This window comes from Ochotona curzoniae, unplaced genomic scaffold (assembly GCF_017591425.1).
Source record: "Ochotona curzoniae isolate NIBS_2020 unplaced genomic scaffold, NIBS_Ocur_1.0 patch107, whole genome shotgun sequence".
Lineage (NCBI taxonomy): Eukaryota > Metazoa > Chordata > Mammalia > Lagomorpha > Ochotonidae > Ochotona > Ochotona curzoniae.
Window position 1 is genome coordinate 208,271 of NW_024466648.1, and position 118,697 is coordinate 326,967.

At 42.6% G+C, this 118,697-nt stretch overlaps 1 protein-coding gene across 1 annotated transcript; it reads left to right on the top strand.

The window, feature by feature from the left end:
• Window positions 1-46,625: 46,625 nt before the first annotated feature.
• LOC121166289 (transmembrane protein 178A) lies at window positions 46,626-105,009 on the top strand. The gene is made up of 4 exons (XM_040995415.1): window positions 46,626-47,082; window positions 88,876-88,989; window positions 92,026-92,163; window positions 104,048-105,009. Exons 1-4 carry the CDS (start codon window positions 46,683-46,685, stop codon window positions 104,287-104,289), a joined length of 894 nt encoding a protein of 297 aa, XP_040851349.1. The 5' UTR covers window positions 46,626-46,682; the 3' UTR covers window positions 104,290-105,009.
• Window positions 105,010-118,697: the final 13,688 nt, after the last annotated feature.

The window sequence follows — 118,697 nt, forward strand, 5'->3', positions numbered from 1 at the left end:
CAACACATTAAAGCATTCTGGGTCTTCCAGGTGAGGGCAATGACCCAGTTTACTTGAGCCATCGCCTACTGCCTCCCAGGAGGTGCACTAGCAGGAGGCTGGAGTTTGGAATGGAGCCAGAACTTGAACCCAGGCAGTCTGATACGGAAAGAGGGCAACTCAAGTGATGTCTTAACTACTCCCTCCTAGATTTATGAATTGGAGGTATCCTGTAAGGAAGATTTGTCCCTTCACCCATATACTTAGTTATTCAAGCATTTATTTATTTATTTATTTAGGATGTATTTATTTTTATTGAAAAGGCAGATATACAGAGAGAAGGACAGACGGAGAAAGATCTTCCATCTGCTGGTTTACTCCCCAAGTGCTGCAACAATCCAAAGTCAATCCACAGCTAGAAGTCAGAGTTTATTCTAGGTCTCCCATACAGGTGCAGGGTCTCAAGGCTTTGGGCTGTCCTCCACTGCTTTCGCAGGCTATAAGCACAGAGCTGGATGGGAAGTAAAGCAGCTGGGACACAAGCTGGTGCCCATATAGGATCCCAACGCATGCAAGGCAAGGAGTTTAGCCACTAGGCTATTGTGCTGGGTCCTCAAGTATTTATTTATATCAGTTATGGAATCATGTGGATATTTATTATTTGGGTTATAATTCAACATTGTATTTAATTTTTCATAGAAACTGATCTGGTTTTGGCTACTAGAAGGCTCTTTTAGATTGGTATGTGTTTTCATTTGATAAATCTACATACTATTTTTGAGTTCTTCCTTATTTCTGGCATCAAAAGATGCTTCAGCCAACTATAAATTTTTTAAAATGATTAAACATTACTTTTTAGATCAGTTTAAAGTTTCTATAAAAAGTGAGCAAAATGTACAGATTGCCCATAAATACCCTCAATTTTCCCAATTATTAATATCTTGCATTGGAATGATACAGTTATTATAATGAATTAACAAAAAAATCTATGGTTTACTTTGGAGCTTGCTGTTTTGTCTGGTTCTGCTGGTTTTGACAAATGCCTAGTGTCATGTGTTCACTATTGTCATATAGCGTGGTTGCACTGCCCTAAAGATCCCCTGAGATCCACCTGCTCCTTACATCTTTTCTGACCCCAAATGTCTGGCAGCCAATGGTTCCTTTACTGCCTCAACAGAATCTTACATAGTTGCAATGATATATTACCTAGCTTTTAAGATTGGTTTCTTTCATTTAACAATATGCACTTAAGGACTTCCCATCTTTGTGTGGCTTATTAATTCGTTTCTTTTCATTGAAAACAATCTTCTATTGTATCAATGTATCACAGCTTGCTTACCAATTAACATTTTAAAGAACATCTTCATCGCTTCTGAGTCTTCACAATTATGAAAACTGCTATAGAGGTTTTTGTGTGAATATAAGATTTTAACTCATTTGAGTAAATACCTAGCGCTGGATGGTATGCTTTACTTGGCAAGAAACTACGAAACTGTCTCTCCAAGTGGCTGTACCATTTCATAGCCCCATAAACCACTAACAAATTGCTATAGCTTCACATTCCCACCAGCAGTTGAGGTTGTCAGTATTTTTAATGTTAGCCATCTGAGTGGCTGTAGACTAACTACGTGGTTTGGCTGGTCCAAACCAAGAAGTGTTATCTGACATGTGTTAGGAAGAATGTGACCTAAGTGTCAGATCTTGGAACTGGAAAGGGAGTAAAAGAAGAAGGCAAAGTCTATCTGAGAGCACAGATAAAACACCATTTCCAAATTCAGGATCAAACCCAAGGAAAGAAAGTAAAATATTATTTTCCAGCATCTAGAATACAGAATACCTTTTCATACTATCACAATTTTGGTATGTTTTTTATTTGCTGGGATTCTTCCTCCTTTTTTTAAAGACAAATGAATGGTGTATTTGCTGTTCCTATTAATATCTAGGGATGTCTAAGCACAGAAAACAAGGAAGCAGTGTAACAGAACATCTGCTTTACTTTTCTGCACATTTTTTGGTTGAGCGATTTTTCTCCCATCTCATGCCATTTGGGTACAATTATCAGATCAGGTAAATATCTGGGCGTATATCTAGACCAGGTTAATTGTAATGGTTCAGTCACAATGACTTATTCAAAGTGTAGACTTGGGTGTATGTTTTGGCCTAATGCTTAAGATGCCCAAGACCTATTTTGGAGTGTTTGGTCTGATACTAGCCTCTGGTTTCTGAGACCACTTTGCTACTTATGCGAAGCCTAGGAGGCAGAATTCATGACTTGAGTAGTTGGGTTCCTATCATTCATGTTGGAAAGCTGGGTAGAATTCCTAACCTCCTGACTTCAGCCTTGCCTAATTGGCTGCCGAGGGCATTTAGGAAGTTGACTAGCTGTTAGAACCTGTTTCTCTCTGTCTCTATCTCATTGTCTGCCTAAAAAAAAAAGAAAGAAAGAAAGAAAGAAAGAAAGATATGGGCATACAATCCAAATAGGGAACTGTAGTGGTCCCTGTAGGGAAGAAGAGTGTTAGAGGGCAAGGAGTTAGACAGCTGATTGGAACGCTCACATCCCATGTCAGAGTGCCCAATTCAAGACCTGCCTACTACATGATTCCAATCCAACTACCAGCTGATGTGCCTGGGAGGCAGCAGATGATGACCACAAAATTTGAATTCCTGATTTCCACATGGCAGACCTGAATGGTAAAGACTGACTCAGAATAGCCTGTACCATCTCTGGCTACTGTGGACCCTTGGGGAATCAACCAGGGCTGGAAAAATCTCTCTGTGTTTCTCTCCCTCCCTCTTGACCACTCTGCTTTTCAGATAAACAACTAAATATTTATAATGCACACAGATTCTAAGCCCAGTGGGCCAGTACTAGACCCATATTCTACTTGTTGAATATAATAAATGCAGCATGTGATGGTGAAGGCTCCCATACTAGGCGTGGGGAAGTTGGCAATCCTTGTCATGCTATTCTAAAATATATGGTTAAATAATCACTTGTCACTTCTTTGGACCACATGACTGACGAGACTAAAGCTTTAGAAGTATCATAAAAATTTTGGGTTGTCTGCTTCCTGCACATCATCCAAGAAAAGAAAGGCTTCAGTATAAATTGGTCCCTCTGAAAGCAGAAGGAAATAGATACATAACTTTATTAAGAGATACCTTTCCTTTGTTTGGAAAAGAGCAGTAATCTCAGACTGTTGTGAGTCAGATAATCATACCCCTCATGAAACTGCGAAGACCAAACTCCCTGCCCCAAGAGGAAGTCAGTGTCGGTGGGAGATGCAGTGGGGGGAGATGAGTGGAACTCAGGGGGAACTCAGGCATCAGGCCTGGTCTTTTAAATCTTTCCCAGACTCTCCGGCTGAGAACTTTCTGGTGGTGAAGGTGGGAGTTCATTCCTTAGTAAACAACCCAACAACAGGATTCAGCTTGTGCGTGGCTTGCATTAGTTTGACCTTACCACCTCAGCCAGCATCATTAAGAGTAATTCAGCTAAAGGCTAAGCCTTAGGACTAAGAGACAGATATGCAAAATATGACCCACAATCAAGCATATGAGAAGATTTCTGCTGTTGTTCATCCACAAAAGGGGCTCAGGCAGTGGCTGACTAATGGTATGAAGTGCCAGAGGATTATCAGTCCAAAGATGCTTGGGTTTGCTAAGTTTCTAAGGCAGGAAGACCAAAAGTAAGAGGGATAGTAAGGGATGGGATTTCCAGAAGGGACTCCCTTCTAGCATTTATGTGTTTCAGGCACAGCTTCCGAGCGTAATGAATTTGCACCATCTGTTCACGGGGCAAAGCCTGGGGCAGTCAGATTGGTGGCACTGTCAAGTTGCAAACCCTTGCTGTGCTGTTCTGCAGGGAATGGTACATGCTGTTTCACATTTCATGTCAGCTTTTCCAAATAGAGTTTTCAGTGAAGATGTCCTGTTCCTCTTCCCCTTCCTAATGAAAGTAAAGGAGATTATGACACTAATCATTTCAACTACAGGCTGTTGGATGAAGAAAAGCCGTGTCTGCATGTGAGCTGTTATCTGCCAGACATGCTGACTGCAGAGGCGGGCGGACATGATGCTGGGTTGTCTGTCTTTGGAGTGAGGGTGATGTGGGTTACAGATTATTTGGGACAAACACTAAATGGAGGTACTTAAAAATTATATGTGAAAATATATATATTAACTCATATGGCTGGAAGTATAGTTAACATGTGCTCTTATTATCTGTCTACTTTTTTGTGTGTGAAGGAAATGGCTTCCTCCCAACTCATTTTGTGGAGCTGATCATCATAGTGTATTTCCTGGTGGGAGCAATGGTGAATTATTCAAGCCTGATCAATAATGCTCTAGCCCCTGGCCCTCAGTGACCAGACATGACCAGTGTAGAGGCAGCCCATGAACTTCCTGAGATTTTTAAATCTTGTGTGTTCAGAGACTCCTTTCCAATGCAAGTGTGAGTGAAAACAATGTGAACTTTGAATGGACTGTGTGTTTCCTGAGATCTGGAAAAAATATGTTACATTGGGAACAAATGAAGCCACCCTGGAAAGAAAAGCAGAGAGAGGATGGAATAGGGCACAGTAGGGTTGGTAGTGGGAAGAAAACAGGGGGACTGAAGTTATTTGAGCCTCTGTATCCAGCTGTAGCTAAACTTGCCTTAGAAATTGCATGGGTCAATATATTCGTTTATTTCCCCTTAAGTTAGCTTGAAATGGGTATCATCTCAAAGCTAACAGTTGTGAAAGCTGGGTATCAAATCTTGAACTCTAACCTTTGTTCTTTAAAATTCTATGTCATCTTGCCTGATTTCCTTCTAACATATACAAAATAATACAAAAGGAAAGTCTGGGGCAAGCCTGATTGACCAAACTTCATGTCTAACTATTATTCTTATCTCTATGTTTGGAGAGTTTTTTTCCTTTCAAGTAAAAATCTCATCCAAGAACCTATTTAGTTTTAATAATTTTTTTCATGTATGAAGACTCCTCAAAGAGTTCATGGAAATGTAAATTATGCAAAAATTATGCATGTATTTCAAAGATATTTTCTAGCAAAATAAACTTATTTCAGTCCTATTTTCTATGACTTTTTGAATTATTCTCATATGTATATACATAAGTATATATGTATATTCACATGTATGTAGTATGTATATATATAATCAGTGTGAGCTTAAATTTACATATTTGAGGCTTTTTCCAATTCATGATTTTTTTCTATCTTTATTAGACTTTCAATTCCATTTGCTTCAGTTTCTTTTTGAAAACTTTTTAAACGTTGATTTCTTCCTTTGGTATTTTTAACCTATGCATCATAAGTTTGATCTTCATAAATTGAGGGAGGTAAGTCACGACGATATTCTAAACAGCTTCAGGAAGTAATAGCAGTCCAATAAAGGCCAACTATCCAATGTCTAAATTGGAACGGAGCAGGCTTTAAAGTTTTGCTTTAATTTTATTTGAAGGGCAGAGTTACAGAAGGACAAGGAGAGACAGAGACAGATCTTCCATCCACCCATGAGGGTGGAGGGGGCCATCATTTGCTGCCTTCTGCAGAATTAACAGCTAGCATAAAATAATTCTTATTTTAGGGAGTCACAGTTTTAGAGAGAATAGTAATCTTTGTATTTTTTTTTTTTACAGATACGCTGGCAGAATAACTCTAAGATTTTTCAATAGCTCTCTTTAGATCTATCAGCGTGGTGGTTAATGAAAATATCTTACTCTTTAGAGTCGTGTTTACATTTTTTCCCCTTCTAAACTTACAGATATTTTAAGAAAAATGTAGAGACTATATCACACACCATTTAAAGCGGAAGCTCTTCTGTTAATTTAAGAGCTAGCCAGATAATGTATCATGTACTTTTTTATCAACAGTCTCTTAATTAGTTAATTCACAGACTAGCATTGTTGAGTGCCTTTTAAATGCCAGACACTGCGCTTACTAGGCTATAAAACTGAATACGAGCCTATTCCAAGTCTTAAGGATTTAACTGTCTAGATGGGTGGGTAGATGTGTGAAATAACCAATAATGAATGACATGTATGTGACATCTACAGTGCTCTGAGAACAATTTGGGGCAGGCTTCACTAGAGACCACAGATATTCGAATTGAGCTCAGTAGAATCAGCAGTAGGGGGCATTATGTTGCCATTGGCCTGCATTCTTCTTAATGTGGTGGGCAGAAGGCTAGGCTATATATTGTTGTTTCTTTTAGAAAATATAGTGCTTTCAATTTTTGTCCTGTTTTACATGGGCAGCTTTGCCTTGCACTTTTAAAACTTTCTCTTTATTTCTACTCATTGAGGATGAAAATGCTACGTTCTTACATACTTAATTGCTTACGAATTGGAACATGCCTGAACATAACTTTGAAGAGAAACTAGTGAATTACATTCGCAGAGAATGTAAAAGTTTCCAGGATAGCCTAGTCTGACCTCTCAGTCTCTACTGCGATTTTGTAGCTGCTGAGAGGCACAGCCAGCTAGGAGCTGAACAGAACAATGAAGACTCAAACTGAAGGGCACTGACAATTCCTAAGATGTTTTCACAAGCATCATATTTAATGTTCATAAAAATCCTCTAAACCTGATATTATTGTCGTATCTCATTTACAACTGAGGAAAGTAAATTTTAGCTTTGACATGGTATTTGTTTGTAAAATCTGTATTAAATCTCTGGACTTAAAGTTCAGTATTTTCCCAATCACTCAGTGCAATGCCACATTTTTGTTTGTTTGTTTGAATTCTAGTTCATAGAACTTTGCAAGCCTGGGATCTTTTGATTTATGAAAGATTGTATGAATAATATCTAACACCAATTTTTTATTTCTATTTCTTATACTCTGTATCACAAGTGTTGTTTCCAATAGCAGTATACTTTGTGTTATGTCATGTTTATGTGATTTGTGTTTTCTGATTGACACTTTTTCTTTGCTTAAAATCTAGTCAGTTTCCTTTGTACCCACTCTCTATGACTTCTCCTAAGTTTACATCCTATGAGCTCCTTCCTGACTTTCCGCGGAAGTCTGCCAGATTCCATTTGTCATGCCTTTGGCTGTTCTTGTCAACCATTGCAATAGAATTTTTACAAAAAGTCTGGTAAACGTGGGCCTGATGCTATGGCCTAGTGGCTAAAGCCCTTGCCTTGCATGTGCCAGGATCCCATGTGGGTGCTGGTTCATGTCCCAGCTGCTCTATTTCCCATCCAGCTCCCTGCTTGTGGCCTAGGAAAGAAGTGGAGGACCATTCAAAGTCTTGGGACCCTGCACCCATGTGGGAGCTCTGAAAGAAGCTCCTGGCTCCTGACTTCAGATTGACTTCACTGTGGTCTTTGCAGCCACTGGGGAGTGAACCAGCGGGTGGAAGATCTTTCTGTCTCTCCTCTGTATATCTGCCTTTCCAATAAAAATAAGTACATCTTTAAAAAGTCCTATAAACAATGAGTTCTAATGTCAGTGGCCACTACTCCTAATGCCTTCTTTTTTCCCCTCTCATTTAAATTAACACTTCGAACTTGTCCTAGTGTATTTTCTGTTGCTCTAACAGCATACCTGAGACTGAGTAATTTATAAAGATGCTCAAGAGGCTAGAAGCTGGAAGCCCAAGGTGAGACAGCCACATCTGATGACAGTCCTGAGCTGCATCCACACGTGTCAGAGAAGCAGAAGGGCAGGTGGGCACGTGCAGAAGAGAGAAGACACAAGAGATGGCTCTACTTTGTAACCAGTGCTGTTGGGGTAACCAGTCTAGTCTTATGAGAGAAAGAGAAAAAACTTGTGAAAGCTGTTATTCCACTCGCGAGGACCCTGCCCCTGTGGCCTGCCTCCTGCCGGGACCCTGCTCTCAGCTCTGCCACAATGAGAAATCAAGCCTCAACGCGAGTTGTGATGGGGACAAGCCATAGCAGGTCCCAGTCTTAAAAGGCAGGCCATGCGACCTTTGTTCCACGTGTGACCAGGCTCTCTTCACGAAGACAGTGAAGGCGGGTCTTGACCGTTTCAGTCACGGACATTTCCTCCCGTCAGAAATTTCCCTCTGATATTCCCCAGATGGGTCTCTCGTGGGTGTGGTGTAGGGTTAACTCTGGTCATCGACTTCAGAGTCAGTCCTGTCTTCAGTTCCTGATCCCGCCACTCACTGATGGAATCGACTCCTGTGACTCACATGAGATACATTACACACAGCAACCTGGCCGCGCTGAGAAGGTAGAAATGGATGTGAAAGTATCATATCTACAATAGTGTTACCAACTGAATGGCTAACAGAAAAAATAGTAATTTACATGCTCAATATTTCTGTGAATAACTCTTTGGCTGATGGCCCTCTTCGTTGCTCTACTAGCAGTTCAGTCAGGAGTCACAAACTCAGCAATCTCTCGCTCGTTTGAAATAATGTTTTGTTTATTTTTGCCTAAACTAATTCTTCAGCATTTTTGATTCAACTAGCTGTTCTTATACATCTTTGCTTATCCTTTTCCATAAGGGTTTTTAGGGGCCATTGTTATCTGGCATTCTTATTTTAAAGTTTTGGATTAGCATTTAGTTCTGGTAGATCCCATGAGTACAGTGCAGTATTCAGCAATATGCATAATATGAATGAGCCATACTAAACAATGAACCTTTGATTTTCTTGTGTGTGTGTGTATGTGTGTGTTTGGGATCTACTGTATTCTCTGTTCATGTTCTTTAAAACAGAATATAATACATTATTTTAAAGTGTAACGCTTCCCCACCGCACACACACACAGTTTTGAAGAGAGTTCACTAACTGTTGGTTGTCATTACCTAACCTCCCTCCAGCCCCCTCCCATCAACCTTCTCAGCCTCTCGTAATCACTATTTCAAATTGTATGCATTACATGTAGGCGGAAGTTAAATATAGATATATATATGTGTATATATAATATACAAATATATAAATAAATATATATTCCTATATATGAGAGAATAATTTTCTTTTCACATTATGACTTCTGATTCTATCCTTTTTGCAGCAAATTCCAGATTTTAGTTATTCTCTGTGCCTGAATAATACTGAATAACACTCTACTCCATATACATACCACATTTTCTTAGTCCATGAACGTACTGAGGAACGCCTGAGTTGGTTCCATACCTTGGCAATTCAGTGCTAAGTGAACATGGGAGTCTAGGTTTCTCTGATATGCTGATTTCATTTCCTTCAGATACATACCTGGAAGTGGGATGGCTTGGTCATACGGGCTGATCTGTTTCTACGTTTCCAAGCAATGTCCATACTGTTCTCCATATAGCTGTGCTAATTTGCATCCCTCTTCCCAGTAGTATACTAAGGAATTTCTTTCTTCACATCCTTACCAGCATTTGTTGATATTTTGTCTTCTTAATAATGGCCATTCTGAATGAAGTGAGATGGTTCCTTAGTGTGGCTTTGATGTTCATTTCTCTGATGCATGGAGATTTTGAGCATTTTTTTTAAATGTACTTGTTGTCTGGAATCTTTGGTTGGAACAAATGGTTCCTCTGGGTCATCTCTGACATCTTTCACTTTCTATACTCTGTTAAATCCACATGCAATCTAAAAATCAGCTCCAGCTCCTAAAAAGTAATTTTTCATTAACATTGTAAAAAAAAAACAACCCTGCTATCTGTCATTTAACATTTCATGCATTCAGGTGAAAAAAAATCAGATGATTCCCCAAAGAAGTAATTTGTGTTTTGGGTATAATTTGCCAAATATTTACAAGTGACTATTTTGAAGATATGTTTTGTTGCAAGGTAAAACAGTATAATTGCCAGTGCGATTGGACTACATGCTGCCATTACTGTTATACGTTGCCTATTCCACAAACAATTAGCCAGGAATGAGTTGATATTTAAATTAAACAGAGATGGGGAAGGTAGGAGGAGGGAAAACCTTCCTAGGCAGTAATAGGTCCCATCTGGAATTTTCCTCTTGCAAGAGTTCTGCAGTTAATTAGAGAGCAGCAGAGCCAAAGGGAGCTTTGGTGTGTACCCTTCGAGTGCATAGTTACTCCAAGTTGGCGCCACATGTGGATTTTTCCCTCACTGACCTTTCAGTTTGGGACTAGAAAGGCTTCTGTGAAAACAGACGAGTTTAGTTACAGAATACTATTACTCCAGGAGATCTTACAGATCCTTAGCCCCCAGAGATTTTCAGTTTTTCAAATATAAGAATCCCTTTTCAACATTATGTTTTTTGGATTGTTATATAGAAGTACTAAAACTTACAGAATCCATGGATTGAAAAATTGTGTAATAACAATGTATGATTATGAATTCAATAATGTTTTCATGTGAATAAAGATTTCATTAATCGAAACAGTAAATACACTTGAGAGTACTTCAAAAACTTCTGGAAAATGTTTATTATGGCAAAATGAGGCATGATTTCAAAAATGCTTTTGCACCAAAACATTTATCTTTTAATTCTGTTTTTTATAAGCCTTTGGAATGCTTCATATATTTAAAAACAAACAGCTATGCTTACATGGGTGAGACCTATCAGTGATTTCATCTACTGCTTGCTAAGTATACATACAGATTTGCAAATCTTGTGGATTAGAAGGCCCCTAGAAACCTACACCTTGGTAATCACTGAGCCAAAATAATCTGACATTTTAGCAAAAGAATGAAGGATGGTCTTGCTAAGACCACAACTTGCTGGTGAACGAGTCTAAGTCATTAATATCTTTTCTGTCTTAAGCTTCTCTATGGAATTATTCAGATCTTCTATGAAGTTATTTATTCTTCTATGTTCTATATATTCTTCTATGTTCTAAGTTGTATGAGCTATTTATTCAGAAAAGAAAACATTTTATTAAGTAAAATAGCTCAAAGGAAACTTGAATGGGCATATTATATATGGAAGTACATACTCCTGTATTTAACAGAAAGACCTGTAAGTCAATTCGATTTTGAAAATAAATAACTTATCTAACTTTATAATGAAATATTTGTTGAAGTTCACAAGAAAGAGGAAACTTGTTTTGGGTACTTCAAAGTTTGACAATGCTGAATTTCTAGCTACAGGTTCTCCTAAAAGTAGAGAAAAATTTAAAAATCTTATTGGAAAGTCAGATCCCCTGAGAGAAGGAGAGAGAGATCCTCCATCTACTGTTTCATTCTCTAAGTGGCTGTAATGGTTGGAGCTGAGCCTATCTGAAACCAGGAGCCAGGAGCCTCTTCTGGGTCTCTCACACTGGTGCAGAGTCCCAAGGCCTCAGGTTGTCCTTTACTGCTTTTCCCAGGCCACAAGCAAGGAGCTGAAAGGAAAGTGGAGCAGCCGGGATATGAATTGGTGCCCGTGTGGGATTCTGGCGCATGCAAAATGAGTACTTTAGCCATCAGGCTATTGTGTTGGGCCCAAAATTTGAAAAAAATCTTAAAGATTATGGATTTTAGGCAATGAATGGGCACAAAATCCAGCAAAAATGGACATCCTCAAATTCTGCCAAGTTGGAAGAAGCAGTTCTGGCTGCTGAAATGAGAAAAGAAATGAGGAAAAATCACCAGCCAAATAATACATGATAATATTGGCAGACATGGGAGGAGGAGTGCGTCAAAGACATTAAAAAGCCATTCAGTGTTAGAGTGACTTGATGTAGCTGGGGGAAGAGGAAAAGAACAATTGCTATTTCTTAGATATTTTTCATGTTTAGATAGAAGTGGGTGTCTCCAGAGGAGTCGGGTCTTCAGCCAGGGTTTCTGTGAATGATTAATATGAGGTTGAAGAGGCAGAACTGAATGCTAATAAATTTATGCTCCCCTTGGAAGGCCTATTTCTGCCATTACTGCACTGGTTTAGAAAGCTTCAGGAGTTCAGTAGATTAACCTTAGACCTCTCAGGATCTGAATGATCCTGGAGAGTCTGGGTTGATTGTAATTCCTGTGAAAATGTGGGTCATTAGTGGGCAGATCTTGGGTACCAATCTTATCTTTATGTGGCTATAGTAATCACGAGGCTTCATCTTTTGGGTGGATATAGTAATCATAAATTTAGATTTTAAAATGGTCAATATTGGGTCTATGTTGTGGTGCAGCAGGTTAATCCCGTCACTGGAATCCCATACCAAAGCACTGATTCTGAGTCCTGACTTATGGCTTAAATTCTTACACCTGGGAAAATAAAGGGTGATGATCCGGGTACTGGGACCCTGTTACCTAGGTTGAGTTATCCTGGTGAAGTCTTGGCTCCTGGCTTTCCCTTGGCCTGGTCATGGTCCTACTATTTTGACCATTTGTGAAGGAAACCAGTAGATAGAAGATCTGTTCCTCTGTGTGTCTGTCTCACTGCGTTGGTCACTCTGCTTTTCAGACAAGTAAAATGATTTTTTAAGAAAGATCAATGCTGCTTATGTAGGCATTATTTTGCATGTGTCTGCCATAGATAAAGGATCCATCTTACAATCAAAGTTTGCAATCTTCATCCTAGCCAAATGACTTGAAACAATGAGATTCATGAGGAAGTTTGGTAAGATGTAACTGCACCTGCCTTGTCTTTGGCATCTTAACATCTAGATCTTCAAGAGCAAAGAATGGTGATAATTGGTGTGACCGCAAAAGTTGTGCAAACAGAACACAATTAATTATGTCTCCTCAACTGCTAAATATAATAAAACTGGGGACCAGACAGGACTGCGCTGTAGTGGGTTTTCCTACCCTCCCGTGTCTAAACAGTGTTTACCATGAAGTAGAAATCCCTTCTTTTCCTATTAACTCTCCCATTAATGCTGTAGTGCTGAGAGCTGTCCTGAGAAGGATTCTCAAAGTGGGCTGCTTATCAGAAACACTTGCACTGCAGGCAAAATCGGTTGCCTTGGTGAAGTCCCTGTGCATCTGAAGAGTGGCTCATCTGTTCCTAGCTGGAGATTGCTGGTGCTCACCCAGGCGTGGTCCCCACGAGAATCCTGGGAGACTCAAGCTGGTGCCAGATAAACAGTGAGCCTTTAGGGAGAATCAAATAAGACAATTTTATTCCCTGCAATTCCAGCAGGTCTAATTCTAGGAGGAAAAGCACTGGGAGAAGGGTTTAGGAAAAAAGGACCAGTGCAGGAATGGCAAATTGAGGAAGATGCAGGAAGGAAAATGGGAAAAATAAATTGAAGACACAAGGCAGCTAAGGTAAATAGGAGAGGTTCTGTGGTTAGCTTGTATGGGAAGACAGTTGGGTTTGAAAAGAGTAATCTAAAAAGGATCTTAAGGATGTGGCCTTTATGACATGCTGGGTTGAAGCTCCTTGTCAAGAAGATCACAGTGAAGTTCTGCATCCTGCTCCATCCAGCAGCGGGAGCTGGTGACTGTAACCAACGTGTCACCAGCTGGTGAGCTGGTAGTCACACGTGACTGTAACCAGCGTGTCACCAGCTGGTGAGCTGGTGAGCTGGTAACACGTGACTGTTAAACTCATACATTGTTTCTGATCCCAACTGAGATGTGCAGCCAGAGTAATGCACAAAAATATAAAAACAAGTGCAAAAAGATTATACATATGATCCATTGTCATGTACACAGGACACCCGTAAAAACTGAAAATGAACAATAAGTATACCATTTATAGTAGCTTTTTGTCCTGTGGCAATCTTGCTGAAATACTTGGATTTGAAAACTTGGGACTTAATGGGTTAAGTTGTCTTTCTCATTAGTAACATTTTTGCATTGATTATACATGGAAATGATAGTTTTAATATGCTTGTTCAAGTATATTTCACAAACTAATGTCATCATTTTTAAAATGTGAACATCAGAATTACAGAGAGAGGGAGAGAGATTTTTCATCCACTGTTTTACTCTCCAAATACCCACAAGGCCAGAGCTCAGTCAGTCAGAAGCCAGGAGCTGGGAGCTTCATCTGGGTCTCCCATGTGGGATGCCAGCCTCATAGGTGATGGCTTTATATGCTGTCCCTCAACGCTGACCCCAGTCTGCTGCTTTTTCGTTTTTCCAAAGAATAGCTGTTAGAAACTTTGAAGTCACATGTTGTTAAATCATTCCTCAAAGCCTCTGCAGTGTGAATTAGGGATTGGTGTGTGAATGACTTTAGGGTTCTGCAGGCAGTCATCCGTATCCTTGTGCATCCATGGCCAAGGCAGAAGGGGGTCAGGTCTACAGGTCCAGCCCGAGGAGGAGCCTCTGCAGCCTTTGGTAGATGTGGGGTGTGTGTGTGTGTGTGTGTATGTGTGTGTGTGTGTGTGTGTGCATGTACAAGTACCTGCATAGATTCAGGAGGTTGCAGAACCTGGGAAAATTAGCACCTTCCCTCAAATAAATCAAATGGAACTAAATTCCCCTCAGAAGAATGGAACTTATATCAACAGAGAAACTTCAGGGGACAAGGATTGGAAACTAAGGGGATGCCCAAGTAAGGAAAGGAGTGGGGATGTGGTCTTTCCTTTGAGTGGCTTGCCAAGGCTTTCCTGAGAGACAGAGGGAAAGACAGAAAGAAAACATAGGAGAGGGGAATGGAGAGGAAGGAGGAACTAGAACTGAGAAGAAAAAAGTAGAACTGGGAAAGGCTAGACATAGTTTCTGTCGCTTTTAATAGGTCTTATGAGCTTAAACAGCTTGAGAGAGACCACTCTATAGAGCAGAAATCCTTTGTAAAACCATTTGCAAGCCAATGCAAAACTTGAATTTCCTAAATGCTCAGTGGTTGCCACCTTGAATCTCTTCACCTACAAAATGATTGTGAAGTAGCCCAAGTCTTCATCCAGATAGGACTGGGGAGAAAGGGGCACTTGCCTGAGTGATGAGACAAAATCATTCCAGGGGTCCTGTGGTCTGTCATGCTCCTAAAGATGTGTTCTCCAGAGCTTTCCACTAAAGGCCAGAGGGCATCTGTGGCTTCAGCCCTGCTATGATATGACTGGCTAACATTTTATATAACTCAACCACCAGAATACAACTGAGTCCTTTAATTAACCAGAAAAAAATGGTTTTTTTTCTTCTTCTTTTTAAATTTCATGTTAAGACAAGAAAAGACACTTACTCCAAAGAGTTACCAGAAACACATGGAAGCTTCCAACAGAGTTCAGCCTCTACTCTGGATCTGAACAAATTCAGTTCAATTTCTTATCCTATAACTCCTGTGTCTATGGGATAGAGCAGTGAAAATGAATGTTCTAAATAACGGCCCTAGGCACTGCAAGGGGCTGAAGTGCCTCACAAATCATCAGAGAAAGATTAAATTATGTCCCATACTTACCAAAGCCAAAAAAGTGAACTAATAATATATTTTACAAAACGCTGCTCCAGGAGGTGGAACTGAAAACACGGCAGGGCTTAACCCTAACATAACTAGAACATCTAAGGAATGGAAAAGGTCTGTTGCTAAAGCCTTCCAGTTAATGGCTGTACACTGTTGGGCGATATGAAAAGCTCCTGTGTGTTAGGCACTCTGAGAGAACTGCTACCACCAGCAGCCTGGGGGACCAGCTGCACTGGCATCCATCAGGACAAGTGAGAAAGGCAACTTGTCAACATCTCCACCCAGATCAAATGCTTGGACATGCATTCAGGCTATGTTGCCAGGGGATTCAGATACACACAAAAGGTTGAGAAATGGTGTAAGATTATAATCATCAGTTTCTTGGAAAGGAAGGGGCTCCTTTTCCTTAAACAGAGTTGTGGGGGTCGTGACTATTTCTTCAGTGCTTATTTTATATTCTTGGTTAAAGAAACTCCTGGCTTCGGATTGGCTTAGCACTGGCTATTGTAGCTACTTGGGAAGTGAACCAATGGACAAAAGATCTTTCTTTCTGTAAGTGTAATTTTCCAATTTAAAAAAAACTTTAAAAATTATTTCAAAAGCAGAGAGAGAGAGAGAGAAATCTGCTGGGTCACTCCTCCCTAGATACCCACAGTAGCCAGCACTGTACTAGGTTGAAGCCAAGAGGCCACAATTCAGTTGGTCTTCCACATGAATGGCAAGGATCCAAGCATTAGAGCCATTATGTGCTAGCTCTGAAGGTCTGCATGAACAGCCAGTTTTAAGAATTTTACAGGATTCATTTAACTCTTATTTCCATTAATTCCATTTTATGGGTAAGGAAATTGAGGTACAAGCCCACTAAAGCAATATGTGAAACAAAACCCCATACACTGAGTAGTAGAACCAGGTTTCACAGGTAGGTTGCTACCAGTTGGCAAGACATTATTTGGTCTTTTTTCCTCAGGTTTTGAGCTATCTCCAGGGTGTGAAGATATGGAGAACTGTGGGCCTGTCTCCAGGAGTTTTCTTTGACCTCTCAAGAAAGCCTAAAACTTTCTGCTTGAAATTTTTGGCTAATCATGGGAAGTCATGGTAGAGGGTGGGTTTCTGACATTGCACCACTGTGTTGTATTCAGAAATACCAAAGAGCAGAATGGAGACCACAAAATTTGTCTGAAATTTCATCTGTCATAAATAATGTCTTTTAAGCCTAGGTGTTTTCCTCCTTCGTGGACAAATAAAGATTCTGTAAGTTGAAGGTGCCTTGCATGTTTTTATATACTAATGTAAGTGTGAAATGAGGACAACCAGCAAGCTCATTAACACACCCATAACCTCACATAACTATCTTTTGTGTGTGTGTGTGGTGAGAATAATTTTGATCTATTCTTTCAAGAAACCCCAAGTATACAGTGTCATTAACCACACTTATGGTGCTGTACATTATATCTCTAGAACTTACTTGTTGATACTTGCTCTTGTATTACTCAAGATAGTGTAACAAGAAAGGGTTTACTTACAGGTGGGGAAAGAAGAGAGACAGAGACACCATTCCTAATGCCCATCACGGTCTTTGTTTCTTTGTTCTATCTGCAGACAAGGCTTCTTCTGCTTTACTCCACATGTAGGTTGCCATCCCGGCAGTAGTTCAACAACATCCTTCAGTTCACATTTAAATAACTGTGTCCACTGCAGTGTTTATCCCCTACTTAATAACCTGCCAGTGTTCATCCTTATCATTAAGCATTATTTATATATCTCTTCATATAAAAATGTTTATTTGATTTAAAAGACAGAAGAAGAGAGAGAGATCTCTTCCATCTGCTGATTCACTTCCCACATGTCTACAATGGCCAGGCCTCAGCCAGCCTAAAGCCAGAAAAATCTATTCTGGTCTCCCACATTTGACTCATCACTTGCTACCTCAGGATGCATTGGTAGAAAGCTGGGATGGAAATGGAGTCACTGGGATATGAACCAGGCACTCTGATACGATAGGCACCTCAAGCAGTGGCTGATCCCACTCTGCCATCATGTCCACTCCTGTACATCATTTTAAATAATAACATACCATCCATTAAATGCACCCACCTCAGTTTGCTAAACAAAGTGCTATTGCTGGATTTTTTCCTCCAGATATTTGAATATATTCAATGTTATTATAAACTTCATAAATTCTTATGCTCAGTTATTTTTAAGATAATTTCTTAAAAGTAAAATTGCGTAGTTAAAATGCCTGATAATTTTTAAGGCTTTAGAAATATAAACTCAAAATCCCTACTGGAATGTTTTCCCAGCTCCTATTTCTCCCAGCCAGGTAGTAAAGTGCCTGCTTCCCACACCCTCACCAAAACTGGAGATTCTTCTTCTTTTTTTTTTTTTTTTAATCTCTGCTAATTCAGTAGACAAAGACTGAGTTTATTGTTCCTTTAATTTGTGTTCTTACTGAGGTGGAACAATTTTCTGTATGTTCATTGACCTCTTGTATTTCTTATTTGGCAATATACTTACTTTTAAAACTCAACTGTACACAAGGGAGAAAGATGATTTCTGTAGCTGCCATTATCTGTCAGCATAATCCTGCCTTAATTGCATCTTGTGGCTACCTAAAAATAAAACTGGCATCTTGTTGTCTTTGTTAAGGTAATTTTAGTTGAATCATAAAACATTAAAACTAAGCCTTCGGTTTCATTACACATCACTGTTTCATCAACCATTAATCAGGGGTGGGAGGTGCGTTCTAGGAGAGGTGACTTGATTGTATAAGCTGTGTGTTAAAATGTGAGGAACCAGAATATCCAGGAGGGTTCTAATGGTAGGATTGGGTGAAAAGAGAATGTGAGAGATACTCAGTTCATCTGCTCACAGGACAATTGGGACCCTTATGGGACTTTTATTACCATCCTGATCTCTAGGAAGAGGGAAATATTTGTATAGGAAGTTTTCTTTTTCAATCTAAGATTGAAAGTAGAGGACCTTGTCTCCCATTAAAATAGAAGCACAATTTTGAGTCTCCCTATGATTGCTTCCCAAGTTCTTGAAGTGATTTAGGACAGAAGACTTCTGGGGCTGAAGAGCAAAGTGGCTCCCTGGAGTCATATGCCACTAGGGTTTGATGCACAGAGATAGTCTGGTAGGCCTTGGCTACATTACTCAGGCAGGAGCACCTATGGTTTGATTAAACAGCATTCCTGCTGCCACCCTCCTAATAAACATCCCTTGGTGCTTTTACTAAAAGTAGACACTTTCCAGGCTCCATCCCAGAATCACCAAGGCAGATTCTTCAGACTCTGCTGAATCTATCCTCTAGAAATGTGAAGACATCCAAATTTAAAGAGTCTGAAGAAGGCTCCTTATTGGAAACAGCTTTGGGATCTCCACCCATTCTCCAAGATATCCACCAGCGGATCTTCCTACTTTATTCTGCCATGGATATGAAGAACCAGTTAAATGGCCTACAGGTACACAAAAAAATGAAGCACAGATTTGAAGTAGCTAGATTTGTTTTGGAAAACTCACATCCTGACAAAAATACTCTAATATTTTAAAAAGTCACCTATGCATTACTAAAATCTTTAAATTAAAGATCAATTGAAGTTCTTCTATTTTATTTGATTTTTAATTTATTTTCATTTATTATTGAAGTTCTTCTATTTAATTCTATTTTAAAGTGCTGCTTCTTCTGAAAAGATTAAGTCTACAAAACATTAATCATTTAGTATAAATTACTTTTACTGGATTACTGCAAACTAAGGAACAGAAAGGATGGGGAATGGACATTGAATACAGTATGAAAAGGAAAGATGAACTTGAGTCACAGGAGAGGTGTTATAGATTGAGTGGGCAGCATAGAAATTGAGTGTGGTCATTATGGCTTCTCATTGTGACAGTGTATGTGCAGGTATTTCTAATGTAGCTCGGTGTGTCCAGCATCTGTGACAGAGAGCGTGGGTTTCAGATGCCATGTGGGATATATTGGACTCAGGGTTTTGTTGGTTGGTTGGTTGGTGGCTATAAACAATACTTGGCTTAAAAATGTAATGGAGCACTTGAAGATAGCTCAGTGGGCTTAGTAGAGTTGAGCCCATGTTCCTCAATATTCAATTAATTGCATCACTAATTGTGCTTAGACCTGGCTCATTGCACAAGGGTGAGAAATATTCTCTCTCAACAGAATTTGGGAATGATTCCCCAACTCTTAGGGCCAAGTGCATGTCTATTGTGAGTATCTTGATTTATGGTTTCCTTTTGTTCATGTTTGAAGGGCTGGAGGAGGTCTCTAGAAGTTATCTCAGTGCTGCATTTAATTACATACCTTGGTGATACATTTAAAGTTATCTGAGGGAGAGTCCTGAAAGTCGGTTGAGGAGATGAAGTAGGAAGGTGAAGTTCACAAATTCCCATGCTCTTTGTCCTGACCCTCCTATCTGAGTGCTCCTGCATCTCTGTCTCTCTATGGTAACTGATGTCATGGTAACTGACAGGTTCACCTGCTTGGCTAGCTGCCCACAAATCTGTTGTGTAACAGTTTGGCTCTGGGTCACTTTTGTCTGAAAACCCAACTCAGGGGCCATGGCTTGGTGTGGCTGCTTGTGTATGGGTGTAGATATATGTATTGTCTATATGTGGATATGTAGCTGTGTGTGACTATGTGTGGATATATGTAGAAATCCGTATGTGTGTGTGTTTGACTGCTGCCATAGATACAAAAAGAGGCTCTCTCCTGTGGTGCCACTGTTCAGGGCAAGTGGCTGTTCCTTATGTAGTTCTTGTGCAGTTCTTACCGACACTGGGAGTAAAGGAGATAGAAACTCACAAAAGACTCCAAGCTGTTCTGTGATCTGTTGGAATCTGGATCTGCTTGTCTCAGGAATACAAAGTCCAGTCCTGGAATGTTGGCTGAATTCACAGGGGGAAAAATGTCTGATTTCCTGAGCCCAGTGTCACCTGGGGCTGATTTGAATGACTGGTGATGAAGTATGTTCCTTAGCCATGGGCTGGAAAGACATGTGAGAAGAAGGCTCAGGAAATCTTTGCTCTCCATAGGGGTATAATATAAGGTAGCAATTTACATAATATAATAAACTCCTTTTGTTATCCGGTGATTATATCTTTAGTAACTTTGAAAGGGTGAATTCCTGCCTCTTACGAGATCTGTGAATCACTCCCCTCATTTACATCTGGGCCAACAGAAGCATATAGAGATACAATGACTGATTTGAGGTCATGAGTAAGAAAAGAACAGTTGTCCTTTCCTACGCCCCTTGCTCTGCCAGCCTGTCTTCATACTGTCTTTTAAGATAGCTGCCATCTACAGCTTTTTGGTGGAAAGGAGGAAATTCAAGTTCAAATGAAGGAAAAGGACATTGTTTCAGTCCAGCATACTGTTAACATTTCATCCAAACATGTGCCGTTAGACTAGCAGCACCCACATGGCTTAATATAATTATGGTTAAAGTAAGGCTTAAAACATTGTATTACAGTATACTGACAATGTAAATTTGGGCTGAAAACTGTAGACTCAAGGGCAACCTACATTTATTGCAACCACATGAACCACAATGCCTGCCTTTTTTTTTTTTCTGTCTGCTCAGGGATTAAATTGAGTTCAGATAGCCGGGAGCAGCTACGGAAGATACCAGGTGTCCTGTGTCTAGCATCTGGCACTCTGTCACAAGGAAGAAAACAGTAAGAGGCTGGTATCCCTGCGAGAGTGATTGGTTCCTTTTTGTTCTCCTGCAGACTGATTTACATTCGAATTGATGATGATGTCACCAAGCAGGATGATATAGGTTTTTTTTTTTTCAGATTTCTTAAATTTATTTTTATTGGAAGGTCAGCTCTACAAAGAGGAGGAGAGACAGAGAGGAAGATCTTCCATCCACTGCTTCATTCCTGGATTGGCCACAATGGCCAGAACTGAGCTGATCTGAAGCCAGGACTCAGGAACCTTCCCCCGGTCTGCCACATGGATACAGGGTCCCAAAGCTTTGGGCTGTCCTCAACTGCTTTCCCAGGCCACAAGCAGGGAGCTGGATTGGAAGCGGGGCTGCCGGGATTAGAATTGGTACCCATATGGGATCCTGGCATGTGCAAGGCAAGGACTTCAGTCACTAGGCTACCACACCAGGCCCAGAGTGGTATACTTCTAAGAGTGCATACATTGTACACAAATGATCTTAGACCTAAATTGTGCCACATAGTAAAGAGTATTTGGACCCTCCTTGTGTATATTTCAGATGATGATTAAACAGGTTATGATAGATGAGTAATTCAAATGGTAGTATAGATTGGATTTCCGCTATCCAAAATGCTTAGAGCCTAAAGTTTTCAGAGTGCTTCAGATTTTGAAATACCTGCATGGATTTTACTAGTTGGTCATCCCTCAACTGAAAAACTCCAGAATCCAGATGTTGTTGCTCAGAGCTTCAGAGTTTGGAGTACTAGGGATACTCAACCTGTGGTAATAATGATAGTTATCAGAGCCCCTAATGTTAAATGATTTCTTACATTGCTAAATGATTTCATTTAATTTTTTTTTAAATCCTGGCGGATGGAACTGTTAATAAATGTTTACTCAGCACCAACTGTTTTGTTCCTCGGTGGAGCAAGTCCTTCCTGAGTGCCAGTTCCATATATTCAGTGTGCAACAGAGAGATCATGATTCCTTAAAGAGTTCTCATCAGAGAGAAAAATACAGCATAACAAGGAATGGCCAGGAAGCTGGGAGCTAATGGGGAGGGGAATGTGAAATACACGGGGAATCAGAGAAGGCTGGGTCCTCAAGGCTGTGTGGCCAGTTGCTGAGGAACACAGAGGTCACGGGCTCCTCTCCTTTCCCCCTCATTTTGCCTTTCCACCCTTCGTTGTAACAGGGGAGTGAGCTGTGGGTCTGTGTTCCAGTCTCTGCCAGAGAATCAGTGCCTTGTCAGCTAAAGAAAGCATCATTATTACTATAATCAGATACTTTCTGCATATATGAATTTGTTTAAAACATCAGAATGCTGGCTTGGTGAACAATGACTCATCATGTGGCTGGTGTATTGTGGGCATCTTTAACAGACTGCACACACAATGCAATCTTAAGCTGGACCTTGTCAGATAACCGTTGTCACCCACGTCTGTTACTTGGCAGTCATGAGAATTGCAGACCTGATTGTGAAAAGACATTTAAACTTTGTCTTCTCCTTTTTGTCCATCAGACATGGTCCTTGGAAAGATGTCTGTGCCAATTTCCAAGGCAGGGGAGGAAACAGAATGCTTAGACTACTAACCCATGGGGTTTACTTGTCCGTGCAATTTTAGAGGGATTACCAAAGAATTAATTGAGTTTACAAAAACAAGAGTCAAGTCGTTTCTGGAAGAGAAATCCTTTTTAACATTCAGTAAAGAGACTGAGCTTTACTGAAGTTAGAATGGTGCTGCTTTTGTTTAAAAAGAAGTGGCTAGGCACAGGAGACAGCACTCTGGCTTGTTTGACAAGAATGCTGTGTATCTCAGGCTCTGTGATTGTTGATCCAGGTGGCAGTTCAGACCTCTGAGCCCCAATTTCCTTACCTATAAAATATGAAGGACCATCTTAGTCTCTGCTGTTTGGGGCAGGGGTTAAAAGTAAGGACTTTTGGAATCAGAGAAAACCAGGTTCTTTCCCGGATCAGCTGTTCATTAGCTATGTGTTCTTTGAAAAAGTCACTCAACCTTCGTGCTTTCTTTTCATCATCTGCAAAACTAGCACAATAGTAAGAACTACAGCCCAGGCTTGCCATTCAGATGAAATGTGCTGTGCTTAGTATTGTGCCCAGCACATTTAAACTCTTAGTAACTGAAATCTATTTTTATCATGTTTCCCTGTGCCCTATGTTATACCCTTGTAATCAGTGATTCAAGAAGTGTAAAAAAAAATCCCCTAATAGAATTTTACAGAAAGCTTAAGCAAAATGGTAGTCTGTAGCTGGCAGTGTTTTCCCAAGGACCATGCACTGTTTGAATGAGTGCTAGCATCTAAAAAGAATGCATGGGCCAGAGTTGCAGGGCTGTGGGTTCAACCATCACCCGTGACCCTGGCATCCCATGTTGGAATGACGGTTTGAGTTCGAGCTACCACATTTCTGATTCAGCTCCCTGCTAGTGCTTTTGGAAAAGGAGCAGAAGATAGTCCAAGTACTCGGCCTCTGCCACCATATGGGAGACTGGGTTGGGGTTCTGGGCTCCTGATCTTTCCAGGCATTTGGGGGCATGGACCAGCAGATGGAAAATCTTTCTCTTTCCTTTCTCTCCCTTTTCTGTCCCCCTTCCTATGTAAGTCTTTGAAATAAATAAAAAATAAATCATTTTAAAGAGATTTACTGAAAAGGCATATTTACCGAGAGAAGGCGAAACAGAAAGAACTTTCATTTGCTGGTTAACTCCCCAAGTGACCACAACAACCAGAGTTGAACCGATCTGAAACCAGGAACCAGGAACCTTCCTCTGGGTCTTCCTCTGGACCTCCCGCACGGGCTCAGGGTCCCACGTCTTTGGGACATCCTTCACTGCTATTCTTATACCTGAAACAGGGAACTGAATGGGAAATGGAGCATCTGGGACATGAAATGCACCCATATGGGATCCTGGAGCCTACAAGGTAAGGATTTAGTCACTGAGCCATTGCACTGGGCCCAATAAATAAATCTTTTAAAAATAAAAAGAAAGGGTGGATTGTTAGTTGTATGCCAAGTCTGTGGATCATTTCCAATTTCATCCACTTCAACAACTTACCAACATCACTGAATGCCTTGAAGTTTCTGGAAATTGTGATAGTTTCTAAGGATAAAAAGGCAAATGTGCCATCTCTCTGGTTATTGTGAGTCTTACAGTAGAGAGGGCAGAAATGGACCTAGCCCTGTTGTGTAACATTGTTGACCAGTCCTTGTGCTTTGTGAAAGCCCTATCAGATTTGAAACTCAAATTTTACAAGTTTTATATTGTTTCCTAAATTCAGCTTTCTTTGTGATAATGTTGGGTTCAGACATGTTGCTTCTTGTATTCTAGTTCCACATGACCTCAGATTCCAGTTGTTGAAATGTGCACTTGGTGGAATTTTTTCTTCTTAAAACAAGTTTAGGGGCCACCATTGTGGCACAGTGGATGAAATAATAAGCATCCAGTGTCTGAGTACCAATTCTAATCCTGGTCACTCCACTTCTAATCCAGGCCCCCACTAATGTGCTTGGGAAAGCAGCAGAAGATGACCCACATGCTTGGACCCCTGTCATCCAGGTAGAAGCTCTGGATGGAGCTCCAGGCTCCTGGGTTCTGCAGCCTTTGGAGGAGTGAACCAGCAAATGAAAGATTTCTTTCTCTGTGTGTGTGTGTGTGTGTGTGTGTGTGTGTGTGTGTGTGTGTGTGTGACTTCGTCATTCAAATAAATAAGCAAATCTATTTTCAAAGTGTTAATTTGAGACAAATTAAGAAAGTGGAAAAAAATCTCCCAGGCCTTTGTACAGTTGAAATAAGCAAGCAAGCAAAATAATACAAGAGAGGGTAACCTATTCCTCTTCAAAAAGTAATAAATATAGATAAATTATGCTATAAATAGCTACTATGAGCCAGGCATTGGACTAAGCTCTTTGTGTACAGAAATTCATCAGTCCTGATAATCTATCCCTGATAGGTATGTTCTGTAATAATATTTGTTTAACTGATGAGAAAATGGAAAAACAAAGAGATTACCTTGTGAGATAGATGTAAATAGCTGGTTCAGGATTTAGTCTCTTGTGCCATGACACAAGACCCAGGCAGAGGACTCGTGTTCTGAGTGGCCTAACATATTGCATTGTTTTAGTAAATACTGAACTCAGTGAAATTAAATCACAGTAGGCTGAAAATATATTTCACAGTTTTATTAAATGGATACATTTTACTTCTGGGCAATTATCCAGGTTTGAAGCATATATTTAGGTATTTGCAGCTGTGATTATTGAATTGATTTATAGTGGCAAATCAGATTACACAGTGAAGAGAATTAAATTACTGACACACTTTTGGGATACACCTTTTGATCTTGGTGTGTGAGTGCAAATGTTACCTCATACCCAGCAGGCCTTCCCCCCAGCTTGAGTGTTTCCTTTGAACTACCTGCTCTATTGAAACAGTTTTCATCTAACTTGGAACTTGTGAGTTCTAAGGGGAAATTTATTCTTCATTTTTCAGCAACATACAGGCCTGCAGTAAACAAATGCTCTTTGTGGGTAACTTTATAGCTTCTTTTATTTATTTGTTTGAAAGGCAGAGTGACAGACAGAAGCAGAGGGAGGGAAAGATCTATTTCCTAGTTCACTCCCCTTTCTCTCCCAACTGGCAACACTAACTAACGGTGGGCCAGGCCTGTGCTAAGAGCCAGGAAATCTGTCCAGTCCCCCATGTGCATGGCAACAACCCAACTAATCGAATCATCATTGGCTGCCTTCCTATGTGCGTTAGCAGGAAGCTGGATCAGAAGCAAATTAACTGGGATTTGGTTTTAATCATATGGGACACAGTTGTCCCAAGCAGTAGTTTAACCTGTTGCCACACCGTGTCTGCCTCTATTATCACTTTCATAATCATTTTTCTATTTAGTTTGGAAAAGCTAAAATTACTAAGTGTTCTAACTTATTTTTCTTCCTAAAAATTTTCTCTCATAGGGTAAAAATAAAAGATATTTTTCCATCCTACTCTGATGGTCAGATGATAAATTTGTCTTTTCTCCAGGAAACACCCACATCTCTTACATCTTCTGAGATTTCTTTTTTTTATGTTTTCCAAAATTCCTAAAGTTAGACAGTCCCAAACACATGCCCATCTTAGTTACAAAATTAATTGCAGCAGGAAGTATGTTAGACTCACCTTTAGAAGTAGGTCACACTATTGACAAGCCCACAAATGATGAGCTGTGATGTTGGATCTGAGTGCTTGCTTGTGGTCAGATGTTTACTGCCTAGAGCCAACCAGCCACCTCCTGCCCGACACTACAATATGACTCTCCATCTGTCCCTTTGTTTGCATAGAAGCTGCACATATTCACAAACCCTGAACTATGCCCGACTTCACTGTGCACATAGATGAAGTCTGAGTCTTAGCAAACTCTGAGTGAGTCAAGGGCAAATGCTAAACTAGGAATGTTGAGTTTTGAATGCCTAGCCTGCCTATAGAGGAAGTTACCAACGTGAGTCCCAAAAACGGGCTAGAGAGGTACAATAGTGTGAGTAGAATTTGGTCCCTCTGCTCCTGCAGATGGTTAAACCCTAAGGTTACCAGTTACTGGTACTAAGAGAGTGAGAACTTAAACCAATCACAGTGTTTCAGAAGTGGGATGAATGGGAGGCCCTTGGGTCACGGCGGGCAGCATGACCTTCGAAAATAATTGGTTACAAATCTTGATTCAGCCCTGCTGCTCTCTGTGCCTTCTGGCCTGCATTTGATTCTTCCTCCCGCTGCACTCCACACCACATTGCCAGTCTCACCAGAGGCCAAACCAATGCAGCTGCCAATCTTGGATCTGAACCTCTAAAACTGAGCTAAAGAAACCCGTTCTGTTTATAAAGGTTGCTTTTCTTGGGTATTTTATTGTAGTGATCAAAAGCAGACCAATACAAGAGGCCATGATGTTCACTGTTCTAGACGCAGCTTAAGCACTACTAGGAATAAGACATGCATGAAGAACAGGTGGATGGAGGTGCTCCATGGAACCTGGGCTGAAACGAGTTGCTGGTGAGTACAGAGTGCATGCAGGGATGGAGAAGGGAGATGGTGTGTGTGTGTGTGTGTGTAGGGAGGGGTAGATTTATAAGCTGCTGAGTGGCAGCTGTCAGACTGGATGCAGAATCTTAAAGTATGCAGCTTGCCAGACATGTTCTCTGGTTCAGTGCACCTGTTCCTTCCTGCCTGTCCTTTGCTGCCAGGGCCCCAGCAAGCCTCCTGCCTGCTGGAGTCTGTGCTCTGTTCCTTTTCCATTTTCAATTTAATAGAATTGATGTTACTCAGATCTCCCAGGACACATGGTATTGCTCTGTTTGGCTCTCTCTCTGCTTTCAACAGAAGAGAAAAACAAAAGAGGACTGCCAACAAGGCCATTTCCTTCTACCGTAGTCCCACCGTGCCTCCTGCTTCTTGTGAGTGACAAGACAAAGATTTTAAGCAGGATTTTAGATTAAATTATTTAATGTTTTCTATCATAGAATAGAAATCACAAGGAGGAGATAATCTCTAATTAGGGTCAGCAACTGTTTGTCAAATATCTTGCATTTATTTGTGTTACTTACTAACCTGGTTATAAAAGTCACAGAGGCAAGAATAATTTAGGTTCTAGATTTCAAAGTCATACCCAGAAGTCTTTATAACTTAGAATCATCTACTTCATTTAGACATATAACTAATACAGCGATAGGATTCCTGGGTTTGGATTACCATGACTGAAATCATCTCAATGAAAATAAACCACAGCAGGAACATTAGCCTCAGACTCCCACTGAGGAAAAACAAACAAATCAGAACTTTAAAGTATACAACTTCATGTTTTGATCTATTCATATGCATGCATTGGGAAATTAATACTACAATCAAAATATTATCATATCTTCACTTCACATGAAGATATTTTTCTCTTTTCTCCCTTCCTCCCTTCATTTAATCCCACTCTCTCCCTTTCCTTCCTTTTTTCCTTCCTTCAGTCTTTATTTCTTTCCTTCAATACTTTTCTTTCTCTCTGGTTCTATTTTTCTTTCTCCCTTTCTTTCTTTCTGGTGAAAATGTTTAAGATCTGAGTAGTTTTTAGCAAATTTCTTTTTTAAAAAATATTTTTTTTCTTGGAAAGACAAATTTACAGAGAGAAGGGAGATACAGAGAGAAAGATCTTCCATCCATCGGTTTACTCCCCAGATGGTCACAATGGTTGGAGCTGAGCTGATTTGAAGCTGGAAGCCAGGAGCCTCTTCTAGGACTCCCTCATGGGTGCAGGGGCCCAAGACTTTGAGTCATCCTCTACTGCTCCCATGCCTTAAGTGGAGAATCCGGTCAGGAAATTCAGTCATACAATGCAGTATTATTAACTGGTGTCACCATGCTGTACATTAAATCTCTGAACTTGCTCATCCTGCCTAAGTGAAACTTTGTACTGTAGACAAAATCTCTGAGTGTCCTCCTCCTGTTTCTTACCCCAGAACCTTTGGCAAGAACCATTCTGTTCTCTTTCTCTCTATGAGGTTTATTTTACTTTTAATTTCCACATACAATGAAAACATGTGGTAGTATTTGCTTTTCTGTATATGACTTATTTCATGAACATAATGTTGTTGCAAAGGACAAGAATGTTTTTTAGTGGTAAGTTATATTCTATTTTAAAAGCAATTTAACTTTCTGTGGATCCCTAGAGGTATAAGGAGTAAAAAAAAATCTTACACATAAACTTCTTTTTAAAATTTTATTTACTTATTGATTTGAAGGGCAGCAGCAACAGATAGAGGAGAGAGAGAGAATCTTTCATGTGCTCATGTACTGGTTCACTCCCCAAATGGCACAATAGCTGAGACTAAGGCTAGAGCCAGAAACCTGAAGCTCCACCCAGGTCTAGCACATGAGCAGGGCTCCAAGAATGCAGACCACCTTGGGCTGTGTTCCCAGGGGCATGATCAGGGAGCTGAACTGGAAGCAGAGTAGCTGGGGCTTGCAGCACTCTATATGGGATGTTGGCATGACAAGTGGCAATGTAACCACTGTACTACAATGCAAATTCTGCTTGTACCTCAGACCAGTCAGATTAGCCATAAAAGCAGCCAGTATATAGTTACTGACTAGGATGGGTGGTCAATCCACATATTGTTTGCAGATTGAATCAAACCACAGAAAAAGAGCCTGAGAGAAAGTGAACATTTAACATAATTCTCTTTCACATAGGGAGAATGTCTATTTCATTTTCACACTCCTGTGTCTGATGTCCTTTCATGAAATTCAGATAGTTTGCTTCTTAAAACTTCCCTGCTGGTGAAAGACATGCATTTATTTTTAATACATTCTTAATTACTGGTCTGTAAGAATAAACTATGCCTCTGGGACAGAAATGCATTGCATGGATACACTTTGTGAAGGTAAACACACAGAGGCATTCTGCTTTCTGTTAATTAATGATAGTGATGCCAAGTTTTTATAGGAAGCCAATTTTGCTTTCGAACACCAGGGAGATCTTCAGGCATAAGAAATGTTTCAATTTAGGAAAACTATAGCACAGCCAAAAACTCAAATGCAGTAGGTGAATTACAGTTGGTCTAGCAAATTGGCTGCATTAGGAATTGGGCCATGAATGTTCAGTAAATATAACCAGACCCCTGAAAATATTTTCTTGAAGCTAGACAATTCTGAAGTCTGGGGATTGTTCCAGCTTTTTCCCAGGAAGTGGAGTTCAGATGCATAGGCTGGGACTGTGAGAGAACTTGGGGAGGCTGGAGTTGTGAGCAATCTGTTGGGTAGAACCTTGCTTGGAGTATGTCACTGCCTTACCTGACTGGTGAGGGATCCGTGTTCCCCAAAATCACATGGAGCCCAAATATGACCCTTTGGCAGAGCAGAGTTTGGGCTTCCTCTTGTTTCTAGTCATTAAGAAGTTATTAATGAATGCTCACTAGCTATGACATGGCCTCCTTTGTATATTTAAAGCAATCCCAAGCTGGTGTTGTCAAAAGTTTCATTGTACACACAGATGCTTCTTTTCAGCAGGAAAGTGGGGTTTGACAGGGTAAGAGAAGTAATGAGGGCTGAGTCATCCTATGGAATGGGCCAGATAAGCCCTCTGCAGCTTAGTCAACAGGTTCTACTCCAGGCCCCAGACTGAATCCATCTTGAGCTTGTGCATGGTTGTCTGTAAGGAGGCATGGTTAGTGAGGAAAGCTTGCTGAGAAGTCAGGGAAGTTACAGAAAGTGAGAATATTCAAGTCTAGGTTTTTGGAATCCTCCCTAAGGTGCCTACTCTTTGACTACTCTTCTCAGGATCAGTTCTGTAGAAATGCTCAACTATGTGTCCACTAATACGCACACAGTCAAGTTCGTTAAAGCACTGTCCCCAAGCACAATTGATTGGCAATGACCTCAGTGGGAGGGGCCATTATTTATGATAAAATTTGAGGAGAGTATTCTGTAGTTGGGAAAGAGCCAGGTGTTTTACAAGGATATATGGTTAAGGGAAAATATCAAGTAATCATACGTAATTTATAATTATGTAAATATGAATATGTAAATTGTAGAATTCTATTCCCATCTTCTAAAAAAATAAGTGTGTAGTCCAGGGCTGAGTCCAGGAGTGGATCTCGGGCAGGTAAGGTGGCCTTTCTCTACTTCCTTGCTGCTGGGACGTTTGCAATTAGCATGTATTACTTCTGTAACTAATTGTATATTTGAGAAAGGAAATTAAATCATTTAAGTGTTTCAGTTAAGATTTCCAAAGTAATGCTGGGATTATACTGTAGCCCAAAAGAACAAATCCATATGAGAGTCTGTGGTGGTCTAGGCCATCGGAGAATACATTTCATCAACGAGGATATGTTTAAGATTTGTATTCTAACTTCTGAGAGGGGTAGGATTGTACATTCAAACTGTTCTGCTCTGCCCCTTTTGTCAGTTTAACAATACCAGTGACAATAGGTTATTTATTTCCTATTTTATGGTTTACAAAGCTCTTTTACATCTTGCACAGTATTCCTCCCAAACTTGGAAAAGGCACTGTTACTCCCATTTCAGAACATGTAACTGAGGTTTGGACAGTCGGTTGCTGTGTTCTAAATGATACAAGCAGTTGGAGAAGAATTGCCAAAGTAGTCCAATACTGATTCTGTCCCCAGCTAGGCCATGAATTCCAAACAATCACCCGTTTTCTAAGTGTTAGACTTTTCTATTATGAAACAAGGTTCGGGAAGTTTTCTCTACACAAGTTTACAATAGTTTAAACAAAACCGATTAGCCCCACCCGCTACTACTTACCGAAGAACTCTCAACCAGTCCCTGGCTGTTACAGAGCAGCACATGTTGTACAGATGTTACATTCTGTCTCTCAGAGGGTTTAAGTATCAGGTGGAAGGCTAAGCACTGTGATGCAACTGAGAGAACAAGCTCTGTTCTTGCAGACTGGGGAACAACAAGGTGACACGATTGATCATATCATCCGGGCACAGGTGAGATACCAGGAGGCTGCCAGTCCTTGTGCACCTGTGCTAACTCAGGAGGTCATGGACCATCAGAAGTCGGCTGTTCCTTCCCAGTGTTGGTGATTTCAGCTGCTGTGTTTGGATTCCACTTGAGTTGAGAGGAGACAGAGTTTTTTTCAGATCACATTAGCATGGGGTGACTCTAAGTAAATAGTTGGTAAAATAATTGAATTTGCTATGTGACTGTTAATGGCCAGAGTAAAATAAACTGACCTTTCTTATAACTGAATTATCAGCTTGGTCTTACTAACGCCTTCTCTTAAATAACTGAGTCTTGGTTAACAAAATTGTCATGAATATGCCCTCACAGGGTTGTGCCTAAAGGAAAGGTATAGGCTTTATTACTTAAATATGGCCAAAGCAACAAAGTGGGATATGACTGTCACTGAAAAGACATTTTATTACTCAACAGCTTCCAAGAGGAGGGGACACACCCCACAGGGCTCTATAGGACAGTTCCTGGGGTGTTCAGCAGGGGAAGGGAACCATGGGAAAGCCCTTATTGTAATTTTCAGGAGAAGGAACAAGTGAGACATGGGGAATAGGCTTAAGATTGGCTACTTTGAATACTTCTAACAGGCTCTGGGGTGTAGGCGCTTTCCCTGGTTGTTTTATTTGACTCAATTTGTGAGCACACAATACAGGTTATCAGGGGCCAAAGATTTGCATTAATTAAGTTCCATGTGAAAGGTAGACTACGAAATGAGTCCCTTATTGTCTTTACCAAAAAGCTGGAAGTATAATCTCTCCAGAATTCACAAAGCTCTAGCTGGTAAAGCATCAGAATAAAAAGACATACTCGCTGTAGGCTGGTATAAGCTAGGTTAGTCTTAACAAGAAGCAAAGAATTGGCAAGCAGGTGTGCTAATAAAAATGGGATATATATAACCGATCACTCTGTATAGCAGCCTGTGTGCCAACACACTCCCACTGCACCTCCCTTGGGGTTCAGCATTAGCAGGTGTGGGAAAGACTTATGTGCTTTTTTTCTTCCAAGATCACTAGGTCACTTTTTCATTTACAATAGTTGTGGTTCGGTTGTGCTATACGATTTTCAGGTAGCAGTGTGTTCATAATTGTAGGTTTTTGTAGCCTTTCTAATTCCTTCCACATACACAGACATTAAGTCATTTGTTAAGGGTCATCATATATTTACAAATGTGTGTGAGTATATGCAAGTTGATGGATCTATATACTTATTAAGTTATGAAATTATGGGAAGATAAACATAAATCGTAATGTTGGTACCATGAAATTTCAAGAGGCATATATTGTAAAGTTGAAAACATCGTTTCACAGGATTCTTCCTCCACCTCCAACCCTAACACATCTCTTTCCTGTCTACTTAGAGAGAACGTGTTCTTGCAAATATAAGCACACATTTTTTTAAGAAATGATTTACACATCAATCTCATCAGAATCAATAGATGAGCTTACTGGATGGCACCTTAAGTGATTTTATTATGACTTGACATTGGCCTCGTTTGTATAATATGTAAGATGGACGCCATGAACTGTTCTCTGTGCACATTCATCTGAGCAGGCACAGCCCTCTAAGGACCCATGCGACGGGCAAGGGACAGGCTGGTCCATTGCTTTGTTTTCTGGCCAGCTTTGGGAGAGCTGAAGATTTCCTTCACATAGTACTGGCAAACTGATGCTTGTATACAAGGGTTTCTTAAAATGTGTTTTTAAGAAAATTTTACTTATTTACTTGAAAGACAGCATTCCAGAGTAAGAGGGAAGGAGTGACAGAAGGAGAAAAAGATCTACTCTCCAAAGTTCACCTCCCAAATGGCCGTAATGACAGGGGTTGGCAAACACATTTTTAATGCCTATACCCATTTGTTGGCTCAGCCAGGGTACTCACAGCTCTCAGAGCCAGTAGTTCTCTCTGTTCAAGGTCCATGTTTCTCCTTTTGATGTAACTAGTTCTTTCCCTGTATGACCTTGCCCATTTCTCCACACTGCTACTCAGGTATTCGTTCCAAATGATGCTAATTAATAATCTGTAGACCAACTTCCCAAAATGTACATTTTTCTTATCATGATATTAACAGGAGAAAGAGGCCTGAAGTTGCCAGAGCAACAAAGATGGGAGCAGGCATAATTCAACCTTCTTTGAACCCTTCTCTTGATATGTCTGAACTCTACTGCATTATTGACACCTGTATTTTTTTTTTTAAAAAAAAAAAAGATTTATTTCTAGGCCCAGCACAATAGCCTAGCAGCTAAAATCCTTGCCTTGCCTTGCAAGCACCAGGGTCCCTTATGGCACTGGGTCTAATCCTGGCAGCCCTACTTTCCATCCAGCTCCCTGCTTGTGGCCTGGGAAAACAGTTGAAGACAGCCCAAGGTCTTGGGACCCTGCACTGTGTGGGAGACCTGGAGGAAGTTCCTGGCCCCTGGCTTTGGATCTGTACAGCACTGGCCATTGTGGTCATTTGGGGAGTGAATCATTGGATGAAAGATCTTCCTCTCTCTTCCTCTGCATATCTGCCTTTCCAATACAAAATAAATAAAATCTTTTTTAAAAATTATTTATTTTTATTGGAAAGGCAGATTTACAGAAAGAAGGAAATGCTGAAGGATTTCCATCCACTGGTTCACTCCCCAAGTGACTGTAATGGCTGGAGCTGAACTTATATGAAGCCAGGATCCAGGAGTTTTTTCTGGTGTCCACATGGGTTCAGGGTCCCAAGGCTTTTGGGCCATCCTCTACTGCCTGCCCAGGCCACAGGCATGGAGCAGGATGGAAAGCAGAGTAGCCTGGATGCAAACCAGTGCCAATATGGAATCCCAGCTAGGTGAGTATTTAGCCACTGAGCCATTGTGTCAGCCCCACATCTTTATTATTTACGGTGCTAAGAATACAAACATTTTAAAATTTCACCCTCCTTCCTTCCTCCACCCTTCCCACCTGGGCTGTTTTCCATAAAGTTCTTATGTGCAATGCACATTTTTCTATCCATTCATGAACTTGGCTCCTTACATTTCTACTTGTTAACCTTGATGTCTTCCTTCTTCCTGTACAATACAGTCCTCCTTTGGATCACCATTCTTCACTCAGTATACCCCTGCCTTGTGAGTTGCTCTTCTTTTTCACAGCCCTTATTTAGAGGCCAAAGGTAAACATTCAAATCTTGATAGATTGGTTTTAGATAATTAGATCAATAGCTATGTATGTGTTAAGTGCCCCGTGAGCATGCATTCTGATTGAATTCAAAGAGAAGTTGAAAGAAAAAAAAAATATTGGAATAGGAAGTACTCATGGTTCACATGAACCAGAAGAACTCACTGGATTTTATCTTTCCTGGGGCTGTAGCAGACATAATAATTTGCACTTGGGCTTCTCTGTTGCTCTCTGGAACATCTACAGTAATTCTCAAACATTTCCTGCTCCCAGATGGCAGCACCTTGAGTGAGGGGATTAATGTTCAGGGAAAGCAAATGCTTAAAGTGAAAGGATGCCTGGAGCTCAGGAGGATGAGCTCAGAGTCTCACTCTTCAGTGGTGGAGAATTTTAGTGTTCACATCTTCTCGAGCGTAGTAGCCCCCAAGAGCATAATCAAAGAGGGAAAAGGGAAAACACTGTGCATTTGGGGTTTGTGCCTAAAAAAGGGAAGCTGTTTAACTTGCATTAGTTTCCAGTTGTTTTAATGTCAACTTACTATCTCCTTAATAAATAAAACAAGATAACTTGTGATCTTACAGTTCTGTAGGTCTTCATTTCTCATTTGTGTTGAGACTACTGCTAGATTAATGCTTAATTTCTCTTCTTCCATCATGTCATTATTTTTCTTTCCATTAACTAAGATCTTGTGTTCATTAAATCATCCCCAGCCTGAATCTAGCTGATATTTCCAAGCTTATCCTGAACTCTTCATCAGAAGCCCTCCTCTGTGGCAGAACCAGGGACATCCCTTGTTCACTGCAATCTCTGAGTTTCCTTGTTTTTCTATTCCTGGAATGCTCTTCTTCCTCTCCACTTATTCTTTGAAAGTATAACACCCACATTAGCTTCTTTGATCATCTCTGTAAGATTTCTTCTTTTTCTGAAACATGCTAGCATTGACTAAAGATATTATGAATGAGGAGATAACTTCATTAGAGCCCAATCATTACACTCATCAGCCTTCCTGCAAATATTGCTATGTTCTCATGGATGACCTACACACATGCCTTCCATACCAACCTATCCACTTATCTACCAGCTCTTTTTTCCCTCTGTACAAAGTTCCCTTTCCTTCTCATACCTTGTACTCTTATCCTCCCATCTTCAATAAGACTAGAAAATCTTTTCCTAATCTCTAGTCTCACTTTTATACCTAGCTAGTATACCTTCTTTTTCCTCCTTCCCTTTATAGAAAATGTTTTGGAAGAGTTGTGGTCTAACTCCTCTCTTCCCACTTTATTTTAATTCTAATCAAGTTACTCTCCAGGCACTCTGCTGAAACTGCTCCAGTTAAGGTCATCAAAGAGTTCTGCATTGCTAAAGTCAATGCTCAATTCTCAGTACTCAGGCTGCCTAACCAATCAGCAACTTTGGTACATTGATGATTCTCTCCTGTTTGAAACACTTTCTTCATTCAGCTTCCGTGTACTCTCTTCTATCTGGAACTGAGTCCCTACCCCTAATGCCTTTGATGTAGACTTTATCAGGCCCTGACTTCTCCCCCTCACCTTGTAATTCCCTGTATGCACTTTAGTGCAAATCATCCCTGTTGAAGATTAACCCACTAAGTTAAAGGAATTGCACAAGGCTCAGGCTCTGCAAGATCCTGATGGCGAGTTCAGTGATCACCTGTGTAGTTAACATCTCAGTGCTAAGGTCTGTTCTGGAACTTTGCAGAATCTCTTGGCCTGGTCAAACATAATAACAAACAATTTACCAGTAGACTCTAGAAGTTAGAGACCACTTTTCCATCACAAAAGAGTGTGCTAGTATCTCATCAACTAATCAAGCACTGCTGACCAATAGAGGACCAGCACATAAACTAATCCAACATTGTTCAACCACAACTTTAATCCAGAAGTTTCACCACCTATTGTCCCTCACAGAATTTGAGAATTGAGCATTGACTCGTTACTGTATAAATTGCAAAATAAACTCCTTTGTCCCACCACCTGCATGACAGGTGCTGTGTGCCTGGTGAGAAGATCTTAGGCTCTTTGAGGTTTAACAACATCATTACTCCCTTTAACTCCCTTTCGCAGGCTCCTATTGATTTCCTAGATTCAGTGTATTGCAGTTTTCTGTGTCCTTCCGTTTTCTATCAATATCCCTTTAGTGGATTATATTAACCAGTCTAATGCTTTAAGTCCCATCTACATGTGAATCTTTTTGGCTTCCAAATATATCTTTAGTCTGAGCCGCTCCTATGAACCATAAACTTTCATATGCAGTTGCTCTCTCAGCATCTCCACTTGAAGTTAGTTATCCCAAAATGATCTGAGATTGTCTCTTTCCCAGCTCATACGTTCCATGGTGTTTCCCTTGTCTGTTGACAACTCCACCCAGTTCTTTTCTTTCGCTCTTATCACACACTGTATACACCATCAAATCCTATTGATTCTGCTTTCAGTGTTTACCCACAAATCAACTACTTCTCAGCACTCTGCCCTGACCACCAAGTTTGAAACATTGCCATCTATGAAGTACAGGGAAGTTAAGAGTGCAGGCTCTGGAGTCACACACCATGTAGGGTTGATCCTGGTTCTGTCACTTAGCAAGAGTATGACCATATATACTCTTTACCTTGTCTGTGCTTCAGTTTGTGTAGAATGGGGACAATAATAAGAACAATATTACTATCCCTGTTACAAGGATTAAATGAGAAAGACATGTAAAGTACTTAGCAGTGCCTATTAAATCATATGGGATCAATACATGCTAACTATACACTATTCTGTAAATCTACAAAAGCTTCAAGAGCATAGGTGGGAAATGGTAGACAAGAAAATCACAGAATTTGGGCCTGATGTGATGGCCTACTGGCTAAAGTCCTCACCTTGTATACCTGGGATCCCATATAGGTGCCACTGCTCTGTATCCTGGTTGTTCTGCTTCCCTTCCAGCTCCCTTCCAGCTCCCTGATTGTAGCCTCAGACAGAGGTCAATAACAACCCAAAGCCTTGGGACCCTGCACTCCTGTGGGAGACCTGAAAGAGACTCCTGGCTTCTGGCTTCTGATCAGCTCAGCTCCAGCCATTGTGGCCACTTGGGGAGTGAATCAGCAGATGGAAGATCTTTCTCTCTCTCTCCCCCTCTCTATATATCAGCCTTTCAAATAAAAAGAAATCTCTCTGTTTGTTTTTTTAAAAGAAAATCAGAGAATTTGTGGAAGCAGCCATTCTCATAAGCATAGGCCATTCAGATCTGTAAGCACCTACTTCCACACAAAACCAGGCTGGGGAATTGCATCAAACCAGTTGACCCTGCTTCCTGCTTGGGATATTGCTTTTTGTGCAGTGTTTACTTATAAATTTATAGAATCATAGTTTGTGGTTAACATTTCTTGATCATGTACTAGTTGATGTCACTTTCTTTTTATTTCTTGATGCTGAGAATATTTTTTTATAGCTCTTCTTGTAATCTCTTTTCTGATACTGGGAGCCTCAGGCACCTTTTGTCCTGATCCTTGCTGGGTTCCAGGTGGACCTCTCCATTTTCGGATTCTGTGTCTCATTTTCCATCACTATTACCAATTATAACATCCAAAAATAGGCCCTAGGGACCCAGTCTAAATTCTCATTTTCTTGATACAAAGAACCTGAGTTTCTTGGCAAAAATGATAGATATGAAAAAAAGCACATTGCCAAGTGAAAATGGAAAAAGCAAGTAATAAAACTGTACCCACAAAATTCAAAGCCAAGATAGTCATCCACCTTGCAGAAAAAGAAATTAAGAAATTACAGAATGAAGTGCTCAGAAAGTACACTTTTGTATTTGGGCTTAAACATCTGTATTTGAAACTTCAGGAATTTCCTTCTGGCTAAATATGAGATTTCTTAGAGACTCCTTTTCTGTTGTGCTTCCTTTTCAGTGGGGTTTGGAACAGCACATGGTGACTTGGCTAGAAAACATTAAGAGACATCTCCCCTGCTGCCTCCCACCTCCCTCACTTACCACTCACATAGTCACAGACTCCTGATTGCATGCAGATTTCAGACACCAAATAAATTACTCAGGTGGAAGTCATATATCAAAGCCACTCACTTGAAGTCCTACTTGGCCATTCATGCATTTTCTCTCTCCCTCTTTTAATCAGCCTCATAAATCTGACCCTGACAAGGTCCTGCCTCTTCATACCATGGTTAGAGGTGAGATGGTAATTTGTCCCCAAGCTTTTGTTTGCTTCTCCACTTGAGTGGGTATCAATGCCACGTGGCCCACATTCATTGCAGAGGCTCATCTGTGCCCCTGAGAGGGTGTGCCACACAGTCCTGCCAAGCTGGTTACTCTTTCCAAAAGAACAGGATGGTCTTTCAGGTACTGTGCACATCAGATGACCATGCCACACAGCACCTGATGAAATCCTGGCATGTCAACAGCTGCAAAGGACACAACACATTGTCTTCTCTGAGTCTGAGTCATAATGGCTCCACACAGACTTCTCAGTGATGACCTGGACTCAGATTTTTCAAGTGATTTATCCAAATTAAGAATTGAAGACAGAAACAGGGCTGTCCACAGTGGTAACCTTACCCTCTGAATTCACCATTTTCAGGGACATCTGCTCCTGTCTTTGTGTTCTGGTCTGGACAGTGAACATCTACAAAGTTGACCTAGGTCATGTGAGCCAAGTTGGAGTTTCACCGCTTGTGGAGATTTGCCTCTGACTTTAGGAGATGCATCTTTGCAGAGGCTTGAGTCCTTCCTGGATTCTTCTCCTTTTCTCTCCACCCTTCTCATGAGAAGGCTGTCTCTTCCTCTCCTCCAGATGCTGTTCACAGCTGGATTAATGGCCCCTTGTCCTCTCATGGTTTTCCTTGTCCGTTATTTGGGTAGGAGAAAGGTACGAATACTCTCTTCCCTTAACATGGTTTATACCCATAAAATGCAGTTGCTGTGGACAATCATTTTTCTATGGAGGCTTTTTGATGTAGACCATTTCAAAGACCCTGAGAAATGGAGATAACTTATCACGTATTGGGAGATTATTTCTACTATTCATAAACAGCATTAAAGTGCTTTTATGTGCCCATAACAAAATAGCCTATTGAAAGAACACAGTGGCTCCTTATACTTTGAAATACTCATTATTTCACCGACACCACAGGATGATGGATATTTTCAGGGCCTTATAATAGGCCTCCATGCTTTTTGTTAGAACACAATCCTTTGGAGAGCCATATTCCATGCCACATACAGTATTATGGTCTGCAGTTGTGAGCAATCTTCAAATATTATTGTTGGACAAATGAGAACAGTCATCAGATATTATTGGTGGAGGTAATAAATGACAACAATGATCATGACTGTTGTATGTGTATGTATTGAGCACTTATTATATGTCAGCCCTTGCATTCATTATGTTGATGAGCATGTTGTATCTGTCATGTTTTTGGATTCTCCCCAGTATCCGCTTTTGGGAACACACACATTTTCTTGATTTCTCTCCTTTTCTGTTCTTCCTGAAAAGTATCCCCTGTCTCTAATAGTGTTGGAAATATTCCAGAGTCTCTGAGGCTGCAACCAGACCTCTTAGTTTTTCTAGGAACACTCTCCCCTAAGCGCTCTCCAAGCCCCATGGTTTTAAATATCAGTGTGAAGCAATCACCAGCACCATGACACCTTCAAAACTCTAAATCTCTAGTCCAGTTTCTTTCCCTTTCTGTCAGGCTCACATCTCCAACTGAGATTTCTAAATGGTATCTGAAACTCAACCTGTGCAAAACAAATTCTTTTACTTCTTCCAAGTATGTTTCTTCCCTAGCTGTCCCTGCTCAGTATGTGGCACATTGTTCAAAGCAGAAGTGTTACACGGTTCTTGATTTCTCCTCTCTCTCCTCTGCACAAACAGGCATTTTGTGACTTCTGCCTCTGCCCACTTCTATTTCCACTCTTGGCTCCTTAGCCCAATTACTAACCCCTCCATCTGAGTGATTGAAATAGCTTTCCAACTATTTCCTGGTCTTCATTCTTGCCACCCTGAGTCCCTATCCATTTTTTTTTAAACACAGTTGTCAGAGTGATGCTTAAAAACATCCATCATTTCTCCATTTCTTGATACTCTAAAGATGTTTTTCAGATTAAAGTTCAAGCATAGTCTTTAAAAGCATTCATGATCTGGGATTGACTATATCTCCTGCCATTGCCTCTTATTTTGCTACTCTCTGCCACATCAGTCTCTTTTCATCTCCTCAGTGCTACACACCTCCTTTATTCAATGGAACCTTTGCATCTGGGACCATTCCCTCTACTAGTAGTGCTCTGCCTCTGTCCTGTGGGTACCCAGTGATGTTAACTGAATAAGTGAGACAAGTGCAGTGCTTCTCTTACTTCATTCATCTACTAATAAAGAAAAAACATATCATTAATAAATTCTTTAGCCATTTGTATATTTGTGTCATGAGATTTATGTTATACAGATTTTATGTAATAGATCTATGGATTTTCTGAAATGTTCTTGTATTTCCACATACAAAGTAGGAAGAAGAGGGTAATGTGGGCAGAATGTATTCATCATGATAGTTATGAATCGTTAACCTGAAGAGGTGGACGTTGATTTCCCTGCTTTTCAGTGTATTGGCATTTGGGAGGTTGGGGGCAAAGGTGCACACAAGCTGGTTAAGGATGCACAGTTAGAAAGCAGTGGGTCTGGGGTTTACAGGTGTTTTGATCCCAGTGCTCATGCGCATTTCCTAGATCCCATTGCCTTTGAGTTGACACATATGAGAGAAGTTATGAGAACAAGGGGGAAGAAGACACCTGGAAATGCTGGTTCTGTTGTACGTCTGGGCATCCTGACAGGTGTCTGTGAACTGGAGACACTGCACACCTTAGTCATACACAGTCTGCCTTGGTTACCATACAGAGCTTGAATGAGCTTACCTAGACTCTAACCTCGAAGTCTGGTATCCCTGACTAAGGTATGGCAATTAATGAGCTACCATCTGCTAAAACATCACTTTGAGTAGGACTTTAATGCTTATGGTTTTCTGTGATTTTCCCCCCACCATATGTGCTTAAAAAGCTCCGAAAAGGAAACAGCTTAATCCAGGAATGTGAAAAAGAATGGTGACATTCTGTATTGTGTCAGTGAAATGAGAAACTGATCAGGAACCATCTATTTTGGGAATGCTGTGGAATTTCGTAGTTCTAGTCAACCAGCCAGTGAGAAAATTGCACTGCTAGGGTGACTTACTACACGTGTGGGGTATAGAAGAGCACATGATGTAGGTGTTGCTTCTAAAATTTACTTTTGGCTTTGTCCTGGATTGAGCTGACATACATATACAAAATAGTCCTTCTCCTTCCACGGCCAGATGAAACAGCATCTCTTCCACTTGGCTTATTCATAATCTCCCCAATGGAAATTAATCTCCCTGTACTAGGCTTTTCCTTTTTGTGTGTGTCTGAAACAATACCCATCCAAGGCGACCCTCTCTACACTCAGCCTCTTTCCATTTCCATCTTCTTCCTCCATTCACCTAGAGTTCTGAGTGGGGAAAGGCCTTTGCATAAACCAGTGGGTCACAATATGATAAACACATGAGAGGTGCCATTAGATTTAATGAATTCAAATAGTGTTTTTAGGAGAATAATTTGGAGTGATGGCCTTAAGACACCTCAAATATTGCAAAGAGGACAGATGTAGATCGGCCGTTTAATTGACTATCTCTTTAAACATTGAACAAAATCTGATATTGGCAAGGAAAAAAACTTTTTGTGAAAGTGGTTCTGGCTAAACTGCATCGTTTTCATGGTAGAATCCAAGTGTTTTTAATGAGGAAGAGTTTGTTTTTAGTCCTGGCACTGGAAAAAGGATTAAAGATTTTTAGAATATTCATGGCTAGCTTAACATAGTTATGTCAATAAATCATCACCATAGCTCTGTGATCACTGGAGATCCCTGTGTGTGAGTGTATGGACCTTTTCATAAGGAGATATTTATTTAAAGAACTTCTTGATTATAAAGAGAAATCTAGTTAATGTCACAAAGCACCTAGACATTTTGATAAGCACCTAGACATTGTGTTTGTAGAAGGCAGAGTCATTTTGTTTTCTAAATATTTAAACATGCCCAAGACATCAGTTGTGATGTCTGAATGCTAGGGAAATAATGACAGCAACAAAGAAGGGCTGCGGGGGGTGGAGGGTAATGTGCTGGAAAATTCCTTGTAGCTAGAAAGGAGAATTGGAAACTGAAGGATGACTCAATCAAAGAAACTTTTGAGGAAGATGAATTTGGTAACAGTATCCAGGATAACTACAGGAAGGGTTGATCCTGGAATCAAGCTGTAAAAATATATGAAGCGACAGAAGCACAGCATTAGCAAGTGATAGAAATGTGGAGGAAGAGGGGATATAAAAGACATTTCAAGGGAAAAAAAATCTCTACAACTTTGTGCAGTAGATAACTCAAAAAAACCAAAACTGAGTCTTAAATGACTTGTCAGCAAGAGAAAGAGAAGCTGGAATGGCAACTGTATTGTAACCAGGACAAGTTGAGTCCTCTGAAACAGTGAGCTAGTCCAAGAGGACAGTCTCTGGCCCTTATCCCTGTCATTTCAGGACACTGCTGTTCTCTGTGGGAAGCAGTGGGGGTTGTCGACAGGAAGAGGACAAATGTTGAAGGGGAGAAGAGCAAATTCTGAAAATGTGGAGGTCATAGTATAGTCTAAGTTGAGTTTGTCCCGGTGTTCTGGCTGGTGCTTGGGTTGCCCCTCATCTTCACCATATGCCAGGCCGGGTGCCCTTTTATACTGTGTTCTGGCTTAGGTTTTATGTCTAGTCATCTGCAGGTATCTAGCTTGTTAGAAGATGTCAACATTATGATTTTAAAATGTAGGAAAAATCTTATTTTGTAGTGGTCCCAATAGTGAGTCTCCAAATGTACAAGGTAGATATATAAGTAAAAATTAAGGAGGTATAATCTGATTACAGTGCCATTACCTCTATATTATTCCCTTGGCAAAGTTTAACTCATCCTTTGAGTACTGACTTAAAAGTGACTGTCTTGGTGTGGCCAGCCTGGCTTCCTCAGACAGTTAGGCTTTCCACTGTGGAGATTCCCTTGGCACATTGTTCTCATTTCTGCTTTAGTACTTCCCTCTTGTGCTATGGATCTGTTTCTTGTTACATGGTTGGGAGCCACCTGAAGGTGGGAATCATTTGTTAATCTTTATATGCCTCACTGATAGAGCAGGGAGACTGTGATGCTGCAGTGCTGGAGCTAGCAAAAAAGATAAAATTTTCAAACATGGTTAGAGGGCTGGCATTCTGTTGCAGCAGGTAAAGCAACATGTTTCCATGACACCAGCATCCAGCAAGGGCTCTAGTTCATGGTCTAGCTTCCTATTGATGAGTCTAGGAGAAGCAGCAGCAGGTGGCCTAAAAGCTGCTGCCCCTGCCACTCCCATGGGAGACCACATGAAGTCCTTGGCTCCTGGCTTCCACCTGACCCATTCCTCATCATTGCAGCCATATTGTAGGTGGAGGTAAACCAATGGGTAGAAAACCTCTACCTCTCTTTTGCACTCCCTTTGTCTCTCTCTCTCCCTGTCTCTACCTCTCTTTCTATAACTCATTCAAATAAATGAATATTTCAAATCACATGGACAGTGGCTGCAGCAAAGCCTGTGTGTACATCATATGTCATATCCTTGCCAGCACACTGAATGCTGCACCAGCAGAGGCAATGCTCTCATTACACACTGCTGGCCCATATTTGTAATGTGTGGCGTTTTTTTTATGAAATACTGTCAAAGGCAATCCATCATGTAGGTAGCCTTTGGATTATACACTGAGAATGGTCTTAAACAGAGATGGTACAGGAATTTCGGGGATAATACTGTTTTCTAAGAAGGGCATGATCAAGGAGTTCTGGCCAGGAAAATGAGGCAGAACCATATGGTTTTTTTTCAAACTAAACAGCAGTGCCTGACAAGTGTCTATCCAGCCCCAGCTGAGGACAGAGCTTTGTGTGACATTGATTGATGATGAGGTGACTCTGAAATGTGATTGAACACATTTCTTGGGGTACACTATGTGAAAAGAGGGGGATACAGCCTTTGTAGGTTTCTGATAATTTTTTTCTCTTAAGAGTTATTTCTTATAAAAGGACACATGACAACTGGATGAATTTCAGATGTCAACTGTGGACTCGCAGTTAAAGATATTCTGAACATAAGATCTAGGATTTTACACATATTATGGTGTCCAAATACAGGAAGGCTTTGAAGTCTCATCATTTGTGTGCAAATCCAGATAAGACTTCTTTGATGAGCTTCATGTTTCTTGTTAAGGAAATGCTTATAGGTGAGAAGAACACTGGCATTATAATTCTTTGTCTTCCTTAATTAGACTAGAGCTCACCATAGATCTTGCTGAAGCTGTGAGAAAATCCAAGCAATAATTCACATTGTCAGGTCAGCAGAAATGGTCACAGGGGGTCTGCTATGATGGAAAGATTTGCTTAAGTGATCTATCTGTGAATGGAACAGCTCGGAGGAAACACACCATCTTCAGCCGAAAAACAGCCTCTGAAGATGCTGAGAGTACAAACAGCAGCAAAAATAAATCCCAGCAAGAGTCTTATAGCAGCTTTACAGATGTCATTCCAGAGGAAACTATATAAATCACATTAATGCCAATTGATGTGGGGCACTAATTAATAAGTCCCATTAAATCATGGGGTAATGACATTTAGCATCTAATGAATAACTCCTAATCTCTTGATCATTAATATTTCATAGCGTAAGAGCCCAGGAGCTGGCTTCCCTGGGCTCCCCGCAGTAACGTCTCTGCCTCTGACATGGCCCCATGGCATGAGGTGGCACAAGGGTATTAGCCCTGGTAGAGACTAAAACAGCATATGCAATTAACTCTTGAGTACTCTGGGTCCCAATATTTTCTGATCTCCTGTAGTTTTTGGAATTAGCATCCGCAAACACCACAGACACACTGCACTGAGCTTAGTCCTTGGCTTGGGTGTGCAGCCTGCTTTGACCCTCCCAGCCCAGAGAGAAACTTGCCCAGGAGGAAAATAATTGCTCTGATTTATTACTGGCGCTTGCTTTAGTCAAAGGCAATGGCCAGCTCACAGAGCAGGTGCTATTGCAAGGGCTTATTGATCCGACATGCTTACAGAAATTCCAGGAGGCTGATTCTCCATCAGGAGATGGAGGTGGTCAACAGAAAAGAAGTCCGGCTCAGAGCAGACTGGAATGAAGCCCGAGAAACATCTGCAACCAGTGCTCTTTAGCTCCAGTAGCACTAGGAGTCTTCTTTGAGAAAAAGGGGTTTGGGGAGAAGAGAATGCCAGGAGGTTCTCTGGGCGAGGGAGAGAGGCGAGAGCCAGCGGTGCAGGGGTCCTAGCAGCTTTTCTGGCGAGATTTCCCAGCGGTTCTTATCACCTCGCAGTCCAACCTGGATGGATTTGCTACTGCGGGCTGCATGGGACGCTGATGGAAACCATCGTGGGCAATGAGAAACCCAGTGTGAGCCAGTGGATGTTTTTTAAGGTCGTCGGCGTGGGAGAGGACGCGTGCGGTGCTGTGCTCAGGGGTGGGAGGAGAGATACCTGGAGTCCATGGCGGGGGTATAAAGGCACCTGGAGCCGGGAAGCGCGGCCCAGAGCGAGAGGGGGAAAGACCAAGAGGAAGAGTTGAGAAAAGTAAGGGGAAAGTAGGGACCGGGACGAAGGGAGAGAGCGCTGAGTGAGGCTGCGAGGAGGGGATTGTCAAGGGAAGGGGGCTCCGTGCAGAGAAGGACGGACCTCTAGAGCCCGAGGTGGGCAGAGCCTCGAGGGGAGCCACGCGACTTGGGGGAGCCGAGAGGGAGGAGGGGGCTGGCGAGGAGCAGACGGAGGAGGAGGAAAGCGAGAAAGTGAGAGTGGTGCGGGGCCTGGGGAGCAGGGAGAAGGCTGGGAGTGGAGTCAAGCCGGGGGCGAGGCATTGAGCCAGTCCCGCGCCGGGGGCGTGGAGGCCGCGCGAGGGAGCGGGGGGCAGGTGCGGGAGGCAGAGAGGGAGGGAGCGCGGCGGAGCGCCGCGGCTAAGAGCATTGTGTCTGGCGGCGGCGCGCGAGCCCACCGCGGCCGCGGCGGGGCGGGAAGCCATGGAGCCACGGGCGCTCGTCACGGCGCTCAGCCTCGGCCTCAGCCTCTGCTCCCTGGGGTTGCTCGTCACGGCCATCTTCACCGATCACTGGTACGAGACCGACCCTCGGCGCCACAAGGAGAGCTGCGAGCGCAGCCGCGCGGGCGCCGACCCTCCTGACCAGAAGAACCGCCTGATGCCGCTATCTCACCTACCGCTGCGGGACTCGCCGCCCCTGGGGCGCCGGCTGCTCCCGGGCGGACCAGGGCGCAACGACCCCGAGTCCTGGCGCTCGCTGCTGGGACTCGGCGGTCTGGACGCTGAGTGCGGCCGGCCACTCTTTGCCACCTACTCGGGCCTCTGGAGGAAGTGTTACTTCCTGGGCATCGACCGGGACATCGACACCCTCATCCTGAAAGGTGAGCGACCGGTGCGCCCTTGCGCGCTGCGCCTTGGCGCCCACCCTGCGAGCGCAGCTTGCGGTTCCCCAGGGGTGCGCCGGTGCCAGTGGCCACCTCCCCTCCGCGGCCCCGCGCTCTGCTGCCCACCGCATCCTTCTCACCCTTCTTCAGCTCTCTCCCTGTCCCCTTTCCCATCCCTTAATTCTCTCTCCCCTGCTTTCTTGCCAAGACCGTGCCCTTTTTTTGCTTCTGCCTGCTCTTTGCTGCCGTTGCTTCCCTCTGCTGCTCTTCTCTCCTTCTAGGCTTTTTGCACCTGCCCACCTCGGAAGGTACCCGCCAAACAGGCTCAACCTTTCCAGTCGGGCGCCTTCTCTCAAGTTGTGCTTTCCTTTTAGAAAGGAGCACCCCTCGGAAGTAAAGAAAATCTTAGAAGGGGAGACCAGGGCTTTCGCTTGCACTGTGCTAACATCCTAGGTACCAGGTGGAGCCAATGTGGTCATCTCAGCTCAATTGATTAAGGAGCTAAGGAGGCCCAGAGTTGGTGTGGGTTAGACTTCAGACGCCAAGAATCCTTTCCTTGGTGGAGGCAGCTGCAGGCAGACAGGACATGTACTTTTCCTAATCTTCTTGATGACTGGGAACCCTGTCCCACTCCTCCTTGCCTGGGCACCCCAGTGGGGAGACTCACCAGGGAAAAATGCCCCCAGCCTGTTACAGTAGAAACCTACACATCTGTGACTCTGTAGTTTTATTTTTCTTTAGTTATTTGGCACTGAGTTTTAGAGCGTCAGTCTGCTTGTCTGAAATCTGTGTGATACCTGGCGTTTCTACTTGTCATTAGAGAGTTTGGCTTTTTGTGTAACCCAATGCATGTAATGGTATTCAGTGTGACAATCCTGTTATGTCAGTGTGGCTTTCTTGAACTTTCAGAACTAGACCCTTAATAGAATTTTCTCCTCCCTGAAATGAGAAAACACACACACACACACACACACACACACACACACACACACACACAACAGCAACAACAACAACAACCAACGACCTTTATTTTTCCCTTTTACCCAAAAAAGGTAAAGTCCAAAATTAGTGTGTTTTCATACTTACTAATCCTTTAGGAAAGCAAATGAACAGATTTGTGTTGAATTACAGCTTGGAATGGAGTTATGTAGAAAGAAAGGGGTTAATAATTTGTTGGCCTTCAGAATCTTGTTAGTTGGCATCTTCTTCATTTCTCAAACATGTCAGCTTCCTCCCTGTGGCTAGCTCAGCTGGAGGTTGCCATCTGAAATCTGTTGGTGCAGGAAGCACTCCAGCACTTTTTGGGAATTGGTACACTCCACTTCCTTTGGGAAGTACACCTTCTCTCCTGCCCTAACTTGCATCCAAAAATCTGATTCTGCTTCCTGAAGATGTTGCATAATTAATTCTGATAGTAGCATTGCATATGAACAAAATGTAAAAATGGGATCTGGGTGCTTGTTACAGAATGTCACTTAGGCAAGGCAATTCTGAAAGCCAAATGGTGTGGTCCATCTCAGGACATGACAAAACTGTGTTTTTTTTTGTGCCTTTTCTACCCTCAGAGTAGTTGCATTTGAATTGGGTGTAGAGTGATGTCTGGGGTAGCAGGGCAGAGTACATCCTGCTGCAGGGGAAGGTACCCCACAGGGTGCTGTGGACGTGTCCTGGCTAGCATAGTCCTGCTCCTGGGTAGTCCAGGAATCAAATAATTTTGGAGGTGGCAGAAGTCAAGAAGTTGTTGAATCCAGCATTTCACCCAATACCCAAACTCCCTTGTGCAGTCTTTCTATAGAGCACAAAATTCACATATCAGTCAAAAGAGCTAGCTTGCTCTGGTGATATGTGCATCTTTTAGATGAAAATGACATCGGATTTATACAGTTGCTGATGCTCAGCTGATCTTTTGTGTAGAGTTCTGTTGTAATCAGAAGGTATGGGCCCCTTTGCTGGCTCTGTGCTTGGATAGCATAGGGATTCTGCAACAGGTGTCGTGACTTCCTTGGTCCTACTTTTTTCCCCTGTAGTATTAGGAAGGCTGAGGTTATTCAGAAGATTTTCTAGTTCTAAAATTGACAAGTGTAGCTTCCTGGAAAGTTCACAAACAGACACTATTAAAAATGAGTTTGGGGAAGGATGATACTGGTGCCACAGCAAGCTCATGGTTTGTTGTTTGGGAAGTGGTCAAAAGTGACCTTCAATACATTCAACACTACTTCTAACCTTCCCTGCACTGGTTACATAATTCTTTTGGCTCTCAGTTTCAACATCTATGAAATGAACAGATGACATGAACAATTTTAAAATTCTGATTCTACACATAATTTGAGAAAGGAAAATGTCACCAACATTTTTTTTTAAATCTCTAACAGTTGATTTTGGCACTGTGTTAGGTAAACATTATCACCTCTCTTTTGGCACCTGAATTTATTGGCTGTAGTATGAATTTCTGAAATGAGCTGTGTGAAACTAAAAGTTGACATTACAACTGATTTAAAACTTTGAGTTACTTGTATCCCAAGTTCTGTTCTTTCTCCTTTGATGTGTTAGCATCATTTAGAAAATTTAATTATAGGAAGCCAAAAAGCTTGAGTCAAATGGGAATGAAAAGTTGTGGAAGAATAGGGTGTAGGGACTGCCTTGTATGCTTAGCAAGCTTTTGGAAGGAAAAAAGAAGTAGGTTGTTTTCCATGTAGTCCTAGAAGATAAAGCAAGGAGGTGAGTGAATATTGCAGAGAGGAAATTGTAGAGTTGAGAATATATATAGCATTTTCACAGGTGAAATGGTTTGGATTTCCTATTAGTGGGCAAGTATTTCTGAGATGTGTAGAGGACATGAGAACACACAGTGTGGGCAGTGAGAACACACAGTGTAGTTTTTATATTGCGAACTTTAAAATATGAATCTGCTTAAAATAAATCATACGAGCCAACGTAGCATTGATCTCGCTTAGTAGTTTGGAGATGTCATTCTCCTTTTCTTCTTCAGATAGTGATTTTTGCTCACTTGTCTCCAGCACCAGCTTTGGAAGGGCTTAGGTTAGATCTCCAGCCAGGATCTTCCAGAAGAATGAGGCAAAGTTATTGATAAAACTAGGAAGAAATGAGAAGCCTATATTGCTTTACCAGACTAATTTACCAGTGCAACTTGAAAACAGTTCTTTTTCCAGCAAGGTCTCCTAGTAGCTTTCTATTAACCAATCCACATTTTCATGTTTTGTGTGGGGGATAGACAGCATGAGAACCAAATGTTTGAAAGATGTTGGGTTCACACTGTCTAAGTAATTTAATATCAAATTCAGTAAATATCCATTGAAAGCCCATTGTGTGCAAGGTACCAGTAGGAAGATTTGGAAGTTATATGTGGTTTTTGTGTGTGTGTGTACATTTTAGTAGGCTAGTTCAATCTGAATTATTCTTCCATATATATCTTTCCTGTGACAGTGGCCACTTTTTGATGCTATAGGAGCTTTTCTGGTCAAAATAAGGGCTGGTTCTGAGACATATGCAAATACAGCCAACCCCAATTCTACAGAAAGGCTGGAGAAGTCCAAGGAGCCTTGTAATAGCTTTGGCATTTTTTTGTGCCATTAGGGTGGAGGTTGGGTGTTGGAGGAAGTCTTTCTATTTAAAAATCACAGGAACCTTTTAAGGTGAGGGAGTGAAGCATAGTTTATATATAAAGACCCCAGGAAATGACAGGAAGTGATTTAAAGATAAACTGATTCCTACATTCATCCCTTTATTCACTGTGAATAGATACTGGAGTGGAAGGTGTCTGGGTGTAGAAGACAGTGCATATAATCCCTGTCTTCACAGTTATTTCAAGTGCTGGAGTTTGTTTTTCCTGGTGGATTATACAGTAACTACCCTTCATAGGCCACTGGAAGATTAGCTCACTAGGGCAGTAGAATACTTCAGGAAGGCTAATAGCAGTGGTGAGGAAATGACAAAAATCACAGTGTGAAGTCATGGTGTGCTGTACCCTTTGGGGGCTCCAGACCGTGTTGTTCCCAGTGCATGTTTCAGAGGCCATAAGGAAGCAGGACACATGGAAAGAAGCTCAGATGAACATGTAGTGCTTCTCCCAGTGATTGAGGACTCTTTCATCAATGACCTTTGATTAGACCGTGAAGAGCTGATAGAGAATTCCAGAAACACCAAAGGGAATCTGATTCATTGACACTATATAGGAAATTCCGGCTCTTGTATTAGCCTCCATTCTAATTAAACATCTTCATGAAAATAATTATTATTATTTTTGAGATACATGTACTTTGTGCTCATGCATTGAATTCTGATATTATGTATGAAATGCAGTAAACAAAAAGGAAATTATTGTAGTGCCTTGTTTTTGTGAAGTTAAAAATGAAAGGACTTTAGAAACATCAAGACTGTAATTCTATATGCAGAATGTTAACTCGTATAAATCATTAGGGATTGGATCTTTGAATCTTGAAATGAAACAGGTCCTTGCGGTTTCAGAAGCCCTTTCCCTCTAATGAGATAAACAGAGATGTCAAAGACAGGGGGGCATAAACACTTTGTCATTTTGCTCTCTGGAAGAAAAGGCAAATACAAGACATGGTGGAAATTCATCGGATCGGCTCTTCACTCTGCTAATGATTTATCTGCTTCCCCTGTTGCTTATCCTCCATTAAATTAACAGTCTGTACAGGACCCATCAAGTTTTACCTGACACCAAAATAGATTAATGTTTTTCTTCAGTTCATTTGTAGACCAAAATATCATTTGTGTTTGGGATAATCATCTCCCCAGGGCAGATAGACCTAGGGGAGCGTGCAGGCCAGCACGTCTTTGCTCAGGGCTCTCAGGCCTTCTCGTGGGCCCGAAGAGGCTGTTGGCCAGGGGATTAGTTGGTCTTGGGGGTGCTGCCAGTGCATGTGAGACTTCCTTTGTCTCCTTACTTCTTGAGGCTAATGGGTGACCCACATTTTTTGGAGTATCTACACATTTGACACTCATATATCATTCATTTTAAAATTATGTGTATGAAACATACATACATACATTTATATTGTAAGTCATAGGCACAAGCAAATTTGGAAAGGATGTAGTAATAGATGTGAACCATTCAATGACTTTCATCCCACTTTCCAAAAGATGTGTACTCACTAGCACATATGTGCCTCACTTAAGAATGGCTTTTCTCCTAGCAGAGCCCAGCCTCTCATCTGGGCAGCAGAGGGAGTGATTTTTTCCATCATGACTGAAATTTATGGTGGGTCTCCCAGTGTGCTGTTTTAGCACATGTATTTCTTTTCTACAAGGGAGAGAATCTGTTGTGTTTCTGTACCAATCCTAACGTTGAGTTCACTACTAAATGAGCCCTTTTTGATTAAACATTTGCTACTTCATACTACATAGCTTTAAAAAAAATTTTTATTCATTTCTACTTGAAAAGCATCCTTTTCATTTCCCAAATGGCTGCAGCAGCCAAAGCTGAGCTAATCCAACGCCAGGAGCTTCTTATTGGCCTCCCAAATCAATGCAGGGGTCCAAGGCTTTTGGCTGTCCTCTGCTGCTTTCCCAAGCCATCAACAGGGAACTGGATTAGAAATAGAGTAGCTGGGACACAAAGCAGCACCTGCATAGGATCCTGGAGCTTGCAAGCAAAGAATCAGTGTACTATGCCACCATGCTGGTCCCAAACAACTCTTGATGACTAAGTTGTAGTTTTGTCATTCCCCACAAAGTGTTAAGGCTACCCGTATCCAAATGTCATGTTCTCTGTTTCAACACACTCTTGCAGTTTATCCTGAGCAGAAATTAAATTCTCGCCACTATGTCATCAAAATAAAATTCTTGTTTCCATTCGTACCATCTGCACACAGGAAATGCCGTTTAACAGTAATTTATAGACACAAAAGTGGATGGTACTTTAAATGGTTTGTGATCAAGATTTCCAGACTCAATGACATTTTCATTCACCATGACTTGTAGATAACATTTAGCAATGGCCTTGAGGTGTGGGGGATGGAGAGAGAAGACTTTTTGCTATGTCATAGAAAGTTCAAATCCAATTATATCTGAGTGGCTGTGATATTTTTTCCCCCTCAGATGCTGATTTTTCTTCTTCAAGACTTAAAAAAGGGCCCTCCAAGCACATCAGGCAGGCTGCTCATAATTGCAAGTGTTGTTGATTGCTCTAAAAGAGAAGCTTTTGTTGGTGGGAACATCTGGAGTCCTTAAGACTCCCAATGTCAGAGCTAAGTGTGGGGTCCTTAGGAGTGGGAACGTTGAAGGAAATTAGATAGATCAGAGGGCTTCCCAACAGTCACCATGAAGAGTGTTTCGTCTTTGTGTACACCTGCATTACTGTGCACTCCAGATGCTGAGAGTCTGATCACAAATGATATAATCACAGGTTGGCCAATTATAACCACAGAATATTAATCTGTGGCCTCTTGACAAGCAAACCATGAACTCAGATTGCCTTCCTTCTCACACTGTGAGCTCCACTTTTCTTGAATCCATCTTTCAGGGAGATTCTGATGTTCTTTGATTTTTCAATTACGTGAACATTTGGGGTCCATTCTCTCATATTATTTGCTGCTTAAAAGAATGAGGATTATCATATTTGGTCTGTTCCTTCTTATTTCTCACGCTATCCAAACAGCAACTGGTAAGGTAGGGAGAAAAAGTTGGAACGTTGGAATTCGCAAAAAATACATATAGTAAATGTGTCTCCTATTTAGCATTTTTGGGGGAAATAAAACAGTAACTCAAGTTTTTTTTGGAATAATTTATATAGGATTATTATTTTTAACTGTGTAGATTTATTTTCAGTTTCAAGACATCTTTCTTTCCGATAATCACCATCTTTTAAAAAATGCACCATCACTGATGTTGTGAAGCTTTGTTAGCTTGTTGAAAGATTTTTATCAGGCATTTGTGAATAGAAACTGGACTTTATCTTCTGGTAAAATTTATGAGGGTTTATTTTCTCTTACTGTTTCTCTGTTGTTAAGTGATTGTGGTGATTAATCTGTTTTATTGCAAGTTTTAACTAAAAGGATGTCATAACTTCTTAGAGACAGAGAGAGTCACCGTGGCCATTGTGGAGCTGGCAGCCTTTGTTTGCTGCAGAGTAAGTGGGAAACTACATGCTGCCCTCCATCTTTCTTGTAACTCAGCCAGATAAGCTGATTGCAGACCAAACAATAATGTCTTGGGGATGCCCACCAGGGAATGCATTAGTGAGCCACCAAAGGGGAAAAATACATACCATATTTTAGTTTCTGTTATGTTGAATTACTAAGGACATCCTGAATTATTTTCCATAACTTGCTAGATATCTCCTAGTGTTCAGACTTTGTAATATTTTGTTCATAGGGAAAAATCAATCAACTCATTTCATCCCCAAGTACCTAAAGGCTATAATATGTTTCCTTTTGATTTCTCTAAGTAATTCAAGACTACATAGGTAGACTGGGAAGAGACTCCAGAAACATAAATGGGGAATTCTGGATAGATAGATAATTCTAGGAAGCTTAACTTGTCTCTTCGCAAGTCATTCAACTGCAACTCAGCACTGAGTCCTCTCTCTGCCTTGCAGATAAGCAGACTTTCCGCTCAGGGTAGTATCAGAAGAGGCAGGGTGTGCAGAGTCAAGGAAGGAGGCTACATTTGGCTTGAATCTCTTGCCTACATTTCAAGGAATTTTTACTTGGTGTGGAGGATGTGAGCATTTGCTTCACTCAACCATTAGTCAACAAATGTCACTGTGTGTTAGAAAAGAAATTGCTTTTTCAAGTAGGAGGCTGCATTGTGAACAACACCTTGTACAGTCCTGCAACTCCCTTAGGATTGAGCTTTGTCTTTTTAACACTCAGAGCAGTGAGGTAGGGGGTCTGACTGGCAGCCAGCTGTTGGCTGATGTGAGTCGGAGTGACTTTTTGTAAGCTCTCATGATTGTGAACGCTGCTTCCAGTAACGTTTATTATCACCATGGAATTTTAAGTGTGTGCATCCTGTTAAACATTACTCCAATAAGTTATCCTAGAAAAATAACAGCATTGATCACTTGCCACGTATTTGAAAAATTCTGAATCAGTTCACCAGAACAACAATTTGACCTGAGAGAAGATAAACTGCTGGGCAGAAAAACAACAAAATCATAATGGCCAGTTGGAATAACAGATGGAACTTAGTTTTTGTTTATGCCACTTAATCAAGAAAAAGATTATTTCTAACATACCATAGGAAAGTTTTGCTTGGTGTTCTGGCAATGAAAGTTCTGGTTGAAGGATGCTGCAACTTGTAAGTATTGGAAAAATTTAAGAGGGCAAAATAAAGAATGGCATAGAAAGTTATAGTAACTGCTAAAATGGATGGTTTTCCTTCAGGTGCTGGAAACAAACAAAAGTTGCAAGGAGCCTGTTTACTATTCAGCAATAAAAGGTAAAATCCAGCCTGTGCTGAAGAAGCTGCGTTGCATTGCCTTTATTCCTTTTTTTATTTTTCCCTCTCAGGAATTAGCTGCCTTTTCTGTCTGAAAGAAACTCAAATTGGTGGGAGGAAAGTGAGTGAATGCTTGTAAAATCAAAGATTCTTGGAGCAGGAAGAACTCCAAGCAGCGATCCTTGCCTAATTTATATCCTGGGATGCCCATGAGAGGTGATTTGTACTTGGGCCACCAACTTGGGTCGCTCACATACAATTCTTAGGGTACCAAGTTTTCCCTCCTTCTGTAGAACGCCAGTGAGCAATGGTGGTGCTGCTTGAATCAGTGTTAACTTCTGATTTCAGTTTCCAAAACGTAAAACACTGTTTGGAAGGGAAAGGCTGTTTGATTTTGCATAAAAGAGGTGAGGGAAGGAGAAGGAGAGGATTAACTCAGATTATAACTCATGGGGTGCTGATGGATATTGTGGCAGGGGGGTGTGTTCTCCCCTGGTCATCCCTGGAGACAGCCACCAATTTTGAAAATTGGAAACTGTATGAATAACTCATCGGTTATTTTTCTGCACAGGTCCCTACACACCTGATCTGATAGCTTAAAAAAAATGAGAGGAAAAATCCTAAAGGGACCCAATTTTGTATGCCGTCCAATTGTGACAGCATTGGTGAAATAAATGTTTCTGAGATCCGCTGAAAGGCATTACGCAACACAGTTCCCTTTTCTTTTAGCCATGCATACAGATGATTTTGCAGTAATATTTGATTATGCCATGGGGAGAACTGAGTGCTTCTTACTAATAGACCCCAGATTTTTGTTTAGGAAATTTGTGGCATGGGTGTTTTTTAATGCATGTTTTTATTTCTGAATTAACACACAGTTCTTGTTTTCCCATGCTTCTAGTTCTATCTGCAAGTTAAAGTGGCAGGCGTAATTGTTTTTCATTTATTCCTCACATATAGGTAGTGTGTTCTGGAGTTGTTTTTATTTTTAAAATGGTCAGTGTTATAATGAGGAATAAAATGTTATATTTTGACTGTGAGTATAATTTTTCAAAAGTAATTACCAAAGTGTCTAAAAGATATTTATTAATTCAATGAGTTTACAAGTTAAAAAATTTTCAGGGTCAGAAAATGCAATACCAAAGCATTAACCTTCAAGGGAAGCATATGTCTTATGTAACAGAAGCCTAGAGGACTAGTTAAATGAAGAGGTTTGATGCCGCTGGACTCTAGCAATCCCAACAGACAATTTTGCTTTGAACCTTTTATCTTTCTTGTCATACGAATTCTGTTAATCACACTCTTACATGGCAACAGTTCAAAGGTTTGGAAATAGAAGAGACCATGTCCCTTTTTGGTCTCTTTCTTACAATTAATATAACTTCTCAGAAGTCTTCAGCACATGTACCACAGGGGACATCAACCAGAATTGTGTCACATGACCACTTCTAAGCTAATGCCTGACAAGTGGAATAGAGTTGCCTTGTTATTTCACAGGCCAATCAAATTTCAGCTTCCGGGGCTAGGGAAGGACCAATGTTCCCACTGCTTGACATCTGAACTAAATCTGGCTTCTGTTATCCAGAGATGGTGGCTGTAGTGTACACACTGCGATGCAGAAGTTTTCAGCATAGCTGTGTCTACCCCACAGCAGGACAAGGTTGAGAAGAGAACCTAGATGCCTTGCTAGTGCTACCAGATTTGCCACTTACTCTTTCTGCATTCTACTTGATGGGCCTGAAACTCTTTTTATTTTTGAAGAGCTGTTTGTATCTCTTTAATCTGTAGGAACCCAGAGGCCACATAGTTATTTCCAAAGAGATTTATTTATAAGTAATGACACTTTTTAAGTAGAATATGAAAAGTTCAACATTGTGCATTTTAGGGAATATCAATGTACTCTGAGACCAGATGGTGCACTTTAGCACACATTGTATTGGGGAGACCTTGTTAGTGCATGGCCCTTTGCCTGCCCTGCTGGATGGAGGTCCAGTGTACTCCAGAGGAGGAGCTTCCTGCACAGCATCTTTCTGAACATGTTTCCCCACTGCCTAACTCTTAAGCCTGATCCATTGATAAAATCTGTGCAAGTCACAACAGGACTTGTTTTCATTTCTTGATTCTTTAGGAGGAAAACAGCAGCAGCAGCAGCAAACAGTAACAGTATATTTCATCCTCATCCCTTCAGTGCTGTCTGAGTGACCATGAGCACAGCTTCCAAGTGCACTGTGATAACTTTGAGGAAGAAAATTAGCCAGTCGCTCTTTGCTATGGCTTGTGTCCTGGTGTGTTGATAAGAGGCACATGTTCAAGATGTGAGAAGCTAACCAATTCTAATTTGAAGAAAAACCACTTTGCTCCCATCTGTGTTGGGCTTGCACAGCCCTTGACATTTCTGTAAAGAATCATTTGCTTTAGAAATTACAGACTTGCAAGACCAGCTGAAGAGGCAGTTGTTTAAGAGGGTATGCTTCTTTTTGGAGGAGTGGGTTGGAGTGGGGTGGACTGCAGCTTGGCAGCAGGGCTGTTCGTCAGACCACTCCAGTGAGCCTCGCATTTCTTGACGGAAATGCTAAGCTCCTCTGGGAGCTCTCCTTTGATACTGAGAGGTCTGTTGATTAAAGTTTGATACCTCCTCCAAGCAGGAATTACAAAGCAAGAAAATCTGAGCTGTTGCACACAGGCTGAGCTCACAGGATTTCAGCACAGCAGCCTTGGGAGATGGTGTAAAGCCACAAGGTGTGTGGGTGGGCATATATTTGGACCACCAGATTGCATGCCAACTTGTAGGTTCAAAAAGATGAAAAAGCAAGGGAACAGGCAGGAAAGAAAGGAAAGGAGACAGGAAAGCCAGGAAGGAAACCAGGAAGGAGCAGATGTGCAAGTCTTTCATGCATCTTTGGGAAATCATCTCTATAGGATTTTGTTTCCTTAAATATCTACTAGGTACATTTAGCTTTCTAAAGTACAATTTTATCATGCCTTTCCTTTGACTAAAATTTTCTCATGGATTCCCTCCTCACCCCCCCCCCCGCAAAGAATTAAACATAGAATTACCAAATAATTCCACAATTTCACTTGTAGGTATATACCTGAAAGAACTGAAAACAGATGTTCAAACCAAAACTCTTATGTCAGTGTTCACAGCAGCACTATCCACAATGGCTAAGAGGCAGAAATAACCCTGTGCCTATTGGCTGATGAGTGGATAAAATGGGATCCAGCCATACAGTGAAGCGTTGTTCAGCCACAGCAAGGAATGAAGTACTGGCACACACTACAACACGGATGAGCCTCGAAAACACTGTACTCAGTGGAAGAAGGCAGACAAAAATATGGTTGAATTATTCCACTGATGTGAAGTATCCAGAATAGTCTGGGTCATGGAAACAGAGCACAGTGAGGGGGGAAGCAGGGAGTAGTGGCTTAATGGGGTGGGGTTTTGTTTGGGGTTAATGAAAATGTTCTGTAAGTAGACAGTGGGAGGTATTATGAAGTGCATTCATGATCACTGCTTAAAATGGTACACAGCAGCAACAAAACTTCCCCCAAAATCTCTCCTCTCCCTCTCCAGCCACAACTGTAAGTCTGAATTTCAAGCTATAAAAGCACCAGCTACTCTTTTGGCTACATATTCGGCCATTTCTCCATGAAATCTAGGATCAGGCTAAGCTAGATCTTTTGCTGTTTTGTGATTATACATGTCCTTTCATTGCATATCCTGTGTCCTTGGTTGTCTTCCTTCGACCATATGTGCAGTGTCTACTTTTCCCTGAAAGTTTCGTGCCAGTGTTATTTCTTGTCTTTCTTTGACTCTTTGTACTTGTTTCTTCTCCCATTTCCTGAAGAACGAATTGTTTCGTAGTAACTCTCCTCTTTCCTTGTTGTCTTCTTTCCCATAGCCAACTGTGGTCCAAAAATTCTATATAGAAAATTCCAGAAATATTGAATGTTTAGTTTGAACTGCACACCATTCTGAATACCATGACAAAATTTCATGCCATGTGAGTCGTGATTCCTTTGTCCAGTGTGTCGGTGCTGTATGTGCTACTTCCTGGATAGCACTTAGTAGCTATCGTGCATATCAGATCTATTGTCCCAGGACTGCTGTAGTTACATTCAAGTGATCCTTTTTCTACTTGACAGTAACCCCAAAATACAAGAGTGGTGATACTGGCAATTCTACCATAATCTTCACATATGGTTATAATTGCTCTGATCTCCTACTGTATCCTGTTTATAAATGAAACCTTGACATAAGTATGCAGATAGGTATGTATAAGAAAAAGCAGTGTAGATGGAACTTGGGGATAGCCACAGTTTCAAGTATCATCTCTATAGGAAGGCCACCATCTTAAGTGCAATTCTCTGTGCTGCATATATACCTGCCTCTTACAATACATTGTACATTGCAGTGTAATATGTCTCCTTGTCCATTTTTCTTCCTTCCTTAGAGCTAAGGACAGCTGCCACCCAGCTCAGTATTTGGTGTAAGGCAGTCTTTCCATAGAAAGGCTGTTGAAAAAATTGCATTGGATTGATTCAAATCACAGAAACATCCTGTCCATTTTCTTCTCACTCATTGTGGTGTTTTTTGTCCCTTTCAAGGACAAGGAGAAATAAGAATAATCCCCGGTTTTCAAAAACTAAGACACAACTAATTAATTCAAAGCAGACAAAGTTCTTGGCATTAAGAAAAAGTAGTGATAGTAGATGTTTTTAAAAAGTCAAAATTTATGGTAAACTTTTATTTTTACAGTATTCAAGAATTCATTTTAAAATGAAGAGTGCTCTTTATAGGGATTTTCATCAACAAAGGTTCTTAATCCTTAATTGAAGGATAATACTGTCATTATCTTTCTGCTTGTCTCCGCAGGCTACCCTACCTGCAGAGAACTGCTCCTGCGTTTCTGTTCTTTCACAGCACCTAGCCAAGGGGTTTTTGAGTGATGGGAACTCAGTATTACATAGGTAGTGTCTTGCCAAGTGTATTCTATACATGTCTTTGAACAGTTGTGGTTTATTGAATAGTCTTTCATCTGTAGAGTTATTACCAGTCAGCTTGCATGCTTCCCTTGACCAGAGAGCAAAGTAACTGGAATGAATCTGGGAATACTCTTGGTTGCTGCTTCTACCTGTTCTGCGATGTCAGGTTTATTTCCAGGGAGATCCCTTTATGCTGGAAAAAAGCTGGGACGTTGCGGTGTTCTTGGGGTTTTTCAGCAAAAGTGACCTTTCAAGCAATCCAGGGTTTTACTGGTGTTTGGAAGTGATCTACCTCTCATAAAATTCATTCTGCTGCTTGTTGAGATGACAGGAGTCAGGAGACTTGGGGCAGCTTCTTCATTCTGCTCTTAATCACGTATGATCTTGGGCACGTCATCTCCTCTCCCCAGATCTCAATGTCCCCATGTGTAAATAGGCAGGAAGGGTTAGTGCGGGGGGCTCCTGCCGCCTAGCCAGCAGTAACTGCAGAATACCTAGAAGACAGCGATGTGATGGACTCAGCCAAGTGTCAGGATGGGAAAAGGATGGGATAACCCAAGTGTGAGAGCTCATGCCATTTTTCAAGTTGCTCACTCACATAACTTCCTTTTGCCACTTTGGATGTGATGTGCCTTCTTCGTGTTAATTTTCTTTTTCATTCCCCCAGGAGTTTAAAAGAGAAATCAGGACTTTTAATATTGTTCCAGGAATTCTCTTCTGTGGGAACAATGATTATCATTTGGCTGGAAGGACTCAACTGGATGGTTTTTTTCCTTCTTAGATGATTCCACAGGGAATTGGTAATAATAAGTTATATCTAGTTTTAGGAACTTGAATTAGAGGTTATAATGGAGAGCAGAAGAGGCGTATACCCTTTAGAAAATTGGACAGAATGTACAATTTAAATTTTGCCTTACTCATTTTATATTTCTTTGAAGAAGTTTTGCAAGGATTTTGATGACGGAAAGAAATCATATGCAGGCTTACTGATTTGCTTCACAAGGGTACTCACTACTCCTGATGTATGTGAAGTCAAAGCAACAGCTTCAGTTATGCTTAGTTTTGTTCCAAAGTCTTAGGGATGTAGTTTCTGAATTTAATAATCTACTGTGTTAGATACTTGGAAGCTATATTTGAGTCTCTTTAATTTAATCCCTATTATGTGTCTTCATTTCCATTTTTAAAATGATGTTTTGAGGTAGCTTACTGCATATTATAATTGGCATAATAGTTAATTTCACCAAAAAGCTCTATTCAAAAGATTGAGCATGCTATGACTTTCCCTAGCCCCACATTTGCTCTTTTGTGTAGATAAAAAGACATATCTAGGAGACCCTTTTTAGCCATTGCGTGGCAAGGATTGTAATGGCAGATCTGATGCTAGATAGGGGTTGTTTGTACTCAGATCCTTCTGCACAGAGCAGACCAATCATCTGTGACACTGGTGTCTGGTCAGACTGGTTCTTACTGAGAGAGCCAGAGTGTGACAAGTGTGGTTTAAGGGACTGAACAAGTACCACCTGAGCTGTGCCCTGCCATGACTATTGCTCATTTGGAAGACTTACCTACAGACGATCTAAGATGAGGAAAACAGACCTATTGAAAGTAGGTTAATAAAGCTGGACTGACGTGTGAGAGGCAGGTAGAAGAGTGTCACCCGTGGCACTGGGGGATGAGAAAAGCCCTCTCATGCTAGGCTTCACTTTGGTCTCTTAATCTGGGAATATGTTCCTTTGGACTTTACTCACTCTGTTGTGATTTTCAATTGTTTAGTTTTCTTATCCAAACAGTAATACTGGGGAACAGTCTGATGAAATCCGTGGGAGATTATGAACTAGGAAAGTAAAATTCTTCTGTATTAGCCACTTGATGAAGAGTTACTACCTCATGGAATACAGGAAAGGGTGCCTTAAATTTATACAGCAACTTCATCAACATAAATTAAAAAAAGAAATTTAACAGAGAAATAGGTGACAGGTTCCCTGACTAAGTACATATATAATTAAGGGAGATTAGTCAGAATATTGGAACTACTGATAACTACCATTTGTGTGCAGTGGGAGATGTTCAACTGGGTGCAGGGTAGTTAGATTAGGAATCTTGGTGAACAGGAACTGCAGGTCTGGTTCTGGCTTGTCTCACTTTCCGTGGGGTGTTGGCAAATCACTGTCATCTCCTTAGAGGTCAACGTGTCTGAAAGTGGAGACTCAGACTCATACTTTCTAAGAGTTTTTCAAATTGTTATATTGTGTGACTTACTTAGGCCACCAGGAAGTAAAGGGTTGGTTTTCCAAAAAGCTAAAATCTACCTTTATACAGTTCAAAGCTTATTTTTATCTAGCTGAATGGATGTATTTATTCAGTGCATTGTGAACCTGTCTGCCTTTTGAAACAGCAGTAAATGTAACTTTTGCTTACTGACTCAGGGTTATCATTATGAGCTATTATGTAATACCTGGGTACCCTTAGGGACTACAGAGGTGTGGAGAACTATGTGCCTTGAAATTAAATAGCATAGGTTGTTCTCCTTTATAAGGTGATTGTACTTGTTCCGATTTTTTGGTGCTTTTTGCTTTGCTTAATCTAATTCCTTACCTTCTGTTTTCTAGCTCTCAGTGTTCTGTTTGTGTCATGTTTCCTTTTGCTTCTTCTAATAGGCCACAGATGAAGCAACTTGATATTGGGTTTGAAGTCAGGGCAGATAGTCCTAAACGATGTTTCAGGAGGAGCTGCTGCCAAGGAAGACTCAGAGGGCTCCACTGTCACTGCTTAAGGCCTTTAGGATGTTGCAGTCCATGACCCCAGTAAATCCAGCATCAAAATATATAAGACTTTATATGTTAAGAGTGACATCAGCTTTGTGAATATCCATTCTAGAAAAGAAAATGAAGATGAGAGTAGGATGAGAATGACACAGTAGTTGTCAGAGATCTCAGAAATATGAAGAGGTCGTGGAGTGGGCAGATCTGCAGGATCTGTGAGAGTGTCCGGGTGTTTGATAGGCATAACCGGATCTCATTTGCAGGCTTCCACATGATCATCGTGTTCACCGTGTGGGCTGCCTCCTCCTCCTCTCGATGGGCAGATGCACAGGGATTGGCTTGTGGCAAAAGCTGAAGTAGACCCTCAGAGGCATAATTTCAATTATTACTCTATGGCTCCCTAAGACTACTTCCATTAGATTGAAGAAAAAATAAGTTGGTTATTCATTTTCAATTTATATTGATTTATATTATTTATATTTATATTCATTTATATTTAGATATAAATGCTCCTTGATTGTCTGGCAAGCCGCAGTACCATCCACTTCAGCATCAACTTGACACTGACTAATTTGCACTGATTTGTTTAATTAATCTCCAGACCTGGGCATTTTGCAAAACTTGCTACCTCCCCTATCTTCCCTCCCCGTATTCTCACCTCATTCATTCAATAAAGCGAAAAATGTTATTTTTAGGCTATAGAAGCCATGTTAAAAATACCACTGGGCTTCTTGAAGCTTTTCTCAAGTTTTAGAAGAAATAAACTCAAATACACGCCATCTCATGCATTTTCTGGGGACCCAAGAAAAAGAAGCTGGTGTTGTCCTTGGATCAGGGTTTGCTCTTCCTGACAGTGGATGGATGTTCATCCCGGTTGTCTGAGGCTGGGAGAGGCTGGGATCTGTAGCTAGAGCTTCATCCAGGATTGTGTTTCCGTAGCTTGGGAGGGCAATGGGGAAGTGTGGAGAAAAACCTGTGAGCTGATCAGGACTGAGAGAAGAAGGATTGTATGGTCCCTGTTTTAGCATGAATGTCAAGCGTGGTCACAATTGAGTACCACTGGCCTTAGCTTTTTCCTTTTACTGAACACCAGTATCAATGGTGAGGCAACGTGTAGAAGCAACTTCTGCTTTCTTCCCTTTTAAAACTGGTCTCCTTCCCCTTCCAGGGAAACAATTTCAGTCGCCATTGAGCTCAGGAGTCTGGAATTTCTGTTACTGCTGCAGCATAGTCTGCCTTTTTTTTTTTTTTTCTTTTTTTATCCTTGGCTTTGGATTCACTTCTTTATTGATTTGGGCTGATAATCATGTAGGCTACTGGGATTTTCTAATTATTTTGGCTGTCTTCATTCTTGGATTGTGCCTGATTTATTCGGTTCAAATAATTTCTCAGCAAAATGAATTGAGCCAGTTGAAGTGCGTATGCATCTACCCAGCCCTGATCTGCTCCTGTCTCCACTCCTTTGTGTCATGTTAAATGAATCAGTTCACTTCCCTGTTTTTCATTTCTCACCTTGTGAATACAAAGGAAAAACCTTTATCTTGTGACCCAAGAGTTAGGGTCACTAAAATCAGATGCTATCCAAATGTAAATTGTTGCCATCGGTTTGAAAGTGTCAGTAGTTTAAGGTTTTATTTATATATATATATTTTAATACGGACTTTCATATACATACTGGTTGGAGAAAAGGTAGAAAACTGTCGAGAAGGAAACAAAAATCATCTGTCACCATGCTACAGTCAGATAAATCTGTTCAAATATTTTTCAGTCAACTTTTCCACAAACATAGACGTACTTATTTAAGATAAGATCTGCTTCATGTCCAGCATGAACCCATGAGAATTTCCCAGTTTTAATCAGTTTAAATATCTACATAATGTTATATTGGGTGGATGGTTAATCGTCTAGTGGACTCATTTTTACTTTTTTCTAAGATTTATTTGTTTGGAAGGCAAAGGGCTGGGCCAGGCCAAAGTCAGGAGCCTGGAACTCCATTTAGGTCTCTTACATGGAAGGCAGGGGCCCAAGCACTTGGACCATCTTCTACTGCTTTCCTAGGCATATTAACAGAGAGCTGGATTAGAAGTGGACCGACTGGGATTTGAACCAGTGCTAAAGTGTGATACTGGCATTGTAGGAAGCTTCATAACCCAGTGTGCCAAAACTCCGGTCTCAAACTCCTCTTTCTGACTCCCATGTCCCTTCCTGCCCCCTTTTCACCCAACTGACAGAATCATCTAAAATAAACCAATCATATCACTTTCCTGTCTAGCTTCCCTGTGGCTTCTGATCAGTCTCCAGATGAGGTCTTGTTGAGGGGGAGCCCCTCCTGTCTGCTCTCCGCCTACCCTTCTCCTCAGCACTGGATTTCTCATCTCTTGTCGTGTCTCACTTTCTGCTCCAGCAAAACTAGACACAGGGTCCTCCAGACACACTTTTGCTGTTGCTATTCCTGGATCTTCAATCCCCACTCCTTCACCAAGCACCACCATCACGCTGCCCCTGGATGTGTAGGCTGACTGGTCCACTCCCTCACTGGGATCCTTTTTCTCCTGCAGTTCTTTTGTGGCTGTCTGTACCTCCATCACTTCTATAACTGCAGGCTCCCTCCAATCCATCCTCCATGCCGGTGCTTGTTTGGTTTTTAAATATCAATTCTGACCATGTGTCTTCCCTATTCAGAATCTGTGGCTAGCTCCACTGAATCTCCTGATAGACACCTAGCCTTGACCTGGCCTTCAGGCTCTCTGTGCACAGCACCTGCTTTCTTTCTTAGCAGCATCTTTCACGAAACTCCCTTGCACTCTGCAGCCCTTTCCTGTACACTCTCTTATTGTAGGAATGAGATGCCCAGCCATTACAGCGCCTTTGTGCATACTCTTCCCTCTGTCCCAAGGGAATCATTCTGCTTGTCTTTGGGATCTCAGCCTTTCCCCTCTGCCTTCTCTTTTTCTCCCATAGCTCACTGCATCCTTTTCTAGGCTGTCAGTGTTCTGGGCATTTCTCCTTTATATCAGAGTTATAATTTTAGACTCTAATCTCTGTGAACGAGATGTGATGTGATGTGATGTGATGTGTGTGTGTGTGTTCACTCAGTTTATAGGGAAGATAGGAAGGGCAGGGGAGGGAAATTCACAGATCCAACATATGAGAATACAGTCACCCTTCAACAAATTTGGCTGGATAATACTAATTAAGTTAAATGTAACCTAGGCAGGAAGCATGAATTTGTGATTCTCGGCATGGAATGCCTGCTCCTCCTACAGTCCTTGGAATACCCTGTGAGATTAACGTTGCTAGCTTCATTTTAGAGCCAGGGAATATTTTGTTGAAGGTCATAAAGCTAGCAGGTGGAATGGTCATAATTCAATGTTAAGTCAAGCTGCAGGGTAGGGAGGCGAGACAGAATGAAGAGCATGCTAGTGCAGGCTGTGTCCTAGGAGGGTTACTGAGTCCTGGAGTGCAGCAGTTGGTGAGTTTGTCTCAGGAAGTGTTGGGCAGCTACCCAGCTCATCATAGGTCCAGCCAGAAGCTGGCAGCACAGCAGAAACTGATTTTGTCTCTGCTCTCCTGTGCTCCTGGTGGTGAGCTGTGTTGGCCGGGACCTGTATTGCCCTCCACAGGCAGGGTTGCTGCTGGCCAGGGTGCTGGTGTCTTTGGAGACCACTCAGCTGAGTCCCCAGTAGGAAGCAAGTGCTCAGCCTTGGGAAAAGACAGGCACTTGTGAACCCCGCAGGGAAACAGAGGTGGGCTCTCAAGTGACCCCCAAGGCTGGTGGAGCTGGTGAACCTTGCAACACTATAGCTGTAGCCCCAGGCTTTAACAGCCACACAGAAACAGAACAGAAACCTACTGGTAAAAGGGACTAAGCCATAAAGGATGTTGCCAGAGAGCTTTAAAAAAAAAAAATAGCTTCAGAATTTTCTTAAATTAGGTCTTTCGTTTAATTACCTACTTATCCTTCAGGAAGTTGGAGCGGTCCCATTCTGTATCAACATATTCCTTGTCAATTCTGCACAGGCTCAGGCTTATGGTGCCGAGGGTGAGGCTTAAGTACAAGGCAGCTGGAATGCTTTCCCCTTGGGTTGAGGGGAGTGATCGGAATGCTGATGGGCTGTAACTCTGGATGGATGCTAATGCTGGCTGAGGGGAGTCTAACCATACATGGACGGGTGAGGAGTGAGGGGCTGGGACTGACACAGAGAGAGCTGTCGTATTGGGCACTGCAGGTGGGGGCAGGTTGACCTGCCAGTTGTGGGAGAGTGGGCTTTGGGTGCAAACCTTTGATTTTTGTGATCCTGGTAAACTGCCTACTCACAGGTTCTTAACACTGAATCAAAATAGCTGATTTAAAGGGATGCTTTGTAAAACTGCCTATTGGCACTTTTTACCCTTGCTTGGTTGGCTGTGTCATCTATGCTGCTTGACAGAAAATTGCGGCTGGAAACTTTTTGTGGGCATGTTCTGATGAGATGTGGGGTGAAATGCGGCTGTGTGTGTGTATGTGTGCGTGCGCACACGTGTGTGTGTTTTGAGTTGCAACAAGAAAGGAAGATGAGGTTTGACTACTTGTGAGCTCTCTCACCCTCTTCTTGTCCTCCTGCCTCTGGGCTGTCTCCAAGGAGTAGGTGGGAAAAGGATAGTGGTAAGGAGAGAATTGTAGCTCCTTTCATGCTGCCATTGGAACAAGACCAGAAGTTCATTTGTATTTCCAAGCACCTGGTACGTTATTTGGACTGAATATTGTGGAGAAACAGGTGAATTCTAGAGGAAGGAAGCCCAGGGAACAGCTTAGAATGTGCAGCTGTAGCCCCCTTCCCCAGGCCCAAAGAATCCCTCCCTGATGTCAGTTGTAGTCTGTAACGTGAGTTTTCCCTTCCCATCCTCACCTGAGGCGTCGAACCCCGACTTCCACTCTCATCTCTGCCTTTGGGCTCAAGTGAGTCAACCAGACAGAATTCTTTTCCTTGTTCTTCTTCCCTTCCCTCTTTCCTCACTTTCTTATTACTTTCTAGCCATTGCTCTGCCCCCTATATCTCTCTCATCTTTAGTTGAGTGTCTAGACACCTGAAAATCTGCTTGGCAAGCAGGAAAGAACTTCCAGCAGTGCTTTCGTTGAGTCTATCTGATCAAGGAGGGTGGAGGGCAGCTCCGACATGCATCAGTGCTAAAGCAAGAGGAATGGGAAGATATAGATTAGGATAATGATAAAAGCAGTGCCACATATCAGCACCCGCCCGCCTGCCTGCTCTGCTCTTGTCCTTTTAAAAAGAGTAAATCTTAACTGACAAAGTCTGTTTAGACAACTAAGGACTATTTTTTGAGGCAGATGCAAATTTAATCCAAGCTCTGTGGATAGGATGGGAGTGGGGGCTGGGTTTTGTTTTGTTTTGTTTTCCACCTCTCTGAGCCTCAATTTCTTCTTCTGTCATCAGACAGAATCTATCACATGATAGGAATGAGAATGAAGTTGCCAGCCCAGAGCCCCGCCTACAGTCAGCTGGTGGTGGATCATTATCTAGTTGTGTGTCCTTGTATAGGACACCCGAGTGTTCTCTGTGTCTTGTTTCCTATATCCATGTGAGGTGAAAAATGTCTGCCTTATGACACCAACAAGAATGTGAGAAGGCACTTGGAACAAAGCACAGCATACCATATAATAACAGTGTGAAGTTCATTTCCCATAATTATCTTACAGCATGGTCTCAGAAGTGTGCCCGTTGGGCGGCAAGTTTGTGGAGTGACTTGGAGATGTCTCTGGAGCTGTTGTGCCAAGTGGAACACATGGGAAACAGTGATCAAGGCTGCTGAGTTCAGAAGACCATGCCCTGCCACTTCCCGCCCTGCCATCATGACTTTGGGATTTGACTTTTTTTTCCTAGCATAAGGCTCTTGTTCAGATTTGCCAGTTTTGCTTGATCATGACATGAAAAGTTGAAAATACTTAAAATCAGTTCAAATTGGTGTTTTTTGCCAATGAAGTGTAGCTCTATCGATCATAAGGCCAGCCAAAGAATGTGCTCTCTAATCTTGAAGACCAGCTTTAAAGGGGTTCCTGGTTTCCATTTATCTTGATGTATGTCTTGACACATCCTGTCATAATTCCAGCAGCCCATCTGGTGAAGGGGATGCAAGAACACTGTTCACGGTAACAAATACATTTACATTTTTTTCACAGTCTGAGCAAGCTATTGCCCGTGTCTACATTTCCATAAATTAGCTGTGCTGAATGTCACTTTTCTAATCTCCATATACAGTAGTAATTAGTCAGTTCAGCTTCATCCAGAGTTCATTTTCATAAAGGAAACAAACTTCTGAAATTGGAACTCAATTAGGATTTCATCAAGACACCTGGAAGGGACCAACAGTGAATTGTTTTTAAGGACAATTTGCCCTGGAACACTGCCAGCCAATTCTAAAATGTGTAGCCTTTCTGCAGTAAGTTGCTCTTTTCTGAGTTATTTGGGAAATTGCTAAAGCCATCCGTGTTCATAGGTCACCACGTGGCAAATGGGAAATCTCTTCTTGCTATCCTTTGTTTAGTTTCAATTTGCCAGTTTTTTTGTTTTTGCAATACAAGTACTAAACTCTAGATCCACAGAGCAGGAAATGGCACTTGTTAAATCAATGTTTGTTGGATGAATGAATAAATAAATGAGTGACAGAAGGTATAAGTGATAAGATGACTGTGTTTTAACATGAAGACAGAAAGTAGGATGTTGTTTGCCAGAGGGTAGGGTACAAGGTTAATAGGATTTTTTTTGGCTTGTAGAGCTTCAGTTTTGCAAGATAAAAAAGCTCTGGATGTGGATGGTGGTGATTCACAATGATAGGAGGTAAACCTAGTGCCACTAAACCGTATACTTAAAAGTGATTAAGAAATGGTAATGTTAGCAAGATGGCAGAAAAGGAGATTCCAACTCCTGTTACTCTCCCATTCAATAAATACACACACACAAAAAATGAGTTTTTAACTGCCACCCATGGACAGGAACACTTCTGTGAGGACCCAGAAATCCAGTAAAATTATGGTTCATTGGGCTCAGCATGGAGGCACAGTGGTTCAATTCCTTGCCTTTGGGATCCCATATGGGTGCTGATTCTAATTCCGGCAACCCCGTTTCCCATCCAGCTCCCTGCTTGTGGCCTGGGAAGGCAGTTGAGGATGGCCCAGGGCCTTGGAATCCTGCACCTATGTTGGAGACCCAGAATAGGCTCTGGATTCCTGGCTTTGGATAGGCGCAGTTCCAGCTCTGGCCAATGCAACTATTTAGGGAGAGAACCAGCAGACAGAAGATCATTCTGTCTGTCTTTCCTTGTCTGTGTATATCTGACTTTACCAACCAAAAAATATAGTTCTGCCCAGCACAATAGCCTAAAGACTGAAGTCCTTGCTTTGCACATGCTGGGATCCCATATAGGTACCGGTTCTAATCCCAGCAGCCCCACTTTCCATTCAGCTCCCTGGCTGTGGCCTGGGAAAGAAATTGAAGATGGCCCAAAGCTTTGGGACCCTGCACCCACATGGAAGACCCGGAAGAAGCTCCTAGCTCCTGGCTTCAGATCAGCTCAGCTCTAGCTGTTGCGGCCACTTAGAGAGTGAATCATTGATGGAAGATTATCCTATCTCTCCTTCTCTCTGTATATCTGACTTTCCAATAAAAAAATGTATGTATGGTTCATTGAAGAAGTAGTAAAAACAGCTTTACTTTACTCATATTACATGTTTCTCAAGGTGGTTAAGTTCATTTTCTGTTAACTTTTTGAGAACTCTTTGTATATATTATAATTCCACTTCCCATGGACTTTGAGAAGTACCTTCATATTTATAGAAGCATAAATTGTGACATCATTAGTATAAAACATGCACAGGAGGTACAAGTCAGTTTTTTTATCTAATCAAAATTATTGTCACTTATTATTGTCTGATACAACAAAAATGTGTTGTGTGTAAGCTTCCTGGTAATCACAAAGAAAAAGTATGTAATAGATTTAAAAAAAGGTAGATAACAGAAACATGAATAAAATACATCAAATATAACACCGGAAAAAATCATAAAGTTATAAAGGGTTATAGGAAGAGAGAAGGAAAAAACTACAAAACAGAAGACGCAGCTACATGATGTCTTTAAGAGGCTCATTTTAGCTTTAAGAACTCATGTTGAATGAAAGCCAAGGGAGGACAAAAGGTATTTCATGCAAATAGGAACCACAAAGAGAATGTAAGGGTGGCTATACTTGTATCAGACAAAATAGACTTTAAGTTAAAAACTATTACAAGGACAAAAGGTCACTCTACATAATAAAGAGGTCAATTCATCAAGAGGATATAGCAATTGTAAATATATATGTGCCCCTTATTGGAGCATCTAAATATATAAAACAGATACAAACAGAACTGGAAGAAGAAATAGACAGCAATACAATAATAATAGAATACTTCATTATCCCACTTTTGACATGGACTAGATATTCCAGACAGAAAATCAATAGGGAAATAGCTGACTTGAACAACACTACAGACCAAATGGACCCAACAGACATACATAACATGTCGTCTAACAATAGTACAATACAAAGTCTTCCCCAGCGTATGTGGAACACTTTACAGGATACATCATTTGTGAGGCCATAAAAACACCCTAACAAATTTTGAAAGATTGAAATAATATTCAGTGTCTTTTCTGATCATAATGCTACAAAAGTAGAAATTACTAACAGGAGAAAAGTTGAAAAAACCATCAACCAAATTTCAGTGCAAAATATCAACGTATTCTATATACTTATAAGAGCAGTCTGAAACAAATTAACAAAGTAATTTCATTTATAGTGTGCCAAAATAATGAAGTACTTCGAAATACATTTTACCAAGGAGATGAAAGATCTGCATAGAGAAAAGTTAATATTTGATGAAAAAAACACAAATAAGTGGAAATATATACCATATTCTTGGTTTAGGAATATTGTTAAAATGTCCATACTGCCTAAAGTGGACTGCAAATTCAGTGAAATCCCTGTTAAAAATCAAATGACATTTTTACAAAAGTAGAATAAGCCATACTGTAATCCATAGGAAACCACAGAGGACCCTGGGTAACCAAGGAAATCTTGAGAGAACAAATATGAAGGCATCATATTTTTGTATTTAAAATCACATTATAAATCTATAGTGAGCAGTGCAGTATAGTACTTATGTAAAACAGATGCAAGGATCAGTGGAACAAAATAGTACAGAAATGAATTTGCACATATATGTGCAATGGATTTTCCTAATTATTTGTTGGTATCGTTGTTTTAAAGATGTATTTTACTTATCTGAAAGGCAAAATAATAGAGAAAGAGAGACAGAGAAGGAATTAGAGCTTCCAGCGGGAGGGAAGTGGGCCAGGCTGAAGCGGGAGCATAGAGCTCCATCCGGGTCTTCCATGTGTGTGACAGAAGCCCAAGTACTTGGAGTATTAGCAAGTATTAGCAAGTATTAGTAAGGACTTGAACTAGTGCTCTGCTTTGAGACTTGAGCTTTGCAGGTGGTGGCTAAATTGGCTGTAATACCACTGTGATGGTCCCTGTTCAATGAATTGTTGACAAGGGTGTTAATAATACAACGGGGAAAAGATTAGTTTGTTCAATAAATAGTGTTGGGAAAACTAGAGATCCACATGCTAAAGACTGAAATCTAACAATATCACACAGAAAAATTAGCTCATAATGGATTAAAATTAAATGTAAGACACAAAACAATAAAACTTCAGAAGAAAATGTAGAGTAAGCTTTCCTGATACAATTTTGACACTGTTTTTTTTTTTTTTTTTACTGGAAGCCAGGAGCCCTGAGCCTCTTCTGGGTCTCTCACATGGGTGCCGGGTCCCAAGGCTTTGGGTTATCCTCCACTGCCTTCCCAGGCCTCAAATAGGGAGCTGGATGGGAAGTAGAGCAACTGGGATTCAAACTGGTGCCCATATGCAATCCTGGTGCTTGCAGGAGAGGACAAGCCAATTGAGCCTTTGTGCCAGCTCCCTCCCTCCACTAAGTGTTCTTACAACACACACACACACACACACACACACACACACACACACAGGTAGCTGTGAAGTGGTGGACATGTTAATTAACTTGGCAGGGGTTATGATTTCATAATATATACCTCTATCAAATCATGAAGTTGTACACTGTCAGAATGAGAGATCTTTAAAGAGTTCAGGGAAAATATGTATCATGAAAAACTTGCATACATTTCAAAAATTTTTTTGCACGAAACTCATCTTTGAATTCCATTTTTCCATAACATTTTGAAATAGCTTTGTATATACAATAAAAATGATGAAGATAGTAGGTTTTATGATCTATATATTTTACTACAATAGGACAAACTGGGGGGGGAGCGATGAGGGGGGAAGATGGTAGCATGTGAACTTGGCCACTTCCTTCCTGCTCAGTACTGGAGGTGAGAATGCAGGACATGAAGTACTCAGTCCCTAGGTCAATGTTACTGTCCTGCTTACGGCGAGGGAAGGAGGGAGGAAGCCGGCCCAGATCTTTGTTAAGCATCAGCTACTGACCAGGCTCATGTTAGGACACAGGTGTATGTTATCGCCTTTAATCTTCATGGGAAGTGTGTGGATTTGCGTGGCCATTGATTTTATAAGTGAAGAAATGAAGGCTCTGAAGGGTTAAATCTGTTAGTCTGAGTCCCACAGCTAGTTTTTCTTCCTGTTTCCACGTGCTGCCTTTTAGATACACGTATTAAATGCAGTGGGAGGGGGGGAGGAAATAGCCCCAAGTTCCTGCCAGTATTAGGTTTAATCTTATCCCTTAAAAACCTCCTGCATTGCTATTCACTCTAATTTTAAGAGATATCCTGGAGAGGGAGGAGCGCTTAGGTCTTCCAGGCTGACCGTGTACCTGAACCCTGGAGGATTTAAGCTCAGCTGTGTGTAAACAACCCATGTACTGTGAGACAGCCTTTGTTTAGACTGTATTGATCTCTCTGAGGTGAGTGTGCTGAGACCAGAGCAAGAGTGACCAGCAGTGATGACCCCTGGCCTGTCCCTGGAACACGGTGTCCCTGTGGAAAGGAGAATGTCACCCTGAGTCAGTGACCAGCAGTGACCCTGGCCTGTCTGTAACACGGTATCCCCCCGTGGAAAGGAGACATCGCCTTTGTGTCAGCTGAGCATCCACTGAGTGGATGGCGGTATTCGATTTCCCATGAGGATGTGCTCACAGAAACCATACCCTGTCTTTAGCCTCAAGTCATAAACACCATCCATTCCAGTGAAGTCATCAGCTGTGTGCCGAGTTGGTTCTGAGGATCTCTGGGTTTAAATTTTTAAGTATTTTATTACCTGTTATGATAGCTATAATGAGCTTACCATATTAAATGTGATTTAAAATGGAATTTAGCAAGTGAGTGAACATCTCTCCCTTACCTAATGGCAACTGCTATTTTTGCATGGGCTCTTGCCTCGTGGAACACACTTATTTCTGAGTTTCTCCATTGCTACTTTCCTGTTTTGATGTGCTGTGATAAATGCTAATCAGTTAATTCAGAGGGTTGAATTTATCTGATTATTTACTGTACTCTCTGTCTTTCGTCCCTACAAACCATGTGTTAGCAATTTAAGGAATTTAGGTAAACCTTGACTTTTGAAAAAAAAAACTAGTTGTTTGGGTTTTTTCTTTTTGGAAAATAAAAAAGTAGCGGTAATAATAATAATAATAATAATAGAAGCTGAAACTAATAGTATCAAAGAATTGTTTCACATATTCCTCCCATGAGAGGATTCCCATCAGTTCCTATCATTATCTACAAATCATAGCCATGTGGAAAGCAGTTATTCAGTAACTTGCCATTGGCAGACAACCGGTGATTTTTTGTTTGTTCGTTTGTTTTTGTTTTTTATTCTTCTTCTTTTTTTTATTATTTTTTTTCTAACCGGTGATTTTTGAAACCAGGATGTAAATTCAGATTTTAATGCTCCGAAGTGAACATAGGATGAACAAAATATAATTCCCTAACTACCAAGAGGTTGATTCTTCAGCAATGATAAGAAGCATTTGTGGCAGAAAAGATCCTTTTGTGGAAAAAGGATCTAAAAAAAGATAACCTTCAAGCACGCTTACATCCAACACAGTCATGCGCCACATAATGACATTTTGGTTAATGACCGACTGCTTGTCCCATGGTAGTCTCGTAAAATTATAGCGGACCTGCAATGGGAATGCATAGGCAAAGAGAGAAGGAAAATGCCACAGAAAAAGAACCTGAAACCATTCAGTAAAGGATCGAAAGGAAGTATTTGCAGGTCTTAGTAAGTTCTTTAGAAAGTCAGGAAACCCAGCACAAAATGGTTTTCATCATAGAGAGGAATGTTCATGGTATGTTATCTTGCTTCCAGGCAAATCTATGAGGAACGGAGACCAGGCGAACCTCCAAGGCGGTGTTTCTGACTAGACTGGCCTCTCCTGCAGAACAGCCTCAGGCAGGCAGCTCTTTCAGGGGGCAATGTCCTCTGAGGTGCTCAGAGCAGCTCCGGGCGGGAATGCCTGGAGGACCATCCCGAGGGACCATCCCGAGGGACCATGAGTACAAGTGGAAGACAGGACTTTCCTGATTCTGACTTTCTGCAGGCCTCAGCAAATGTGTGTGCCTTTGTTTTTTTGTTTTGTTAACAAAAACTGTAATGTGTAAAAAAAAAAAATAGGAAAAACCTAAATAGAATAAGCATATAAAGAAAACATTTTTTTGTGCTGCTGCCCAATATGTATTTTTTAAGAATTATCACAAGTCCAAAGTTTAAAAAAAGTCACACGCATTCAATGTTAAAATGCTACAGTAAGCTAAAGTTAATTTACTACTGAAGAAAGAAAACTCTTTAAAATGCTACAGTATCTGATGATTCTAAGTGAGTACTAATTCTACTAGGTTCTGAACACTTAAAGAAAACTCTTTTTAAGTAGCCGAGTATAGAGTAATAGCATTGATAGTCTTCAGCAGTGGACAATAGCCTAGGCCTTCACATTCACTTACAACTCATGGGCTCACCCAGGACAAGATAACATCCAGACCTTACGTCTCCATTCCTAGCAAGGCCCCTAGACAGGTATAATATCTTTAAATCTATATATTCTATATTTACATACATGGAGTTATACTACAGTTGCTCACACTATTCTGTAGAGTGTATACTTTTTTACCCTGCAAGCAACGCACCAATATACTGCACAGCCTGTGTGTATTGCAGACACTGTGTGTGTGATCTTAGCACTTCTCAGAAAGGTATCCCCACTGGTAAGTGATCCATGATTGTGTTGCTGCTCTCGGCTGCTTTCACTGTAATTGGAGTCTTACTGACTTTCATCTAGACAGCTCCCCCTCTAGTGTGGCAGCCGCCAACCTCCCAAAGATCACAGGGCACTTGAAATGGACCTTTTCCCAAAGGAGATGTGATGTGAGTGGAAGACACACCAGACTTTGCAGATTAACAGGATAAAAAGTATGTGAAATAACTCAATTTTCAAAATACTGACTGCCTGTTCAGAATCAAAGATACTAAATTCAACTCACCTATTCACATTTAAAATTGTTTATACCTTGCCTTATCTTATGTTTCCCCTGGAGAGTTCTGTCTAGATTGACTTGTTCTGTGTGTCTTTCCATTCAATTCTGAAGATCTAATGAGGGGTTTGCCTTCAAAGATTTCACTCTAGTCTGGCTTTGGTCATTGGAAGGTCTAAAAGTCAGTGGAAAGCCACCAAACTAATTGTATTTGATTTATTTATCTAAATGAAGGCCAATCACACTCAACAATGGGGTGATGAGGAGAAGACTTTTCTGCTTAGCACCCGATTGACTCTGGAATGAAACCTTTGACAAGAGCACCCCTACTGCCTTGTCCCATGACCCAATGATGGATCTTTCCTTTCAAACTAGATGCATATAGACAGAGCTGGTGGAAAAAGGAGTTATTTGTCTGACCAAGGACTGCCTATGGAATTCCAAGTTGCCTTTCAAGTATTTTTGGAATCGGTGCAAACTGCCACAGACCCCTCTCTGCTGTAGAATCTATGCATTAAGTATATGGGCACTGCTGCTGTCTTCAGTAGCTATTTCTGACATATCTCTTACATGTCAGGTGTCCAGGAAGAAGCGAGAGCCTCTGCCCATGAGCAATTCTGGCCATTAAGAGAAGGGCAGACTTTCATTAGGAATAACAGGGACATTGTGACGGTGACCCAGATCATGAGGTCTCTGCAAGGCCAAACCAAAGAAGAGCTCACTGCTCTGGCTGCGGTGTTTGGGGAAAGCTCTAAAAGGCAATGAACCTGGAGGGTTTCATGGGTTTTAAATGGATTTAAGGCAGTGGCTTAGGCATAGGAAAGTCGCAGAAATGAGCGTGACACTGCCTGGGGACACATATACAAGGGATGGGGTGACTGGGCACCTGACACAGCTAATTAAATGTAAGTGAGTTGGGAGGCAGGAGAGATGTGGTGCCTGGGTCTGACTCAGATGGGGCCAGTTGCATGTTCTTGGACATGACAGGCCAGTTTCTGCTCTGCAGGAATGTAAGAGACTTTTCTCATTTTCTGCCTGTCAAAGCATGTGAGTTGGCATATTGATGAAACAAAACCAGTTACTAAGCAATTATGTTGTACTTACATGTTTTGATTACTTGGTCTTATACCTGTAAAACCCTTTCATGGAGAATGATAATAACAACAAATACAAAAAATACATAGCAGAAACAAATTTATAATTATATCATGGCAAGTTGAGCTGTCTCAATAAATTTAAAGCAACATTAAGGTTTTTTAATGCTAATTCTTTTTCCATATTTACTTAACTATTTGAGAGATAAAGAGACAAAACTCCCATTTGCTGGTTCATTCCTCATATGCCCACAAGAGGTGTGTGTGGTGGACTGGGTCATAGTGGGGACTGGGAAGCCAGTCCTGTTCTCATGTGGGTGGCAGGGACCCAGCTGCTTTCACCGTTACCCCTGCCTTTCAGGGCCTTCATTTGCAGAAACAAGAGGTGCACGGCAAACCCAGGCCTTCCAATATGGAATGTGGGCATCTTAATTGGCATTTTAATCCTACTAATCTGTAAAAGGTGGGTAAATAGACGTAGCAGACTTCCAGATCTTATATTCCAGCTCACTGCCAAGTAACCGAAGCTCCAGAAGGCTTAGGTCTTCGCACAGTAGAATAATCCGGCAGTCGGACATTGGGTGGGGTGAAGGTTGCGAGAATTGCAGCAAGGAGATCAGCTAGCACATTCTTTGGAGGTGAAGAGATGGAGTACCGCGTCCTCCAAAGAGGCGAAACAGAGGGTAAGGGAGAGCTGCTCGTCTCTAAACTACCTGAGCAGAGCTGCTTGGCCTGGTCAAGGTTTAGTTCAGCTTTCAGGTTGCACGTGGAAGTTCAGAATCAGGTGGCCTCATTTCTAGTGTCTGGAGGAACATCGTAACAGCTGGGATGGGAGGGAAGCCAGGAAGCAGACAGGGAGGCTAGGCCAAATTTGAACTCCTGCAATAAACCCTCTAGCCAGAATCACTCTCCAAGGACACATCTCCAATGCCCAAACACCTCCCACCAGACATACCGCTCAGCTGCCATAATTAGATAACTCTCTACTCTAATCCATCAATTATTAAGACACTAAAATTTAAACATCAGCCTGAGCTTGAGGGAGACAAGTCTTTTTTAACTCCTAACAAAGTGTCTTTAATCTTGTACACTTGGATTAACCTGTGATGCTGTTTAGGTGCAGACTCCGGGAGGGTGGGAGTGGTTTCCTATGGTGAATGTGGACAAGTACCAAGTCCTGGGCTGGGCATTGTGGCACACCTTGCAACTTCCGTTTCCCTTATCTGAGTATCTAGTTTGTCTCTGCTACTTCACACTTCCAATCCTGCTTCCTGCTAATGTGCCTGGGAGGCAGCAGATGACGGCTCCATCCCTGGGGCTTCCTGTCACTTCCGTAGGACACCTGGCTTGAGTTCCCTGGCTCTTAGCTTTGCCCTGGCACAGCCTAACGATTGTGGACATTTGGAGAGTGAACCAGCAGATAGAAGCCTGCTCTGTCTCTCCATCTCTCTTCCTCCCCCATTTCTGTTACTCTTTCAAATAAACAAATAGATTATTTTTAAAAGGTTTATTTATTCTTATTGGAAGGTCAGATATACAGAGAGGAGGAGAGACAGAGAAGAAGATCTTCCATTTGATGATTCACTCTCCGAGTGACTGTTACAGCCAGAACTGAGACATTCCGAAGCCAGGAGCCCGGAGCTTCTTCTGGTTCTCCCACACAGGTGCAGGGTCCTAAGCCTTTTGGTCTGTCCTTGACTGCTTTCCTAGGCCACAAGCAGGGAGCTGGATGGGAAGCAGTGCCACCAGGATTAGAACTTGGTGCTGCATGCAAGGAGAGGACTCCAGCCACTAGGCTACCACACTGGGCCCAGTAGATTATTTTTTTAAAGAAAAGAAAGATCACTCACTATCTAACACCGACATTTATGCATTGTTTAAAAATAGATGACATCCTATACAAGTCTTGAATCATCTCGTTTTTCCCAATAAGCTCATGAGGTATCTGCCATTATTTTCCCTCTTTAACAGACTGAGGGAACTCAGACTGAGAGAGGTTAAGTAATTTGCCAAAAGTCATGCAGCTGGGATGCACATCCGAGTCTGTCTGACCGCAAGACCTTTAGCCGACATCTGTGCAGCCTCTTCGCTCTTGGCAGTACTGACTTTTGTAGCATCTTTTGCTGCTTCTCATGTTCCTCCCTCATTTAACCTTGAGTGTGGATTTCTGTGAATTATCTTGGGACCAGCTCATCTCTCCTCACCAGACCACAGCTCCATTCCTGCCCACTGTGCACTGGCTCATGCATCATCTGGTTCTCCGGCTCATGCCATCATCAAAGAGGTTCTACTTGGCCCTTTAAGAAGCTAATCAATCACTAAATATAGACCACAACTTGTTCTTTTCTATCCTCTGCATGTTTCGTTCCCCCATTGTGTGATGCCATCTGGTGCTATGAGCTCATGCTTTTTGTGTTTCTTTTCACAGAGCCAGACTCGCTCTCTAAACCCGGAATGCCAGTTAATTTCAGTTTCCAAGTATGGCTTTGAAAAACACTGGAAGGTGATGCCTCCTTGTGGATTCTCACAGTATCGCTCCTTAGCGTTACCGTGGGAGAGGTTGGCTCTGCCATCATCGGTGTGTACCTGGAGACCTGTCTTGTTCTCAGGGCTGAGTTTGTCTTTGGCAAACCATCACATGTGATTTTTGTCAGATTTCGTTTTGTCACTTTAATGTGGGTGCAGGAGGAAATAGACCCTTCAGAATAAGCTTTCTTTGAATCTATTTGATTTTTTGCTGTGCCAGTGGACCAAGTGTTTTAACCACAAGGACCTGAAACGGCTAATGGTAGTCTCCAACACGGCTGCTCATCCTTCTTCACTTGCCCTTTCTCTCCTCATCCTGCCCGACGTCTCTAATCGTCATTCAAAGAAGAGGCGCGCCAGCACCAGGGGGTGTTTTTTGCAGATTGAGCTGGGGAGCCTGGGCCTCACCATCACATCCTCAGTGTTTGGGATCTTTGAGTGCTGTTGGTTACTCTCCTCCCATCTAGAGTGCATCAAGCTCCCTGTCTCCTTTCTCATTTCATCTCACAGTTTAGTATTTGAAATTTAGTACGAGAGCCCCACAGGGGAAAGAAGGCACTTTGGTGATGTGTGCACTACTTACCTCGTTCCTGGCGCGTGGGGTTCCCCTGGGCAGCAGCTGAGCCCCAGGCCAGCCGTCAGCTTCCTTCTGGCTGCACTGTCTGCCCACTGGGATCCTGCATGTTGCCAGCATGGATCGAGGTGGAGCTGAGCCTAGGGAAAATTGCAACGATTTTAAAGGCTCCACCTATTTCCTTAGCATGGAAGTTGTTGTAAGGCTATCTCCTATGAGTCTGAAAAAGCAGTTTCTCCTTGATCCTAAAGCAGCTTAAGACAGCCACACAGCCAACTCTGTCTCCAGTGAAACACTTTTAGAAGCATATGGACAATGTACAGGCAGAACCCTTGATCAGCAATCAACTTTGTTTCCAAAAGAGCATATGTTGGTACTGGATTGGCACGTTATTTTTTGCTTCACAGAGACAATATTTACAGTTCTAACTGCCCACAAAATTACGTTTCTGAGAGAAGAAAAATTTCTGCCTTTTCTGAGTAAGGAGTCACTAATTTTAGGCGGCATTACGTACATTAAAGCTTGATTACTTCCTTATATTGAGGTCTCAGGGAGTTAGCTAACCTGTCTGAACTTCAGAATTTTTCTGCATAGTGGTTTTGTGGTTTTGTCAAATGGTTTTTGTGTGTGACAGAATCAAGCGAAATCTTATCTTTTTGATATAGCCCATTGCATTGATTTTCATTTATTGAACCAACCTTGTATTGTAGGGATACGTGCCACTTTGTCATGATTTACAACTCTTTTTACATGTTAATGAATGCAACTTGGTAGCATTTTGTTGAAGATTTTGCATATATGTAAAGAATATCACATAACTTTACTGTTGTGTGATAACTGTTTTTTATATTGATGTCTTACTGGTCTCATAGAATGAGTTAGAAACTGTTCCTTCTTCCATTTTGTTTGAAGATCTATGAAGGATTGCTTTAAATATTTGGAAAAGCCCGCTAATGAAAACTCACCAGTGAAACCCAAATTTCTGGCTAAATTACTCAATTTGTTTTCTTGCTATGATGTGTTTTGATTTTCCTTTGCTTATTTAGTCAGTGTTGAAGTTTGTATCAAAAATTCCTGTTATATCTGTACTGTCGAATATGTATCCTGGCATGTAATTTTTCATAATTCTTATACTTTTTCTTTTTGTAAGATCATGAGAAAACGCCTCAGTTTTATTCCTGCTTTTAGCAACTTGAATCATCACCCTTCTTATCTTGGAAGATATAAAGATTTTTCAGCTTTGTTAATCACTTAAAGTACTCATGCCACTTTATTTTCTCTAGTTGTATATTCTCTTCTTCTTTATGCCTTGGGTTTAGTTTGCTCTTGTTTTTCTAGTTTCTTTAAGTAGAAAGTATGGCTACAGATTGGCATCCTTTTTTACTATGTTTGCAGCAATAAATCTCCCACTAAGCATTGCTTTAAATGCAGCTCATGAATTTTGATGCATTGTGGCTTTGTTTTCATTCATCTTAATGTTTTAACATTTTCCACTCTGTTTTTGAGACTTCTTTTTGATCTATTTATTTGTTTAGAAGTGTATTATTTTATTTCCACAAATTGGTTAATTTCACAAACTTCTTTTGTGATTCATTGATTTCTGATTTCATTGCATTGTAGTAGAAGAACATGATTTGCTTAATTTTAATACTTTTACTTTTAATGGGGTTTGTTTTATTGCCTAGCATATTGTTCATCCTGGAGAACACTCTGTGCACTTAAAAAATATACGTATTCTGCTGATACTGGGCAGAGTGTAGTAAAGATGTCGGTTGTGTCTTCTTGGTTTGTAACATTGTTCAGGCTTTCATTCTCTTTGTTGATCTTCTGTCTACTTGTTTTACCACCATTGGAAGTTGATTATCAAAGTCTGTAACTATTAGAATTGGATTGTGTGTTTCTGTCTTCAGTCTTGTTAGTTTTTGCTTAGTGCATGTTGAGCCTTTGTTGGTAGGCACATAACATGTTTGCAACATAACATGTTTGCAATTCATTCTTTTTTTTTAAGATTTATTTTTATTATTTTTTTATTGGAAAGTTCAAGGCGAGGACCTTAAGCACTGCGCCACCGCGCCGGGCCCACAATTCATTCTGAATCACAAATGTCTTTGTCTGTACTGGGTTTTTTTTTTTTTTTTTTGCTTAAAGTTTATTTTGTCTGACATTAGTATAGCCATTTCATCTCTTTTAGTTACTACTTTTGAAAAGTATCTTTTCTCATCATTTTACTTTCATGTATCTTTGAATCTAAAATGTATTTCTCATGTGGACATACATAGCTGGATCATGTCATTTTATTTATAGTGCCAAATCTCAATTCTTAGCAAAAACTTCTTTATTTGAAAAGCAGAGAGAGAGAGAGAAAGAGAGAGCTTTTCCATCCACTGGTTCCCTTCCCCAAAAGGCTGCAATGGCCAGTGGTGGGCCAGGCCTGAACCAGAAGCCTGGAAGTCCATCCAGTTCTCCCACTTGGGTAGCAGGGACCCGAGAAATTAGCCCATCTCCTCTACATTTCCAGGCACACTAGTTGGAAGATGGAATAGACAAAACTTGAACCATTGATCCATTTGGGATCTCAATGTCATAAGTGGCAGGACCATAAGTGGTTCTCCAATCTTCATATTTCGAGTGAAGTATTTAATCTATTTACATTTAATGCAATTTTTAAAAATGTAGGATTTACTTTTGACAGGTTGCTATGGTTTTCTATGTACTTTATATCATTTTTTATAAGATTTATTTTATTTTTATTGGAAAGTAAGATATACAAAGAGGAGGAAAGACACAGAGGAAGATCTGTTCTTTTTTGATTCACTCCTTAAGTGGCCACAACAGCTGGAGCTGAATTGATCCAAAGCCAGGAGCCACGATCCTCTTCCAGGTCTTGCATGCGGGTGCAGGGTCCCAAGGCTTTGGGCTGTCCTCAACTGCTTTCCCAGGTCACAGGCAGGGATCTGGATGGGAAGTGGGACCGCCAGGATTAGAACCAGTGCCCATATGGGATCCCGGGGCGTGCAAGGTGAGGACTTTAGCTTCTAAGCTACTGCTCCAGGCCCTACTTTATATCTTTTTTTCTGTTTTTCCATTACTGTCTTTTTCCTGTGTTAAACAGATGTTTTTGCTTTACATTTTAAAAATCCTCCATTACATGTCGTTTTCCAAGTGGTTGTCCTATGGATTAAAAGTGACATCTTAATTTACAAAAATCTAGTTTGAATTAATACAGATTAATTTCAGTTGTATATAAAAACTGCCCCTGTATGGCTTTGTGCTCTGTCCCCTTCCCTGTACTGCTATTGTCATATAAATTATATTTTTATATGTTATATGTACATCAGCACAGGCTTATGAAATTATTGCTTTATATTTTGTGTCTTTTACATCAGAGAGAGGAGATGGGGGAGTCATTAGCAATAAATGTATGCTCTTTATTTATTCATATGGAAGCAGTCTTGATTTAAACTTGAAGAGCTCCTTTTAGTTGTAAACAAGAAGGTCTGCTAGGTCTGCTAGTGACACATTCTTTCAGTTTTTATTTATCTGGGATTGCCTTAGTGTTTCTTCATTTCTGAAGGGTCCCTTCCCTGCCTGTAGGATTCTGGATTGTCAGTGTTTTTTCTTTCAGTACATTGTACACCCTGTTCCTGGACTTACACTGGGGCTACATCTGATTAGCCCATCATAAGTTGAAAATATTAAGTCCAAACTGCATCACTCACACTTTCCTGTTCATTTCCTCAGGTTTCATAAACGTAATTTCTGTCTTCAAGTTTACTGATTCTTTTTCTGCCGATTCAGAACTGCTGTTGAGCCCATTTAGTGTCTTTCGCTTCTGTTGCTGTGCTCCTTCAGCCTCAGAATTTCCATTCAGTTTGTTTTCTTCTCTCTCACGGTTTCTGATGCTTTACTGATGCTCTGTTGAGTGAGGCAGCATTGACATACTTTGCTTTCATTCTCATGACATAATTGGCCTGACTTCACTGACCAGTTGAAACAGCTGCTTTGGAGTGTGCATCAGGAAGTTCAGTAACTGGGTTTCACAGTGAGTCTGTGTTGCTCGCTTTTCTTTCCACTTATGGGCCATACTGTTTTGTTGTATGACTTGTATTTGTATGGTAAAAACTGAGTACTTTATTTAGTATGATGCCGCAATTCTAGAAATTAGGTCCTTTTCCATCCCAAGGGTTTGTCATAAAATAGCCCCTGTAGTCTCTGCTAGGTTACCTTAGAGCAAGTGCTATTACCTGCCTGGAACCAGTAAGTTCCCCTGTCTTTGTCGTTGGACTCTGCATGCCTGTAGGGCCATGCCTTCAGCTGTCCCTCAGCTTTCCATTATTGCTGACATCAGATGATTTCAAATGCAATGATACTTTTGAAAAACGTAAGCCTACATTTGCCATCCTTTATCATTCACTGTTTTGATAAAATTGTTTGCTTGTTTGCAAGCACAGGCCTGTCCTGACTTACATCTAACTTACATGTGAACACTGAACTTGTCTGGGGATCTCCCAACCACCGCCATGGAGCCCATGTTAAAAAAAGTAGTTTTCCTTTTTAGAAAATTTGTAGTTTCACAAGAAAAACAAAGTTTTTTTTTTAATTAATCAGAAATAGTCTTGAATGATGAAATCCAAGCACACTTGCTTCAGAATTAGTTGGATTGTTAAAATTCAGGTTTCCGCTCCCAGCCTGAGTCTTTTGAGTAAGAATATCTGGAGTATGTCCCAGTGGATGTCCATTGTGAACACACCTCTCACCTTCCAGCTGAGTCTTCTTTGAACTGGTGTTGAGAATCTCCTTAGGGGAGATGATGCGACCGATGTGTTCACACGGAGGAATGACTGGCCCCTGACACTACTTGTCCTCAATTATTGGTCTCTTCCTTTCACAGTCTTCGCAAAGTTCACTTAGCTTTTGTGTTCCCTCAAAGTCCACCAATTATGCATTTGTGTACATCTACAAGGGTCTATATTTTAAGTCTCCAGAGTCAAGGAACTAACATCACCTCACATTTTTAATTAGTTAAATCATATTACATTTATCCAAACAGCTATATAAGATGATTTGACAAAGACAGAAGGGGAATTTTGTTGATTTGAGAGGATAGTTTTTGTGGAATCCACGAGTGTATAAAAGAACAGGCCCATGTTAATTTATGCACTAGAAGCACACGTTGAGGGAGAGTGATAAGCAGGAGGAAGGCATATGAGACAAACCAGGGTTCACTTGTCTGCTTCAAGATAATGTGCCGAGAGCTGCCATGCAACAGAGTTCGCTTTCGGGCATCTCATTATGAAGTCTGGGGGTATAACTCCCTTTGGCTTTATATTTAACTAAGCAGAATGTGTAGATTTTCTGTGCATTTTGTTCTTTTGTTCTTTTTCTCTATTTTATTCTTTGAGCTTTTTTTTTTTAATGTATTTCAAAAGGCAGAGATAAGGAGAGACAGAGATCTTTCTTCTGCTGGAACACTCCCTAAATGGCAGCAGTGGTCAGAGCTAGGCCAATGCATAGCAAGGAGATTCTTCTAGGTTTCCCACATGGGTGCAGTGTCTCAAGGAGTTGAATAATCCTCTGCTACTTCCCCAAGCACATTGGCAGAGAGCTGGATAGGAAGTGGAGCAGCCAGGATGCAACTGCTACCCATATGGGAAGTTTGCACAACAGGCCCAGGATCAGCCTGCTCTGCCGCAGTGCTGGTCCCATGTTTTTCTCTCCTTTGAATATTGCCTTTTCACTCAAGATCCAGATCTGATCAGTAACATTCCCAGTAAGAGATGACATCTATCACTCTAGAGTCAGACATGCTTTTTGTGTGTTGTCTGGAACTACCACCTAACTACCCTTTAGAAGTTATCTCCTGATTTCCTTATAAACAGTACACTTCAGGGCTGACATTATTATTAGTGTCAACCTTTTCAGCTGTTCAGCTGTTAAGCTGCCAGTGGCATCCCACACTGTAGCACCTGTTCAGGTCCCAACTGCTCAACTTTTCATTCGGCCCCATGCTAATGCCTCTAGGAAAACAATAGATACTGGCCTGAACCCTTCGAACTTCACCACCCATGTGGGAGACCTAGAGAAAGTCCTTGGCTCCTGCTCTCAGCCTAGTCCAATCCCATCTATTGCAACCATTTGGGGGAGTGAACCAGTGGAAGAAAGATCTCTCTCTACTCTCTCTCAGTTTCTATCTCTCGCTCCATTTCTCTTACTCTGCTTTTCAAATAAGGAAATAAATAAATCTCAATAAAGAAATAACACTTCCTAATGAGCTTTTTGATGCAACTCATTTGAGAGTTCAGGTATATAATATACATATTATTTTAAAATTCTAAGCTGATTTCTCCCAACCACCCTGTGCCCTGAGGATTTTTCCTTGAGATTTTATTTTTTTAAAGAGTTATTTATTTATTTTTAAAGATTTATTTTTACTATTTTTTCATTGGAAAGGCAGATATACAGAGAGGAGAGACAGAGAGGAAGATCTTCCGTCTGATGATTCACTCCCCAAGTGAGCGCGACGGGCCGATACTATGCCGAGCCCAAGCCAGGAGCCTCTTCCGGGTCTCCCGCGCGGGTGCAGGGTCCCAAAGCTTTGGGCCGTCCTCGACTGCTTTCCCGGGCCACAGGCAGGGAGCTGGAAGGGAAGCGGGGCTGCAGAGATTAGAACCGGCGCCCATATGGGATCCCGGGCGTGCAAGGCGAGGACCTTTAACCACTTGCGCCACCGCGCCGGGCCCTATTTATTTATTTTTATTAGAAAGGCAGATATACAGAGAGAAGGTAATACAAAGAGAAAGATCTTTCATCCACTGGTTCACCCCCTAAAAGGCCAAATGGCTGGAGCTAAGCCAATCTGAAGCTAGGAGCTTCTTCTGGGTCATCCACATAGGTGCAGGGACCCAAGACTTTTGGCTATCATCAACTGCTTTCCCAGGCTACAAGCAAGGAGTTGGGAGGAAGTGGAGCAGCCAGGAATAGAACCTGTGCCTATATGAGTTCCTGGTGCATGCAAGGCAAGGACTTCAGCCACCAGACTATGGTGCAGGACCCTCCTTGAGGAGTTTTGCATTTAGCCAATACATATCCTCTTTAGGGAAGGGTACAGATCCTTATGAAATACAATATGTGAGTCAGCATGGACTCACACATACCTTACTAGGTAGGACACAAAGAGTAAGTACTCCTCACCAAGGTATTGAAGATTTCTCTGCACACCCCTCCTATAACTGTTTTGCACCTCAATTGTTGAAATGTCAATGGAGTAGTCACAGGATGTGGTTAAGAACTTGCATTATTTTTAACATATTGTTTACTCAATACTATGTCAATTAATTTCATAACGTTAAAAATTGTTGCTGATGTTATGTTGGGGCTTTTAATTGATCGGGATTTTACTCTGTTGGCTCTACCTTCAGACCAGAGAAGGTCTCCCCAAGAAGCCGTTGAACTTACCCGGACAATAAGATGATGGACTGTATGCTTGGTATATGCTTGCAATGAAGGAATCTCAACTGAACTTGAACTGTGGTTATGCAACAAGGTGGAGGAATCCACCATAGGGGGAGGGTTGTGGGAGGGGTGGGGGGAATCCCAGTACCTATAAAATTGTGTCACATAATACAATGTTATTAATTTTTTAAAATGGCTAAAAATATAATATAATAAAAAAAGAAACATGGTTTTGAAAATTATTTCATGTTTTAGATTTTTTTTTTTAACTGACCTTATCTCTGCTAATGAAAGTAATTGAGAGATTTTCTTTCTTTCTGAAATTCGGCTCAGTTTAGAATCCATTATTCTGCCTTAGGTCTCCAGAATTCTATTGCAAATGAATAGTAAATTGCATTTCTTATTTCCCTGCAGGTATTGCCCAGCGATGCACAGCTATCAAGTACCACTTTTCACAGCCCATCCGCTTACGAAACATTCCTTTCAATTTAACCAAGACAATACAGCAAGATGAATGGCACCTGCTTCGTAAGTATTTCTGGGAAATGGCCCAAGAGGAAATGGTGTCTCTCTGGACAGAAAGTGCTCCCCAGGCCCCTAGACTGAGATGTGATGTACTCCTCTATGTACTCCTCTGGGTCCAGCCAGCCCTCACCAGAGACTCCAAGGATCATTTCACTGCACTGTGGACACACCCTGCTTACCAGTGCAGGGGTGGGACTCTGTGAAACAGTGTGCCTGTCTGCCCTGGTGCTTTCTCACACAGCAGCCAACAAGAGTCCCGAGCTATGAGGATTTGCTTATACACCCATCCTAGGGATCCAAGAAAATTATACCTTACATGCTCTCGTTTTCTGTTTTGTTTATACAATATTTACTTTCGCTACTGTGTGTATCTCAGATGTCGGCATTTCTGCTAGAACATCTTCATGAGTGTTAGTTACGTTGTAATTTTCTCAGAGGGTGTCAGTTAACCTTTACCTTTCAGTGGAAGGAACTGCTCTTTTTCACTGTCAGGGAAACCTGAAACTCTAGGGAGCGACATGCAGTGTGAAACTAAAGAAGGCTGATAGCTACCCAAAAACGGTTGATTCAAGTAGCCTGCTGATGGATAGTTCCATCAGCAAAAAAAAAAAAAAAAAAAAACAGAAAAAGAATAAAAAAATACCAAGCTGTCTTAGTCACCCCAAGCAGTAGATAGTAGATATGTCATCATTTTCCAATAAGATAAGTAGCAACAGCCCAAGTGACCTTGTTTGATGACCAAAGCCACAGAAGAAATGCAAGCTGAGTCTCATTCCATACGCAAACCCCGGTGCAAACCAAAAGGCTCCACTAGAAATCCCAAACACTTGCACGCAAGCTCTCCTGGGGTTGCTCCAGTGACGGTCTCATTGTGAGCAGCAGCTTTGCGACTTGGAAAGTCATTGGTCTATTTTTGAACAGTGTGGGTTCCTGAAAGTTCTTTCTCACTGGTAGATGTTAATCACAATTTCTCAGCAGGACAGAGTGTCTTGTTTAGGCTGTCTGACATCTTCATTCTTTTGAGTGTGTTTGGAGTTGTTGGTCATAATCATCTATCCAAAGAGCCACATAGTTAATGGTCTTAATCAAGTGAGAAAAAGAGCGTCACAGAATCCTGAGCAAAGATCTCATCCCTTAAAAAAAAAGATTTATTTTATTTGAAAAATAGATTTTAAAGAGAGAGTAAGAGACAGATTTTTTTTTTCATCTGCTGTTTCACTCCCCAAATGGCCACAATAGCTGGAGCTTCTTTCTGGGTCTCCAATGTGGGTAGAGGGGCCCAGGTACTTGAGTCATACTTTGCTGCCTTCTCAGGTCATAAGCAGGAAGCTGGATCAGCAGTGCAGCAGCCAGGACTTGAACCAGCACTCCTGAGATTCCTGCACTGCAGGCAGAGAATTAGCCTGTTACACCACCATGCCAGCCCCAGAATCTCATCTCTTTATTCTGAGAGTTTGAGTACCATCAGTATCCAATAAGGTAGTATTTGAGCATTCTTTTCATAATTCTTCTCAGGGTTCTGAGGAAGTGATGCTCTTAACAGGAATCTTTCCAATCAAGTCACACTTAGTGATCTGTGCCACATTTCCTGGAGAAGCTTAGCATGTCTGGTACCAATGCTAATCCCATGTGACAGGGATCCCATCTCTACCTTGTGTTTTGTAACAGTCCTGCAAAATAGAAACATCACTCAAACCACAGGGAATTTGAAAGTTGGTGAGATAATGCTGGCTATACCTGCTCAGCTGTGGGTGTCTCCAGACCACGTACAGCCTTACCATGGAACTCAGCGGCTTGCAATTATTGCTCATCCTGGCCCTCTGCTCTGCGTGTTTCTGTTTCCTCCTCTAGGCAGAGAGGCACTAATTGAATTTGAGTTCTCTGAGCTGGAGATGAAAACTCTCCTTTGAGAAACAGAATGATCAGTGTGTAGCTGGGATGTTAAGAGACAGACCGGTTGCTGCTGTCATCCATTCTATAGGCCACACCCCTAAGATGCCCAGGAATTGCACCAACCTGTGAGGAGACAGCTGCCCAGCCTCTTCCACACTTCAAAGAGTGCAGCGTGCGCTTTGTTGAGGCTCCGAATGGGCATTTGCCCAGACCTGTTGCCTGTCCTCAGGGACAACAGCGCTGCGCTGTTGTCTGAATGATGGGATCTGCTGCTTCAAAGAGACTCATAGACATTGAGCTAATGATGTTTCAAATCAGTTTTGTTCTTAAAGTGAAAAGAGGAGGAAAGAAATTGAAGGGTGAAAGAATAACCAGCAGATGGACCATGGGAATGTTATTTCTGCAATGGGAAGACAAGTATCCAGATACATGTGGCCAGTTTTTGCAACAGACGGGCTCCTGTGGGTGGCTTGTCCCATGAGGACAGTCGCTTCCTCAACCTGAGTTATGGATGTTTGGGTTTTAGGGGAAGGTGTACTTACAAGCTCATGTCTCACTTGTGTGCTTTGGGCCACTGTCTCAATCATCTCAATTGCCTTTGCCTGTCTCAAATAATTTTTGGCCATAGGTAAGAGTAGTTGTAAATGAAAACAAATGACTGGAATCCATGGTCTGCGGATAAAATTCTGTTTCACTACGGCTCCATTTTGAGAATCCTCCCCCAAAGCCAGATACATTCTTAGTCATTACAGTGGTATCAATCTACATTTCTATTGCTGCTATTTACAGCTAATGAAGATATTTCTCAGTCTTCCTCCCTCCCAGTTTACTGAGATATACTGGCTAGCTGAGTTTCCCTAGGGCTGTCTCCTCCTCCACTCTCTACTTGCCATGACTTTCTCCACAGACTTACAGAGGCTGGACTGTGACCCCTCCTCTGGTTACACCCCATCTGTGCTTTCGCAAAATGCCAGGGAAGAGCATTCCTTGGCTATCGTCACCTGTCACCTGTGAGCCCTAACCCTGTCTGTGTTACTTACCAGTTGTCATCACACATACAATGTACACAGAGCTCTTGGTTCTTTCATTTTCAGTCGCTTTCCTGTCTCTTCTGATTGTGAATGTGTCTTTCTGTTTCAAAACTAGATTTGAGAAGAATCACAGCTGGCTTCCTGGGCATGGCTGTCGCTGTCCTCCTGTGTGGCTGCATTGTGGCCACAGTCAGTTTCTTCTGGGAAGAAAGCCTAACCCAGCATGTGGCAGGACTGCTGTTCCTCATGACAGGTATGTTGCACACCTTGTGCCACCTCTCCCTGCCAAGGTGAAGGCTGCTCTGTTAGTGTTGCTTCCAGCTGTGAAAAAAGCCACCCGAAGGTCATTTGACGTAGCTGGGTAATTCAGAATTCCAAGAAAACAACAAAATGCAGCACCAATTGCTCCATCATGGTTTGCTAGTAGCTTTAATCTCTGCATGAGCCAGGTTTGTATTTTTCCATTTTATTCTTTCATGCTGCACCAAAACCTCAGTCCAGTCTCTGGGTGAACATGAGCCATTAATTATAAGGAGCCGTCCAGGAGAGACAAGCTTATAGACCATCCTAACTCATTCCTGGCCGAGAGTTCAGTAGATGGCTTAGTGGTGATGACATGGGCACCATTTCTGTCTATAGGATGCTTCCAAAAGCTCACAGAAAATGGTGTTGAAAGATATGTTGACTTTGATGTACAAGGATGAAGGTTACTGATTTGATGGGATAAATGGCATGTGCTACCATGAGAATCACTTATTGCTCAAGGTGCATTTTCTGTGAACTTCTTGAAGTGCCCTCACCTAAAACCATTATCTGCTTCCCTCCATAGATATTCCCTTGAGGGCTTGCTATGCATCAAGCATACAAAAAGCGAAGCAGACAAGATTCTTGGCCATTTTTCCTGTGAGGAGACAAACACAATGATTGGTGATCACAAGCAAAGCTGTGATCAAGTAGGGGGTTGGGTAAGGCTTCACTGAGGTGTGATTTCTAAGCTAGATCCTGAGAAGCAGCCATCATTGGGAGTGTGCTGCTGGCTGTGGAAGCCACTAGTCCTCAGCTGAAGGCCAGGAGGGTCAATTTGAACTATGGAAAGAAGAGCAATGTGGTTGGAAAGAGTGAAGGGAGGGACCCATCGCAGTGGAAGACGCAGGCGGTGGCTGAATCTTCATTCCTTTTATTTATTTCAATAAAGAGTTATGGAGAGAGGGGATGTAAGTAAGAAAAAGAGTAAGAGAAAAGAGAGAGAGAGATCTTCCATCCATTGGTTCACCACACAAACGGCCACAATGATTGGGTCACTGTGCCGGTGTGGGAGACCTGGGTTGAGTTCCGAGCTCCTAGCTTTGTTTTGGCCCAGCCATGGTTATTGTGGCCATTTGGAGGATGAACCAGCAGAGAGATCTTTGTCTCTCTGCCTTTCAAATACATTTTTAAAATAAATAAAAAAATTTAAAGGCAAAATTTGAGTAAGCCACGAAAGCAGCATACAAAGAGACTGTGCTAGCCAGAGGATTTCTTGAAACCTGTGTTGGTGCTTAATACTCATTAGTATTCCCTGCCCCTTTATTAGCTGTACCCCAGTTTTCCAGATTCTTGTCTCTATATACATCCAAAAAGAAGAAAAACTACAGATTTGCTTCTGTCATCCCTGGCAAGAGACATCACAACCCATTGTCAGGAACAATGAGAGAGGCTCTGGGTTCTAGAAACTACTCCTGTGGAGTAAAACACTTTATTGAAAGAACACGTTTATTACAAGAATACTTTTAATACAGGTAGTACTTGGGATAGTGTAAGATGTTCTTAGCATGTAAAATAGTTGTTAGCATTAAAACAAGTCACAAGTCATGAAAGCTCAGTGAATGGATGGTCCTTGGGAAGCTGAGGGGCCAGCCTAGAAGGAAGGTGAATGTTCACCCCTGGGTTCACCCTGACAGCCAGGTGACATACAGAGGTACTTCCAAACATCTGAAACTCATGCAGAATTTTTTTTTTTCACAATATATATTTTCAGTGAACTCTTTGAGAACTCCTATTTATAAATGTAATTCAAGAAAATGATTGCCCTCAAATAAGCTTATTTGAATTCTGTTTTCCATGAACTTTTTGGGGTAACCTTGTATTTATTCATGTAGTGCCTTGCTATGGAATTTAGAGATGGTCATTTTGTTTTTGCTACTGCAAATCTCACCTTTGGAATTTCCTTTGGAGTCGCTGAGATAGCAGCATTAATCTGGTGTGTGAGATAAATTAGCTGTAGGACCTTCACATGCAGTAGCAGACAGAACAGAGAGGAGTGAAAAGAATTGATTTTAATTAAGCAGAATGTCTTCAGCAGTTCCAGTCAGCTCCCGCCCACAGATTTTTGATGCTAAACATAGCCCCATCTAAAGTGCTGGCATCTTCATTCTGTGCCTGAACTTCAGTGAAGAACGGCAGTGATGTGACAGTATGCACTGGTGAAACACAAACTTTGGAACCTTTCTCCTTCAGCCTCTTTGTCTGCAGTAGCGCTTAAGTACCTATATGTGGAACAGTGACTATCAGTTCACATCAGGGAGTCGGATGCTGTTCCCTTTTCTCCCCCCTGGACTCTCATACAGGGTCCTCCAGCAGGACCAGAGGCAGGCCTCACACCCTTAAGGCTTCATCTTTAGGATTTTGATATCATGTCTTTTGGGGTTGTACGCACACAGAGGTTGAGAGAAGTTTGGAATTTCTGCCCCTTAGTAGGCCATGCTGCCTATGGGGTACCCATGAAAGCCTGTACAGTCATGATGCGTTTTATTAAATCGCTATAGCCAGACGATGACAATTATTATACTTTAAGTTACAAATACTTGAAAGGAATAAATTTAATTAATACATACTTTTTTTGTTGTTATTTGAGAGGCAGAGAAACAAAGGTCTCCCATTCACTGATTCACTCCCACGTTACCTGGGAACCAGGCTCCCAATCGTGGCATCTCACACCAGTGACAGGGACCCAACTACTTGTGCTGTCACCACTGCCTCGCAGGGTCTGCGTGTGCAAAAAATCTAGAACAGGAAGTGAAGCTGGAACTCAGACCCAGGCACTCTGATAAAAGACGTGGGTGTCCTAACTGTTGTCTTAACCTCTGTGCGGGGCAGCCATACCCAAATATTTTTAAAGTATGGATTTTGTGTTTCTGCTCTATGACTTTTGCTATCTTTAATACACTAAGATTACATCTGATAGAAGTTGGACCTCTGTTGGTGGGGGCCTCACGGCCAGTACCATTCTGGAAGAGTTCCATAGCACATATCACTGCTGGCCTGACAAGGTTCTCACCTTGTGTGATCCGTTCTTTTGCTTCAATGCATCCAAAATTTTTTTTTAAATGCATCCATTGGAGGTATATCGAATCACTGATATCTTAAAAACTACAGATCCATGCCTTATCTGAAACTGCAGTGGTGGTTGTTTTGGAATTCAAGATTTTAACAAAGCTATTGTAGAAAGGTAATATGATGCATCCACCGTAAATAATCTAACAGCCTCAGCAAGGTTTTGCGTGGCATCTGAAATCAACAGCATGAGTATTTCTGCAGCGAATCATATGAATATTCACAGGAGGCAGGACCAGTGGGCACTGGAATAACCCCTGTCCGTAGACCAAGTGTTACCACTGAAAGAGATGGCTGCAATCGCCTAGTAAAAGCTTGCCTGGGCTTTGGATTTAGGACTTACAGATGTGGATCTGGATTTAGAATTTGGCCTCATTAATTCTGCCAATTTAGTTAAAACAATGTTGGCACGGATGTTTTGAGTAATCGGTCTGAAAAGTAACAGGAGATGTTTTTGCTAGAAGGACAAAGGGACCAGAACGATAGGCAGGCCGCCGTCTTATGAAGGAGTGGGGGCGGGGGAATCAATGCCCATTCCTTTGGGTTTTGCAGTTACGTCATTTATCACATAGGCTAACCAGAACAAAGAGGGTTTTTCTGCTTTCAGCCTTTTAAGTGCATCAAAGACAGGTGGCCAGAAGACTGGGCCTTGTTACCCTAATTACATCTTAGCCACAGGGGCCTGGAGGATTTTAGGACAAGAAATGAGGTTGATTTTCTGGGATGATAAACTTACTGTTGTCCTGGTCAGAAAATTTCCCTTCCAGCCCCACACTTCTATGATATCATGCTATCTTCTAATTAAGTATATGGGCAGAAAGCATTTTAATATTTTATGAGCGAAGTAGCTGCATACAGGGCCTGACAGGGAGCCAGTAATTATTCACTCTTTTGAAGATGTTCGCAGCACTAGCCAGCAGCCACTCACAACTCAGGATCTCTTTCCCGCTCCCCCCCACCCCCCGGGTCACCTCCGGAGCTGAAGTTTTCAGCTAAGTCAGGGAAAGGTAAGTCCCGGGAGGCGGGAGAGCTGGCATCTCTTCTTTTGGGCCTGAGGGATGGCCCCTCGCATCTGGAGCTTTTTGAGTATGAGGGGCTTTCTGTTTATCTACTCATATCCCATCACATGACCCGCATGATGAGGTTGCTACCATCAAGAGTTCGCTATCATCAAGAGTAATAACTGCAGGGGGGTAAGTTGGAACAAAGTGGCACTGAAGTTAATAGAATGTCAAGGTATTGCAGAAGTCAATTTTGGTTAGAAGATTTTCTTAGATCTATGTGCTTGGCTTTGTTAGACAACAGACAGAATTTACAGGAAGTTGGAATCTATAACTTTAGTGAGAGACGCATGCAGGAAAGCAGAGTAGAAGGAATACGTTAGATTCCTGACCACATCAGTGTTGAACCATTTATGGCTGCCCCCAACCAGAACTTTCCTAAGCAATTAGAACTTTATCTTAGACATCATAGCTACTCAATAAATGTGAATATCTGATCAAGTAAGAACATAGTCCTATGATGATCTATAAGAGGTGTAGAAATGTAGTTCATTTGCTGACTACACACACACACACACACACACACACACACACACACACACACACACACAGTGTTATGGGCTGAGCCATGTTTCTTCCAAACTCTAATGTTGAAGTCCCATCCCCTAGAGAGTGCCTCAGAATGTGAGCTTATTTGAAAATAATGTCTTTGCAGGGAAAGCTAATGTAAATTAGGTTATGAGGGCAGGCCCTAACTCAGCATGCTGGGGCTCTTAAACAAGAGGAAATCCATATACTTGCAGAGGGAAGATCGTGTGAAGACATAGGGAAAAGAGGCCTTCTACAAACCTGGATGGGAATTTCAGAAGAAAGCAATGTGGTTCACACCTGGGTCTCAGATTCCTCGCCTCTAGTCATGTGACAAAGTACATTTCTGTGGTTTAACCACCTGACCTGTAGTACTTCGTCATGGTGGCTCTAGCAGAGTCCTACACTGAAGTCTGTGAGGTGTGGATGTGGAACCTATGGGAGAATTCCCAATATAGATTCCAATCTGTGAATCCAGCTACACTAAGCATCTTTCATTTCAGACAATGCTTCTCCTTGATGTCTTCCAATTTTGAAAGATTGCTTTTTTCCCCACTTTTTAAAACATCTTGAATGTGTTCAGCTTCACTTAAAAAGCTTGCTGAATGAGTTGGATACAATGCTTTGTCCACGAGTGAACACTTCCTTCAAGTTATCACAGGTGGTCCTGCGCTCCCACAAATAGTGGCAGGAATAATGTGGCAGGAGCTCTTAAATAGTGCTCTTCCTGTTCATGTCTCCTTCTTTGCTTTCCTTCCACTCAGAACAAGTTCAAGAGCACCTTGGCAGGAGAAAAGAGGTCACTGGGGCCAGCACGTGGGATTTGTGGGCAGAGGGAAGGGCAGCAAGGAGGCATGCCTGTGAGCGCATAGACCTGCCCTCTGCCCCTTCAAGTGAGTGAATAAAGGGACCAAGACACAGACAAGCTCTCATCCTTGGATGAGTACCTTATCCTGAAAAGAATTTACCTGATAACAGAGACATACATACTATTTCACTGTAAAATGGATACAATTGAGTAAATAAGGCATAGGCTGTGGTATTGCTGGCATGAACTTGACTGTATCACTGGGGCATGCATAAGCCAGGGTAAGTGTAGGCTACAGCATCAGCTGGCAAGTGCTGGGACTGGGGGAAAATCCTGTCAAGCTAAACTGCAGAACCACCTGGAGAGTGCAAGATCCAGGCCTGGGACTGGGCCCAGTAGGGAAACTGTGTGCTCTGATGGGTTGCAACTCCCACTGTGAGCAAAACAACCAGGGCTGGCAGCAGACCTGGCTTGATAAGCAGTGGGACTCACTGGCATGAGTGTGGGTTGGATAGTGGGGTCAGTTGGGTTGAGCTAGGCTTCAATGCCCATTGACATGTAGGAGAGCTGAATGGGATGTGGGACAGAGTGGACCAGTCTGCTACACAAACAGGCAAGCACAGGAACCAAGGCTGGGGAAGGCCTAGTGGGAGTTATTAGGGGTTATTTCAGTTCCTGCTGGTATACAAGAGGGCCGAGTGTGGTGGGTAAGGTTGGGCTGGGCTGCAGCACCCATTTGTTTACGTAAGAGATGTGACCGGAAACAGAACTGACCCCAAAAGACCAGTGTGTGCATAGGTCGATGTGGGTGACTGACAGAGCTGGACCTCGTGCTGACAAAGCACCTATAAGAGTCAGGTCTGGAATCACTTCAGACAAGGTTTCTTTCAGGATCCACCCCCCCCTCCACCAACTGAATCACTCAAATTAGAACTCCAACCATGGGAAGAATTGTAGGATCTGTGGTCTGACTGTACAGTGCATATATCAGAACTGGGCTACCTCAATGGCTAAGATGGAATAGTGGATAGCATATACAGATGCACATGGAGGATATGGCATTACATTGGGGGCCTGCAGAGGACATTTGGTACCATAGCAGAAGAAAGAGGGCAGAACAAATTGGACAACTACCCCCAGCCAAGTGTTGACAGCAAATATCTGGGCAAATAGAGACTCTAAGGTGGACTGTGTCAGCCAATGGACCTTGGAAGGATTTCCTCACCCTTGGATTGGGAGATTGACAGCATCTCAGAACTATTGAAAGAACTTGATCGGTACCCTTGGAGCATGCTCTACACTGAGGACCCTGGGATGACATTGGGTGGCCTTTGCCTATCCTTGTGTAATAAGATGGTTGGAAGGCTGGGTGTGGCTTCTCTCCTTATCTCCCACCTCCCCCAGGTACAGGAAGGAGAAAAAGAAAATTTGGAAACAATGCTCTCACCCACCTTTCCCTAGTCCTTGGCCCTTCTCACCCTAATTAATTATGTAAACATCATCGAAAATAAAATTTTGAAAAGATAAATACACAAAAGACCAAGGGAAGCTCGTAGCTGTAAGGCAAGAGGGACCTAAGCCTGAGAGTAAAGCAGTAAGCATGCCTTGAAATCCCGTGGCTCACTAGCAGAGATGGAGCTTGGGGGAGGAGCTTCAGCCCTCTGGCAGCTTGGACAAAGATAAATTCTATTAGTGCCACAGTTCCCAGTGTCTGTGAGGTAGGAACCGACCGAATGCCTGGGGCAGGCACAACTGTTCGTGACACTGAAGGCAGAGAGAAATCCTCATCTTGGTGGCGTTCTCAGATTAGATTGTTTCTCACATTCCTTTTCTGTTCAGTATGAACCAGTGGCGTAATGCTAAGATTCATTTTGCCAAAAGCAGATTCATGGAGTTGGCAGGGGGAGAAGCGCTAATGTAATGAGCGTTTAGTGCAAGATCAAAGGGAGTATGTACAGAAAGGAAAACCACTTTGTAGTTGCATAATACTATTAAATTTATCAGGCAGTTTTAGGAAGTGGTCATATTCCACGTTTTATTTTGGATTGACGGGATCACAGAGATTTAACACTGCCAGGGACTTCGGTAGCCAAGCCCCTTGTTTTTATCCAGATGGCAAAACTCAGACTCAGAGAATGAAGGCTCCATGGCGATCAGGAGTGGAGCAGGAGCTGGGGTATATGTAGTGTTTGCCTCTCAATGTAATGTACTTAGACATCAAAGGATGCTTAAAAGCCCAAGCTTGAACTCCCGCTTTCAGAGGTCATTAAAATGTTGTTTGTAAAAATGCTTGCTTTGGGGGGCACTGAGCCGTGTACAGAGAGGTATCTGTGTAAGGCAGTGGCTTTTATCTGTGTCTGTCTTCTGTTATGTTTTACCTGTTGACACACGAGAGGTCTGTTTTTCCTAATGGCTTTTACTCGGTTACCAGGGTTCATTATTCTGTTACCAGTGTTATTTGCAAACACTGTCTCTGGTTGCCAGGGAATGCATTTGTGTAGATGTAAGAGCATTTATTCATTTGTTATTTACAAGGTTGGAGAACAGTGGAGGTTTTTTCTTTTTTTTTTTATGAAAGAATGCTTTTCAGTTTAATCTTTCTTTTGGAGAACCCAAAGTTACGGTATCTTTGCTGTATCTTTGTGATATCTTTGTGAAGCGAGAATTCAGAAGATTTGATCCTTGTTAAAAAAAATCCAATACACTTTACATCTTAAAAACAGAATTAGACAAGGTGTAGGAAATACCTTGTATTATCTCAAATCAAACATCCCTTTAATTGGTGACAATTATTTTGTAACTGCACGTTTGGAGAAGGATTCAGGCAATATGCCCTTACAGTATTTGAGTGGAGTAGGATTCTAGCACTTAAAAAAAATGGCAATAAGGTGATCTCTTTTTCCTCCTGAATTTTGCTGCTGGTGTTTTTGATCTCCAAAGCTGCAGGTTAACAAAAGGGAAAGGGCCTACTACTTCTAGCTGTCACCTTGCAGTTCCAAAATCTGGACCTCTCTCTTCACTGGATGTATGGCCTATGTCCTTAAGGATGCCAAAGGAATCTCCTAGCAGATGGGTGCTCCCTCCATTGCCCACAGAAAATGAAGAAGAGTTGCATAGGACACGTAACAACAGATCTGAAGGTTCTGATATTTGACTGAGTGCTAGTGTCTGTTTTTACTACCCAGCTCCAGTTCAGCAACTGTCTCATTCTGATCCCATGCTATCCAAAAAGGAATATACAATATGGTAGAAAAGAAACATGTACACCTTTAGAACATCACTTGAAGTGATTGCTGTGTTTGAGGCTTAGGGAGGGTTTTTGTCAAGGTTCTGATTTTAATATTTTAGAATAAATAAATGTAGACAGAAAAGTGAAATTTGGTTCTTGCTGCTTTTTCTTATGTCACTCAAATTGCCAGCACTTTGAACTGTTGATATGATCTCCTTCTTGGCAATTTTACATCAGTCCCAAATTCTTTCCAGACTCAAGTTATATTGCTTAATTCTTCATCTCCTATTCAAAAAAAAAAAAGGCTGTGGTACCCAGTGAGAGCTGGAATGAGTGTGGGTCATTCAGGCTAGGCATCACTACCTGCCAGCAAGTGCCAAGATTAGGGGATGGTCAGTATGGGTAACGGCACCCACCTGCACACACAAGATCTGTTGCTGGGGGTGGGTCTGGTAGGAGAAATAGGGGAACTGCCCAACTAGGCATAACTTCCATTGGTGAACATGAGAGCTGGGGCTGAGAGCAGGCTAGACTAGACTAGGCTATAACACTGTTGGCATATGTATGAGTTGCGTCTGGGGTGGGCTGGGCAGGGCCAGTCCACAGCACACACTAGCATGAGTGAGAGCCAGGACAGGGTACAGGCCAGAGAAAGTTGGACTGAAATGCCCGTCAGTGCGGACTGAGGGTGGGCCTGGCTGGGCTAGGCTGCTGCACCTGCCAGCGAGAGCTGGGATTGGAAACAGACTAGGCTAAGCCAGGCTGTAGCACCTGCTGGTGAATGCCAACACTGGAGGCAGGCCATCTCAGACTAAATGGCAACACCTGCTGGCACACAAGACCCAAGGCTGGGAGTTAACCTGTTAGGGAAACTTTGGGAACTGCCTTGTTGGACTGCTGTTTGCACTGGTGAGTGTGAGAGCTGGGTCTGGAGGCATTCAGGCTAGGCTAGGATGCTGCACCTGCTAACTTTTATGAGAGACAGAATGGGTGTTGGCTAGCCAAGCTAGGCCACAACACCAACTTGCAAATGTCAGGACTGGATGTGAGTCATGTCAGGCTTGCCTACAGTACCCTTTGACAAACATAAGATACGAGGCTGGGGACAGGGTTGGCAGAACTGTGGGTACTCCCCTGCTAGTCTGTGCTTATTGCTGGTGAGCACAAGAACCAGGGCTGGGTGCAGGCCAGACTGGATAGGTGGAGGCACCTATTGGTATACATGAGGACTGGGTCTGGGGGCAGATTGGGCTGAGCTAAGATTGGGGTGTGCATGAGAGCTGGATAGGCTGTGGGCTGGGCCAGGCTAGGCCATAGAGGCATGTACAAAGACTAGGACTGGGGTGGGTCTGATAGGGGTTAGGACGGGTTGTCATGCTAGGCTGCAACACCCACTGGTGTGTGTGAGGACTGGGTCTGTGGTGGGCGGCTGGGCTGGGCTGCAGCACTTGTTGGTTCATTGACCAGACAGCTATAGCCACCAGTACGTGCGTTGGCTGGTGCAGGTGACAGACTGAATCTGACCCTGCATTGGCTGATGCACACGAGAGTCAAGTGTGAGGTCACCCCAGGTGAGGTTTCTTGAGGGATTCCCCAACTAGACACTGGACTCAGACCGTGGCTACAGGGAAATATCACAGGATGTGTGATCTGACCCTTAGAGTGCATTTATCTGGACTGGGCCTCCTCAGTTGCTAGTACCTGTGCAGTGGACTGCTAGCATGTCCAGGTGCACATGGGGGATATGACAGCGAGTGTATCTAGGCCAGCAGGGGACATCAACTGCCTCATCAGAGGATGGAAAGCAGAACAGGTTGGACAATTCTCCTGGCCAAGCTTTGCAGCATGCTCTCGGGTCTGTGAATGCACTAAGGTGGACTTTGTCAACCAACAGACCCTGGAAAGATTTTCTCAACCCTGGGACGATGAAACCAACAGCTTCTCAGAACTATCGGGAAACAAACAGACAAACAAAAAATAAAGTAATACTCTCATAACATTATTCCCCACGTTGGGGTCACTAAGACATTGTTAGAAATCACCCCCATCCCTGGGTGCTGATGTAGTTTAACAGCAAAGAGCAGCTCTATCCACTGACTCCCCTGTGGGCTCAGGAGGAAAAAAACCCTGAAACATTTGTCCCACCCACCTTCCTCCAAAGCTGACCCTTACCACCTTAATCAGAGGCCCACATGGAGGTGTATCCCTTGTAAGCAATATTAAAGAGAAAATAAAAAAATTTTTTAAATATATTTGTTGAGACTTGAATATCTGTCAGATGCTGTATCTTTTTTTTTTTTTTAATGTAGCAGCTTGGTTCTGGTGTGGTAGCCTAGCAGCTAAAAGTCCTCACCCTGTTCTAATTCTGGCAGCCCCACTTCCCATCCAGCTCCCTGCCTGTGGCCTGGGAAAGCAGTCAAGGATGGCCCAAAAGCCTTGGAACCTTGCACCCGTGTGGGAGACCTGGAAGAGGCTCCTAGCTCCTGGCTTCAGATTGGCTCAGCTCTGGCCATTGTGGCCACTTTGGGAGTGAATCATCAATGGAAGATCTTCCTCTCTGTCTCTCCTCCTCTCTGTATATCTGAATTTCAAAAAAAAATAATAATAATAAAAGAGTAAAAATTTGTAACAAGAGTTCATTTAAAAGATTATTTATAAGCAAAGTGATAAATTTATGAGAATACTAAAAAAGAAATCAGTTTTTGTAATAATTGTAACTACATGAAATGTGCCAAATCAGGCATAGAGCAAAAAGAAATAGAAACTATTAGGTTTGAATAATTACAGAATATTATTTCTTGAAATAGTTAGAATCCTTATTAAATTGCTTTTAGTTTAAAAAAAATGTACTCAAACATCCCTGAGAGTTCAAGGCAGATAATTCAGAATAATTCGAGATATCAAAAACCTCATCTTTTTCATTTCTGTTTCTCTGGTCCTTCGCCTAGGGTCTAGCACATAGAAATGTTGCCGATGTTTAATGCATTCGTTCAGCTGAAAGGATTCTGGATCCTTTATGAATTGGGAATGCTTGCCTTGCTCGCTGCTCCAGTGTTCACAAAGGCCTGTCTGGCATTTATTTGCCTTGTAGGAGGGAAAAACTGTAAGTGATCATTCTGTTCTCTTTGTATTCTTCCAGGGATATTTTGCACCATTTCCCTCTGCACGTACGCTGCCAGTATCTCGTACGATTTGAACCGGCTCCCCAAGCTGATTTATAGCCTGCCTGATGACGTAGAACATGGCTACAGCTGGTCTATCTTCTGCGCCTGGTGCAGTTTGGGCTTCATCGTGGCAGCAGGAGGTCTCTGCATCGCTTATCCGTTTCTCAGCCGGACCAAGATCGCACATCTAAAGTCTGGCAGGGACTCCACGGTATGACTGAGTCTGCACACAAGGCCCCACCAGCGTGCGGGCAGCTCCTGCAGGGAGCAGCGAGGAGTTCCTGTGGGATTCCAAGCACAAAGCCGTCTTCCCCATCCTCAAGGGCCGCCTGCCAGGCCTTTCTGGATGACTGCTATAAAAATCTTGCAAAACCTCCCAACTTTGCTAAGGACAAGACTACTGTGGATTCAAGTGCTTTAATGACTATTTATGTTTTGACGGTGAGAAATCAAGAGCGGTGCCATGGAACATTCCTGAGCAGAGGGGGGCAAAAAAAAAAAAAAAAGGAAACCGCACCGGAAAGATTTGTATGACTTCCACTTGTTTCAGAAAGTTTGTACATAACAGTTACCTGAGAATCATTTCTATTTGCAAAAGGATTCAGAACAAAGCAAAGTATAATTTTCTTGTCGTTGTACCATGCTTGTTGAATTTTAACGCAGCATCTTTGGAACTTGTCCTAACGGGGTCTTGTGTCAGCATCCAGTGTCTGTGCGTTTGTGGATGGTCCTTGTCACAGGAAGATTTCTTCTGTTGCCTTCTTATTTTTTTAATTGAAACTTCTCCTCTGTCTTTGTACTGGAATCAAAATAATAAGAAAAACAGATCAACCGTGCAAGAGTTAATCCGTGACGCTATGCAGTATGGTTTGAAGTCCTGTCGTTCGAATTCTGTCTCTTTATGTTAACTGGATTTCTGCATTAAAATGACTGCCCCCTTGGTAATGTGGGCGTGTTCTCCTGCGTCTCTGAGCTGTGTTGACAAGTCTCCCTAGCCACAGGGGACAGCTGAGAACTCTGTTGTTTGAATGACGTTCTTCTTAAGGCAGTTTACTTCATTTCAGTTAAATTGTTCTTAATTTTCTGTAGCAACGACACACTCGCGATGGACAAAAGGTGTCATTGTCAGACTCCTTTTAAGTTGTACTTTAGTTTCTATCTTTGTCTCTCTCTCTTCCCTTTTCACCGTGTGTCTGGTATTACAGCACTTTCATAAGTTCATGATAAGTGGAATTAGAAGGGACGTTTATGTTGGTGCAAAAACTTTGAAAATTTTGGAGGATACGTGGCTTCTGCCCTTGTACTCGGACGTCTTGGGCCTAGTGATTTTTCGGTGCTGGGTGCAGATTAAAATCACCTGATGAATCCTCCCACTGCCCCGAGACCCCCGGCCGTGTCACTCAGAATGTCTACAGCTGAGCTGTTATTTTCTTGTGGTTAACAAGAACCCAATCACTTGAGCCATCAGCACTGCCCCCAGGGTCTGTATCAGCAGGAATCATGAGCTGGAGCTGAGGATTAAACCCAGCTGTCTTAATTGCTGTGCTAAATACCCTCTCCCCACTCCTCTCCTGCTCTTCCATTTTCTTTCTGAAAACTGATTTAGTACTCTTCCAAGGAAAGTGGTCATTTATTCCCTCTCCCAGTCTCCCCCAAGAACAGCCTGCCTTCGCAGTGGCAGCACCTGCATATTGTCAGATGAGCTGTTGGGCAGAGGCTTGCTGGAGCTGGTGGTTACCCAAGCCCTTTCCCGTGCTTCCGGGTGGAGCTGAGGCTTGTGGGTATGTTCACTGTCAGTCTCACAGGCCTGCTTGATAGGCTGCTCTCCTTGGATGCGATCAGAGAGGTAGGGAAAGGGGCTGTTATTTCTGTTTATGACTTATGTGGGAAATTCTCCAAGCCACAGAGCTCTTTCTTTGAAGTCTTTTAAAGATCCCCGTTGAAGATGTCCAGACTCTTGAACATTTCTATTCCAGCCACCAAAGCAGTGTCTGAGTGAGTAACTTTTGAAGTTTCTGAGATGTTTCCTGGGGGTTTCAGGTGAAAAAGGAAAAAAGCCTGCCGGTGGCGGAGGTTGAAGGGTTCACACACCAGAAAGATTTGCTCTGAAGCCGGGCGAGTTCACTCCGGGTTCGTGCGTGAGCTGGCCACAACGGAGCCTGCTCCCCTCCCTTCCCAGCCTGGGTGAGCTTGGAGCGGGGAGTGCTTTGTCTGGCCAGGTTTCCTAGCCCTGTGTTCACTGTCACCGAAGTATAAGACTTGTTGCCAGCGTTGTGGTTGTCATGGGGCGTTTGGCCGCCCTTCCTTGTCCTTTTCCTAGGGATATTTTCTTAATTGACTTGTGAATGATGAGTAATTGACATGGCTGCACACTCCTGTGCAGGGCAGAATAATTTGCTGAGATTCTTTGTTCTCTGCAGGTTCTTTCTGCCTCAGTCTGTTTCTGTATGTCTTTGCCTTGGGAGATTTTTGCTGGGCAGGCAGCAGAGGCGGCTGTTGTGGGGATATGGGATGCGAACCAGTGGATGAGAACTTTGTCAGTATCTGTTCGTGTCTCAAACTAAGAACCACCACCAGCACTACAGGGCATTAAAGAAAATGCATTTTCTTGAACTATAGTCCCATTAGTTGCACAATTCACTTGATAGCATTCTTTCTCTTTATTTGAGGTTATCCTCAGCAAAATAAAAAGCACATCGTTACCTTTTGGGGGGTAAGGCGTTGCCACTTGAGCATTTACCCTTTTGCAATTTAAGTCTGAAAACATCCTAAGTGCACTGCATAGGTGAGCTGCAGGGCGTGAAGAGGAGGCTGGCAGAATGGGCACTTGGGCAAAGGGAGGCCCATGAGCCTGCTTCAACCATGCAACCATCCGATGGAGAGTGGTGTGTCTGGGATACTCCTCAAGGACACTGCCCTCCATGCCAGTCCTGCTCAGGCTCTCAGTTCAGGACACCTGCTTGCTCTGACTTTTCCCGGGTCTCGGCTTCAAGGCATCCCTGCTGGAGGTCCTCTGTGGACATGAATGTGTTACATTGCTTTGACTCCTGTCCCGATCAGTTCTACTGCTATACTGCACGTGTTAACTTAACAAGGAAGCACATCATTGACTGTTCCGAGGACTCCGGCCTGTTGATGCTTTCTCTCCATACTGCCTGGAGCACAGTAGGCACTCTTAAATCTGTGAAATCAGTGAAATCAGTGAAAGTGTCAGAGTAGTGCTTGAATTCCCCTCCTCCCTAGCTAAAACTAACTCCCATGGCAGCATTTTTTAGGCTATTAAAAACAGCCAGTAGGATGAGACTAAATGGAAAAAGGAGATAGCTTGGCCAGCAAGTGAGCCTCATTAGAATAATTAAAGACACTATTAACCCAAACTAACCTGGATATAGCTTGAAATGTGTTATGAACGAAATACTATGGAACATTTATTTGATGGCTCAGACATGATTAAGTTAGCAACCTCAATATGGTTCAGCACCTACACTTGCAGCTTTCTCATTTTTGTGTGGTTATATTTTATAGCTCTAGTTGAAATTCTGAAAGGAATGCGTAGGAATGACTTCCTTGGAATGCAAATCGCTATACTGACCAAGAACTCTTAAAAATCGCATTTAGACCTCTCAGGAGCCTTGTCCTTTGACCAGAAGGAGATGAAATTCTACGTGCCACATGGCAGTCATAAATGCTGGCAGATGCTCAGGGCATCCATTGCATACTGGGGAAATGGCCATCCAATATATTCTTTTCAATATGCAACTTGTGTTTCGTCAGCCTTTAAAGTAAGAATTTTAATTGTTTGAAACCCTTTCAGAGTATGTCTGCCTGAAGCCTCTACAAGAAGAAAATGAATTGATTTGCCATAAAATATTTGTTCTGTCTTTGTCTCCTATTTTCCTCCGCTTTGCCACTCTTGGCAAAATATTGCCTGCTATGGATACGGCACCATGTGGTCTCAGGTCTGTAAGTGAATCGCTTTGCAGGCAGAAATGAGAGAGGTTCCTGGATACAGGGTTCAGGAGAGAAGGGAAAGTGGTGCAGGTGAGTGGTAACAAAGGCTGTTCACTAGAAGGAGAATGAATTTTAATCTAGGAATAAAAAGCCACAAAGGGTTTAAAGCATAATAATGTGTTCTGGTTTTTACTTTGAGACTAGCAGCTGACTGGACGTGGAGAAGCCAGTGGGGGCAGAAAGGATGTTGCTGGAATCCAGGACACAAGAGATGTCTTGGACTGAGTGGATGGTGATTGTAGCAGTCAGCTTTTCATAACTAAAGAAAAGGGGGAGGGTCTGGTGTGATAGCCTAGCGGCTAAATCCTCACCTTGCGTTCTCTGGGATCCTGTATGGACCGGTGTCCTGGCTGTTCTACTTCTCATCCAGCTCCCTGTTTGTGGCCTGGGCAGTTGAGGATGGCTCAAAGCTTTGGGACCCTGTATTCACATAGGAGACCCGGAAGAAGCTCCTGACTTTGGATGGTTCAGGTCCACCATTGCGGCCACTTGCGGAGTGAACCAGCAGGTTTAAGATCTTTCTCTCTGTCTCTCCTTCTCTGTAAATCTGACTTTCCGATAAAAATTTAAGAAAAAAAAATTTTTTTAAAAAGGAGGGGCAGTGAGTATGGCACAAGTAAGGTTTTTTGGCTCATGGTTTGAAGGTTCACAATGTAAGATGAAGCCCCCATAACCCAAGCGTTGGTTTGACACCCAGTAGGGCTGGAGGTGGCAAGCACAGAGCCCACACGGAGAGGGGAGCCCACGAGGAGTCAGAAAGCAGAATAGGTGGGATTCGCTCCAGCTAGTGGGCTCAACTCTCTCCCCAGACTGTGAGCAGTAGCTCAGCCCCAGTAGCCAAAGGACCTCCCACTAGTGCCCGGGGCAGATGGCGTTTCTGGCCTGGTACCATCAGCTGACAATGCTGAGGTTCCACTGTCTGCGTCCATGCAGGAGCCACACAGCAGCAGTGACGAAGATGGGGGAAGTAGGCGGATACAGCTTAGAGATGGCATTGACAAGACTGCAAGCTGGCTAGAAGAGGAGGGGATGATACCTAAGGAAATTTGCGGATTAGTCCACTGACTAAGGCACCATGTGGTTCTTATGCAAAAAGAGGATGGAATAATTTGAAATAAGAGGAAAATGTGAACTTGGTAAATTCAGTGTCACAGAACAGCATTGACTGAGTGGTGACCGGAATTGGAACCTGAGGATCGGAGCTTGGTCCAATGGCCTCAAGGCTCTTTTTCTCTGATTGATCCAGCTTCCAGCCAATTCCTCTTTGATTTCTTGTTTACCAGAAGCTGCCCGTGCTTGGGTTGCAAGTAAAATTCAGAGTGAACAGAAACTCGAAACGTGCCCGTTGAAGTGCAGGGGGAAGGAGCGTAGTGCCAGTGCGTGGATGACGGGGAGTGAGTGGGGACGGCAGGTGCCGCACAGTGGCCAGCCCCTGATAGAACTGCTCTTCCCTCTCAGAGCTCTCCGAGAGACTCTCCGACTCCAGCTGCAACCCAGGGCTGGCAGCTCTGTGACGCACGCAAGGTGCACACGCAGGCCGCGTTGTGTGCTGATCTGCCTCACCGGTGCTGACTGCTCACCCCGCGGACTTCAGGGTAGGTCGTGTGCGTGGGTGCACCCTACCCTCACCCTCCTTGGGAGGCCTGTGGAGGCACATTCCCTCAACTGCTGCCATCAAGAACCACCCCCCGCCCCCCTACCCCGGGAATTCTGCGCACGGCGTGCACTGGTAGAAACCTCTCAAGGACAGTTTCATGGGGTCTGCGCTCGGTCTTCACAGGAAGGGCACGGGCTCCATTAGCTATGCTCCAGGAACACAATGGGCTCCTCGCCATCTCAGCCAGAGGTCAAGCTCAGGGTGTGTTGTGTTGTCCTTGAATCATAAATCACTTGTTAGTTCCACCCTCCCGGCTTTGCTTGTCACTTGGACTGTGATGAACATAGCAAATACTTGCTCTAGAAACTTGGCCTTGCTTGGACTGAACTTCTCTCACCCATGCTCTCAAGCACCGTTGATAAAATACTCTACAGCTCATCACACTGGTTGAGCCAGTTAATCCTAGGAGTATAAAAAGGCCTGAATCTATTCATGAGTTTTTGTTATTTCTTTCCTCAGCCCTGTTTTCCTGCTTGTTGGATTATACTGGGTTGGATGCTGTAGACAACAATAACAAAAATGAAGCCCCATTCTTTTTTAAAAAAAAGTCTGATTCCAAGGTGGTGACAGCAGAGTTGCAGTGACTCCTAGGTCTCCTTCACTCTTGCCGATAGAAGTGAGAAATGGAAAGTGAAGTTCAGCTTCTCCAAGCTCTCTCCCGTTCTGTCTTTTGGCTGTGGAGACTGAGTCCCTCGGCTGACTGCCGCCCCATCTTTTCTGGGGATGTTCCAGGTCTTGCCTTTTACATACATGTCTTGTTATTACTGCTCCTATTTTGTGAATGGAAAAGCTAAATTTCCTAGAAGTTGAGTCACCTTCTCCAAGTGGCAGAACCTGTTGGTTTCTAGCTTGCTCCCTTCCCATATTCCAGCCCAGCACCCGAGTGAGCTACCCAACACCCAGAGGCTACGTCAGTGATGTGTCTCTAACCGTATCTGAGCCTCATTGTAAAGATTTTATACAGAAACGTTTGCATCTCTACCCCACCCCCTACATCTTTCATGATCTCCCTTAGAAGTTACAGCTCTGTCGATTTCAATCAAGCTGCTATATTTTTGAAACCAGAAAGAATGCCAGGCCTGTTTTCATAAGCACAGAATCTTTCCTTACATGACTGACCTTCAGGAGACCCTGGAGTCTGCAGTAGCCTAAAGCTATGACAGCACTTTTTAATTACCTTCTTGGCACTGCCCCCAAAGAACATGAGGAGAAAATCTCCTGTCACCAGGGCTGCTCAACGATTAATATTTAAGTGGGTAGGTCCTCTTTGTCCTGTAAACGCATCCCTGATGGCTTTTTTTTTTAAGTTGTTAAATGAAAGCAATTATTCAAAAAGTGAGTTTGTACAGCCTTGTGGTTAGAAAGAGAATAGCAACTCAGAGATGTGCGATTATTCGTGTTCGCTTTGTGACCGTCTGGAGGTGTGGGCTTGAAGGTCAGTCATCTCGCCGGCTCCTCTCTGGAGACATCTGGGCGCTGACAGGCTTTCCAAGGATGCTGACAATAGCCTGCCATTTCTAAAGCCTGAAAAACATTTTGTACACCCCTAAACACTTCCTTCTGCAAGTTATGTACAAGCTAATCTAAAAATCATAGCTTATTTAATGCATCTGATGTTGAGTTCATACAAGGATGCCGTTCAAGCTTCTTATTACACGTCACTGAGAGCAGCACTTCATCTTCTGCTTTTTCTTTTAAAGATTGGTTATTGTGCAGTGAACTAGAAAAATCAGAAATCCCCAACAATACAGGCCTTAACTATGGAACTACATGCATGGAGCTATGGAGGTAGATGCAGGCTGTGGTTTTCATACCCATTGAAAACAGGGAATTAAAAATGGTAGAATTACGGAGAGGAGAGACAAAGAAAAAGATCTTCTATCTGCTGGTTCACTCCCCAAATGGCTGCAATGGTCAGAGCTGAGCTGATCTGAAGCCAGGAGCTGGGAGCTTCTTCCAGGTCTGCCATGCACATACAGGATCCCAAGGCTTTGGGCCATCCTTTGTTGCCTTCTCAGGCCAGAATCAGGGATGGGAGGTGGAGCAGCTCATATATGAACTGGAACCCATATGGGATGCTGGCACTTGGAGGTGGAGGATTAGCCAGTAGAGCCATCAAGCAGGACCTGACAATAGGGGATTAACCCAAGCTCTCTTAGCCAGCCCCTGGCAGGTGGTCTCACTGAGCAAACTAGCCAGCCTGATTTTGAGGCTACTCCAAGTGTCTGGAATCCTGCAAATGTGTCAATGAAACACTGGCCTCTGCTCTGTATGCCTTGGCTGCGTCTCCAGTAAATTACTATTGTGCCCACATGTTTCACACATGAAAGGGACTTGGGAATTGAAACTAAATCAGCTACGAAACATCATCTGAGGAGATAACACGCGTGTGATTAATGCAGTACTGACTCAAAGGATGAGCCAGTTTCTAAACAAAGAATGCTCCACTTAAAGCGACACTTGGAAGCATGTTCACAAGAGTGGGGAGCTGCTTACAGGAGGGATGGAGTGAAAGTGAAGGAGGAAGGATGGTGAAGGGAAGGGAAGGGCACGTGGAGCTCCATCGAGACACGCGGAGCCGTGCCGCATGAACAGTGCCCTGACAGCCCCTCCAAGGACGCAGCAGTGTGGGAGCCAGAGGAGTAAGAATGAAGAGGGTCGAGAAGAAATTTGGGGCAATTTCAATATTTTTTAAAGTGACCAGCCTGCAGGTCTGTGATACGCCTACCCGATCAGGAAGGTGGCACAGCAAATGTCAAGCTTTTACCTGGTAACGATTGAGTGGCTGGCTCTGTGCTGCATGATTCCATACATTCCAATGGCACTGAGGCAAAAAAAAAAAAAAAAAAAAAAAAAAGAAATCTTGCCTCAGGGAAAGAAAAGCTTTTGCTTTTTTGACTGTGACATTGGCATGCATGCATTTGGTCCGAGTGATAGGGAACTTGGTTTTGCATTCTAGCCGTTTTTGGCTGTGCACACTTGATGGGCAGATGGAAAGTAGCTTGTTTGGGCTCCGAGGGGTGTGGACTACATGGTAAGCTAACTGTGTGCTCAAGCAATGAGGGAATAAATGAATGCAGTCAACGCCACGGAGATGGCGGCCCCCGGGCGGTGTGACTGCCCCATGGCCTCTATTTCTCAGTGTTCTTTTGCTGCTGCCACTCAGAAGTTCCACTGATGACTTCAAACTTCAGCTCCTTGTGGTTTCCTTGGGAGCAGGTGCACAGTGGCAACAGGGTTATCACACGGATATACATGGACACAGATTGAATGATGCAGTCTGTCCCCTGGACCATCCAATTTGTCAGGTCTGTATTCAGTGACTAGCATGTGCTGGAAACTGATTTCAGTGCAGGTTATAAAAGTGAGCACATCAAATAAAGCCATTACCCTCAGGGTGCTGCTATTGCAATGGCAGAGAGAGAGAGGCAATGGAGACACACATCTTCTTTCGTTCTGGTGCTGAGCGGTTCTGTGAAAGAAAAAGAAGCTGGGAAGAATAGAGTGAGAAGGAGGGTGATAGGTTCATTTATTGAAGATTTATTTTATTGATCTGAAAGGAAGATTTACATACACATCCACAAAGAGAGAAAGAGAGAGAGGGAAGGGGGAGGGAGAGAAGGGGAGAAGGCGGGGAGAAAGGGGGATGGAGGGAGGGAGGAAAGGAGAGAGGGAGGGAGAGAGAGAGAGAGAGAGAAAGAGAGAGAGAGATTCTTCCATTTGCTGGCTCATTCCACAAACAACTGCAATGATGCAATGACTGAGGCTATGCAGGCTGAAACCTCCCAGAGCTGAAAATTTCTTCCTGGTTTCCCATATGGATGCTGGGTTTCAAGGACTTGGGCCATCTGCTGCTTTCCCAGGCACATTAGCAGGAAGCCGGATCAGGAGTGGAGCAGCTGGGATTTGAACTTGTGACCATATGGGATGGAGGCATCTCAGGCAGCAGCTTAATGTACTATGCCGCAGCACCAGTCCCAGTGTGATAGTTCTGACAGGGAAGTTAGAGTGGTCTCTCTGTAAGGGACATTTGAGCAGACATTCCAAACAAGGCAAGTCCTTGAGGGAAACGTACAGAGTAAAGGAACGAATACAAAGGCCTGACATGAAAATGAACTTGACATGCTTTGAGTCAGCCGAAAATGGAAGAAAGGGGAGAAGCTAAAGGATGGGGTGTTCTGGGAGCTAGATCAAGTGCTGTTTGAACAAAAAAGAGAGCCATTGGAGGACTTTAAGCCAAAGAGTGGTATACTCTGCTTTACATAAACAAAAACACGAAGGGCGGGCATTTGGCACTGTGGTCAAAATCCCGCCTGGGAGGCTCATCAAACTGGAGGGCCTGGGTTCTAATCCCTGCTGTACTCTGGGTTCTCATTTCCTGCTAATGGGCACCCTGGGAGGCAGCAGATGGTACTGAGTGCCTGCCACCCTCGTGGGAGTCGTGGATAGGATTTCTGGCTCCTGGTTTTGGCATGATCTAGGCATGAGGGGGGTGAATCAGTGAGTGGGAGTTCTCTGTCTGCTTTTCAAATAAGTGAAATAAATAAACATTAAAAAAAGACAAAGGAAAAAGAAAAGCCTGCTGCTATTCCAGTAAACTCATCTTTCTTGTTTTCTGAATTAACATTCAGAGGCTGGCAGTGAGAACTGGGGGCTCCCTGGCCAAAATAAATGGTTCTTATTTCCACTCTGCCAAGGTGAATGCAATCTCAGACAGTCCAGAGCTACCAAGGGCAGCCGTCAGAGAGGGCCGGCAAGAGAGAGCATCAAAGAATTGGCCAAATAAAGGTCGTGTGCCTTGTGGCAGGAGGGGCCCGAAGCACTCACTCCTTCGTCTCAGGCTTGTGAAGGCAGGTCCTTGCAAAGGCGCTTCATGAAAACAGACAGTACGGAATGATCGTGGTGTTCAGAGAGCACGGTTACACTGCAGATCTCCAGGATCTTTCCAACATGATAAATCCATGGACACTAACAAAATAAAACAAAAAAAGGTCAAGCTCTTGACATCCCAAGGTGTGATTTTAGCTGTTTTCCTTAAATTCCCAACAACCCATCACTTTTCCCTCAAATATGTTTCTGGACTCCATTTGTTTTTATCAGTATTTTCTGAGAGTGGCATCATTTCTTTCTACTGCAAAAGGTCAGGGTTATTCTTATCTTTCATATACCCAGATGACTGGCCGGTGCCTTCCCACCCCCTGTCCAGCTTGCTTTCACAGAACTGGCAGCTGATGTTTGGGCACGGCAAGGTGACCCAGGACCATTCTCAGTGGGCACTCACAACACAGCCTCTCTCCTTGCTGTAGGGTCCTAAATGCTGCCCTCTGCCCCTGCCAGCTCCCTCCCAGGAGTTGGGCTCCCCAGTGCCCATTTCCGCCCACCTGCGCTTCGTATCAGACTCAGTCACTTGTCAGTGTCTGGCCTACATTCCACTATGATAGAGATTGGGAAAGCTGCTCTTCCGGTTTCTGTCTTGGAGAGGTGAGACTCAAAAGGAGGAAAACTTCCCAAACCTTAGAAACATGTCCATAAGTCACCAGGTGATAATGCAGTGATTTACCACCATGGTGTCCCCTTTGAATGTCCAACAGCAATGGTCATTCTCGCTCTATACTGAAACCTTCTCTAAGCAACCAAGCCTCCCCGTAGGAAATAATGCAGTTGATGCTTCAACAGACAAAAACCTGCTCTTCTGCCCGCCTTTGACAAGGGTGGTATGTCTGTTTTGAAACATGACTTCTGGGTAGTTCCCATTCTTCCTCTAGGTCTATCTGACCTGTACCTTGTGTGTTAAGCTGATAGTTTGAAATTGTTAAAGTCAGCGGGACTTGGAGATTATCTTCTTGGCCAGTGGGGGACAGGAGTTGGTGGGGTCTCTCTTCTTTTACTCTATGACCGGCTGCTTGTGGATGTCTTCCGCACAGCTCAGGGAGGGAGGCCTTGCAGGGCGAGATCCCAGCTTCTCGCCCTGCTCATCCACCCACATGCTTGGGTTTCCTCCAATCCATAGAGTTAACTCCCCCGTGCTCTAAGAATCCAAAATACTCAGGCAGGAGTCTGGCCATCTATTCCAATGTGTTTGCTGTTGTTTGCGCTGATAGAAGGAATTCTTCCTCGGAAACTATTTTAAGGAGTTGTGAGTGTGTGTGTGTGTGTTGTGGGGGTTGTACCATGTAAGACTGGATTTTCACAGTGGAGTAGATGAACCAGGAAGTGTTTAGGGAGTAGAGGCTCCCGTTTTCAGAAGGAGGGCTGTGATCAAGGCCAGATGACAGCAGGATCTGCAGGTTTCTTCTATTGTATCCCAGTATTTGGCAGGTACCGATGTCCCCTAATTTCCCTGGGTACAGCACACATTGCTTTCCAAAAAATTCCTTCAAAGAGTCGATACACCACACTCAGCCTGCCTGGCACCCAGAAGTGTACTTCCCCAGGAAGAGGTGCCCTCCCACGAGTACTCGTTGGCTAGGGGTGACAGTGCTGCTGGGGCTGGTGGCACTGGTAAAGTTATTTGCTGTAATTTACCCAATCTTTCCATGAGGTGATAGTTCTTCATGCAATAGATAACAGCACCGAGGGCTCACCTGTAGCAGGAGGCACTGAGATCTCTCAACGAAGGAGTCCAGGCACTCCAGGGATACGCTGTAAGCACTGCAGTAGAGCACTGGGGTGTGGTAGTTGGATGTGCAACTGGCCCTGTCTCTGGCTTCTCGTGGTCTGTGTCCTGACTATACGAGAAACAGCACCATCTGTTGGTCACTGGCTGAAAACACACACAGCAGCGCCGCCTCCTGTCAGGAGTCACTTCTCTGCAGGTGTTTGGCTTGCTGTAAACTTTCTCTTGCATGTGATGGAATATGGGTCATACACGAAAGGCTGTGAGCATAGGGTCTGCTTTTGCACTCAGATGGCTGTCAAACGAGCTCCTTTGGTGAGCACGGAAATAAAAAATAGGGAGTGAGGTCACTTGGTTAGGGCATGGAAGACATTATTGGCATGGAAAATCCAAATGTAAAATAAATGGTTATTCCAGTGAGCATAAATTACCACTGTGACTACAAGAGCAAGGAGCATGGTGGCTGGGTAGCAGACTGGCCTCCCCCGGGGTCAGGGCAAGCAAACATCCGCCCGCATACAGAGAGCCTCTTCTGAATCGGGGTCTCTAGGGAACATCCATCCCCTCTCTCCTACACCTGCTTTCCTGTCTGATCATTCAGTCCTGTTAGACCCCAACTGGGGCTTGCTGAGATGGACCTGCCTCCTCACAAAGTGCATGGTGTCGTTTACTCCAAGTTCTGCCCCTTGGAAGGCATTGCTTTCTTCATTGTCCCTTGCCCTGGGTGTGGCTGCAAAGCTGCAGGAGTTAAAATTTCAGCAGGGGCCAGCAAAACCTACAGAGTCATTCATCAGCCAGACTTGACGTTTTTCTTCCTTAAAATACGCTGGGCGATCCTGGGGGTGAGGGGTTGGAGGGGAGTGCCCTGCAAGGCTCAGGCACTGATGCCACTTCGGCTTCTGAGTGGGCAGCTCAAGACTGATATACACAAGTCCATCCTGAAGAGGGCGCTGCTGGCTCGATGTATCAGCATCCTCCCGGTTCAAGATGGGCAGGGGAGAGCACGTAACCACCCAGCGGCCTGTCCTCAGGGCCTCCGCAGCAACGTGGGATTTCCCAAAGGAGAATGATAACTTGCTAAGAGAGCTTGGCTTATTCTCCAGGAGTCAACAGGCTACAGCTCTGCTTCCCCAGTTGGGCCTGACTGTTTGCGTCACACAGCATCCAGGTCAATCACACACCCTGAGCGCCTTTAGCTCTCCTGGGTCATCAGGACCAGGCTGCAGAGCCGCTGATGGAGGGGCCTCAACTGACTGGGGAGCCCTTCTTGGCTCAGTCCTCCGTGAACAAAATTGACCCCACTGGTGGCATTGGCTGCTGCTCCAGCTGTCAGAGCTCTCTCAGCACCTGCGCTGTTTTGATTGGTGTAGGTCTCCCATCTGTAGCTCCTGCCAAGACAGGTATCTGAAGAGGAGGGCAGAGCCTAGGGCATCTGACCATGTACCTGCGAATAACCAATATCCTTCTTTTGTGGGGCAGAAAGCCATCTGGGGACCCTGTCACTGCTGGAGAGAGCTGCTCTAACTAGAGACTCAAGAACTGGGTGGGTCGCAGTGTAATTGGTGACAGAGAAAACTGGAGCAGTAAGAAGAGAACCTCCACGCTCTACCAGCACCATACCACCCACCCGCCAGCATCTGCTCCTGCCGCAGCCTGTTCTACAAGGCAGCTTTCCGTCATGGACAATAACTCAAGTAGGAAGATGACGCCTCTGTAATGTGAAACTGGGTTGGTTCCTACGAGACTTCCTACTCCCCCTCCAGCACATTAATATGTTGTGTCACAGATAAGAGCAACTGAATGCAAAGGGCATCAGTGGAACGAGCCAAACGAGCGAGCCTCAGCAGAAAGGAGACCCTTGGCACCCTTGGCACTCATGGGTGCGCTCTGCTCGCTTCTGCCTGCCAACGGCTCCTGCCTTGGAAGTGCTTGCTGCGTAGCTCGGTCTCTTCCAACCCTCCTGTGCCCAGTTCTCGAAGAACAAAGTCTTTTATCTATTCTTGTAAATCACAGTTACTTGGAATAGAACCTACCCTTAGTAACTGTGATTTTTTTTTTTAGTTGATGTTTTTCTTTGTGCTTAGGTTTGACATGGTCTGCCCCAAGCCCACTTTTTCATAATTTTTTTACTTTGAGTAGATAAAATGAAAAATATTTGGGGACACATTTGTCATCTTACTGCAGAGATGTCTGGCCAGCAATCGTGGATAAATTCTTCATTCTCTGATCTGCAGCCAATACCCCCTCCCCTCTGCAGACTGCCCCACGCGCTCATCTCAGGACATCGCCCCCACATTGGTCTTCTTTCTCCTGCTTTTTCAAGTTTTTACCTCCTTCTGGA

Coding starts and splice junctions, on each gene's coding strand:
- LOC121166289 (XM_040995415.1), top strand. CDS start 46,683: ATGGAGCCACGGGCGCTCGTCACGGCGCTCAGCCTCGGCCTCAGCCTC. Junction 47,083..88,875: donor CGACACCCTCATCCTGAAAG/GTGAGCGACCGG, acceptor ATTTCCCTGCAG/GTATTGCCCAGCGATGCACA. Junction 88,990..92,025: donor AGATGAATGGCACCTGCTTC/GTAAGTATTTCT, acceptor TTTCAAAACTAG/ATTTGAGAAGAATCACAGCT.